Here is a 144,179-nt window from a genome sequence, read left to right on the forward strand (position 1 = left end):
CAATTTGCTGTATATCACCAATAAAATAGGTATTTCTCCTGATATACTTTAGCATTGCTTACTGAGTATTGTACAAATTATGAATGAATATATTTTATTTAGAAATGCATTATTGACAGAAATCTATCAATAGTAAAGTGGGTATTGTCAAGGGCCTGTCAATATTAATGTAATTATGATTAAGGGGATAACATGGATTTTAGCTTTAATACCAAATAACATCTCCTACATTGCTGCTATCAATATAAGCATTATTATTGACCTGTTCTGAGGCTCAGAACTAGATGTATTACCATTAGGCATATTTGTCAATGCATTCTGCCTACAAAAATTCTACATTTAAATTTACAGGCCTGTAAACTTTGGCAGCAGAAATGTATGAGTTCAAGTAATCTCTAGGGTGTCATTCCCCCCTTCGCCCACTATTCTACTGTAATAAACTAATTTATGCCAATCCAATGTCACTGCCATCTCACTCCCACTCTATCTCATTTTTTAAGCATAATTAGCAGAAAACAAACAGCATTTTCATAATGGAAGGTCACACACATTCTGTTGCTTAATATATGCTGGCTTGCATATCTTCAGGATCCAAAGCTTAGGCAGAAAAGGAAACTAATGGGCTAAAACTCCTATTGTAAGAAGTTTGACTACTGAAATCCCTTAATTGTGCTGGCTGTGAATGCAGCAGCTTATTAGTGAACCTCTCAGTAAGTAATATTCCAATTGATTCAAACGTCTTATTATCCAAGTGCCTTAGTTCCCAAGGCCATTTACATCAGTGAGGCATGCTGATAATCTGTTAGGCACTCATCACAGTGTAAAATGCATCTCCAGCTGCCAATCAATACCACATCTCTTGTGGGCTACATTGTCTTGCTCAAACATTTTGTGGGGTCTGGGTACAGTGCTTGGAGGGGTAAGGGAAAGGGCTGTAGTGATAAGAGCAGCTGATCTGCATGCAGAAGGCCACAGCTTCAATTCCCCAACATCTCCAGGTAGCGCTGGGAATGTTTCCTGTCTAAAACCCTGGACAGCTGCTGCCAGTCAGTGTAGGCAATGGTAAGTTAGATGGACCACGGATCTGACAATATAAGCTAGCTTCCTTTCTTCCTAATGAGCACAGTTACACAGGGACAGAGAACCTCTGGCCCTCCAAATGCTGGAAGAGTTCAGCCAAGCTGGCTACGACTCAGAAATCGGAGTCCACCAACTCAGGAGGTCCACAGGTTTCACATCCCTGGTTTCCATCATGACCTATTCCTGTGTCACCTCTGCTGGCATTAGCTGAAGACTTCATTTTGAAAGCTTTTTTTTTTAAAAAAACCACAGGTTATCATAAATTTAGTATATGGAGCGTAACTCTAAAACATTTCCAAGCAGGACCCACCTCTGTAATGAACATTGCTACTGTTTCTGATGACAGAAAGGCAAACAAGACTTAAAAAGAAAGAGGGAGAGGAAATCTGAAGTGTCGATTTTCCAGCAGAAGTGCATTTTGTGGAATAAGTTGTAAAATGTATGAATTGTTACAGGTGATGAAATTGTACTAAATCATGTCACCAAACTAGAACAAAAGCAGGCACAGAAAATCACTTGCACTGATGGTTTTCATCAGTGCTTTTTTTCATTTCTTTTTTTGGAGAAAAAACGATGCCGGTACTCACCATGAAGTTGTTAGAGTAAGTGCCACACTTTTGATACATCCTCCGATGTACCTTCATCTTCTCTAGATCGCTTCCTGCTTTTTGTATCAACTGCATTATGATGTCCTTGTAGCAGCCATGATTCAACATATTTGGTAGGATTGAACTGAGTAAGAGGTGGTCCTACCATCCTGATGAACATCAGAGAAGAAACTGTCCGAATAACCAGAGATGATCTTGATGAAGTTACTGTAAGATTCATCTGAGATAATCCTCTTTCACATTCAGTCGAAGATATTGCAATTGTGCTTAAAGCGTGCATTAGAGGAAGTAATTTGTCCGGGACTTCATTTTCTTCAAGATATTCATGAAAGCCAAGAATTGTTTCCTTTTCATTTAAGGAAAACTTTTGTGCTAGTTTTCTAATTTCAGTTTCACCAAAGGTTAATTGCTTTCCAGGATTTTCTGGCCAATATTTGGAATCTAAGACCTTGGCACATTCAGGCAAATCAGCATCATCTCCTTCAAGTATACACTTTCTAACAGTTTCTTTCAGACTTTCATAGAAAGCAGATGAACTTATTGTAGGGGTAAGTTTTTCATTTTTGTGGAGCTCACTCCCTTTGAACTTCATGGTCTTCTGACTTTGAAGAGCAACATTATAGTATGGACCAGGATTTTCAATTCGTTCTTCAAAAAGTTGAACTGTGTTCTTTATCTTCCTGTCTGCTGTAAACAAATCAATATTTTGCTCTTGTAAATCCAAGTTTAGTTCACTGAGAACTTGGAGAGCATCACACATAAGACCCAAATCGAGAACAAATTCACATGATGTTATTGTCCGTAAAAGACCCTCATAAAGACAGCGATCTGTTTTGCTTCTTCTCCTGTCTTCTTTTGCCTCCTGAAAGTGATAAACCAGTGCTTCATAATCTTGCCAAACTGCGAAAACTGTACAAAAGCTAGAAGCAACCCAGTGAGTGCTTAAAATCCTTCCAATTTTCAGAAGCTGAAGTTCTAGAGTTGCTGCACATTCCTCCAATTCCCTAGCATTCTCGGGTGAAGCATGGTAAGTCACATAGAGTTTGTCCATAAAATTCTTAAAGTGATTAACTCCAACCACTTTGTTCACTGTATCACTGACAGACAATTCCAGACGATGGTTAGCACAACGCCAGAAGATAACACTCGGAAATTTTTCTTTTATTAACCTTTTTACACCACCACGTGCACCAAACAACACTGCAGCACCATCACAAGTGACAGACAATAAATACTCCTTTAAATAATCTTCTGAGATTCCTAGGGACTCAAGATGACTGATTAATGAGCTTAAAATTCCTCTTGCTGTTGTATCTTGTAACTCAATCAAATCTAGGAAAAGACTTACTGGAGCCGAATGTTTGGGAAGAACTACGCGAATACTAACAATCAAAGTTATTCTGTTATTCACTGTTGTTGATTCATCAATAATTAAGGACATTTTGTTCTTAGAGTTCACTATGTTGCTTATTAATGTTTTTCTCATTTCATCTGCAATATGGTTTAAAATATTAATGCAGGCATTTGTAGAGTGAAAGGTATATCCCATGTCTAGGCCATTAAGTTCCTGTAAATTTATTTCATCCTCAAAGTTGTTAAATGCTTGATTTTTCTTTGCAACTTTGTAAGCGGTTCGAAACACTTTTGTTGTGTTTAAGATGACTTTATCTAACTTTTCATTTTTAGACTCAGATTTTATCCTTTCAGCTGCTTTGTGAGCGCCACTTTCCTTGTGTTCGAAAATCTTTTTTCTTAAAGACATTAACTGTTGTTTTCGAGACTCTCCAAAATGACTAATTTTGCAATTGGCCCACTCTACTGAAATTTTCACTCCCATCCGTTTTTCGACAGGAAGACTTCCGATATCTCGGCACACTTTGCAGCCCAACCTTTTATTGTTGACAAAGAGCCACTCATTTCTCTGACAGAAGTCATTTTTCTGCAATAGTGTCCAACATTTGGGCCAATCTTTGCCTGAACTTCCATCCTCTTGACCACATGTATCTTCGGTGTTAGTTTTGCAATGTTTGAAAGGATCAGAAGTTGATTCAACAATTTCTGCTGCTTCTTCAGCCTTCCTTTTTTGACTCAGTGGAACAAAGTAACTACTTAAGGTACTCATTATGAAAAATGATTGCACTGATTTAACTTGGATCACATGTACAACTGCCTCATCATGCCTTCTGCAAAGCGGCTATACTGAGCATAGGTCTGAAAAAGAAAGAGAGGCTGGCGTTAGAGGAATTCCAGAAGCAGAACTTGGAAAGACAATGGAGGGGTCCCACAAAGAGGGCTTGTTTTGGCGCTGGCCATGGCACCAACTTCCCCGGCCACACTGCAGGGAATTGGACTAGATGACCCTTAGGGTCCCTTAAAGCCAGATGGCCTCCCTCCCTCCCATTCTCATATTACCTGGGACTCTTGCCGCACTGGCTCCGGTGACTTTGGCGGCTCCGGCAGCTCCTGCGCCCACCCTGCCACGACCATCGTGAATGCTGCCAGTGAGGCGACCAAGCCGCACATGGCCAACAGCAGAGTGCAGTGCGTTGCTGGGGAAGCACATCACACTGTGCTGCCTGCTCTTGCGCTCCACAGGGAGCGGGACTCATGCGCTCTGGCAAGCCACGCTGCTGCTGACAGGAAGCAGCAGCTGTTATCGGGCCCAGGAACAGCTCCCGGAGGGCGGTGGCAGCCGGGCCCTGGAGTGGCACTGCCCATGCCATGTCTCCTCATGTGGCCAAGCATCTCCAGGAAAAAGAAAGTGCTGGTATTAAGGATCATTGGGTACCGCCAGAAAAATAAGCACTGGTTTACTGGTTTTCATCCAAGACCCAGTTTCTGGCTATAAGACCCTTTACCAACCTAGTGCTCCCCATATGTTGTTAGACTATAACTCTCACAATGTGCTGGCTGCAGCTGATGAGAGTTATAGTCCTACAACATCTGGAGCCTACCAGGTTGGCCTTGACCTTGAACATGGCCTGAAGGTATACAATGCAACACCCCTGCAGAAGCAGCAGGTTAAATTCTGGTCAGCGGCTGGACATCAGATTACCTGGGAACCCTGTGTGCTACAAGTTCCATCATGGAAGAGAGATGTCAATGTAATAAAGATAGACTATTTATCAACATGATACAGTGGTGCCCCGCAAGACGAATGCCTCGCAAGACGGAAAACCCACTAGACGAAAGGGTTTTCCGTTTTTGAGCTGCTTCGCAAGACGATTTTCCCTATCGGCTTGCTTTGCAAGACGAAAACGTCTTGCAAGTGTTCAGATTTTTTTTTGCTTCCCCCCTTTTTCTAAGCCGCTAAGCCACTAATAGCCTTTTAGCCGCTAAGCCTTTAATAGCCGCTAAGCCTTTAATAGCCGCTAAACTGCTAATAGCGCTAATCCGCTAATAGGGTTGCTTCGCAAGACGAAAAAACCGCTAGACGAAGAGACTGAAGGAACGGATTAATTTCGTCTTGCGAGGCACCACTGTAATTTCTTAGAGTAATTCCTACTGTGTGTGCTATTAAAAGACTTCTCAAAATCATTTGTATTGCGTCCATGCCAAGGAGCCTGAGGAGTATTGAGGAATACAGTTGCATGAGAATTCAGCTGCCAAGTAAGAAGACTTCTATCAAAGCTACAGTGTGCAAGACAAACTCATCGTTCTTTGTTTAAAAGGGACCACATTGGCTATCTGTAGGCTGCCTCCACTCTACGGGTTTCCAACCCAAACCACAATAGAGAATCTCCTTAGAGATGCATACTGTACAATGCATTTTTCTATCTTCAGTCTCATCAAAGATAGGTACGTTACCTCAACAAAAGCCTCACTAGAAGCCCAGAGTATATTATCTCTTAATCACTGTAAAATTAGTTTGCCATTACTATGCCATTAGCTTAAATAACCTTAGAAAAGATTAATTTCATATTACATTTTAAATTTCTATATTCTTCAATTAAGTGCCTACTATCGTTTGAAAGAATAATAGAGACTTAGGTTCTCTAACCATTCTGCATAGCTAATAATACATAACGTTTATATAACTTTCCATGTTTGAATCCCTGAAAATGTTAACTGATTATATTCATGGTATTCCTGTGAGGCATTGAAGAATTATCTCTATTTTACATGTGGAAAAGAGGACTTCAGAACATATTGCATCAAAATTTGGGGAAAAGACTAGAAGGAGAAATCACATGATTTCCATGACTATATTCACTTTCTTAAGTCACATAATCTTTTACTTAGAATTTTAGTCATTTAATTTATGGTTCTTTACTAGATATTGTAAAAAGGATAAATAACTATGGGAAATAGAAGGGAAATACCTAGGTTTGTGAATTTTAGCTACCTTGATAAAGAGGACTGGACTGATAATACCCCTTTTAATTTTTCATGAAAATGCATTATGTTGCCTGGAGATAATCAACTTTCTGTACCATGCAAGAAGTATCTTACTATGCTAGACATCATTGATGGCTATGTCCACAATAATGTTTAGGCCGGAAATGGTAGTTTGGCAAAAATACTGGATTTGTAACACATTTCATTTCAGAAGCTATTATCGCTGCTACTAGTACTGTTACTATGATTTTGCCCAATGGCAGTAGCATTGATACCTGTAAGACCAACAACTCAAGTAGTAAGATCCTGAGCAGGGGTCAGCAACCTTTTTCAGCCGTGGGCCGGTCCACCGTCCCTCAGACCATGTGGTAGGCTGGACTATGCCCCACAAATAACTCAGAGATGCATTTTAAATAAAAGCACATTCTACTCATGTAAAAACACACTGATTCCCGGGCCATCTGTGGGCCGGATTTAGGTTGCTTACCCCTGATCTTGAGTTTTACATAACTTTTCTTCAGGCTAAATGTCCTTTCCCGCCTTACCCCACACCATCCTGTTGCCCCAAGAGGAACTGGTAGTTTTGGTATATCAACTCAAATCCTCTCTACTGGGCACAAACTTACTTAAGGCAAATAATTTTTTTGAAATAGGTAACTGTAAGACAGTTGGGTGTCTGCTCTGCCTTTTACCAACAATCTTCATCTCTTCAACCCCGCTTCTGTTTAACATCTAGCCGGGTGCACCGCTCTGGGAAACATAAAAGGCGGTTCAGTCCTAATAAGGGTATTACATTACTAATAGATAGTTGATCTAAACCAGGGGTCGGCAAGGTTTACCGGCCATGGGCCGGATCACTCCCACGGAGATCACCCTGGCGCTGGACTGGCATAGCGCGACGCCGGATAGCGCATCTACGCATGTCCGCGGCGCCAGAAATTGCTTCTGCACAAGCCTAGACGCCGAAAATCCCGCCTGCGCAGAAGCGATTTTCGGCATCTGGACATGTGCAGACATGATTTCCAGTATCTGCACATGCGCAGATGCAATTTCTGGCACCACTTGGTGAGTCACCGTGCCGTGCTGCTTTAGCGCAGCATGCGGGGAACTCACCGAGTGGGTGGCTTGGTTCAGGGGTGGTTCGTGGGCTGCACGTTGCTGACCCCTGATCTAAACAGAAATGGAAAACTCTTTCCTGTACACACACACACAGTGGAATCTCGAATTTTGAACATAATCCATTTTAGAAGACTGTTCGACTTCTGAAACGTTCAAAAACTCAATATGGAAGCCTCAATACCATAGGGAAACTCAAAAAGGAAGCCGCATGGCACGTTCAGCTTCCGAAAATCGTTTGAAAACTGGAGGTTACTTCTGGGTTTTTGGCACTTGAAAGCCGAAATGTTCCGACTTCTGAGATTCTCAAAAACTGAGGTTCCACTGTATATATCATTGTAATTTATGGGTGTGTATGATACAAGTAACCATTTGACATTCTTGGTCACTGAAACCTCCCGTGTTGGTTTTTTTAAAAATCAATTATAAGTACATTCTCTTCCCAGAGTTTTAGTCGGTGGTCTTTGTACCGTGATACACAAACACACAGACTAAACCTCTGCTTTCCATGTACTTTTAAGACACATTCAGCCCTCCTGAAAGTGCAGCTCTCCATTTGCGGGACGGCTGCTAACAGGAAGGTGGAGTCAGTAGTGGCAGGACACAGAGCGGCAGACACAGAAGGCGGTAAGAACACACAGTGGCACCTGGGCTAAAGCTAAAGCTAAAGCTAAAGGAGGTTGCACTTCTTATCCCCAGCACTGATCTGCTGTAGTTCTCGTTTCAGAACAAAGGCAAGGCTGACCTGACCATTGTTTAAAGCATCCACCACTGAAACTAGGTTTTACGCGGGCATTTGAAATCACATAGTCCAGACTGAATGATTCTAAACAAAGCACTGCTTTTGGCTCAGCTGTATCAAATGGTCGTATTAGTTTTGTTTTAAGGAGGTTTAATAACGTATCTGTGAGACCAAATTTTCGTCTTGTGTTTTGGAATGAGTCTCTTAAGGGTAGTTGGAATTCACTTTTCAGATAACTGCTTTCTTCTTATTGCCAAATGTAATTAGTGTGATATGACAGTATAATACTGACTGTGGTTGGTTGTTTTGTTTTTTAAATTCCTAAACATGCCAATGAAGTACTGTTTAATTTATTTCACATTTTTCTCAGTATTCTCATAATTTCCATCTCACTGTCTCTTGGCAGTAAGATGGAGCAGTTTTCTGCTTCTTGCGTAGTTTGCTATCAATAAGAGATTATTGGGGTGGATAAAAAAATAGTTACATTACATAATATTTATTAAATTGTGTTGAATACAAACATTCATAACTTGATTCTTTTTCAAATCTCAGGTCAGACCTGTTTTCAAACATACTACACTAAATCATGTGGGTTTTTTTACATAAAAGAAAAAATAGGGAAAATGTTTTGACTTCAATAGTTGAGCATTAAGAACATGATACAATAAATCATGCACTGTGTTCATACTTTCTGACAATCATAAATATTTATGACTATCAACCAAACAACAAGGACATTTACTTTTTACCTCATAGAAAAACACTGTTTTGCCCACTAATTGGAAGCCTGGCCTCTGAAAGTTCTAGATGCTGAGCTACAAGCTCTGCTGAGCCAACTCTACAATGGATTGTGGCCTTGTCTCCAAGTATATGATTTTGCTCAGTGTGCAAGGCAGATATAATTATGTGATGCAAAGGCACGTGGGTCTGCATTACCAATTATTTTATATTATGTTGCAAGGTTAGTACACAAGCTTTATTTAGTTGCAATCCAATACGCTGTAACTTGCAGTAGCTCTTGCACAGAAAATATATGAATTTTTAAAACCGAATTATTTAAATTGATCCACACGGTAAACTATTTAAAACAAAATATGGAGGACAAAGTGTTTTTCTTAATTTACAACAGAAGATAAGTGATCATAACTTAGAACAGAGGGATATTTGAAAGGACTTCCACCATGTTATATACAGAAGTTCTTGAATGAATTATTATGGTATTCAATATGAAGACTTCTGAACATGCATTAACAGGATGCTGAAGTAGCTTTAGATATCTACAGCATTTCTATTTCAGGAAGTTCTGAATTATCACTGATAAATGTCTCAATAAACTTCCAAAGAGGTTCAGAACCTAGTGCACCAAAAGTTAAATCTGAGTCTTCTGCTGTGAAAATCCACACAGATCTCACCAAGCTCAAGAACAAAGGATTTTTTATATATTAAAAAATAGCATTCTGTGTTATATTCTAGTTAGCATCAATGGTAAAATCGCACTCTTGTAGAAGACAGTAACCTGATGTTCCTGGTTCCTTCTATTAGTACCGTATTTTTCGCCCTATAAGACGCACTTTTTCCCCTCCAAAAATGAAGGGGAAATCTGGGTGCGTCCTATGGGGCGAATGCAGGCTTTCGCTGAAGCCTGGAGAGCGAGAGGGGTCCGTGCGCACCGACCCCTCTCGCTCTCCAGGCTTCAGGAAGCTATCCCAAGTCTTGCAAGCCCGGCGGGATGTCCAGCGGGCTCGCAAGGCTTGCGGGCAGCAGCCTGCACCCAAAAGCTGGGGACAGCGGGGAGGCGCAGAGCCGCCACCCCGCTATTCCCCGACCTGATCTGGAGGCTGGCGGGGGGAGAAGCAAGCCTGCTTCTCCCCCCCCGCCAGCCCCACAACCTCCAGATCAGGTCGGGGAATAGCGGGATGGCGGCGCTCCGCCACCCCGCTATTCCCCGACCTGATCTGGAGGCTGGGGGTGGGAGAAGCAAGCCTGCTTCTCCCCCCCACCATCCCCACAACCTCCAGATCAGGTCGGGGAATAGCAGGATGGCGGCGCTCCGCCATCCCGCTATTCCCCGACCTGATCTGGAGGCTGGGGGTGGGAGAAGCAAGCCTGCTTCTCCCCCCCACCATCCCCACAACCTCCAGATCAGGTCGGGGAATAGCGGGATGGCAGCGCTCCGCCATCCCGCTATTCCCCGACCTGATCTGGACGCTGGGGGTGGGAGAAGCAAGCCTGCTTCTCCCCACCAGCCCCACAACCTCCAGATCAGGTCGGGGAATAGCGGGATGGCAGCGCTCCGCCATCCCGCTATTCCCCAACCTGATCTGGAGGCTGGGGGTGGGAGAAGCAAGCCTGCTTTCCCCCCCCACCATCCCCACAACCTCCAGATCAGGTCGGGGAATAGCGGGATGGCAGCGCTCCGCCATCCCGCTATTCCCCGACCTGATCTGGAGGCTGGGGGTGGGAGAAGCAAGCCTGCTTCTCCCCCCCACCATCCCCACAACCTCCAGATCAGGTCGGGGAATAGCGGGATGGCAGCGCTCCGCCATCCCGCTATTCCCCAACCTGATCTGGAGGCTGGGGGTGGGAGAAGCAAGCCTGCTTCTCCCCCCCACCAGCCCCACAAGCTCGGGGGATAGCGGGCCAAGCTGTCCCTGAAGGCAGAAGAGGGAGACGGAGCACTCCATCTCCCTCTTCTAGCTTGGGATGGTTGTGCAAAGCCTCTGCTGGGCAGCGCAGTGCGCTGCCCCACAGAGGCTTGGGAGGCTGTCCCTGAAGGCAGAAGAGGGAGACGAAGTGCTCCGTCTCCCTCTTCTAGTTTGGGGATGGCTGCGCAAACCTGGGGGGAAATCAAATTTTTTCCTTTGATTTCCCCCCTCAAAAAATAGGTGCGTCCTATGGGCCGGTGCGTCCTATAGGGCGAAAAATACGGTAATCTCACGAAATTCTGAAGTCTGATATCCCCCACATAGGAATTTGTCTGCACAAAGCTAAATGGTAGATGCAGAAGGAATGAGCATTCATTAAACATATTTGCCCCAATCTGGGGGCCTCAGTGTGCACATCGAGTTATGTGCACATTGAGACTTCAGTGATGGAGAACGCTATATAATCCCCTATCCCTTTCTTCACCATTTAAGTTAATGGGAGAGCTCCTGCTGACAGTGAATTCCACGTCCATATCAGCAGACCTGCAACTCCCATGAAATTTACTGCCTCTGAAAACCTAACGCTCTAAAATTCTGTTTCCCGTATAAACAAACAATCCTATATTCCTAAGCAATCCAAATGAAAATCATCTTGGAAAGTAACTGATCACAGCAACAAATAATATAAATTGCTTAACCACCATCTTAAAAAAAATAAAATTATGCATGCTTAGATTTGCACAAAATGAGTCAATTTCCATCAATGACAAAATGATAAGAATGATGTGCTTCTCCCCCCACCCCACCCCACTTTTTAATAAAGATAGCAAGGCTTAGAATGGGGCTTATACGGTGCACTTTTTAGCTCACTCAAATCTTTATCTTAAGGAAATAATTTAAGGGAGGTACCATGGGCTTTGAAAGGAAATTAAAATGTGCCTGCTAATGTAGCATTAATTTCCTTATAGCAATTTTGCTTGGATCAAGTCTGTGCACTGTGCATGCTTTGAATATGTGATTTCAAACTGATATTTCCTTTCTCGCATATGTTACCACATTTAAGAAGTCTGAGATATTCCTTCCAAGGAATACATGACATGTGTGTGTAACATACACACATACGATATGAAAATTGACTCTTTGGGTACCATCAAGATTTTTTTTTTAGAGCACATCTTCGTAATTGTTTCCACTCCTGTGCCAACGGTTTTAACACTGCCTTCAAAACCTTGAGTGGTAGTATTCACCACCTTGTTTTTCTTCGTGTTAGCTGAGCTGTGCAGCATGCATAGTAAATTCAGATTTTGAATAAGGTCATTGAAGGAAATAAGGTCAGCAAAGGCAATCTTGCTCCTGGTGGGACTGCTGCTCGCATGTTATTAAAAAGAAAGAAAAAAATGGAATCCCACCTGAAAATTTTAATTAATCGTTTCAAAATTCCTCTAACTCTCCTGAACAAGATCCTCCAGATTCACTTTGATTTTGCTTTAGGCAAATTTCAGTGACAAGTCTATTTGAGAGCTTTTCCACAGGACTAATGAATACATGCATAGATATACACACACTTATTCTCTTCCTCCCAACTCCGGATTCATTTGCTGGAAGGAAGTGGGTCGTGAAAGAAGTTCCTCAGATGACCACACCATTGTTCAACCTACTTGTAGAATATTTGCTAAGGCACTCCCAAACCTGAATTCACACACACAAGACTTTGCTATGAGGTAACTGTGATTCTGTGTCTATTTTAGTGCCACCTGTGAATGAAAGGAGTATGAGTGTGTTTGTATGTAGGGCATTGCAATTCTCTACAGTCTGGTACCTAAAACCTAGATACTGACTTGTATAGATGTGCAATTTTCCATTCTTAGTGTAATTACATAACTGTTAAAAGCACGGTTGTCTTAAGATATTCTTTAGGTAACTAAACACAACACGCCAGACTTGTTCAAATTAACACACCTCTTCACAAATGATTTGAGTATGAATCATTGAATGCAGAATAATTTGGGATTTGCAATATGCCAACTCTGGAATACTAGGGGTATGCAAGGAAGACACCTCAACAAGGTTACCTAAGGGTTTTTCCTCATTCTTTAATGTGTGAAGGAGGAAGCAAAGCATCTGAAAACAATGTTCACAGGAAAGGATCAATGGCATGGATTTCTCAATGGCACTCCACTGGACTCTTGCATCTTGAACAGCTGTTCAACTTCAAATACAGGCAACAAGTGGGAAGTGCAACTAAATGTTGGGGCAGGGAATGCTCTTTCTCATGACTGGTTGGCTGCTATCCTGCATTCTTCTGGTATGCCCCATTCCATTCCTACCCTCCGCCAATTCCTTGGGCATACTCAGTGTTCAGAGGGCTGATTTGCGGTCACTCCAGTCTGTGTGTGTGTGTGTGTTTTACTTTTGCAGACTTTGGGACCCTTGCAATGCTGCTGCTACTTTCCAGGGCATGGGCAGTGCAGTTCCATCTATGTAAAGACCAACACAACAGATATTTATGTTCACTATTAGTACAGCAGCCCTGGTGCCCTCCAGATGTTGTTGGACTCCCATCATTTCCAACCAGCATGAACAGGAATGATGTGCGTTTCAGCCCACGACATCTGGAGGTCACCAGGCTGGATAAAGCTGATACACTGTACAGTGGAACCTCGGGTTACAGACGCTTCAGGTTACAGACTCCACTAACCCAGAAATAGTATTTCAGGTTAATAACTTTGCTTCAGGATGAGAACAGGATGTGGCGGCGGCGCAAGGCTCCATTAGCTAAAATGGTATCTCAGGTTAAGAACGGACCTCCAGAACGAATTAAGTTCTTAACCCAAGGTACCACTGTATATGATGGCAGGTGCTGATTTCTGTGTCTTTCATTCTTCACTCTTCATTACTTTAGGGACATGAAAAATGTAGGAGCAGGGCTTTGAAACTAACTGTAAATTAGTTTCAATTAGAGGTTTGTGGTTATTCATCAGTTGTTGTTTTAAAGCCACATGTAGCACGGCTAAGTCCCTCCCTCACCCACCCCCTAGGAATCCGTCATAGGAATGTCAGTATGGTACAGTGGTGTTAAGACTACAATTGGCTGGATCCAGGTTCAAAACATCACTCAGCTGCGAAGAAGCTCACTGGGTGACTTTGGATTAGGCATTCTCTCATAGGAACTTTAAGGAAAAACCACTTGCTGAATCAGAACAAATCCAGCATTATGTTCCCACAAAGATGCCTCTGGTGAAGGCCACAAGCAGAACCCTAGGAACTAGCATTCAAGTCAAGCCTAACTTGCATCCATGTTGCAAGGATAAAAAGTTGTGTTAGGAAGAAGGATCATCCATACAACCCTGGAAGGGCCACAGCTCAGTGGCAGAGCATCTGCACTTGCAAGCAGAAGGCCCCAAATTCAATCCCCGGCATCTCCAGGTAGAGTTGGGGGAGACCCCCTGCCTTAAATCCTGCAGAGTCACTGCCAGTCAGCATGTAGGCAATACTGAGCAAGATGGGCCAATCGTCTGACTCTGTATATGACATCTTCCTATGTTCCTTGAGAAAAGGGGACAAAGAAATGTAAACAAGCAGATACATGGCAGGCAGAAATCCAACTGATAACTCTTTTTACAAAGCAGGCAGGACTATATATATTTATATATAACAAAGAAACCTGGTTTGCAGAGCGAGGTAACCCAACTTCCAAGGATTTTGCTCCCTTATTTATTTCATTAAGATTGTGAGGGGGGGGGGGAACCAACCTCAAAGCGGTTTACAAAAATCCACAAAATTCAGTTTCAAACATACAAAAGTCAGAGCACTAAAACAGATGAAAAGTACCTCAAGTTTCTAAGCATCTGGGTTAGGCTTGAGAGAACACGAAGGCTTTCAGCAGGAGCTGGAAAAAGCGTACGGTGAGGTGGAGCCTCCTTGACGTCAATAGGCAGGGAGTTCCAACGAACAGGCCTCTTCAGGCCTCTTGTGTCCCAGAATTAAGGATGCCGCTGAGCTCGCCTTAAGCCCCATTTTGGGACCCCCACCCCACCTTGACGCTACGCAGCCCCTCTCCCCTCTCTCCCCACCGACTGCCAGCCGCCAGCCTCCCCCCTCCCCCATCCATCCCCCTCCTCCCCCATCCATCCCCCTCCTCCGTCACGGACTGACCTCTCTTTTCCTGAGGGAGGGGCTACTCCGGGAGACCCCGCCGCCCCGTTTCCCGCGCCGACCGAGGGGAAGAGACCATGCAGTTCGGTGACCCGGATTTCACTTCGGGCGTCGAGTTCTCCTTCGGGGATTCCTAGAGCAGCCGAGCTTGCTTCCACCAAGCCGCGCGCCTTTCCGCTCTCCTCATCTCTATGGTGCTCCTCCGTCCTTTGCTTTCCTCAGCGTTGTAGGTAACGGCCGACGACAAAGCGCAGAGCGTCTCCCCAGCCGAAGCAGGAAATACTAATGAGATGCCCTTTACGTCTTTCCTAGAGCGGCTCCCCTCCCCCCCCCGGCAGCTTCGCGGTTCTTGTTCTCTGCTTTTGCCCATAGAGATAGTAAAAACAAAAATAAATACAAGAGTGGCACGTCGTCCAAATCTCTGGTTTGAAAATACCTTTTGATTTCTCCCTAAGAGCAAAGTGAGAGCTCTCCGTAGAAAAGAACACAGGAAAGAAACACAGGATTTTGTAATACGGGTGCGATTGGGCAGTAGGCACACCTCGCCCCCGCCCTCAAAGTAATATATAGGAAATGCTGAACTCCATGCTCCAAGTAACGTCTTTTTTTCGTATGCAGAATGTGGTCCTAGGTTTGTTTTTCTTCTAAGGATTTGTTGTCACGGATCTGCATGCAAGTCAGCAGAGCACAGGACTTCTGCATACAGCTGAGTACTAGGTTGGGACTAGAAAGGGTCGGGGTGGAAATCGGTTGGCTTTTGGTTAAACCAAACCAGTTTTAAAATGAAAACCTAACCAGCCAACCTCAGCCCCACCTGCAACATGAATAGCTGACTACGGTACTATTCTCTCAGCGTCTGCCCAACCTACATCCAGAGCTCAGTGTCACGGGACTACGTTGCAGGGCTGTTGTAAACTTAAGCCTCAGGATGATCTCCAAAATGCAGTGCAATTAACAATGTACTGTTGTAGTCACTCTCAACTGCCTACCCGCCCCCAAGCCAAGATATGGGGGATAGGAAGGCCTGGGTTAAACAAAAGAGAGAGAGCATGGATTCCTGCCTTTGCTACTCCCTTTTTGGGGTGGACATTCTGATGCCCAGTCACAGATTTGGTAAAAATGTAAATAAAATATAAAACACTTTGGTTTCCCCGTTGTTTCTCTCACTTCCGGAGAGGGAAAGGTTTAAAAATGGCTTCCAGAGTAAACCCAGAAGATCGCTATCCAGATGGTGAGCTACTCTACATTAACTCTGTGGGCTTGCCAAGCTTCTCCGCGTAGAGCTCAGCCGATTACGGCGAAGAGGCCAGGCGGGGTCAGCTGCCTGATGGGCGGCCCTTGCATCCAATCACATGGAAGGAAAAGCCGCGGACGACGTGCTGCCCAATGAGAGTTGATTGGAGAAATGGAATTCAGAATCATTGCGCTGTTTAAGGAGTCGAGGGATGGGCAACTCTTTAGAATTAAATAGCCCAGCGCCCTGCTTGCAGCAGAGAGTAGCTTAATGCTCCACAAGCAAAGATTCTGTTTTGTTTGTATTGTAGCTGGTATTCAGAAGTATACTGCTTCTGAAACGGGAAGCTCTGTTTTAACAATAATGACTAATAATCCTCTATAAACCTGTCCAATATTTAATTTTTATTTAAAAGGCATCTAAGCCAGTGTTGGTTACTACGTCTGGCAGTGAGACTCACACACCAGTTATTTCTATTGGCATTCCATTTGTCAGAGGGTAACCTCACATAGAATGAGAAAGTGGGGGAAGGGGGGGCAGTAGCCATTCATAAATTGATAAAGCTCCTGTCATATTCCCCCATCCTCTTCATAAGAGGGCAGGGGTGTGTAATTTCTCTGGAACCTTGAAATTTACCCTTAAAAAGGAAAACAGCAAATTGGAAAGGAAGTTTGGAGTTTCTTGTTACGCTCTCCTCTGCTTTTTTTCTTCCTTACAATGAGTGTGTGTTTTAAATCACATGGTCAGGAAAAGCCCTACACCATTTGGCACATTTCCCATTTGTTCAACTTTTTAATACCTTGTTTTTTATTTTCATTTAAAAATCTGTAGCCCATTTAAAAATGCACAATTTAGCTGAGTTGGTAGAGCATGAGACTCTTGATCTCAGGGTTGTGGGTTCCAGCCCCATGTTAGGCAAAAGATTCCTGCATTGCAGGGAGTTGGACTAGATGACCCTTATGGTTCCTTCCAACTCTACAATTCTATGATTCTTTGAATTTATGAATTTGCATGTATTATTTATCCCTGTCATTTAAAACAAATCTAAGGATACTCTCTGTCACACACACACACACACACACACACACACACACACACACACAGTTTGTTGAGTGGCCACTGTTGCAAGAGGGAAATGTTAATGTGTTAATCTAACAGCATTGCCAACTTTGCAAGTAAATATGAAATGTTTGTACTGTTTGTGTGAGCTATTTGGTGGGTAGCCTATGACAGGAGTGTTTCCCCAACAAGCTGTGCCCCAAACGCTGCACTGAGGTTTGATGTAGTTGTATGCCCTGCATGTTGTTATTTCATAAGCAGCCACTCCCCCTGGTTACTGTACAGTACTTTCCACTTGTTTCCCCATTAAATGACCCTAGTAGGGGTAAAAGCTGTATCTTGGAAATGTGGTGTTCTGTAAGGTAGCTGAAGGCACAAAAGCTCAGCCAGAAAACAACAGCCAGCCAAGCACCTCTGCTCCATTCTTTTGCCTCAGGAACTTGGTGAAATCATTGAATCTTTGATATCTGCATTGTGTGGTGGTTACCTCAAAGAGTATTTTTTAAATTAGATTTTTTTTAAAAAAAGAGTTCCACCCTAAAAAAGTCTAGCTGTTGAATTTGGTGCAACACATTCATTTGTAGAAGAAGAAAAGAAAAGAAGGTGTGTGTATGGGATATGTTATTTTGCATGACTTATAACAACTGAACTTGCTTCTTCCATCCTAACATCTGAATAAGATACAAAACCATGCTTACTACCTATCAGATTCAGATCTTGCTAATTCACAGCTATTTTCTTTTTCTTCATCCCCCCCCCCCGCAATATTTTTATTAAGAATTTTGGCATAGCAGTATCAAATACAAAGTAAAGAAACCATGACATTAAACAGGGGGAAAGGAAAATAAAAAGCCAAAGGGGAAACAAAGACAGAACATCTGGCAAGAATGAGAAGGTAAAGCAAACCACAATCAATTTCTAACTATAAGAGGCTCGCCTTGTTTCTCTTTGTTATGTCTTTCCAGGTATGTTGAAAGGATGGCGGAAACAACCAGGCAAACAATGAGGAAATGCTGAGAAAGAGGAAAATGAAAGTCACATAATCCACAATCTCATATAGACTGGTGGCGGAGACCTTTATGCTCTTTTTGACGGATGCAGTCGATAAAGTCAGACCACATGTTGCTACCTTCTAGACCTCTTGTGGAGGGGGCACATGAAGAAGGGCCTCAGATGATGATCACAAGCTCTGGGTTGGTTCATAAGAGGAGAGGTGGTCTGTGAGGTACTGGGGTCCTGAGCTGCATAAGACTTTATAGGACAAAACAAACCCTTTGAATTGGGTCTGGAAACTAACTGGTAGCCAGTGCAGTGGGGCCAAGATAGGCAATAGCCCTCTCCCACTGTTGTTCCCCACCACCTGGTATGCAAAGGCAGGCTGCCTCAGGTCCTGGATGAGTACCCACATTAATACAAACATAAATGCAGCGATTACAGTTCACTTGCACAGTTTTAACAATTGCCAGACCTATTTCTGGTGCCCAAATGGCAACTGTGCCTGAACAGTAACTCATTTTCATAAACAATTTTTGGACTACATGGCCTTGAGTATGACCCTGAAGATTAATATATGTGTTGTACTGCCTCTAATTGGCCTGTTTGCCTCTTGATACACACACACGATTCACATTAAAGCTAATGGGGATTACGTGTGTGCCTAAAGGTTAGAAAATACTTTGGAAGGCTCTGTTACATTGTGTGGCGTTAATGATCTCCGAATTTCAGAGGTGCTTGGGGAAAGTAAAAGAAAGTAAATTGGGGGTGGGCATCATGCTTGCGTGAATACAGCAGTATACCCACCACACAAAACGCAACAACCCAAATCTGTCAGTAGTGGAACAAGTTCAAATTGAGTCCAAAAGCTTCTTTGGTGACCCCGCTCTGAAACCTCTGATGCCTTTGAGGGTGTGTTCTTGTTGGGGATATCTTTACCCCTGAGGAAAGATGTTCGCAACGTATCAAGCAGTCATGTCTTATAACAAAGTACGGGATACATATGCATTTTAGTTAATGTCCTATGAACATGGATTGAAAACTCAGCACTGGAAATACAGAAAGCAGGAGTGTGAACATAACCTTCCAATTAAGCTGTGTTCACATTAGTGGCCTGAAATGTATTCCCCCTGCCACACACACATACTGCTTTTCAAGCCATGTTTGCATAGAGATGCTCACATCAGAGAAGTTTTCATCCAGTTTTCTAATCAGATTGAAGCTGGCTTGAGAAGAATTGCATCAAATAGCAGTATTTGGCAGGAAATGACAGGGTCGATAGACATTTTGGCTAACGTGTGAATGCAGCTTCAAAAATTAGCAGTGGGGGTGCTGTGCATGCAGAGCAAGGGGTAATGTGAACATACCCTCAGATGAAGCCAGCCAGGTTAGATGGTGGGACAAACTTTTGTTGCTGCAAGTTGTAATCCCGCAGACAGCCCAATGAGAACTGAGCATGCTCAGTGGCTATGGGATACTCAATGATTCCTCCTCCCAGGGTGGTGTAGAAATTGAAAACCATGTAGAGAGGGAATGGAATGGAGCAGGTGGAATCCTGATAAGCAACCCTCCATTGTGGAACACACAGTTATAAATCCTGCTTGTGTTTTCCTTCATTCTTATTTGGGATGAGAGGATTTCTCCTACTGAAACTTGCGGTACATGAGTTTAGGTTTAGGTTTGAAGAGGTGGAACTGAAGCAAATACTTGGGAGTTCACAGCTTCCGCATCATTTCCTCTCCCCGGCACCTGAAATCATATGGGCGATGGATTCAGAAAGTCAGGGAAGAAGACCCATTGAACTCAAGACATGCATAGAGATTACACTGTATGGGAAGTTCATGGTAATTTGCCACCTGCGGTTAACAAAAGTATCATATAAATGTATCATGCAGTTCAGCTTTCCCCTTACTTTCCTTTTATGAGCTAAACTTTACATTCATGATCAATCATTTTAGTTAATGGAAAAGCTCTGTAGCCTCTCTGCTTTATTATTATTTTAAAAAATTACTCTTGTCTTTGTGTAGTTCGAGTCCTTTTGTTAATTATACCAAACCAGATTTCCACTGAGACTCCAGCGGTAGTGCTATCAGCATGTGATCTGTCAAGGCCCCATGAAACCTTCTTCAATGGCTTTTGTAAGTTTAGTACTTTTTCTGTGGACTCGCTTGTTGTACAAAAGGTGTACTACTTGCACTGTTTTGATCAAAGTCAGGCTCATATGAGTCTTATCTTTTAATTTAGGCTAATTTCAATTCTGGGGTTTTTTAAATAGATAATTCTCTCCTCCCTTGCCCGCAAAGGAAAGCAGTAGTTCTCCCTTGTGCTATAGCTCTGTGATCAGCCATTCAAGTATTCATCTTTCTTTTCTTTTAAGAAATGATAAGTCAAAGTTGATAAGTTACTTTGTTCTTTGCTTAAAACATATTTTTTTTATTTATGAATTTATAAGCTGCACTTAAAAAAATGCAGAATACAACATATAGAAATGAAGGCTACATTCACATTACAGTTTATTCCATTTCCCTGATATTTTCTTGCTTTTGATTTCCACATAGTATTTGAGCTTCCCCACAAGGTAAAAGACACTTCCAGAAAACTAATGGAATATAGAACATGTTTAGCACTCATTTCCATTTTATTGGAAAAATCTGTTTGCAGCCATCTTAACCTGGAAAACAGCAAAAGTAAAGTGACAAAATTTGGGGTGGGGCACCAGCATTTAGTTATTTCCTGTTATTTTCATGGGGGAACATTCATGCATGGAAAGAAGTGGGGACTAACAACACTGTCCAATAGCAGTTGTGTCATGCCACACCCACTGATGTGAATGAAATTTAGTGCAACAGGCTGGTATATTGGTCAAAAAGCCACAGTTCCCTAACACAGCAGGTACTGCAGTATGAAAGGAACATTAGCAAACAGGACAAAAGTCATCTGTGATTATCAGCAAAACTAACACAATATTCCCCATGTCTGAATGCACCCAAAATGAACATAGTAAAATAACACCCCCATGCAATCTATACTGAAGCCCTTTTTGTCTGGGAAGAATTGCTGTATTTGGTATTGCCACTTTGGGGGGGGGGCGGTTTCAAAACACAGCATGGCATACAATGGTGGACCTCCTTTGTTAAGGTTACCTCCACACTATGTGGGAGGGATTCAAACGCATAGAAGAAATGTGCTCTGTTGCCTTAGTTAGCACAACAAATCCACTTAAAACCAAACAAAAAACCAGACCTTTTGTAGTTAGGAAATTGACAGGGAAATGTACTGGAAATGGTGGGATGAATGAATGATTAACGAGAAGACACCTAAACACCCCCAAGTAAATCGGAACGAATGCTCATTGCCATATAACATCCCTGCAAACAAATCAGAACGAATGTTCAGTAAAGACCAGATTTAATATAGTCTCTGTGTAAGCTTTCTTCCAGCAAAGCAGGATGAATGTTCAATAAACAGGTCAGTAGGAGGAGCCTTATAAGTGATGGGTTTTATTAGGTAGGTGAGGGAATATAATTAACTATATTTTATCCCTTTATAGACCCACGTGTGTGGGTTAGCAGACAAAAGGATCAGCATCTCTAGACATAGCTGAGACAGGACAATCTCACCCCCCCCCACAGCAAGGAGTCCATTGCTCCAAGGGTCCTTGATGGTGGTGGGGAATATGAGGCTCTTTCCCCCCCCCTATGCAAGCTGATGAAGGGATCACACTCTCAATTTGCCCAAAATCACATTCCTTCTTGATCACCAATGTTCTGCCTCCTCAGTCCTCACCCTGTGAAAATATGCGAGGGAAAGCTTTTAAAGTTAAGCTCAGCTGCGCAGATGTACATTGAGAAACATGTCCCTCCCCACCTCAAAAACATCCAGAGAGAGTACAATGGAGGATAAAACTCCTCCCTGCCCATTCAACTTCTCTTAATAAATTGTAACCAACCAGGGGGAAAGGCCTAGCCTAAAAGGGTCTGTGTGTGAGTCTCGGAGGACTCGGCTGCCTAGGGTTGTGTGCATCTTGGCAAGTGTGGACTGGTCCCTCCCAGCTAGAGGTGATTCAAAAGGATTACAGGTCACGTGGTCTCCTCAGTACATGGTTGCTGCAGCAAGAATGTGTGACACTGGTACTGGAATTAACCAAGAGCAATTCAGTGATTACCATTTCCATTTGTAGTCACTGAAATGTAGAGTCCCCCAACTGGGGAATGTTACTTGGTGGTAGCCATGTTGCACTGATAATGTATGCATTGGGGTTTCTGTGTCTTTGTGATATAGAAGAAGAAGAAGAAGAAGAAGAAGAAGAAGAAGAAGAAGAAGAAGAAGAAGAAGGGGAGGAGTTTGGATTTGATATCCCGCTTTATCACTACCCGAAGGAGTCTCAAAGCGGCTAACAATCTCCTTTCCCTTCCTCCCCCACAACAAACACTCTGTGAGGTGAGTGGGGCTGAGAGACTTCAAAGAAGTGTGACTGGCCCAAGGTCACCCAGCAGCTGCATGTGGAGGAGCAGAGACGCGAACCCGGTTCACCAGATTACGAGTCCACCGCTCTTAACCACTACACTACCCTGGCTCTTTCTAGGTGGACAGAATGAGCTTTGGTCTCTGTCTGTCTGTCTGTCTGACACATGGAACCGTGTACTTATGGTGTTGCAGACAGTCCTTTCCTCTTCCCTCCTAACTCGTATCATCCCTGTCTATGGCACTCTGCCCCAGAACTGACCATTTCTGTCACTCGAAAGTAGATGGGCCAGGGTGTGCTGGCAACATAAGGATTCTCTTCTCCCTCCATTACATGCCATATGTCTGTAACCCTACAGGTGTTCTACTAGTCTATTTATAACCTTTGCTAATGCAAAAATATGTTTCTAATTGCAAGTAATTGATGCATGATTAAGACAAATGGTTGGAGCTATAGTGAGGGGTGGGGGGAGCTCTCTTGTTATTATGGATTTGGCAGCAACTTGGATCAGATTGATACCACATCAGAACAATGTTTTATAGCCTCTGCCAATTTAATAATCGAATCAGATGCTGGATCTGTACAGAACTGCATCTCTGATTGACAGAAAAGGCTGTTTTAATATGGATGTGATGTGCTATTCATATATAATAGGGTCTTTGAATGACAGTTTAACAATGGTATAATTTCTACCTTATATACTGTAAATGATTCTCATTGTGGCGCTGGTAGCTCTGCACAAGCTGTATTATGTATAGAACACCCTTTCCCCACCAAACAGTAATGCTTTTTTAAAAAAACCTATGGGTTGTGACAATTAATCCAATATTGCTAGGCAGTGTCAAGTACCACTATTGTTGCAAATCGTAGGATAAGAGTTCTTGGGTACTTAACATCCAGTGAAGGACAGCACATCTCTTTTGAGATATGTTGCACATAAAGGCAATGGGTAGAAATGGTTCCAAGCTTGCATTTGTCTACATCGCTTCTAATGTACACCCCCTGCAAATCCTCTTCTTCCCCCACCCACAGTTTTTGCTCCAGAATCCTCTTAGGGAAAAACTGTCTAATGTAATAGAGTTACTTTGTTCCATTAAATCACATAAGGGGAAATTTAAGAAGCCTCAAAGACCAAATAAAAAATAGAGAATCCCCTTGCAGACTCTGCAGTCTCTCGCTATCAAATATACAGTGGTACCTCGGGTTACATACGCTTCAGGTTACATATGCTTCAGGTTATAGACTGCGCTAACCCAGAAATAGTATCTCAGGTTAAGAACTTTGCTTCAGGATGAGAACAGAAATCGTGCGGCGGCACGGCAGCAGCAGCAGGAGGCCCCATTAGCTAAAGTGGTGCTTCAGGTTAAGAACAGTTTCAGGTTAAGAACAGACCTCTGGAACGAATTAAGTACGTAACAAGATGTACCACTGTAATTTGTAATTCTCCTTTATTGAATGTAATAGAGTCATGTGATGGTTGCCGATCAGCAAGGCTGTGTGTAGGTGTGTGAGGGTCTGGTACAGTGCCTTCTCAGTGGCCGCACCCCAACTGAGGGACTCACAGGGAGGTAAGGTTCTTCTCCCCAGTTATTATTTAGATGCCAATTTAAAACATACGTCTGCTTGAGCATTTTGGCCACAAATTGGCTCTGGGATTCCAAAGTTCTGTTTCACTGCTTTGTTGTTCTGTTTTTGTTTTTTGTTAAATAAAACATCTAAACATTACAAGATTTATCATTTGCATTTTTTTTATGTGGTGCACCTCCCCAGACTTCAGGAGGAAAGGCAATATATAAATGAAATGAAATACAATAAACAAAAGCAATAATATTTTGCACTTGGCTCCTGCAAGTGAATCTGGGAGTTCCGGCAAAAATTCAAAGCAAGCCTGCCTTGCCCCTGTCCTGGAGCCAAGGGCTCTGAGAAATGTCTTCTTAAGTGCTGATTGGCTCCTGCATCCAATCCTAAATGCTTATTTACCAGGGCAGTGACTCACAGGAATGGAACAGTAGAAGGGAAAAATATTATTTAGAGTTATTCTGCCCCCCTGAGTTCTCAGTTCAGGCAAGACACTATTCTTTATGTTACTTTTTTCTGTGTTACTAATAAGAGCACTGTTAAACATAAAGCGCCTCCATACAAATATATATCTATAAGGAGTAGCCAGTGACCCACATTACAGTGGGGCTGAGAAAGATCAATGACACTGTACTCATAAGAGGCTTTTTAAGGTTGAGTGTGAATGTCGCCGCAGTCATTCATTTTGTCAGTGGACTTTCTCCTCTTGGTCAGGACCATACATCACGGCGCCGATTTCACACAATGCCTTGGCTCCTTCTTTGAATAGATTGTAGTCCTTTGGAAAGGACCTACATTCTTTTCCATAGCTTTGATACCAGTGTATTAGGACTGTTAGCGTTTTGAAGAGTTATTTTTAAAATTCCGCTCTCCTCTTTGTGCATTTCTTAGGATATTGTGACTCAAATGTAAAAGCTCATTCACCCACAACTGTGGCGACAAGGATAACTGGTCTCAGGTCAGTTTGACTCCTCTTGAGATTTCTATGGCGGCATGTTACAAAGTGCTATTTTACCACATGAAAACCTTACATTAATTTGGATACAAAGAGAGTAAATAATATTTTTACTCCCACTCACATCTTTAAAACTATTCATTATTCTCCGCTTTGAAAGCTAGATATATGCTGTTTCCAATATTTTATTGGATAACAAAGGCTGCTATCCTAAACAAGCTTTTCTGGGAGTAGCTCTGTCGAACACGTAATTTTACTTCCGAGTCATGGATTATGCTGAAAGTCAGAAACAATGCAGCAGCTCTTAGAAGTGTTTTTTATGTGCTCAGCCCTTTCCTATCCAATGTCAATTTATTTCATATTCTTCAACATATCACCACTGAAAACAGAGACATTTCTAGGCATGAATGGATAAGTCCAGGTACAGAGTCCAGCAGCGTGGCCCAGCGAACAATGTCAGGCCAAGGAAATTCAGACTCAAACTGTACCACAAACTGAAAGCAGGAATCAACACAGGTGCAAGCAGATGACAAGTGCAACAAGTTAAGCCGCAGGCTCCACAGCAAGTCAGTTCCGTGTAACATGCACACACATGCATTATGTTGTTAAGGAAATATGCATGTGCATAATCTGGAGGGCGCTGGATCCATTTTATAGCTGGGGAATACTGAAGCATAGCAATAAATAAGATCAGCCTGTGCCTCTATGGTGGAAACTGCTGAAAAACAGTTAAGTTTATACTGAGTCGGACCACTGGTTCATCTAGAGCAGTACTGTATACAGAGACGGGTCGTCGCTCTGCAGGATCTGAGACAGAATTTGTTCCCAGCCATACTTGGTGGCTGAACCTGGGACATTCTACAATGTGAATGTTGTTGCTCCACCCCTGGTTACTGACTAGTTATGTTGCTATGGCATGGAGAAGATCTTATTTCTGTCTATCCCTTCATGCATTGCTGTAGTATTTCATTATTATTTCCTGGTTCTTTGTTTAGGGATATAGATTATTAATCTTTTCTAATTTCTCTCTCTCTCTCTCTCTCTTTAAAAGATTACGTTGCTTTTAAGCCTGTGACTAATCCTTTTGATTTTAGGGTGTAAAATGAGTATTAGAACTGTAATGCCAGAAATATGACGATCGTTCTTTGTTTAGGGAAATAGATGGTTTATCTGTTCTAATTTCTGTGTTTTTGTTTTGAAAAGAAGATTATATTGCTTTTAAGGTATAAGATTAATATTAGAAGTGTGATGTGAGATGTGATGTCAGAGATAGGTTTCCGCTAAATAAACAGTAAAGAAAAAGCTAAACAAATATCTCCCGATTGCCATTGTTTATTTTAACGTGAAGCTACACTTATTCTTTGCAGTGACAACCCCCCCCAAAGCAAAACCTTAAAAAGAAACAGATACGGGGAATGGCAAAACTGAAGGTGAATACTGTTTCCTTTACATCTTCACAGCCTGTGGCCCCCAAACCGTCTCTACAGTTCTCATCAGCCCTTGAAGTAACTTCTTCCCAGTCCTTCAGCAGAACTTACCCCTAGCTGGTTCTCTCACAATCAGTAGACAGCTTATACATCAGACAACATGCATCCAACTCACCTTCCAGCTCTTTGTATCGGCTCCTTATCTTTCCTCCTGTAACCCTTTTGCCAACTTCTCTCAGAGGACAGGACTCTGTGACAGGACAACAGTGTCACACTACAATTCATAGGCGCCGACTCCATGGGGCTTGAGGGGGCTCGAGCCCCCTCAAAAATTTTTTTGGGGGGGCTCAGCCCCCCCAATAATCTCGGGCGGGCGCCCTTCCAGCAGAGCGCCGCCGCCGTCCCCCGCCTCCTCCCCACCTGCTCCTTCGCCAGCCAGCCAGCCGCGCGCCCTAATCGGAGAGCCCCGGCCGTCCCCCGCGAGATTAGGGAATCCCCGGGGGCGGGGGCTCCTGCCTCGCTGCTTCGCAGCACCACTGCCAAGGCACTGCCGGAAATCCCGCGAGAACAGGGGAATCCCGACTGGCCACACCTCCCAGCCAGCCAATCGGCTGGCTGGGGGGGCGTGGCTTGCCCTATTTAGGGCCGGAGCCACTTTATTTGCATATTCATGAGCTTATTTATTATTCATGAGTTTTCCCGGGCCCCCCCAATATTTTTTCTAAGTCCGCGTCCCTGCTACAATTTCCAGGATTCTTTGGGGCTTCACCTCCTTCTCAGAGTTTAATTGGTAGCAAAGACCACAAGAAAGTCCTTCGGCGCTTTATTGCCGCCAATTTATCTTAGAGAAGAATCATAATTTATGACTAGATTTTTGGATAGTTTAGTTCAACACAGAGACTCTTCAGACAACAGCTGAAAGAGAGGGCTCATCCACACTTCCGCTTAACCCGTATTTAGATTGTATTGTGTACCAATTAATTCGGCCGTGTCCAAGAGCTTTTCCACAGCTGTGCCTTGCAAAATTCTGATCTTGTCCCGCTGAATTGAAAACTGGCTAAGCAAAATTTCTTGCCAGATTTTCCGCACTTCTGATAAGATCCAATTCAATGGGTAATGTCAGGGGACTGCCATTGGAACAGGGGAGGGAGGCGGTGGGAGGCACTGGGATACAGGGAGCCTCCGAAAATCCTGAGGAGCAGTTCCTCTTCCAGTGGTGGGGAAAGCCACACCTCCAGTGGAGAAGAGAGGGAAGGGGCCAGCCAAGCGAGGAAAGGGCTTGAGGATGCTGCGGAGAGCCCCAGCGCCTCACCTCGCCAGGCTGGCCAGGAGGGACGCACGTCACCCAGCTTGCACAGAGGGGTGGAACGCAAGGAGGGGAGGAGGAGGCTTGGGGTGCCGAAGTTCTTATGTTGGGGGAGAAGCCAGAAGGAGCCACTCCCAGATTCTGCAAGTGACTAAGATGGACTTTACCTTTTTAGTTCTGCACTGTAAATAAAGTAAAGGTAAAGGGAACCCTGATCATTAGGTCCAGTCGTGGCCGACTCTGGAGTTGCGGCGCTCATCTTGCTTTATTGGCCGAGGGAGCCGGCGTACAGCTTCTGGGTCATGTGGCCAGCATGACTAAGCCGCTTCTGGCGAACCAGAGCAGCACATGGAAACGCCATTTACCTTCCCGCCGGAGCGGTACCTATTGATCTACTTGCACTTTGACGTGCTTCTGAACTGCTAGGTTGGCAGGAGCAGGGACCAAACAACGGGAGCTCACCCCGTCACAGGGATTCGAACCGCCAATCTTCTGATCAGCAAGTCCTGGGCTCTGTGGTTTAACCCACAGCGCCACCCGCGTCCCTTGCACTGTAAATAGTTTGCACAAAAAACCTGTAAAAGACAGGTCAGAGTCCTGCCTGGTTACTCACAAGAAACCACCACCAGCATCTGACAGGTAAGATCAGATTTTTGTGATGCACAGCCACAGAATAACAAGGAAAGCACTTGGACCCATGGGAATTAGTTTGTACACGGCACAATCAAAATATGGGTCAAGCCAAGCAAAAGTGTGGAGGAGCCCAGATACCCACATTGAGACAAGGTTTAAATGAGGCCCAACAGACTGCTCAGATTGTTGTTACTGTTTAGGTGGTTTCTTACTCTTCACCATAACATCCCAAGGAGGGTTGCAACAATGTAAAAACACACCATGAAAATCAGTTTAAACAATTTACAATTAAAGGAACAAGGTGGGTTCTAAAACGTCTCTCTCATTTGTCAATGGCCAGCTGAGGCAGCTCAGGAGGCAGACTGAAGAGTGACAAGACCTTATTCCAAACAGTGGTTGTGTTGTGTACCAGACATTTAGGTTTGCACAGTTAAAGTGGATTGAAGCACTTTGTCACTCTGGTGCAACAAATCCACTTAAAAATCAGCAGACTTTCTGTGGCTAGCAAAAAAAGGTAAAGGTAAAGGTAAAGGACCCATGTACGGTTAAGTCCAGTCAAAGGCGACTATGGGGTTGTGGCACCCATCTCGCTTTCAGGCCAAACGAGCTGGCATTTGTCCACAGACAGCTTTCTAGATCATAAGCATGACTAAACTGCTTCTGGCGCAACGGAACACCGTGACGGAAACCAGAGTGCACGGAAACACTCTATTTATCTACTTGCACTGGCATGCTTTTGAACTGCTAGGTTGGCAGGAGCTGGAACAGAGCAACGGGAGCTCACCCCGTCGTGGGGATTCGAAACGCCGACTTTCTGATTTTCAAGCCTAAGAGGCTCAGTGGTTTAGACCACAGCGCCACCCGCATCCCAGACTGTGGCTAGCAAAGTGATGGAGAAGTGCACTCAAAAGTTTGGGATAAATTATTGAGCAACAGGAAGATGTATAACCTCTGGGAAAGCAAGTTGGGATGAATGTTCATTGTTGTATAATCTCCCTGCAAACAAGTCATAATGGGTGGTCAAGAAAGACTGGTCAAGTAAGATTTGTGGAAGCAAATCAGGATGAATGCTCACTGAAGAGGTTGTCTGGAGAAGTCCCCAGTTCTGCATAGAAGGTCCAGCCATGGTTATCTGTCTGCTGGGTGAGTACTGTACAAGCAGCATCCAATTGATGTGCAACTGTCGACGTGTGGGTCCTTTTGGACCCGGAAGAGAGCAGAATGGGGGGGACGACAGAACAAGGTGGAGCAGTCTTATGCAATCACCCAGAACTCAACCCCCCATGCAAATTGGGGGGGGGGGGTTACCTGTAGTTACAGATGAGACTGTCTCTCAAATATAATTGAAATGCATGCTTTAAAAGGAAGATAAAAAACTGAAACAGTAATTAATAATATTTAATAATTGCAGGGGTTTGGTAAATCTCTGAAGCATCGCATTAAGCATATGGCCCCATAAAATGGAATATGTCTTACAGCCAAATACCCAATCCAGTTAAACCATAGTACTTTAGATAATTCTATGTGAAAATGGAACTACATTATATTTAAATATTTATTCTTTTTCTTGCTCATCCTTTCTAAGCTATCATTGCTCCCTTGCTGGGTGCTGATTTCTCCAAATAATTCCTGGAGCACAAAATAGCAGTGTGCTGTAATTGGGAATAAGTAATTTTAGAAAAGCAATATAGGAGCCCTGTTCTTTTGCTTTCCTGTGCTCTCCATAAGTGCTAATAAGAGCAAAGGTATATTAAGTCAAATCTTTGGGGATTTACATTGTATTCACTAGTAGTTTATGTGATGTTTGAATAAATGTTTACTTCTGCTATGCATCTTAGTGGATTATGGCTCTTTTGCATATTATGAAAGCTTTATAGAATTGCCTGATTTGCATTTTGTTTTAAGAGAAGCACAGGATTTGTGGTTAACAAATCTTTATCTCAGTCCTGCTGCCATTTGAAAGCAAGGTATACATAGAAGAAATAGTAGATACTCCCCTGGGAGATGTCTGTTATGCATAGTGTTTGAGTCTCCAAAGTTTTAAAATATTTAGATGCTAAAATGGTGTCTGCCTTTGTCATATTTTTGAGCAGGAAAAGTATCTTTATGGCATTGCTGTACTCAACTGCCTGTGTTATATGTTTTTTTCATTATTCCATCATGGAACCAGACATGAACAGTTAGCTAATATTTGTACAAGTTTGATTAGTGCTGTGCCAAAAGTTTCGCCTGCATTTTTTTTAGCCATTATCAATTAATGAGAAGAAGTTGCATTCAAAAATTATTAAAGGGAGAAGAACATTTCTGTGAAATTTTGAGTACAGGGCTTTTGTTGCGCTTAGCTGACTTTGTGGCTGAGGGGTGTCTGTGCGTGTCCTTTCTGTCATTCTATAAATAATATCTCCAGCTTTCCTGAAGGTGTAGAAGGTAGGTGTCAGGAGTGAGCCAGCAGTAAAGGCACTAGAAGCCTGTTTCCCCCCTGAAATATACTTGGAGTCCTGCCGATATTTCATGCTCATTATTGCAGCTTGTAAAACAGTGATTGAATTGCCCCCCAAACCTCAGGCATTTATATACATTATTTACACAACGAGTCCTGTCTGATTGGCTGATTCTGCTTCCCTCCTGGAGCTTGATTGGTGTTTTCCTGCAGGCAAATCAGTTGTTGCGTTCTACGATCCTACCAGCCTAATAGGCCGATTCACTTCCTCCTGGAGCCTGATTGGTCTTCTCCTGCAAGCCAATCAGTTGTTGCATTCTAGGATCCTACCTGCCTATTGTTCTAGGATCCAATACATAACACCCCCAATTCCAACTAAACCAAAACCTACACTCCCATCCTGTACCCACTTACCTGGGTAAGCCTGTTACAGTACAACTGTATACATATGTACTTGGAAGTAAGTAAGTTAACCATACAGTTATTTTTTAATGGGTGTCTGATCTTCAGTTCCTGAATAGTAGGAGGCACACCTAAGCCTCTGCAAATTTTTCACATTCTCCATTTGGAGGAAGGGGACATACTTTAATATCAACCCACACTTAAGTATTTGCAGAAAATAACTTCCAGGGACTTCCTGCTCTCAGAAAAACCAACCACAGGAAAGATAGAACCTGGTTGCTAGGGAACAAGGAAAGGCAGTGATTCTGAAGACTATCAGGAAAAGTGCACTAAAGGAGAGAAGGAAACAGCAGCTCTTTAGGACCCCAGGGTTCCTGTTGTTGGGTGTCCAAACAATTCACCCATCAATGGCAACTATGACTTGACCCACTGGTTAAAAGCATTGCCAGGTCAGTGCAGCCAGGCTGTCTCATTTTGCCTAGAATAGTACTTGCACATTTTGTTTCGTAACATTCTTTCCAGGAGAGCTAGAGACTTTAAAAAATAAATAAACTCAGAGTGGGAGGCTGGATCCTGCCTGAGGTTGTGTGATAGGAATTTTGAGGTCTTAGATATATGGTAATGTTCATAAGTGTACCAACCAAGCACATACATAGATCAGCACAGGAAGACCGACCTGGAACCATTTTGATTCCTAAACTGAGCAAATGTTTTCTCTGCAAGGTCAAAGTGGGAAAGCTCCCATTGTCTCTTTCCTCACAAATCCTGTCTTAAGGGTACATTTAAGATATGAATAGGGTGTGAGCCTGTGACTTGGGCCCAGGAACTAAGTATTTATTATTACAAAAGACTAGCCAGGCTCCCCAGGAAATCCAATCAAGTAACCTGCCAGACAGGAGATAAATAACGATAGGAGAAAAACAACATTCAAATTTCTGTTTTAGACCACCTTTTCTGTGATGTAGGTATGATGTATCTGGGGGTGGTCTTAGGTTATACCCCTTCTGTGATGTATGTATGATGTTTCTGGGGGTGGTCTTGATCTATAGGGTGGCAATTTCAAGTGTCTTTATAAAGCCTTGTGCGCCATTTTTCTGGGTTCCTCCTCTCTCCTGCGGGTGAGGGGAGCACCCTGTTGCAACAGATCAATAAAGATCAAGCTTACTAGCTGCTTTGCTTCTCAATATTCTCTGGTTGGCCTCTGTTATCTTCTCCTACCAATAGGGAACCTATGTAAGGACTCTATATGGGCTCTTGGATACTCCATAAGGGAAAAGGGCAATTTTTGTTTACAACAGTTGTCAATGACAGCTTTCATGGGTGCTGTAGCAGCCGCAGGCACTGCACTGGCTTCCCCTGTACAGTCTGTAGAGCACGAGACTCTCAGGCTCATGTGTTTGAGCCACACATTGGGCAAAAGAATTCTTGCATTGCTGAGGGATGGACTAGATGAGCCAGTGTGGTGTAGTGGTTAAGAGCGGTAGTCTCGTAATCTGGTGAACCGGGTTCGTGTCTCCGCTCCTCCACATGCAGCTGCTGGGTGACCTTGGGCTAGTCACACTTCTTTGAAGTCTCTCAGTTCCACTCACCTCACAGGGTGTTTGTTGTGGGGGAGGAAGGGAAAGGAGAATGTTAGCCACTTTGAGACTCCTTAAAGGGAGTGAAAGGCGGGATATCAAATCCAAAGTCGTCGTCGTCTTCTTCTTCTTCTTCTTCTTCTTCTTCTTCTTCTTCTTCTTCTTCTTCTTCATGGTTCCTTCCAACTCTATGGTTCTATGATTCTATTTGGGTTGGGCTGGTAGGCTATAGTAAGATTACATGCTTTATATGGGGGAAATCCCTGGAATCTAGTGTCCAGACTGGGTCTCCTCTGTATGTTTATGAGAAGTATTGTTTTCAGGGGCTGTTCCATATCTACCATAACATCTGCTTGTGAGACATTTTCCTGGCCATTTAGTTGCAGTCATAAAAATTTGTTTTCTAGAGAATCTTTTAGAAGTCTTGGTTCAGGTTTTCTTTGGATTGGCCTTCCATGCTTGTGGCTAAGATCTGATGTTTGTGCTTTATTCTGATTTCAGTGGTTATTTTGTTGCTGCATTATTACCCACTTCTAAGTTCTTAGAAAGGGGAAGTTTAAAGAAATATTTGTCTCACTGCAATAAAGTCAAACTTGGATGGTGGGTACATCCTCCATAATCAATTTTAAAGGCATATTAAATTTTATTAAATAATTGAATACAGTGGTGCCCCGCAAGACGAATGCCTCGCAAGACGGAAAACCCGCTAGACGAAAGGGTTTTCCGTTTTTGAGCTGCTTCGCAAGACGATTTTCCCTATGGGCTTGCTTTGCAAGACAAAAATGTCTTGCAAGTGTTCCGATTTTTTTTTTGCTCCCCCCCCCTTTTCTAATCCGCTAAGCCGCTAATAGCCTTTTAGCCGCTATTCCGCTAAGCCTTTAATAGCCACTAAGCCTTTAATAGCCACTAAACCGCTAATAGCGCTAATCCGCTAATAGGGTTGCTTGGCAAGACGAAAAAACCGCTAGACGAAGAGACTCGCGGAATGGATTATTTTCGTCTTGCGAGGCACCACTGTATTACAATACGTCAGTCCTAATAGGAATATAATAATACAAATTATATGTTATGTTTGGGACAGTCATGTTTGGGATTTCCACTGACTGCCAATCTGCTCGCTGCCCAAGTTTTGATATTAATATATAATGTCCTATACCGCTCAGGTCCCTGTTACCCGAGAGACTGTCTTATCCGTAGATCACAGTAGATCACTGAATTCTGCATAAGAGTTTCTCACTGAAACCTCTAAAACGTCAGAAGCCCACTCCACAGCAATTCAATGTGGCTGCCCCATTCTGTGGAACAATCTACAAAAATGCAAACGCAACACACTGGCTAATAACTGTTAGTGAATATATACAGTGGTACCTCAGGTTACATACGCTTCAGGTTACAGACTCCGCTAACCCAGAAATAGTGCTTCAGGTTAAGAACTTTGCTTCAGGGTGAGAACAGAAATTGGGCTCTGGCGGCGCAGTAGCAGCGGGAGGCCCCATTAGCTAAAGTGGTGCTTCAGGTTAAGAACAGTTTCAGGTTAAGTACGGACCTCCGGAACGAATTAAGTACTTAACCCAAGGTACCACTGTAATCGGTTATGATGTCATTCAAAATATGAGCAGCTACACTATCCAGTGAGCACTTATCCACTAGCATGATCCCCACTAGATTGAATATTTCATTGATAATTATTTGCTGAAGAAGACTTTATTCCGAAACAGTTGAACTATTCCGGATATACCGTCCTTTTGAAACTTCGGAGAGGCTTCTTCCTTTGAGACTTTTGTGAGATGTCTTCCTCTGAGAGATGGCTTGGCGTTCCTTGCTATTCATTGATTTGTTTGATTCTTTGTTTGATACATATAACAACTTGTAGTTACTTGCATATTTTTTGAGATGTGTTATATGATATATGCATCATTTTGAAGTGGTTTATTCGTATATTTTGAATGACATCATATTATATATTCACTAACAGTTATTAGCCAGTGTGTTGTGTTTGCATTTTTTGTAGATTGTTACATTTTACAACACAGGGGTTTGTCTTTGTTCAGACCATTCTGTAGAACAACATTTCTGATGAGATGCAGGAGGTGTCCACTATTTGTTCTTTCTGGAAATAATTGAGGATATTTTCTGACAAACTTTCACAGCAAAATGGATTGGTCTTTGCCATAGGTGTCCATCTTGTTTAGGCTTTAAACTCGTCTCCTATTATTTTTGGTACTGTTTGTAGCTTTTAAAATTTTTATTATGTTTTTACATTGCCTTGAGATAAATATTTGTCTGTGTGGTGGTGCCGGGGACATTAATAAACAACAAGAACAGCAGCAGCAGTCTCCTGCACTTAGCATTTAGGAAAGCATGTTCTCCTTCATGGAGAGCACGTGTTGCAGTGGGGGCCGCCAGGACACTCCAAAGATGGGGGCGGGCTAATTGACTGTTGGCCATTGATACGATTGGGCTTCCCTTGTTGTTGGGAAGAAGTTAATGTTGCCATTTGATTGATTGATAGCCAGAAATGCTAAAACTCCTTGCATGAGGCTAGGGCTTCCTCTTTTCGCCCATGAATTGGATTGCCTGTCCCCCCCTCCCTAGAATTAGGGTTGTTTGCTTTGACCTCACTATGCCTGTCATGGGGTTGTCTGCTGTTGGGGCAGAGGCGCGGTAGGAATTTTGTCCATCTGGCTGATTGGCTGGGGCCATTTGGTTTTTGCCTACTGCGTAGCAAATTGTCACAACTTGTAAGGTTGCGGTTAGGCATTGGTTTATGGTTTGGTTGAGGGGCATGGATTGGCTGTGCCTGCCCCTCTAATGCTGCTGCTGCAAGGGATTCCGTTAAAGGAATCGGGGGCTAACTATTGCTTGTCCACTCTGTCAAGGGGGCTCGGGCCATAGCAATGAGCTCCTGGTTGCATTTGGGGAGGGCTGAGGGCAGGTTCCCTGCTCCGTCGCTACCCCCAAGTGTATTCCCCTTTTCTGATTTTTGCATCGTGCGGAATGTGAGTCTGTCGCCCACGGTGGGGGCAGATAGTCGCAACCAATGCCTAAGCAACCACTCACATTTTTGTATTTTAATAAAGTTGTGGCCAAAATTATGCCAAAAACCTTAAACAATTTTTTTGGTGTGATGTGTGAGTTATTGGGGTGGCCCTGGGGACCTTGACACGCAAAAGGCTGTGCCTGGACAAGTGTTTAGGCAAGAATTTCAGCATAAGGACTGAACTCACTATATTTGCTGCCCCCTAAGAAACAACAGCACCCTCCTGCTTTCCTCTTCCCTGCTTCCCTTAGTTTAGCCAATTCTCAAATCTAGTTTGTTTTATTATTCCTAAGCAACTTACAAGCACAGTAGAAGAAAAAGTCCATATTGGTATTTTATCAGTAAAACAAAGGAGTGGGGTGCAAAAGCCAGGAAGCATTTCCCTCCCCCAAATTTGTCTGGCCCTCAAACTTGTACTGCAGCTTCACCATACACTTTGGGCTTCGGAGAAGCAGCCTATGGTAAAAGCATCTAATTTTCATTTAGCACTGAAGGCTTTTAGGAGGAAAGTTCAAAAGGAAAGAAACTGGCAAATGTTTTCGAAGAATAGATTTATGCCCATTTCTTTGCTTGCCACTTCTAATTACGGCTCTAATTTTAGAGCCACCATAACTCTTGTGGTGTTTAAAAATATAGGGCTAAATATACAACTTTAGTAGGCAGCACATTTATGATACCTACTCTGGGCTTCTGTTTTAGATGCTATTGTATGCTAGAGTGTAAAACAAAGGGAGTGAAGAGACAGACAGACAGAAATGTAATTGTTTTTCCTGAAAACTGGAACATTTTGAGGGTAGATTTTTCTCCAGGACTCTGAAATACATGGAGGGGGGGGGGAAACTGGGAAAGGGTAAGTAGAGGGCATCTGTAAAGCTTCTTTTCAGCATCAATAGGTAAACACAGTTAGCCTTAGAGTGAGAAGGCCATTGTAGAAGTGGGTTTACAATATGCACAACTGGTTAGCTTGTAAAAAGTACCAAGCACCACAGAACAGAGTCTGCAAAATCTTCCATTTCTGCAAAATGCCAGCAATGGAATTCTGACCAAATACTGCAAAATCCCTTCATTGCAATGAAGCTTGATTAATGAGCAATTTGCCTAAATTAAATGAAATATGTATCAGAAATATGTATCTCATTTGCATTCAGATGTGAGAAACAAGCATATGGAAGCTATTGCACCATAACACTCACCCTTTTCAGGAGCTTCCACAGAAGCATTTTAATGGCATCAATTTTTATTTTGCTCAGCAACTTGAGTGCCTCTTCCTTTGGGTCATGCAAGACTCTCTGGTATGGTGGCCATTTTATTGGCCAATGTACTGGGCTTGCAACTTTGTTCTGTACCTCTTGATGCCCCTTCTGATGTTAAATTTTTGGAATGAGACTACGCACAGCAGAGTTGGGGATCTCACCATCCCCATCTGGAAGAAAGTGCTAGGGGTCCACATGCTCCAAAGTGGGTGAGAGCAAGCCAACCAAGTTCATATACCCACACAAACATATTAAAAAACACACACGCTATGCACCCTACTCACACACCTTATCATGCAAACACAGTTACACACAGCCCCCTGTTCTCTATGGTAGCTGAAGACAGATTGAGCACTGCATGCACTGGAGGAGATAGAGCATTCCCAGGCTCCTCTGCTGTAGCTTCTGCTTGAAGCAGTGGTTCCATTTTGTTTTTGTTTTTTTTTAATAAAATTTTTATTGGGTTTTCCACTTTTATAAAGACAATACAAACACAAAAATAACACAAACATGTATAGATTCAGCAGATCCTGGTTTCATAACCTTGTTCCCTGACTTCCCCCCACCCCCCCTCGTGCATCCCAATTCCCAAGATTGTATCAGCAAGTTGGTATTTCTCCTCTTAACCATCCTATTCATTTTATTACCTTTTCTCTAATAAAAAAATTGATTTTCCTAAGTTGGACCCAAGTTCTCTTCCATCGATTTTTGATTTTATCCTAATTAAAAGTCATATTAACCAAACCTAAAAGTCTTGAGAGTTTTTAAGAATCTCTTCTTCCCTCCCTCCCATCCCCGGTTTTTGTCCCTTCCCAATAAAAATCCAAAGTCAAGATTCTCAGCCTGGGTTCCTCACGTCCGAGGCTTTCAAATCCCTTTCAGTCCCTCTTCGCCGGTCTTGTTGGTAGTCCTTTATGTCAGTCGTCGAATCTGGAAAAAGGTCTTTCACCATCAAAGCATATTCTCTTCCCACAAGGAGATTTGAAAGCAACTGCTGAAGAATTTCCACAAAGCCTGTATCTTCAAACTCAGAGTCCAAACAGAGGCCCCAAACATATTTCTTTATTCTAAGTTCCTGTATTCCATATTGTCCCAGGGCCTCCTCCTTCTTCCTCTGCGTCTTTCGCAGACTTGTGGTAGATATGTTCCCAAAGTCTCCTTGCTTATGTTGCACAGATGTCAGCTTTTGGTTGTTACTTCCCAAGGTTACTTTCTCTTTTTCTTGTTTAATCTCTTCCACCTCTGTAGACATTGTTTCCCATTCAGCTGTGGATTCTTTCTCATTCAGATCCTCAATACAAACAGCAGAGTTGCCTGTTCCCAAGGTCATAGTGATAAGTTGTTTATTCATGGCTAAGCTCTGCTCTTGTAAGATTCCCACCAATTGAAACATCCTTTCGATTTCCACTAGTAACTTTCCACTAGTAACTCGTTTTAATCCAGAGGGATCTTAGGTAATGATTTTTCCGCTTTAAACTGCCCGTTTGGCAGCTTTGACAGCTGTCAAACTCCGCAGCTCTTACACAGGCACAAAGGCAGGACGTTCCCGAGCCCGGGAGGGGGGGTTGTTCAAAACATAAAAAGGGTCTCCAAAACTCCACTCTCCAGCACAAGATTTGCTTTAACTAAATCTTGAAAGTTAATGTCCTTTTTAACTCACCCCACCAAGGGTAGGCTCTCCAGCTTAGCTCTTATGTCGTTGCTTAGATCGTCTGCAAGGGGGGGGGGTGCGGACTTCCTTTTAGCACACCCCCGGTCGTCTCCAATTCAAGGTAAAATTTTTAAAGTCCGAATCCGTCTTACTCACGGGTAATTCTTTCAGTCCAAATTTTCAAGGAAGAAAGTCAGCGCTCACTGGTCATGGCTCGCGGCTTCGCCCCACCGAGGTAGCGGTCGACTCTCAGTGCCACGCCACCCCCGTATCCCCTCCGCAGCCTTTAAAAAGGCTCTTCGCGAATCAGGGGGGGCGCTTAAGGCACCCGCCGAGTCTTCAGTCCGCAGGCTTCCGCGCCTGCGGCTTTTAAGGGTCCCCGCGTCGCCGGCGCGGCAAAGACCCGTCCTCAGTGGAGCCGATTCCCTCCGGAGCTCGGAGGGAATCCGCCATTTCCAGATCGCGTCAACCCGGAAGTCCGAAGCAGTGGTTCCATTTTGTGGCACTTTTGTGGTCGAATTTAGACCACCACTGAGGAGGAATGAGCATAATAGGCTGGTAGTTGTGTCCAAACAGCCGTGCAGAGTGTATCTAGCCTGTGGGCTACTAGAGCCAGTGTGGTGTAGTAGTAAAGAGTGGTAGACTCATAATCTGGTGAAACGGGTTCGCGTCTCCGCTCCACCACATGCAGCTGCTGGGTGACCTTGGGCTACTCACACTTCTCTGAAGTCTCTCAGCCTCACTCACCTCACAGAGTGTTTGTTGTGGGGGAGGAAGGGAAAGGAGAATGTTAGCTGCTTTGAGACTCCTTCGGGTAATGATAAAGCGGGATATCAAATCCAAACTCTTCTTCTTCTCCTGCACTGCAGCACGGTGGCTTCATACATTGCAAAGGTAATGTCAGAAGCCCAAGGCACATAGCATCAGTGTGGCTCCCTCACACGCCAGCATGGCACCAATTTCCTGACCTGTGGCTTCTGGTGTTACCTTCTTAATGTGGAAAGAAATCGAACTATGGCAGTTCTTCCACTATGAAGGTAACTTTGGAAGAGACCTGTGGGACGTGGCTTGGTGGTCTGATTGAGAACAGTATAGCACAGAAGGATTGAAATCATAGCCTAGTGAAATATATAATTAATTTCTCTCATTTTTGGGGACCGACCTGGCAGTAATATCCTGATCTCCAGTATATCACAGAAGGAGTTCCCCAAGGGACCCAAAATAGTTTTGCTTATACTGTATAAGGAATGTACAGCTTAGAGATGTACTTTAAGCAGCTACCTGGGCTTCATTCCACACATTTGTAAAACATTAGTCTGTGGAATTAAAGCCCAAGTCCAAAACCATTATTGAGAGAACAATTTTACAGTCACTGTTTTTAACACTCAGTATGAAGAGTACTGTTTCAACAATCTTTTAGATGATTCTAAATTGGGCGAAATGTTCTTTGAAAAGTTGTACCAACCAATCTTTTCCCCCGTAGTTCAAAACTGTAATAATTAGAGGGTTATCTCCAGCGATGGACTTCTACTTGCACAAAGGATGTTTTCTTCTCTCTTCTCTCCTGCTATACTTCCCCACTAAAAAAAATAAATGCTCCCAGAAGAGATTTGGGGTAGCACTTATAGGGAGGAGACAGAGAGGCAGTTCTGTTGTGCAAGCAGAAGTCCTTGTGTTAACTGGATGATTTTGTTGGCTACAGCTGAGAAGCTTAAGACTTTAGAATAAAGTTGTATAAGTACACATCAGATATCTTTCTATTTAGCAGAACTGAGCATGAGAATAAGATGAGAAATCAGGGGACTGGACCCTCCAGGTTTGCTAAATTTTTGCTTCTCATTGGGGCCCACTTCTGAGAGCGTCCTGGGCAAAGTACACTCCTCAGTGGGCTTTCCTGGCAGGGGGGAGCAGCAGCATTTAAATTTTCCGCAATATCATATGCACTGTGGTCAATTAAAATGGCCACATCCCATATTCCATTGGCCAGTGTAGTGCCAGGCCAGAAAAGGGGGAACCAATGCAAGCATTCGTAGCTTTTGGGGTGCTAGGACACAGAAGTTGCCCAGAGTTGCTGAGTGCTGATGCTCACCCTTATTTGCCTTTTTGGTTGACCAAATTTTTAAGCTTTTTACTGTGATTTTTATATTAAAAAACCACAATGTTCCAGAAATCCCATACATGTCAACTATAACTCATTCAAGCATGTGAGAAATCACTTCCACAACCCTCATGGGGCAACCTATCAAATTTAAGAAGATGTGTGTGTTTGTGTGTGCCTTGCATCTTTGGATAGGAAGATTTTCAAAATAATTCTAAAGCAGAATCTGTTTAGCTTCAATAAGAGCTTTAGCTCAGGGCCCTCATTAATAGCTCCTAATAAAGGAACTCTTCAATAGCTATTGAGGTGGAAAGAACTAAGAGTGGTGGAAATCTTGGAAGATATTTTTTGGTAATGCAAACCAAATGGCTTTCAAATTATTCGCACTATAGAAACAATTAATTAAAACATTTTAAATTAGCTTTCTCACACTTCTAGCCCAAAATGCCAAATACAAGTAGAGTCAGAAGAATAAAGCAAAGAATAGAAAATTATTGCTTTTTAAAAATGGCTGTAGCTAGAAATATTCTAGCAGGATGGACAGATTTTTTTTTGGGGGGGGGGGAAAGAGACCTTTAAAATTTAGATTAGTAGGACATCTTCGTAGGAAAGTTGCCCTAGAATGTTACAGGAGAAGATAGAACTAAACATGCAATGGCCTCTGAAAAGCAGCAACCAAGTGTTGAATATAACAAATAGTTCCAATCCTAGGAAGAATGAAATAAAATAAATATCCATAAAATAAATTCCCATAATATGTCTGTGGGTTGGTTTGCATGCCACGTTAAACCACAGTTTAAACTATGCTTTAAAGGTGCAGCATGGTGGTGCAGAGAACTAAAATTGTGAGTGCTTCTCTTCTGCCTCAGTCCTGTTGCTACTGCACTGCTGGAAGCTCCGGTAAGTTGTGGGTTGGCTTAACATTACACCTGAACCTAGGCCTGGCCCTATGATCCCTTTGTCGCTTCTTCTACCTTCTGGGAAATGAAATTTGTTAGCAAGGCAATGGATAAATTTTTTTGGACCTCATATCCTTGGGAAAATTTGAGTCCCAAATATTGGAGAAGTTGAAGTCTCCCGTGACTATTATATTTCTCCTTTTTGAATGTTCGGTGATCTGGTCTGGATTACCAAATGCTTCTTTATAAATAGAATGCTTCTTTCCTTGGCAGAAATGGCCATTACTTGAGAAATTACAGTTTGTTATTTTATGTAATGTGAATTTTATGCCCGTAGTATCTGTATTCTGATTTGCTGCCTTATGTTTTTTATCAATTAAAAAAATTTTTTTTGAGGTGGTATTATTTGTGCGGAAAAGTTCAACTTCTCAAAACACGAATGACAAAAAGTACAACACTGCAGTAACGTTGATAGTGATGATTAACAATTTAAATTTCTAAAGGGGTATTGTCTCCTCAGTCATATATGATGCTACAAGCATGCTCTCATTTGATGACTAGCAAAATGGAAGTGTGCTCTGCTCTGGGCAAAGTGCCACATTAATGCTTGTTAGTCCCTCATTATCTCCCTGCTGCTGTGAGACATTCGGTAGTTACTCATAACTCCTAATGAAGTGGTAAAATATTTGCTGCAGAGAAATTGTGAAATTGCTGTGCTTCCGAGCATTGACACAATCTGTAGCTCCGCAGAAGCACAGGCATGATGGAGCGTTAAATGGACTCTCCTGCAACAGCGCATGTCTGCTATTATAAAAAAATGGTTTTCCCCCCCATTTCCCCCCAAAGCCCCTTTTCCCCAGAAAAATTGGGTGGGGGGGGGAAGTGTGTGGAATATGTTCTTTTCCAATGATAATATATCTATGACATGGTATTCAAACTATATAACATGAAGACCTTAATGAAAGATTTCTGAGACTTTTTGTAAAGTCTTATATTATTGCAAATTCTCTCAGCTGAAGACAAGCAAATCCTGGAATAGAATTCAAGTAACAGTATACTTCTCAATGCTGTTCTCAAACAGGAGAAATATGCATTTGTGCCACTAGGGGCACCACAGGGGAAAGCCTCCTGTTTAATTTTTTGTGTTCCTCAGACCTCCTACAGTTGAGTAATTGTTGGTAAATAGGTGATGATAGTTTCTGTCCTCCTCTCAGGCCTTAACTAACAGGTAAGAGGGTAAATTTGTTTGACAAATTAGTTTCTCTTTTGTAACCCTTAAATGATTCCTATTAACCACCACAGCATAATGTTTACCTTTAGTCTGGTCAGTAAATTGGTTTTTCTTTCCCCCCTCTCAGTAAAATGGTGATACCAACATCTAGAGTTTGGAAACATTTCCACAGTACAATTTCTGCTGAGAGAGAGAGCAAAGCTGCAATTTGCAAATATTGTGAGAAGAAATATTCTTTTCCAGACGCTACAAGAATGACAAAACACATTCTTGCATGCCAGAAGTGCCCTAAATACATTAAAAAAATACTTTGTGGAATGAAATGATGAGGACCAGAATGAAAGTGCAAGTAGCTTTTCCTTCCAAAGTTCTAATTCCAGAAACTCTATTTCTGCTGCTTCTGGATCATTACAAAGTATTTCTTCACCACAACCAGCATCTTCAAGTAAAGAAGTGTTGCAAACCACTGCATCACAAAAATGCACCATACTTTAATTTATAGATAAAATGACACCTGAAAATCAGGAGAAAATTGGTCATGCCCTTGCAAGAGCAATATATGCTTCTGGATCAGCATCGTCAATAACTGGAAAATGCATATTGGCAGGAAGCTTTTAAATTATTACGACCATCATATCATTTGCCAAGCAGACATTCCTTGAGCAAGCCTCTTTTGGAGTCAGAATATGAGCGTGTGATGGAATCTGTACAAGGAAAAATCAGTGAAGCACTATGTCTTGCAGTACTTACAGATGGATGAACAAATGTTTGGGGAGAAGGAATTATCAACTTTGTGATAACAACACCTCAGCCAGTCTTTTTAGAAGCATTGAAACTTGAGAGAACAGACATACTGCAGAGTATATCAGCAGTGAAATATGTGCAGTTTTAGAGAAAATTGAGAGTGGTGAAGTATTTGCTTTGCTGACTGACAATGCAAGTAATATGAAAGCTGCATGGGAAATCATAATGGATAAGTATCCACATATTACTACAATAGGATGGACTAAACTTACTTAGTCTCATGGACTAAACTTACTTCTTAGTGACTTCATGAAACTGGACACCTTTCAAAGGATTTATAGAAGAGCTAAAGAAGTTATCAAATATGTAAAAGCTACTCATGTTGTCACCGCAGTCTTCAAGAAGAAGCAAGCGGGGGTGGGGAATGTACAGAATAAAATAGTGACACTGAAGCTCTGTGGTAAAACACGTTGGGGTGGAGTGGTGATCTCCTTTGAAAGTTTACTAAAAAACAAAGAAGCTCTTCAAGCAACAGTAATAACTGAGGATCTTAAAATTCCCAGAAATTTGTGCTACCAAAGATGTTATTCCTATTTCATTTTTTTTTAATAATCTTTATTAAATTTTCAAAAGGTTACAAATAACAGAGCAGAAAAAAGAAATAGAGAGATAAGAAAAAAGTAGGAAATCCAAAAAAGAAAAAGGAAAGATAGAAAAAGAAGAACAACAACAAAAGATAGCGAAGAAAATTTCCACCTTTTAACACTCATTTTCAGTAGCTTCTTTTCAGAACTTCCCCACGTCTCCCCTTATTGTTTTCCAACTCCAATTATTTATCCAAGCAAGTTTTCCCCTTAATATCCTGAAACATAGTTTATTAAAATCGCTTAACCCTAATTTAATTAAAATAATTTTTATAGTAAAATTAAATTTTAGTTCATTATTATACCTTAGCATTCTATTAAAATATATACCTTAACCCTATATATATAGAAAAACAAAACAAAAATGTAAGCGTAAAACTAAAAAAGATACTTTTCCTAAAGCTGCCACTATTTCCCCTCCACGAATTCCCCATTCTTATAACAATAAAAAGCCTATAATATTTATACTGCAGAAGCACAAAAGAAAAAAAAGAAAAAATACAGGCCCCCTTCGGACTGTTAAATCCCACCCTTCTCTCCCCGGTTTCAATCCTTAACCAAAATACATTTAGTCCATCTTTTTAGCCTGGTGATCTTACGTCCGAGGCACGCAAATCTCTCACAGTCCCTTTCAGCCGATTTCTTCGAAAGTCTCTCGTACTTAACTCCCAGGATCGAAGAAGTATTTTCTCAATGCTGACCATGATTCTTCCAACGAGACCTACTTGTTTAAAGATGGTGCTCCAACGCTGTTTCATAAATCTATATGTCCCAAATAGTCCAACTTTAACCTTGGTCAATTTGAGTTTCTTCTTAGCAGATCTCCGTCTCTCTTTTCTCTTCTGTGATGTCTCAGCCATCCCTTCTTTCAGCTCCTCTTGCTTGGCAGATGTCTTTTCCTCCTCAATCTTTGGTTCTTTTTCTTGTCCAGCTGCCTGTGTTTTGAACAACGAGTCCCTTTCCAATTCAGTTAGTATATTTTCAGATAACTTCGGGTTTGAAGGGCTCGTAGACAAAACAAGGCCTTTCTCATTCATCTCTAACCACTTTCCCACGAGAGAAGTCAGCTTCTCCAAGCCAGCACGTATTTCCTGTATTCCCTTTTTTAGTTCCATTCTTGTAATGTCCAAGAATCCCCTCTAGAGGGATTCTGGTTACTTAGTGTTCCTTTCCCTTCCGATCCAAAAGTCAAATTTGTTTGTAACAATCTTTCTTTGTTTCCAATATTTAGTAGCAATTTAATCGGTTAGAGTTTCAGTTTTCAATTTTTCCAGCTTTGACAGCTAGTTTGACAGCTGTCAAAGGTTCCTGTATATCCTCAGCAGGCTCTTAACACGGGTTGCTCCCGGGCTTGAGAAAAATGGTAGTTAATTTCAAACAAAGTAAACTCTAGTCCTCCAGCACATTAGCTTAGTTGTTTTAAATCTGTGGAATTAGTATCCGTATCCAAATTCTTCCCGCAACTTTAGTTAACAGTCCTTGCTTTGCACTGTTTACAATAGGGGGGAGACGGACTTCCTTATTTTTCGGCTCCCCCGCTCGGGCCAAATTCAAGACCAAAAATATTGTAATCCAATTTTCCAATTACTCACGGGTTGTTGTTGCTTTTAAGTCCAAATTTAGTAGGAAGAAGTCAGCGCTGACCGAAGAATGGCATGCGGCTTCGCTCGGCAGGGGAAGCAGAGGACTCACAGCATCACGCCGCTCCCTGGCACCCGATCCGTAGCCTTTAAAAAGGCTCTTTCATGAGTCGGGAGGGCGCTTACGGTGCCCGCCGAGTCACCATGTCCACGGACTCCGTGCCCGTGGTTTTTAAGGGTCCCCGTGTCGCCGGCACGGCAAGACCCAGCCCCCTGCTAAGCCGATTCCCTCCGGAGCTCGGAGGGAATCCGCCATTAGCCAGTCGCACCAACCCGGAAGTCCAGATGTTATTCCTATTTCAAACCTTACCAATAATAAGTGGTGTCAAATGCTTCAAAGATTGGCAAAAAGACCTGGCCAAATTTATCTGGCAAGGTAAAAAAACAGAGAATAAAATTTAAACTATTAACAGAGATTAGAGATAGAGGAGGATTTGCAGTCTCAGATCTCAAATTACACTACGATGCAACAAGCTTTGTACGGTTCAAAGAATGGATAATGCTAAAAAAACCCAAAATACTTGACATAGAGGGGTGGGATAATGTTTTTGGATGGAATGGTTACTTAGGGCATAACAAAGTGAAGAATCACAGAGGGTTCCTCAACCATATAGTAAGGAAAGCCTTATACACAGTATGGGAACAATACAAAACACTATTGGAACCTAAAACTCCATGGTGGCTTTCACCAGTCAAGGCAATCTCCGTTCACGAGAAAAATATGGGAAACAATTGGCCAGTGTATAAAGATCTATTAGAAGAACAAAACAATCAATTAAAATTGAAGAAATATGATGAACTTAAAAAGATAGGCATAACCTGGCTAGAATATCATCAGTTTGTACCAGGATAACTACATAAAAACATGGAATGAGATAAAAAAAAAATGGAAATTTGGAACAAACTTCACCTCTCCCTCTGGGGCAGGATTTCAGTAGTTAAAATGAACGTTCTACCAAAAATGATTTTCCTGTTTCAAACCATTCCAATACTGGGAGGAATGAAATGTTTTAAAAGCTGGAGGAAAGACATTGCTAGAGTTATATGGAATGGAAGAAAACCAAGAATCAAGTATCAAATACTTATAGACCAAAGGGAGAGGGGAGGCTTTGCCCTACCAGAGTTAGAACTTTATCATGCTGCTGCCGGACTGGTATGTATAAAGGATGGGATCACTTTAAGTGATACAGATGTGCTAGACCTGGAGGGTTTTGACAATCAATACACTTGGCACGCGTATCTAATTTATGAAAATGTGAGGGTACACCCGGGATTTTTAAATCATATTATAAGAAAATAATTATACAATATATATTTCCAGCTGGCCCAGGGGGCGGGGCCCAGGCCTTCACACTCCCAGCTACAAAAGGACTCCTGTGGCAGTGAGGCCTTGGACAATCGGCTGTGGTGAGGACTGTAGGGCCTGCTCCCTTCCAAGGCCTTTTCCAGCTGGCCCAGGGAGTGGGGCCCAGGCCCTCACACTCCCAGCTACAAAACGACTCCTGTGGCAATGCCTAGAGAGTGGGGCTGGACTCATTTGGAACAAACTCTTGGGGAAGTGCGGGGTTGTTCTGCTATTGCTTCCCTGTTCCAAGTGTCTAACGTGTTTTAAAATGTCCTTAAGCCGTTGTGGCATTTTAAGTTTTTTTTTCTCTTTCCCCTTTTTGCTTTGTTGGTGGTGGGTGGGTGGGAAGGATGGATATCTGGTTGGGGATTAATTTTAGTATAACTGTTCTGTTTTTGTTTTTTGTTGTTTTATTGGTTGTTGTATAGTTTGCGTTTTGTTATTAAGGGGCGGGATCAGGGCTGCCTGGGAGTGGGCCCCAGCCAACACAATGGCTGGGGCAAGTTCCACAGGGAGGGATGCACTGGGACATTCGATCTCAGTGATCATGGGCAGGAGGAGGAGTTACACTAAGACCAGACCATGTCATTACCGAGGAGGCAGGCTTAGTCGTTGTTTGAAGACTATCTCTGCCTCCGGGTCTGGTCTTGACCGGATGCATACTGGAATCAACAAGGGAAACCCACATGACCTGAAGGTGTTGCTGTGTAATGCTAGGTCAATGATTTATAAGACCACTGCCATCCATGACTTGATCATGGATGGAGGGCTTGACCTGGCATGTGTAACAGAGACTTGGTTGGATGAAGCAGATGGGCCTGTCTTATCTTAGCTGCTGCTTGTCCACCAGGTTTCTCTTACGCACAGCAACCCAGGTCATGTGGGTGGGGAGGGGGGGTTGCAGTGATTTTTAGGAAGTCACTAGCTTGCATCAGGCGTCCTACTGGGAAGACCCAGTCCTCTGAGTGCATGTTCTGGAAGCTGGGCAATAGGGGCAGTACATGATTCCTTTTTGTGTACCGACCTCCCCGCTGCACCAAGGATTCTCCCCCTGAGCTACTGCAGGTCATGGCAGATGTTTTCCTGGAGACACCTAGTTTGAGAGTGTTAGGCTGTTGATGAAAATTACTGCTGAGGAAGGTATGACCATTTCCCATCATGATGTCAATACTGCATTTTTGTATGGAGTTCTTACTGAAAATATCTATATGTCACCGCCAGAAGGTGTGCAGATAAAACAGGGAATGGTTTGTAAGCTGAAAAAATCCCTGTATGGTTTAAAACAGAGTGCACGATGCTGGCACACCAAGCTGACTGAAGTTCTGTTCTCCTTAGGTTTTGAGCAAGGGAAGGCTGATTCTTGTGTTTTTGTAAAAGAGTCCAATCAGCACAAGCTCTACTGCATTTGCTTTGTAGACGACATATTATTTTTGTGGAAGAATGAAAATATCTACAAAAGCACTCTAGCAAAGCTGCAGAAGCATTTTGATATGAAAGATCTAGGAGAAGTCAGCAATTATCTCTCGCTAGAGGTAGAGATGAATACACAGGGTGATGTTTTGCTGCATCAGTCGCGTAAAATCACTGATGTCATTGAGAAGTTGAACCTGAGTGATGCCAATGCTGTAGGCACCCCCATGGTCTCAGGTTATCAACATGATGCTGATGCTGATGTTTTTCCTGATACAACACTTTTCAGAAGTGTATTGGGCAAACTCAGCTTTATAGCAAGATGTTCAAGGCCAGATATTGCAGTGAGTGTAAATTTGATTAGCAGGCATGCAAATCAACCCACATTTCAAGATTGGAAAGTACTGAAACAAATAGTGAGATATTTAAAAGGAACTGTGGATTACAGATTGAGTCTTACTAGTAAAAAATCTGGAGGTCTTGAGATCTATGCCAACGCCAGTTTTGGCAGTGACACAATTGATGGCAAAAGCACATCAGGTGTGTGCTATCTGTACAATCAATGTCTTTTTGATTGGTCTTGCAGAAAGCAGGCAACAGTAAGCTTGAGTAAGCTTGCGAGGCAGAACTTAATGCTTTAACTCTTTCCCTGATGGACATAGAGTGGTTACAGCAACTGTTTGATGATATAAAAGTGAAGGTCACTTTTGCTGTTCAAGTTTATCAGGACAATAGAGTGTGTATATCGTTGCTCCACTCAGAAGGATGTAAGCAGAGGACGAAGTATCTGCAAATCAAGCTTCATCGAGCTAAGGAATGTATCCAAAACGGTATTGTAAAGTGTCATATGCCGGGGAAAGAGATACCTGCAGATGTTTTAACCAAGGTTGTTAACAAGAAACAACTTTTGACATATGTACATAGATTGCAGTTATGTTAGATTCTGCAATGGTTGGCATGAAAAGGGGGAGGATGAGGATCTTTCACCCCTCCCATTGCAAGAATCTGCTGATGTTTCAGAAAGGAGGGGGTGGATTTTGCTCATTACTTATTCCGCTCCAGCCTGACTTCAAAGAAGGAGTCTGAGTGTTATCTGTGTATAGATAAGGTCGCTGCTCATGCAGCTGTAACACTCAGTGCAGTCCAGCGTCTCCATTTAGTCTGTAGTTAGTTTGTATAGTAGCTGTAGAGAATAAAAGAAGTTATTCTACAGAAGCTGTCGTTCGTGTGGTTCATGCTGTGCTCCGCTGACTACTGGAAGTGAGTTTGGTGCTCACAGCTTTGAGTTGTGAGTCCACAGCATTTAGACCTGCTTCCTGCGTGGAAGGTCTCTGGAAGTGCTTTCCAGCTTGCCTGGCCCAGTCAGGGCTGAAGAGGTTGAGCCCAGTCAGTGGCACTGGCTCAAAGGCGAAGCTGACAGTGAATGCTTCCCTCTGTGAGGGAGCATTCCCAGACCTGCTGAAAGAGGTGGTCATTAAACCGCTTCTTAAAAAAACATCTTTAGAACTGGCCAGTATGGCTAGCTATCGCCCAGTCTCAAATCTTCCATTCTTGGGCAAGGTGATTGAGCGGGTCATTGCTGAACAACTCCAGGCACGCCTGGAGAATGCGGACCATTTGGATCCCTTCCAATTGGGATTCAGGCCTCTTCATGGGACTGAAACTGCCTTGGGGAAGGATAGCAGCTGTCAAGATGAGTGTCTTACCTAAGATGCTTTTTTTATTCCAAAGTATCCCAATTGTTACCGGATCAGTTCAATTTAATGAGTGGCAAAATAATAATAATAATAATAATAATAATAATAATAATAATAATAATAATAATAATAATAAAGATTTCTAGGTTTCTATGGCAGGGGAAGAAACCTAGAATAAAGTTTAAACTTCTGACGGATAAAAAGGAAAGAGGAGGCTTCTCGTTACCGGATCTTAAAATATATTATGAAGCCGCTTGTATAACACGGTTAAAATAATGGCTTAGTTTGAAGAACACTGACGTATTAGATCTAGAGGAGTTTGGAAATACCTATGGGTGGCATGCATACCTTTGGTATGACAAGGTTGGAGTACAACAAGACTTTCTAAATCATATCATATCATAAAAAGATCATTGTATGAAGTTTGGAAGAGATATAAAGAATGGTTTGAAAGGAAAACACCATGGTGGCTGTCGCTCCAATAAGCCTTCTCAGTAAAAAAATTAAACATGAAAGGAGAATGGCTAACGTACAGAGACATATTAATAGAAGAAAATAATGTAATAAAGATCGGGCCCTATGAGGAATTAAAAGATAAATTATCAAGTTGGATGGAGTATCACCAAATGAATGACATCTTTTCAAAAGATAAAAAAGCAAGAGGTTTTGAATGTTCGCCATCACTGGTATAGGAGCTATATATTCAGAACAGTAAGCTAGATTAATAGTGAATAATGTATTAATGGTTAACTTTGAAATTACAAAAGGAACAAGATAGGGGTGTCCGTTGTCACCATTATTGTTTATAATAGTCCTCGAAGTCCTGACAAGAAACATAAAAGTGACTGAAAATGTAAAAGGAATTAGAGTTGGATCTAAAGAATATAAATTGAAAGCCTTTGCTGGCAATTTAGTAATAACAGTAGTAGAACCCCTATCCAGTGTACCCAAAGCACTGGATAGGATTGAAGAATTTGGACAAGTAGCCAGACTTAGACTTAACAAAAACGAAAATGTTAGTTAAAAATTTGAATGTGCATTTGAGTGAGGAATTGCAACACAATACAGGAATAATGGTAGTCAAAAAGATAAAGTACCTAGGTATATGGTTAACTGCAAAAAATATAAATTTGTTTAAAGACAATTACACACCTGTTTGGAAAGAGGTTAAGAGAGACTTAGAAGTGTGGGGAAGGATGAAATTATCTCTTTGGAGAAGAATATATTTTGTTAAAAAACCAGAAGCTTTTTTATTGGGTATAGTGGGTGAAGAGATACCAAGGGAAGATAAAAGACTGTTTATGTATGCAACAACTGCGGCAAGAATTCTTTTAGCCCCAAAATGGAAGCAACAAGAAGTACCAACAAAAGAAGAGTGGCAGATAAAGATGCTGGACTTTGCAGAACTGGTGAAACTGACAGGAAAAATCCAAAACCAGCATGATCAAGTATTCCAAAAAGACTGGAATAAATTTATACGATATCTGAAAGATTATTGTAAGCAATTAACATCGCTAGCAGGGTTGTTTGAAGACTTGTAATGAGAAATTTTCTACCTTCTATATTTATTTAAATTTTGAGTTATTGTATAATGTGTGTAATTAGATTTGGAAAATGTGCAAAATGAAATGATATAATTTCGAAAGCCATGAGGCGGGAGGGAAGGAAGTTGACAGGCTCTAAAGAGCCAGAGACATAAAGAAGAGTGTTATGATGTGAACGTGTATTATAAAATGGAAAATAAAAAATATTTTTTTAAAAATCTAGGAGAAGGTTGACAAGGTGATCAAAGAAAAAGAATGAAGCGGCAACATCAGGAATTTAATGGACATATGCTTGCAATGGGAGTGGGAAACCTAATTACTTTTGAAAAAATGAATTAAATTTAATTTGGATGGATTTGTTAAAATTTGAAAACTATTTTTTTTAAAAAAAAAACCAAGTGCGGTTGCCGTAAGCAAAATACATCCTGCAGGGAGCATTGCCGCTGTGAGCCCTCTGACTTGGTGAGCAACTCTTGGTTGCTGTACGCACGGGAAGCTTGAGGAGTTGGTCAGGTGTAAGTGAATGGAAGGGGACACCCAACACATTGTGAAAATCCTTAGGGATACCGCCCCCCATCCAAGCGGTGTTCTTGTGGCCACATGGGTCACATTAAGAAGGGAAATAAACAAGCTCAGGATAGAGGGAGGTGGAGAGATTTTGTCACGGCTAAAAATTGGCCGCTGTTTCTTTAATGCTAAAAGAACTAAGTCAGCATGAGTCAGCAGCCTACAATGACTCACGCAACTTTTCACCAAATTGTACCTGTATATAGAGTGGTCAATGTTAGTGTTGGGTGTGGGTTGGTTGGTTAGAAGAAAGCTGGTTGCGTTTGGTGTGTGTAAAAATTGTCGGTCGTGGTTGGAGATAAAGACTTTTAAGAATAAAAGCAGCAATACTCTGCAATAGTACTCTTTCTCAAAGACTCTTTTGTGCCAAGTAAGGTCTGAGGACTAAGCAAAAGTGTAAAAAGGAGGTCAGAACCTTTTCTTTTTCAAACACTGACAGATTTCACTCCTCGAGGATGAGAGTGTCTTGCTACCTCGGCTCTGGCTCCCAAATCCCTAAGTACACCCACCGGCAGCCCCGATTCAAATAGGGCAATGGCAATCACACCCCTTCGGATGATAGTGGGGGGCTGACACTGGTCTTAATGGTTAAATGGAACAATGCCAACCCTGTACCAAAAGCATGTCACAATCTATATATTAACCTAATGGAGGAAGTAGCACCCACCTTTAATTTGACCAATTCTTGGGCATGTGGGGGCCCCCAGTCTACTTCCCTCAGGAGGAGTGCCCTCCCCCTAAGCCCCAAATGGATTATAAGTGCCTGTTATATAATACATAATGGCCATACCCCAAAAGTAGCCCATGTACCAGCAGAAGTCTGGAAAAGTAAACCAATTGGCAATTGGTGGTTTAATCAGTTTGGAACTGGATGGATAGCAAGTTTAGGAAAAGGAGCAGCCATGTTCCTCCTGGCTGTCCTTGCTTTTATTTTGTTTTATTTGTGGCTTGCCTTGTTGACTTAATCTGACACTTGGTTCCTAATATGAGTTCCACCATAGCCCACATGCAGTTACTTTTACAGCACCACCTATTACCTCAGGAGGGTCAAGTTAATGGTGATGAGTTCCTCACACCGTAAGCTTGAAGGGGAGGAATCAGGCACTGGGGGGGGGTCTGTTAGAGCCCCCTTTACATTGGGGTTCTGTTTGAAACCCCTTTGCTCACAAAATACACAAAAAGCTCAGTTGATGGAGACACCAAAGATAAGATACAGCAGCAGTTGGGAGTGAATTAGGGAGTAAATTAGCTATGCTGGCTGAACCAAGGACAAAATGCTTTAGGAGGCCCCTCTCCCTTTAATGTTCCAAGTAGGCATGCAGGCAAGATGCAGAACTTTATATATTAGGCGTTGCCAGTGTTTTCTAAGAAGCAAGCAAGTAGATAAGGCCCCCAAGAGGCCCTTGTAAGGTTAGCACATTGAGGTGTAAACGTAATGTGTGTAAACCCTGTAAAAAGTCCCTGTGGACAACACCCAGTGTTCAGCTTTTGGGAATTATCCTGCTGAATCAAGTGCTCTGTGCAGACCAATAAAAAGTTGGACTCTATCATCTCCTCTGTCTGATTGGTGAGGTCCAACCAGGGCAGGGTTTTGCCTGCATCACTAGCATTTGTTAAGGATTGGAAGTTTCCTATGGACTTTTTGTGTGAAAGAGAAAATGAACTTTCAGTATCTGAAATTGAAGATTGAAAAAAAAAATACTAGTTTATAGAAGATAGAATGTTAAAAAATGAGTATCATAAGCAGCTGCAGAGACCCAGAAATCCTTTTATTCTACACTCTTTCTTTAGTTTTTTTCTTTCTTTCCCTTTTCTCTTTCTCCTACTTTTGTTTTCTCTTTTTCTTGTATTTTCTTCCTTCTGACTTTGCTGTTTCTTAGATTAAGTAGCAGTTTTATCTCAGTATATTATAAAAATATATTTGTAATGGGTATTATTTCTGTCTCTCTTAGAATAAGTATCAATCAAACAATAAAAACATAAGAATGATCTTTACACCACAAACTCTTCCCCCAATGAATAAACCCTAGCATTTCCTTGCAGTACCTCTAGCCCCACACCTCAGCCTGCCAGCCCCACAAATACCACTCCCAGCCAAGTTCTCTATGCCCCACCTCTTCCTTCTCCTCTATAAGTACTCCAAAGCCTAATTTTCAACAGCTGTGTATTTCCTCAGCTGCTCATTACCTTGCAGATGTGCTCCACCTGCTGACTAGGGACCCAGTGTGGCATCTATGCAAGAGGGAAATGCAAGAGGCCAGACGTCAGCACTCGCCATTGTATGATCTATGGGGGCAGAGGGCTGAGGGCCCCCAAAATTTTAAAGGAGGGGGTGGGCCCCTTACCCTGGGACCATGAGACATCAACACTTCTTATGGTGCGCTTGTGCTATCTAGGGAGTCACGAGCCGAGGGACTCCCAAATTTTTCAAGGGGAGTGGGCCCCCTCAAAATTCCCTGGGGCCGTGTGATGTCAACACACCCCATGTGCTCATGCCATCTAGGCGGGCATGAGCTGAGGGCTCCTCAAAATTTTAAGGGCCCCCTCAAAATTCCCTGGGGGAACGCAACGTCTGCACACCCCATGATGTGCTTATGCCATATAAAGGGCAGGGGGGCTGAGAGCCCCAAATTTTTCAAGGGGGTGGACCCCAATTTTTCCCCCAAAAGGGCCCTCTCAGATTTCCCTGGGATCGGGCAACATGAGCACTCCCTGTGGTGTGCTTGCACTATCTAGGGGGTCATGGGCTGAGGGCCCCCAGAATTTAAGCCGCCCTCAAAATTCCCTGGGGCCGTATGAAATAAACATGACCCATGGTGTGCCCCCCTTAAATGCCATTTAAGGAGCAGGAGCCAAGTGCCCCCCACATTTTCAATGAGGGGGCCTTCCCCTTCAAAATTCCGTGGGGCTGTGTGGCATCAGGATTCCCTGTTGTGTGCTTGTACTATCTAGGGCAGGCACCCCCAAACTCGGCCCTCCAGCTGTTTTGGCACTACAACTCCCATCATCCCTAGCTAACAGGACCAGTGGTCAGGGATGATGGGAACTGTAGTCCCAAAACAGCTGGAGAGCCGAGTTTGGGGATGCCTGATCTACGGGGATGGAGACCAAGCACCCAAAAAAATGTTCAAGGAGTGGACAGGCCCCCTCAAAATCCCCCAGGGCTTTGCAACATTTAATAATAATAATAATAATAATAATAATAATAATAATAATAATAATAATATATTATTTTTACCCCACCCATCTGGTTGGGTTTCCCCAGCTACGCTGGGCAGCTTCCAACAGAATATTAAAAACACGATAAAAGATCAAACATTAAAAACTTCCCTGAACAGGACTGCTTTCAGATATCTTCTAAAAGTCAGATAGTTTATTTTCTTGACATTTGATGTGAGGGCGTTCTACAGGGGGGGCACCACTACTGAGAAGGCCCTCTGCCTGGTTCCCTGTAACCTCACTTCTCATAGTGAGGGAACTGCCAGAAGGCCCTTGGAGCTGGGCCTCAGTGTCTGGGCTGAACGATGGGGGTGGAGACGCTCCTTCAGGTATACAGAACCGAGGCCGTTTAGGGCCTTAAGGGTCAGCACCAACACTTTGAATTGTGCTCGGAAACGTACTGGGAGCCAATGTAGGTCTTTCAGGACCAGTGTTATATGGTCTTGGTGGCCACTCCCAGTCACCAATCCACAGTCTGGATTAATTGTAGTTTCTGGGTCACCTTCAAAGGTAGCCCCATGTAGAGTGCATTGCAGTAGTCCAAGCGGGAGATAACCAGAGCATGCACCACTTTGGCAAGATAGTCTGCAGGCAGGTAGGGTCTCAGCCTGTGTACCTGATGGAGCTGGTAGACAGCTGCCCTGGACACAGAATTGACCTTCGCCTCCATGGACAGCTATGAGTCCAAAATGACTCCCAGGCTGTGCACCTGGTCCTTCAGGGGCACAATTATCACATTCAGGACCAGGGAGTCCTCCCCACACCCTGTCCCCCCAAAAATGGTACTTCTGTCTTGTCAGGATTCAAAATCAATCTGTTAGCCGCCATCCATCCTTCAACCGCTTCCAGACACACTCACACATCGTTTTTTCTTTACCAGTCCAGAAATGATGCACAAGTATTGCTGGCATTCTGTTCATGTATGTGAGGTATTCTTTTTAAAAATATAAATAAATAAGAGCATCAAATAAGTATGTGGAAATCTGGGGGGAGGTGGCACCTTATTTAGCACCTATTCTGCTTTTTATTTCCTGTAAGAGTTCTTCTAATGTCTAGTCTAGAAGCCTGTGACTTAATCATTAGATTTATATTTCCTGTCTGTAGAGTGTTAAGAGGTCAGTGAAATCAGAAAACATTGCCTTTGGCCATCCATTATGAGTCACGGACCTGGCCTACTTTGTTGAAAGCAAGTATCTGGCTATCTAAGAGGTATTTCTTTAAAAGCCGGGGTGCTTACTTTGCTTCCCTTATAGTCAGTGGAAGAAAATCTCCCAAGAATTTGAAGCTTCTTAGCAATTTGCTGAAACAGCAAGTGATCTGACTGACCTTGGCCTTCTATTTTGCCAACTCTTTTGAAGACAAGCCGTTTTTTGTTCCAGCCGTGAATTTCAGGATAAAATACTGTATTTTTTAAAAAATAAAATAAAATCTTCAAACCATTTTACTACTTTATCACTTTAAAGGAAGAAACGGCACCCTTAACTAAGCAGAAGAAAAGCATTCCTTAGTGATGACATCAGTTAAAAGCTCATTTTGTAACGATGGATATTAATATATTGATCGCTTTTGCCCTTAAAAATTAAGTAATCAGCCATAAAGGAATATGGTTGGGGCCTACGCCTGGTTTGACATTTCCTTACTGGCATTCTGAGAAGACATGAATGGAAGTCTACACTGAATGGCTTTAATGGCAGAACAGCTGGACACAAAGTACAAGATGTGTCATATCTCTTAAGCTTGATCCTGCCTGCTTTACCTATTGAAATTTATATATTTTGTGCACATTTCTTCTAACCTACTTTCTTGACCTGTGAGGCAAAGTGCACTTGGTTTGCAAGCTTCATAATCTGCACTGGTTTCCTGTCTATTTCCAAACCCAGCTCAAAGTTCTGGTTTTAACCTTCAAACCCCTTAAATGGTGTGGGGCCATGATACCTGAGCTATTACCTTCTCCAGTATGTACCTTCCTACTCCTTGAGATCTTCATTGTGTGTCCTTTTCCAGGTTCCCTTTCTAAGTCAGACAGGCGACCACCAGAGAAAGAGCCTTTTCAGTGGTGGTGCCCCATATATGAAATGCCTTCCCCAGAGGGGCTCACCTGGTGCTCATGCTTAAGAGCTTTCTTCACTGAGTATAGTATTATAGGTTGGTGCTTTATAATTTATTATACTAATTGAATTCAGCAATTAAGTGGAATGCTGGAAGATTCGGGACAGACAAAAGGAAATACTTCTTCACACAGTGCATAGTTAAGCGACAGAATTTGCTAGCAGAAGGTGTAGTAATTTGGATAGCTTTAAATGCGGTTTAGACAAATTCATGGGAGGTAAGGCCATCAGTGGTGTCCTGCCTTCAGTATTGGAGTGGAGGTGGTATGGCTCTGGATACCAGTTGCCCAAGCAGAGTACTGTTGTGCTCATGTCCTGCTTTGAGCACCCCTTGGGCATCTAGCTGGCCTCAGAACAATATGCTGGACTAAATGGACCTTTGGTCTGAAGCAGTTGAGCTTTCTTACATGGACCTGGTGTGCTCAGCTCATCTCTGTCTCTCCCTCATGTGATTCTAATCAAGTGGGAGATTTGAAAACAGCCCAAATGTCTGAACGGTTGCACCTGGCCCCTAGATTCCCTTGATTTTAAATGGCCTAAATATGTCAAGCTGTGCCCAATATCTTGCAAATGGTTAAAAATCTACATACTATCACCTCCTTGGGCCTTTTGTGTTCCTGCCCTTGCTTTTTGAAAATGACAAATTAATCTTTTTTAAAATAAAAAAAGCTTTGAAATAAAGAATATGTATGTTTAAACCTCGGGATACCAGACAGTGCCATAGAATTTAACTCTAGGGCTTAACAGCTTCCTTTTAAAATGGATATGTCTAATGAGAATTAAAGAGAGGGTAGATCTTGAAATAAAATTATCTGGATATAAAATTAGTATGCTTATGCAAATGGCCAATCCATGACTTCATAATTTGTAATGGCATTAGGCTTGGCAGTGTTTACACTTGTTAATGACTTCCTTTATGAGTGATAATTGATCTGACTCATTATCATATGAAATCCTTGATCATATGCCATTAGTTTGGAATGTAATGAATGGTCTGTTTGATTTTTGGCGTAATGAACTAATTAGACTAATTAAAATCAATATGTGTGCCAATATTAGGCTTTACATCCAAATGCTGCTGCTGTCTGTGCAAGTTAAAAATCAGCAACTCCGTAAAACAGGGGTCTAATGTTGATTTATGAGCACTTGATGAACGTGAGGCAGAATAAATTGTTTGCAGTGAAAGAGTCAGTATTAGTGAAGAACAAGATAGTAAGTGCATTGTAAGGTCAGCAACAAGGCCTTCCTTACACATGTAGTTGTGTGGTGCCTTGAACCTTCCGTAATAGATCAGGCCATTCTAAAAGAATGATTTAGCTTAAGTCTAAAGTAAAATATATTCCAATGGTTGCATGCAAATATTCTGTAAATATTTATATTCTTTAGTATGCTATTATGTGCAACTCTTAAATCATTTGGTCAGTTTATACATTTTCCAGCATGCCTTTGTTTCAGCTACAACTTGTATAGATGCGTGCTTTGTCACATATGTCCATGCAAGTGGGGCTTACAATGAAACTGTGCGGTGGAGTGCTTTTTCAGGACTTCAGACTAGACATTCTATTATTCCTCCTCCTCGGTTTTCCATCTTCCTTATCCAAAGGTCAGTCAGTATTCCACGACCACTGAACACGCTCAGTCCTCAGTGGGCTTCTTGTGTTTGTTTGTTTGTTTGTGTGCATGCTCTAGGTCCTCTCCCCAAATCAGTTTTGTACTTCCCCTCCAAAGCAGCTAACACATCCCTGTGTTGCTGTATTGGTTATATAATGCAATGGCACTCACAACCTGAGCACTGGAAATAGAAGGAATAACAGGAAACTAGCAGATTGGTCATTTTAGCAAACTTACATTAATGTTCATCCTGTTCAATTAATTGGAGGCCAAGGAGCAAGTACTTTTTCATATCCTCAGGATTTCATCCAGAGGTGGACTTTGTGGTACCAAGTCAAGCCTACATTCTAAGGTAAGGTAAAGGTAAAGGCACCCCTGCCCGTATGGGCCAGTCTTGACAGACTCTAGGGTTGTGCGCTCATCTCACTCTAGAGGCCGGGAGCCGGCGCTGTCCACAGACACTTCCGGGTCACATGGCCAGCGTGACGAAGCTGCAGCTGGCGAACCAGCACCAGCGCAGCACACGGAACGCTGTTTACCTTCCCGCTATAAAGTGGTACCTATTTATCTACTTGCACTTTTAAGGGTGCTTTCGAACTGCTAGGTGGGCAGGAGCTGGGACCGAAAGACGGGAGCTCACCCCGCCGCGGGGATTCGAACTGCCGACCATACGATCGGCAAGTCCTAGGCACTGTGGTTTTACCCACAGCGCCACCCGCGTCCCACACACCTTACAGGAACTATTTAGTACCTCCTTTCGTCTCCTTCCTTGATGTGGTTTTGTTTCTGATGTGTTGGTGTTCAGCTGCTGGACGCATCACTGATCATGCTTCAAATTAAGGTGTGCCCCACCAGTATAGCTCCCTCTCTCTCTCAGGCTCATCCAGACTTCTGCTTGTCCCACCGCTTGCCCCCAGGAAAACCTGATCTTTACTGCTGAATTGGAGCGAACATACACCAGCCGTTGACAAATCAGCACTAAAGCAGGTATTCCTGGGAAAAGCGGTGGGGCAAACAGAAAACTGCTCAGACCCATGCCTAGCAAAAATAGGACAAGTGGAAAACTGCTTGGACCCATGCTTTCTAGGCATGGGGCAAGTGGGAGTGTGAACAAGCCCTAAGGGAGAAAGACACTGACAGAAAGAAAGCAGAATAATGACCAAAGATAAAGGGTAAGGATCTGCAGAGAAAGACATGGCCTCTCTTCTACACATTATATATATTAGATTTCTATAATTTTGAAGTCACGAGAGCACTGCTGGGTCCTCCTTTGAATCTGGAGTGGGGAAGGGAAGGACATATTTGCAGGGAGTTGAACCAGATGACCCTTAGGGTCCCTTCCAACTCTGATTCAATATTCTTTAAAAAATATAGGTCCTTTACTCTGGATTAAACTCAATCTGGAGTTTGAAGCTACTCCATTCTGTTGACCAAGGAATGCAGGGGTTTCTACAGTACAGGAGACACAGATATAACACTAAGGCTATATCCATTTTAAAAGGAAGCTGTTAAGCCCTAGAGTTATCATGGATCTTTTTGCTTCTCTGGCTGTGCCATTGGCGGCACATGCATTACAGATGGCCACCCATTATTTAATCCATCTAAACTAGGGTCATTGGGATGCATAGCCTAATAAAGAAGAAAGTATCCTGGCTTTAGTCACAGTCAGCTTTACATTTTTGGGATTTGAAGAAATGGCTTTTCATGCTTGATGCTTGGGATGAGGCAACTCTCCGGGCTCAAGCAACATCAACCTGTGCATTTTTCTTTGGGGGGGGATTCAAAGATAATCTATTTGTTTCCTGCCCCACCCTGAGTTTAAAGCAGCTCACAAGAAACACACAACTGTACACACAACTGTCTTGAATTCAGTATCTGCCACCTATTAGCTTTCCTTGGCAATCTAGAAGTTTCATGCAACAAAGGAAATGGAAGACCAGAAAAGAACCACCCCAAAAGGTGATATATACTTGACAAATGCCTCCCCCCTTTTGTCAGTGGATCAACTTCCTGCCGGAGTGGTACCTATTTGTCTACTTGCACTTTGACATGCGTTCGAACTGCTAGGTTGGCAGGAGCAGGGACCAAGCAATGGGAGCTCACCCCGTTGCGGGGATTCGAAACGCCGACCTTCTGATCAGCAAGTCCTAGGCTCTGTGGTTTAACCCACAGCGCCACCCGCGTCCCTTTAACTCAGAGTAGACTCACTGAAATTAATGGATATGTCTTAAGTAGGTCCATTAATTTATATAGGTCTACTCAGAGTAAAACATCAAATCCAGAGTTTATGTGATTCCATCCCTTCTCACCATTTTGTATATTTTCTGGAATTACAAGTTAAACACCATCATTTTAAGCAGAAAAATTTATATAGAATGTTTTTTAAGTGCTCAAAGTGCTTCACATACCTAATTTCAGAAATCAATGCAACAATCTATAAATTAGGCCAGCCCATGTTATTCATATATTGCAGGAGAGGATTTTATTCTAAAAATCCTCAGGTGTGCAGTTGACTGTTCTAGTAAATCCCTTTGATATCTTATGTTTTTCCACACATTCTGCACCAGCATCACTGTGATCCTTTTTGCTTTGGTGGCCTGGCATGGACTGGCTGGCATTGTGTTCAGATAAAACATTGGCTTTGAACATTTGCACAATTAACCACTCGATCATGATAATTAAGTGTCGCACATTGTTTTTTTAATTCAAAAAAACAGTAATTAACAGGGATTGCATGACTAATCTTCTATGACTGCTGCCACCAGGAGAATTGCACCATGTTTGAATCTGTTTCTGTACAGTAACTTCCCTATTCATATGTAGTAATCTGTCTTCATACTGCAAAGTGCACACTTTGATCAGCAGCTTCCTTTTGGTGAAAGTCATGAATGCCAGCTTAGATGTAGTGAACACACATCGCAAAAACAGACCGTACTTCAGGGAGTTTATGTAGATTGACTGCTGTCCCAGAGAAAATACCTTGCTTTTGTGCCTGAAGCAGTATGCCCTGACAACATAAATGAGATTCTTTTTGTCTAAGATATATTCAGTATGCATATAATCAGCCCTATAATCCAAGACACATAACCAGTGTCCTTGATTCATATAGATGTATTGAATGCCCCAAGGATTAATATGGTCTTGAAACATCCTGCAGTTGTTTGTGAGGTGGCACCAGTTCAAGTATCTTAATTCAGGGAAAGAAAAATTTATTTCCTGTTAAAAATCAATTTATTCGTCCTTCAAAACAGAGACAGGAATGTGCTGTAAAGCAAGGGGGTTGTCTAATATTTATTATGTTTTAATACTTTCCTCAAGTATTAATTCTGATTTAGAGGTGCGTGTGTTTAGTTTACACAAAGTTGTCTTTAGGGTGGGATGAAATCTGATGGATTGGCAATTGGATTATTTGTGGAGGGGCTATTTTTATTTTTGTAAACAATGTTGAAGGAAGAATCCAATCCCATTAAACAAGTGGGCTTTAGACTGAATATGTTCTTGTGATGCCCCAAATATCAAATATGATTTAGCATTGACTACATAAAATAAGAACATATCCAGGTTTCTACTGGTTTGAGGAATGTTCCATTGTCTTTGCCCACAACCCTCAAAGCTCACCATGCTAGCAGAATTCGGTTCTGTTAGAAAAATGGGAAGGGGCTTATAAACAAAAACCACTAGCTGGCGAGCAGCTCTGTGAAGTTGTTATTAATAAGACGTAGCAATTATCACTGCTATATTGCAAAAGGCTTTGAAGACTAAGCACCCAGATTCTGACAGCCTCATTCTTAGCAGGATAAATTATGGAGAACCATGAACAGATGCGCTAAGGTGAAAGTCCAGGCTGCCCAAGTCCTAAGGTCAAAAATGAGAAGGAATTGGATGTGAACACTTTCAGAAGGAGTCTTAAGTGAGCACAAGACTCTTAATTTCACAGTTGTGGGTTCAAGCCCCGCATTGGGCAAAATATTGTTGCATTGCAGAAGATTGGACTAGATGACCCTCACCAGTGTGGTGTAGTGGTTAAGAGCGGTAGTCTCGTAATCTGGGGAACCGGGTTCGCGTCTCCGCTCCTCCACGTGCAGCTGCTGGGTGACCTTGGGCCAGTCACACTTCTTTGAAGTCTCTCAGCCCCACTCACCTCACAGAGTGTTTGTTGTGGGAGAAGAAGGGAAAGGAGAATGTTAGCCGCTTTGAGACTCCTTAAAGGAGTGAAAGGCGGGATATCAAATCCAAACTCTTCTTCTTCATCTTCTTCATGGTCCCTTCCAACTCTACAATTCTATGATTCTGTGCCCTCTCAGAAGTGACTCCCACTGAGTTCAGTGGGGCTTCCTCCCCTTTTATGACCTGCTGCTAGTATATTGTGACCTCCCTAAAAGAGGGCACATGTTGCGGTGAGCCCTGGAGACTAACCTCCTGGTTGTGGGTGGGTATATTGGACAGCCACAACACCCGATTGGTAGGTCCCTCGTTGCTGGGTTTAATCTGGCCAATGGGGTGCAGTCTAAACGGACCGAGGGACCTATATATACACCTATGCATGTGACCCAGAGCTTCCTCTTTCGGCTCGTGCATTGGAACACCCACCCACCTTTCCCTACTTTTAGGGCATTTTGCGATTGAACTTGCTGTGCTGTCGTGTGTCGTCTGTCGTTGGGACAGGGGCACGGCAGGAATTTTTCCCACTTGGCTGATTGGCTGTTGCCATTTGGGTTTCGCTTGCCGTGTAGCAAATTGTTATATCTTGCAAGGTTGTGGATAGGTACTGGTTCAGATGATAGGGATGGGGGAGCGCTCTCACCATCCCTATGTTAAGGGTATTCCGTTAAAGGAATCCAGGGACTCAACTTGGTTCGGTCAACCCCCTAGAGGGGGTTGTGCCCATGCCTGAGTCCAGGGGAGTATCTGGGGAGTGAACAGAGTCTGGTATCTCAGGTGTTCACCCTTGGCTGACCTATGATTGAGTTCTGGGGTGCAGGGAGCTAGTCGAATCAGAGCCTGTGCAACCACTTACTTTTCTGTAATCAATAAAGTTGTGACCTAAATTCTGCCAAAACTAACATTTGAGTCAATTGTGTTTATTTATGGGAGAGGTTTCTGGGTCTGAACACACAACACTCATCTCTGAAGAAATCCCCTTTCTGAGTATTGAGTACTTATTGACCCAACTCAATACTCAGCCAGAATGAGCTGGCTTTTATGATTCAGTTCTCCCTGTTCTGTAGTCTAACTGCTGCAGTCTGTCCTCAGTTGTACCCTCAGAAGTACCACCTATGTCCAGTTCTTGAGATTACTTCTCACTTGTTAGTTCCGTCATCTCATATGCTTCTGCAGAGATTCTGGCATTGGTGGTTACTCTCTTTTGCCTACCAGGTGGCTGTAAAATGAGTACAGTGGTACCTCAGGTTACGTACTTAATTCGTTCCGGAGGTCCGTTCTTAACCTGAAACTGTTCTTAACCTGAAGCACCACTTTAGCGAATGGGGCCTCCTGCTGCCGCTGCACCACCAGAGCATGATTTCTGTTCTCATCCTGACGCAAAGTTCTTAACCTGAGGTACTATTTCTGGGTTAGCGGAGTCTGTAACCTGAAGCGTATGTAACCCAAGGTACCATTGTATTATCGTCCTTTTAGGATTGTTACTCCAAATGTTCCAAAGTGTTGGCAATTTGGTGTTCTAGAATTGGTGGGAATGGGTAGTTTGCCTTTAAGTATATTACCAAGACTTTAGTCTAAGGTCTATAACCCTTGGCCCCTTAAGCAGAATGGGACTGATATGTGCAGATCTGCAGATTCAGGAAACACTGTTTGCAAATGTTACTCTGCTTTAATGCTTAGAACAGAACTGTTATGGTTCTTGAAATGGTTTTGCCTGATAACGTATTGCTTTTGAAAAGGACAGTTTCCTTGATATTAAGTACTTTCCTTGATGAAGGAAATGAGCAGATGGCTTTGAATGAACGCATAGCAAATTTCACAGTTGTTTTAATTCCTTTCCAACTGGTAGCAATATTTCCCTTTATCTCTTAAAAGCAATTCAATTCAGTTTAATAAAAGATCACTGATCTGCTCTTGAACTTTCCTTTTTAGAAGTCTGCATTCAAGTGAATTATCAAGTGATAATTATGATTCTATGCGTTCCAGAAACTGTGACAGCACTTTTTCTGTATTTCTGATGTATCTTGCTAATCTGCTTAATGTAGAATGTAATTACCAAAATGATAGGTGCCATATAAGACCACCAAACAGTTTACATCACAAATTTAAAAAATGAGCATTTTATATCTTGGTCGGGGAACCTTGTTTTCAGACCAAAGGTGGAATTCCTTCATAGGGAACATTCTGAGGGGCACATGGTGAGGCAAAAATATGACTCCTGCTTTTCTGCAATAGGCTAGAGTCACACAAAAGTCTAAAGCTTTTACCCTCCCACACACCATTGTCCATCCTCCATTCAGGTAAGCAAGAGGCGTTATTCAAGGGCACCTTGGTAACGACAAACTCAGTGGACAAATTGTTTTGCTTTCAGATGTACCTGAAACATGTGATTTAGTCTAATAGTGCAATCCTATGCATGCAATTATCATTGTGTTCAGTGGGACTTGCTTCCTGGAAAGTGGGCAGAGGATTGCAGATTAAAGATGTCACAGGTTCTTTGTTTTTGCTGAGACAGAGTAATGTGGAGGGTGGACACCTATGTGTCATCTAGAAAGAGGAAACATTTGCATGTGTTAATTCATATGTGTAGATGCATATCCTGAAATAATTACTAAAATATACGTAAAAATACATCTCATTATAGTGGTGGAGATAGCGACCAGTTGACCTGTGTGCCTTCTCAGTCTACTGACCTGCTGCTGCTAACTTCAATGGTTCATTTACCATTAAACTGGACTTGGACAGCTTCTCAAAACAGACAACTCATTCAAACAGAAGGGGGCACACAACTTCCCTGCATAGACCCTGCTAAAGGTAAAGGTAAAGGTAAAGGACCCCTGACAGTTAAGTCCAGTCGCAGACGACTCTGGGGTTGCTGTGCTCATCTCGCTTTACAGGCTGAGGGAGCGGGCGTTTGTCCGCAGACATTTTTTCCAGGTCATGTGGCCAGCATGACTATGTCGCTTCTGGTGAAACCAGAGCAGCGCACGGAAACACCGTTTACCTTCCTGCCGGAGTGGTACCTATTTATCTACTTGCACTTTTTTGCGTGCTTTCGAACTGCTAGGTTGGCAGGAGCTGGGACCGAGCAACGGGAGCTCACTCCGTCGCGGGGATTTGAACTGCTGACCTTCTGATTGGCAAGTGGTTTAGACCACAGTGCCACCTGCGTCCCATAGACCCTGCTAGCTAAGGTTAAAATTAACAGGACATGTGTGTATTTATTTTGTTTAAAACATTTATATGCCACCTTTTGATTTCAAGGCGCTGTACATATGGTGTGCTGTATGTACTTGTAGCGTTCTCCATCATTCGTGAAAAATGTGTGTGTATTTACTGCGTGTGTTACAGAAGCGCAAGACTAATTGCAGCTCCTTACAGCATACGCATAGATTATGGGGTGCATGTGGCAGGCAGATGTTCAATGCATCAAGCTGCAATGAATTTGTGTTTGTTTTCTGCATAGTGGTCTGTCTAATGAATAATCAAAATAAGTATGATTCTTTTGTTAAAGATGTGCTGTTTCCCACTCACAGAGATCCTGTGGAATTATATGAGAGATACACCATCATGGCTGGTAGAAGTGCATTTGGGACACACATATGCAGCTTAGAATTTGAAGTTGTAAGGGAAGAAATTACATCTGCCTATGAGCTGGAAGAAAGAATGCTTCCCTTCCCCAAAAAACAAAGGCAGAAGGAATGCAGAAAAGAGAAGAGCAATTTTTGTCAGCTGAAATCCAAAGTGGTGTTTTTAAGCAACCTTAATTACATATATTGCATATGAGGTTTAGAGGATTCAGCTGTCTCATAACATTTATAGTGTGCTTTGAGGACTGTATAATAAATCCAAATGAAAACTTCCTACCGTGTAGCATGCACAAATACCAAGATGGGTTTTTGTGTGTGGCAGATACGATTTTTCTCTTAAAATGGGATTGCAAATTAGCCTAAAACAGCTAACAACATCTAGGATTAGAAGTGTTGGTTACTTTTGCTGGTGTTTTGCTTCATTTGTTACACTCCAGCAGAACTGCTGGCACGGTGTGTTTGTTTCAGCTCTGATGATTAGTGTCATTCTTTTTAATTTGCATCACGCTGCTTGTTAGACCTCTGTTTGACTGATACAGTATGACAACAGGTAATAGATAACAATGGTGATAAAACAGTAATCATCACTGCTGGGACATAAGGAAGCCCTTTTCCTTTTCCTTGTCCGCCTCTGCCTCTCTCTGTTCTTTCTCCCTCTTCACCCCCTCCCCAGCTTTCCTCAGCTGGAAAGTTCTGACATCTGCTGGTTTGGGACATGGCTGAACAGCTGTCAGCAGCAGTTGGTGGGATGGCAGGGTGCCAGCTTGTACCATCTGTGCGCCTGACATTTCATTCTAATTAACAGTAGGGTTAATTGTTCTGGCAGGCTCAAACGTAGTGTCTAACATTACCCAAGGGAAGCGCGTACAACTGCAGGAGTGGCAGGGAGCTGGGGGAGCATTGCTAACAAACCTATTGAGGGAGAATGGTTAACAACAACTAATGATTTTACTAGCTGGCCACATGCAAGAAAGGCTGAGGTATTTCCCTCCCTCCTTCCCTCCCTCTGATGAATTATGCGAAGCCTGTAATGATGTAGAAGGAATCAGGCACAGAAAGGCTGAGACGGCTGCCTTGGGGCAATTGTGAGGGAACAATCTGCATGTTATTACTGCATATTCATACCTAATTGTGTTAGGCTTTGTTAATAGAGCAGAATGACAGTATGAAAAATCGAGCAACTGCTTTATAGCCAACAAAGCTAGTGTGTTCCTCCCCCCTCCCCACTATGAGTGCTGACTGATCATTTAGACATTTAGTTGCTCAATATGACAAGTCTACCATTTGTTAACTTGACATATTGTAGTTCATAAAGATGTATTCTAATTTTACTTTTAGTTTATTCTCAATTTTATACAATATTCATGATAGCAATTTGAATGGGGATATTCATGGCCATTGTTAGAAGCTATGATTCAAATGAAAGTATTTTCAGCATGAAGCATTGCCATTGTTTTATGATGTATTAATTTTAATGTTTAAATAGCTCTCTCATATGTTAATCCAACATAAACCAGGCATTGATGAGAAATCCTTATTAAAGTGAGGCCTGTGTGCACTGCTTTGGTTAATGCTTCTGCATTTTCATAATAAAACTCCTTTTCTTTTTTTTAAAAAGAAGTATGGAATTTTGATTAAGCGAAGCAGGGTCATATTTGAGCTGTGCTGAATTTGTGCCAAAATACCAGTTCATGCTACTGAAGATCTGTTGCATTTATACATGAAAAGAAATACATTTCAAGTGTCTGTAGTTAGATCAGGGTACACTTACTTTATAAAGTTCTTCTGCACCAAAACCCTTTACAATATTTTCTTTCTTTTTAATTTGGGTTCACCCTCTCAGCCTCTCAATACTCAGCTTTGTTCATTTAATGATTCGTAGGAACTTTAAGTTCAACAGTGGTAGAACAACTACTTTACATGCAGAATTCCCCAGGTTCAGTCCCAGGCAAGTTCCTAGCAATATCTGAAACCCTGAGACCAGGTGTAGAGCTTCCTTTGCTTCCCAGATGTTTTGGACCGGGACTGATGGTAGTTGCAATCCAAAATGTCTGGAGAGCACCATGATGGTGTAGTCCATATTGAGCTAAATGGATTGATGGTCTGACTCAATATAAGACAGATATGCTGCCATCACCACAGCCAGTGTGGTAGTCTACCATTACTTTTGAAGCCAATCCGTACTTAACAAATCCTTACTCTGTACTATCACTTGGCTTTCTGCATTTCTAGGTAGGGCAGCAATATATGCAGCCATCTCACACATATCTTTTTCAGGTTGGTGCTACCAGAATCACATGCTCTGACTCAAATTAACTTTGGCTCTCCTAGTTGATGATGTATTTCTAAGGTACCTCCACCCAGCACTAAACACTGTGGTCAGTCTTGATTTACAGCACATGACATATACTTTCCTTTTATACTGGATCAGCAAAAAAAAAGTGTTTGTTCATTTATTTTGTTTATATGCAATTATAGCTAAAAACAAACGTGGTTGGTTAAGTAGTATACATTCTAAGCAGTTATTTTCAAACCAGTATTTAGATGTCCTATCCATGATATTATTTAAATGGTATCATTTGTGCAACTTAATTATGTAGTAAAATACTGGAGGATTATGGTCAGAGAGCATATGATATGGCTGCAGCACTCAGTTAATTTATGAGTCCTCTAAAATTGTGGATATTTGCGGGTAATTTTATGACTTCAGGCATAGAAATATGGTGCCAAACATAAGTTTTGTTCTTTTGTGGTTTGCAAAAAAAATCAAAGTATATTTTAAAGACTTACGTTGAGCATCTGAAGTCTCAGCTTTCATCCAAGGATAACATGATCCACTTCTTTCCCCAATAACTTTAGGTCGCTCTGATTGCGGACATTTCAGTTTGCACAGGGATGTGTGCTTTCAGAGACAAATGCCCTTTTCAGGAGTTTATTGTATGGAGAAGGCAAGTTGGTGAAAGCCACTAGGATGCACATTGGTCCTCAGTTGGCCCTCTTGAGATACTAACCATTTCGGGTCACCAGGGAACAGTTATCTGAGCTTGAAAGCCAACATTCCAATTCTAAAATTTGTCAGCTGCAGGTTTGACATTCACCACCCTGAAGTTGTGCACTTTTTGTCAATGCTGCTTTCTGGCGGTATAACTTCTGAAGTAGAGAGGCTGCTCTACGCATAAAGGCACTCTGAGCAAATTACCGTAGATACCATTGGCAGTCAGCTCTTCAAATTTCACAGGGAGCTTCCATGCAGAAGTTAACTCTCAATCTTGTAATTTGGGGTGGGGGGAGCAGTGGCAGGAAGACCACGGGGCATTGCGGGTGGGACTAAATGTGAACCCTTCTGCCCCTTTAAACACACTTGCCCTCATAATGAGAATAATACCTGAACAATCCTATGCCAATTTAATGGAAGTCTCACTAAAATCTATGGTATTTATTCCCAGGAATGTGTGCACAGAATTTCAGCCTTAGCCAAATTCAACCTGGACTATTTTCCAACACTCTTTCATATGCTATAGGGGAAGAAACACACATGAATTATTTTCAAAACAATATAAACAGGCCTGGAGCTAATGCAATTTCTTACGCATGGAAGATGCTAAACATATTGGCCTGAAGCAAAAACTAATAACAAATCTTGATTAGGTTTAATGTAATTATTCTAAAAGTATTCCCACTTCTCATGATTTCTATTCTTTGGTATGCTTAATTGTAGAAACTTATGTTGCTCACTTACCAGCCAGTGAGGAAACATGCTAGTAGGTAAAGGTAGTGAAATTGTTCCTTGTTGCTTGGATGTTCTTTTGCACTGTGCTTTGTGCTCTAGTTAACTGGTGTTCCTTCCTGCCCCCGACTCTTCATGTTTTCTAGGTTAAAGAAAAAGTGAAAGCTTACCCAGATAAACCAACGACTATTTGTGCATTTGCTGTAGCAGTAAATGATAACAATACATATCAATTTCAATAGCATTGTTAAAGCGCTGGGTAGCCAGTGTGGTGTAGTGATTAAGAGTGGTAGTCTCGTAATCTGGTGGACTGGGTTCGCTTTCCCGCTCCTCCACACGCAGCTGCTGGGTGACATTGGGCTAGTCACACTTCTCTGAAGTTAGCCTCACTCACCTCACAGAGTGTTTGTTGTGGGGGAAGAAGCGAAAGGAGAATGTTAGCCGCTTTGAGACTCCTTTGGGTAGTGATAAAGCAGGATATCAAGTCCAAACTCTTCTTCTTCTTCTTCTTCTTCTTCTTCTTCTTCTTCTTCTGATGGCAACAGCACTGTGACTTTGCGCCCCAAGGCCCCCAAGCCCTTCCCCAAGTAAATAACTTCACACTGACATGTAATTTTGGTTTAAGTTAATGGGCAAAATTTAGGCCACAACTTTATTGATTACAGCAAAGTGAGTGGTATTGGCTGAGGCATTGGCAACAGACTATAACTGACTCTTGCCTCTCAGGCTGGTAGTCTGAAAGGGTAAACACCAAACGAGGGAGCAACATCGAAGAAGGTCAACCGAAGCTCACCCCCGGGTTCATGTGGTCCTGGCATGGCCCTAGCCCCTCAAGCTATTCATGGAGGGGCAGGTTGATAGTGGAGCGTAATTATTTCAAAGTGTGAACATACCAATTCAAGCTGGTTAGGAAATAGTTTACAGAAGGGGTGGGAAACTGCAGGCCTGGGTGTCAAAGTTTCTCTGGGGACTCTTCCCCAGGCCACACTCTTCACTGGTCCTGCTTTGTACCCTCCCTGAGAGCTTTTGCCTGGCTGGAATGTGCCTTCGAGCTCTGATAATGCCTCTTGCTTTACCTGGACGGTGGCTAGAGAATGAAATGTGAGTGTGTAGATGCCAGCCTGCTGTACAATAAATGCACATTTCTTGCGCAACCCACTATTCCCATTGGCTCCACCTATGAATGATATGTGGCCCCCAGAAGGTTGCCTGCAAAGGAATACGGCCCTTGGGTTGGGAAAGTTTCCCCATTTCAATCAACACTGAATATGGGCTATTTCTAAGCTACCTGAATAAATGAGATCAGTTGGACTAACAGCATGAACTATGTTCATGTGGGTTCCTTACCATTTCTCCTACACACACACACACACACACACACACACACACACACACACACTGCAATGCTGGGCTCAAGGTCTGGTGACATCACACATGCAAACAGATATCTCTAGTTGCCCTCATTGTGTCAATGTGCGTAGAAAGTAGCAAAGGTAGCATGACCCCCTGGAAGTTTGCCCAGTTGAGAATGTGGCCTTCAGGCTGCCAAAGATTCCTACCCAAGGTTTACACCCTTAGAAAGTTAGTAAACAGACCAGAGGCTAAACTGAGTCTGCCCTGATTTGAAAGGTAACCATCCCACTTCTTCCCCCCACCCCTTGAAGGCACCTCATGGGCCTCTGATGGAAAGGCATATAAATGTTTAAATAAATGAAAGAATAAGTGCCTTAATTGAACATTGTGAGCCTTTTAAAAGCATAGCTAGAGCTCATCTATTTCTCTATTCTAAGCTCTCCCCAGTTTGCCAGTCTCACCTAGAAGAGGATACAGTTACTGTCAGTTCAATGTTCCACGAAATAAGTCAGCTCCAACCTTTGGTGAATGGCACTTTGCTCTTTTTTTGAAAAGGCTTTTGGGCACGGTACTGAGGTATTGCCTGACTTTCTTTCTTTTTAAATCCCTCATCATTGAAAGAAGCAGTGCCAGAACTCACCATGAACCCTTGTTCTCTTAGAATGGCAATGGCACCCACCTGAGAGGTGTCGGAACTGTGTTCTGGTGAGTTGCGGCTGAAAAGAAGCCCTGGAAAGAAGCCAACGAGAGCAAAGAAAAAACAGGCCGGGAGTGGTTTAAGATACGGTCTTTTCTTCTGAAAGAACACCCAATGGCCTCCTTCACCCAGTGCACTGAATGGTATAGCGCTGCATGAGGTGCTGTGCTACATATACACAATATGCACAGTTCCTTTGCTACCTTGTGATTTCTGCTGACTCCCTTCCAGTTACAGCCCTCCATGTCACACCCCATTCTGTCTTGAGGGTCATTAAATGTAGCTGAGTCAGGAGATAGGGTAAGAGAAGCAGGAACCTGCAGTTACGAACCAACTCATCATACAGGGTTCTTTTTTGGGGTGGGTGGGTGTGCGGTGGGGTATGTGAAGCACTCAAGCCCAGATAGAAGTTTGCTACCTCAATGACCCTAAATCTATGTCCTGCACCAGTAACATAACACCAAATAGTGGTAGTGAAAAAGGACTAAAACAATACATTGTGAATATGTTTATCTTCAGTATCTAATGCACATATCAGACAAATCTTTTTATGATGCCACATCAACAAGTAGAACATAAGTAAAATGAGGGGATGGGGGAAAAAGAGTTGACTCCTTTTATAAGCTAAGATTTATAGATTTTTACAGATGTGAATGTTTGGCAAACTCTTTTAAACACCTCCTTATAACCTAGAAATTGTGAAAAAATGGTTTGGATAAGTTTTCTGAAATTGGAAAATGAAGTTGATGTTGGCTCTCTTTCCCCCCCTCCCCAATACACTTGGTCATTTGAACATAACAATTGGATGAACATTTGATATCAATAATTCTATATTTTATTGCTGTTGGATGTACATTGCAAAAATTAATATATCTTATCCAAGAACATTTATGCATTTCACTAGAAATCCTAAGAATCTTTAACTACCTTCCAACATTATTGCCAACAAGCAGTTTTTCCAGGGCTCATTGTTAAGCATGAGCCCTTAATGATGACAGACTATAGTATTTACTGTCAAAGCTGTTGCCTTCTAATTCCACAGTGTGTCCTGGCCTGGTGCCTCTTGTGCCTGTTGAGATGAAGAGCTATTGTGGTGGTCGAACAGAAACTGTAGGAAAGCGTTCTGTTTTGGTTTGGGGGTTAGGAAAGAAGGCATTTGCCCGCACTTGGTACAAGAGTTCAACCAGACCTGCAGTGAAACAGACAGCAACTGAGAACAAGAAACAGAGATGACCCAGATATCATACAAAGTTAAAAGGTGATCTCTTTCTATTCACTGTTCTCATTTTGTTTTTAAGTGAGGCAGAGAGTACTGTTCACCGGTACATGCCCTTACTATTTAGGAGACTCTGAAAGCAAGATGACCCAGCATTTGTTCAGTTTTAATTGAATGTTCATATAGGGCACTTCCGTCTGTTTGGACTGATTGTAAATGGGTTTGCTTTGTTTTGCTATTTGTCATGACCCTGGAACATTTGACTTGGTGTGATTACTCGAGCTATTTGTTCCACAGTTGCCATCGCTCTGCTTTGTAGCATAGTAAGTGTTTAGGTAGGATTGGGATGAAGGTGGTGATGGCTTGGGTGGCGGCCTTTCTCTGGGAGTTAGGGATGAGTTAAACGTTATAGTTCTATCCCCACAAGAAGGTTGATGCAAGAAGCTTTTGTCTAGCAGAGCTCCATGAAAACATTTTAGCTTTGCACTTGTGGGCTCCATGATCCTGCATTGGTTTACAGATGGCCATTTCCTTCCTTCATCTCTATACTCTGAGATCACTTTCTTAAGCATAGAGTCATGAAGAAGCCCCATAACATTTAATTCTGTATTGTTTTTAACACTCGATTGGGAGCCGCCCAGAGTGGCTGGGGAAACTCAGCCAGATGGGCAGGGTATAAATAATTTATTATTATTATTATTATTATTATTATTATTATTATTATTATTATTATTATTATTATTATTATTACCTAAAAGCCCACCACCCATTCTTCTAGTTATCTCGGTCCACTGTATGTCCTCACGTTACCCCGTTAATATATTCTTACAGAACTAACTCACAAATGCTATCCAATTACTGACAGCATTTTGACCCAGATCTTGCTTTTCTTTCCCCATCTTTTCTTGTATTTCCATAGCAACCAAGGGTTGATTTTGTGTGTGTTTTTATGGGAAAGCAAACTTACCTAAGTAGGAACATTATTCGTAACAAACATTAATTATTGGAATAATTAAATATCATCACCATTAAAAAGTAGATAAGCCCCCATGTAATTTTTCGTATGCGTTAAAACAAATCACCTGAGTCTCCAGGTAGGACTGCGAAAGATTCCCTGAAATACTGGAGACCCCTGCCAGTCAGTGTGGGCAATACTGAGATAGATGGACTACTGGTCTGACTCAGTAGAAGGCACCTTCCTGTGTTCCTGTGAACCACACCAAGTTCATTCATTATGTATTTTTGGCATTTATAGAACTTAATACACAAAGTGCTTCACATAGATTACGTAGGGTTGCTATACATCCAGTTATATCTCTAATACTGCAGCTGCAAGCAGTGTCCAGGCGGAAATCACCAAAACGTCTGGGAAAATTCGGACATATGGCAGCCCATATGCAGTGTCTTTTTTTTGCCAGTTTTCCTCAGAAAGCTCAACAACTCTGGCCAACAGCTTTTTCTTTTTTTAAGCATAAAAGCTCAACAAATTTTCTGTCTGGCAACCCTAAGATTACCTCAGTATTACTTCCAATACCTGTGTTAGGTAAAGCATTTTTACTCTATGTTTCATATTGTTGTGTTTTTTAACAGGACATTCTCTGGGATAAGCTAAGTATAGAAAGCTTTCTGATTTCTTTCAAATGTATTTTAGTGACAAGAATTAGCATTTATGTGATAGTTCCTGAGTGTTCATTAAGCTCTTTGACTTCCACAGGAAATTCTTTTGAAGCAGTTTTTAAAGAGCATTAGACTTTTGTCAAGATTTTAAAGCAAGAAGCTTTAAAATCTTTGACTTCATCATAAAAATAGTCTAGATTCAGCCTTAGCGGAGGGAACAAATACTTAAACTGACTGCTACTACTAGTAATAATAAAACGCTGTCTATACACCAACCTTGGCCAACCTGGTGCCCTCCAGACTCACCCCCCTTTACTACAATGCTCATCAACCCCAGCCAGCCAGTATGGCTAATGGCTAGGAATTATGGGAATTGTAGCCCAACCATGTTTGAAGGGCACCAGGTTGGGGACTGCTGCTGTAAGCAGTCCTTCTTACATATGTGTAACAGTTCGATTTACAACATATTTATCAGAGAAATGTTTTGGATGTATTCCGTGGCACGTTGCTGCCCCCTGAACATCCAGGAACGGTGTTTGTACATCCAAGAAAGACTTCAGAAAATGTACCTTCTGCTCTGCTGCAGTGTAACTGGAAGACAGACAATGTCCCAGATATCTGCTATCCTTGCATTTCTCCTGTTCTTGTGAGCACTGCAGGAATCCATCTTTTGGAGCAAAGGAAATGGATTGAGAAGGCAAATACCTTGATGTTACTTATGCTCTTGTTCAGCAGGGGAGCTCTGTTATAATGGTGTACCTGTATGCTCAGTAAGTTCTGAGTCTATTACTAGCAAGCTGTCCAACTTCTTTTCCAAGCAAGCATCAGGTATACAATGGCGAGAGTATAAGGCACGAGTCGTTCTTTGCAATTTGCCTTTCATAGTTCTGGTATGAAGGCCAGGCACCAATTCTCAGTAAATCCTGACAGAAGAGTGTTCTGATAGACCCCAGCAGTAGCCCTATGCTGGGAACTCTAGGGGTGCTAGCTCATTGTCATAGCGTCCAATCAATTCTAAGAAATGCTCTCAAATCTTGACACTTTTGAAATACCAATAATCCTCCACTTCAAATGCATTCTGTAGATTGAATAATTGTACCAGAACACCAACTGCAAATGCCACAGCCTGAGGTCCAAATGTGGCATTCTTTAACCCTTCCATTTACGAGAAGAAGAGCCTAGCTCATTGGCAGTTACTTGTAGCAGATAATAGATCTTTCTCAACCTGAGGGTTTTCAATTGACTCAAACCTCAGCTGTTGCGATTTTCTGGGCCTAATGAGGCTCTGCTGACTGTAACTCCACTTATGTTTTCTGATGTGGGCAGGAGTCAAAGTCAAGCTATCGCTTCATTTTTTCCTCCCAAGAAACTCAAAGCCTACCATGAAGTCTATATCTAAAAGCAACTTGACAGTCTGGTAAGTCTAGCGAATTTTAGAAAAAGAATGGAAAGACCAACAGATAATAAAAAATGAATATGATACGTTTTTATTGCTTGTCGATCTCTATACCTTTTACTAAGACCTGAAACTTAATAAATACCAAGATCCAGCTGTTCCTAATACAAGTGATTTAGACAACAATGAAATAAGAACAGGAGGAGCTTTTAAATGTCTATAAATGGGGGAATAAACAGAACTGAGTTAAAGTAGAAATTTATGGGCAGGATATCTCTCCTCTTGAATCTCAGGTAACTTAAATAATAACCAGTACTTTATCTTTCCTCATATTTTGCCTTATGGAACTTACATCAGATATATACGTAATTCTCTTCTAAATCCTTTTAACATTCTCTCTGAAGTATGGAATCCCAAGCTGATCAGAGTATTGCAAATTTGAAGTTGTTGTAAAAGCTAAAATAGTGTTGGCCTGTGGGAATACTCCAATTTGACAGCCATGATAATACCTAACTGCCTGATCCCATTGGGTTTCGGGGAGGCGGATCTGAACTGCACCTGAAGAAATCTCCCTTCACCCCCCAAAATGTAATCAACTATCAGTGGTGGACTTGGGGCCCTCAAATTTCAGTGGCGCTCTGAAATATATAGCTTATAATATATTCTCAGACATATAAAAATTCACTGTTACATTTAATTATTATGGGTTTGGGCATAAAATGAAAGAAATTAGACATTTAGGCATTTGTATGTGCCGTTCAAGAAGTGCCTTCTCTTATGCTTTTTCACTAAATCCAGCTAGAAAATGCTGCTTTGGTATGGTGCATAAGATACCAAGACAACTGGCGACTGCATGAAAATTTAATCTAATTTAAGAAATTGAGATTCTTGGACATTTTGACCTACTTTGAAAAGGGCAAATTAGTGCTGGCACCTTTAGCTGCAGTTCTTAATGAGATCCATCTGCTATAAATGAGGAAAGTTGCCATAAACAGTACTGGACCGGAGAGAATGTATTGCAGCATAGCAATATATAGTAAACACTAGACCTTTCGAAAATGCAAAGATGGGAGATAATTTTCACAGACTTGTTGAAGAATAGCCTGGCGACCTGGAGCTGCGTGAGCCCCTAATGTGCACGGCATATGGAGCTGATCACAATTTTATTCCACGTCGGGCTAAAATTTGTGAATGCAACCTTCATCACATGTCATCGATCCTTCACTGGAGCCACTTGATCAGGGTGCAAGTATATACAGTGTCAGATGTAGGTTTTGAGGGCCGTTGGGCAGGATATTCTCCAAGGATCCCCTTCCTCAGTGAATCTTCCTCACTTCAGCAAGCCCAGGGGCTCCTTGTCAGTGCCCCCCATTGGGGTGTTGCTCCTTGATAGAGAGCCAACCACACGCTTGACACCAGCCCTAAATATATCTGTTCTATAGGTACTCTAGTGCTTTTTTGGTGTAGCTTATGAGATTGATGGGAAACAATTTATGAAAGTAAGGTTGCATTTGAATGGTCATGAATGAAACTTATCTAGGAGCTAGTCTGTTTACTGGGCTGTCATAATTAAGAATTAACAACCTGAGCCTGATCGGTGTTGTTATGAAGCATAGGCCAGTGTTACCATAGCAGCATCCTGCATGTGGTAGACAAACTGGTCCTTCCTGCTGTGCTACTGTTGTGGAGGGTGGGTTGATTAAAAAAATAAATAAAAAATCAATCCTCCTGTCAGACTGGGAGTATCCCCTCACTCACCCCATTTAGGATATTCCACCATTCTTCAGCAGAGTTTCTTTTCTTTTAGCAAAGTAAGCGGCCCATGTGTGTGTCAAACAGAGCTTTAATAACAAAGAAAATTGTAACACAGTGACATACTATCTGAGAGAAACCAAAGCAACATCTTGAGGCAAAAAGCAAGAATGACAGTTGGTCTCTCTAACTGAACACCTGAAGGGAGGGGCCGATTCCATAGCACAACACAAAAGCCCTGCCCACCAGATGCCAGACATTCTACTATTCAAATTAGGCCCCAGTGTTATTCTGACAGCTACTTGGTTTGCATCCAATGCAATATGAGTGCAAGGGCCAAAGGCTTATCTAGCCAGCATCTTGTTTCCCCACAGTGGCCAACTAGATGCCTATGGGAAGCCCACAGGGAGGATGCGAGAACAGTAGTTCTCTCCTTGTGTTGGTCCTCCAGTGACTGGTATTCAGAGACATCCTGCCTCTGTTCCAAGCACAGAAGGCAGCTCCCGGGGGGGTGTGGTTGTCATTTGTAAATCCAAACCCCTCTACACACAGCTAGTGGGAAATGATGATCAAGTGACCTGCGTTAGCTGTAACCACACTAAGAAAGTCCTTGTCTGGTTAGAATGGACCTAAGCCACATTTTACTGTTTCATAAAAGCAGCTAGCTGATTCCAGCACATTTTCCCATGAAGACTGATCACCTATCTAGAATGAGTCTTATCTCTATGTACTTTCAGGGAGGCAGATGTATTGCTGAATTTTTACCTTTCTGTTGATATGCAAATTCAATGCCAAAGCAAGCAATGAAAAGCAATTAAAAACTGCAACAGACGCAGAGGGTAGTTGGGCCCAAATAAACCATATCATGAGTTTATATTTTAGTACATTTTTGGTATAAATACTAAGGATACTTGAAATCCACATTGATTACTGCTTGGCCTCACAAGATTAATTCTTAGTAGCAACATTCAATGGATTTGTTCTGTTCCATGACAATTTTATTACTGGTTATAAAATGAGATGGTAGCACAATCAACTCTTTGCCGATTGCTTTCTACCAAATTGTGACTCTTGCTTCTAATATAATGTCAGTTCCTGCTGTGGGCCTCCTCTGGCATTTTTTGCACTTGCATGTCTAACAGGATTTTGAAAAAGCGGCCGGGGGGGGGGGTTAAATCAGCTGCCTGCTTATTTGTTTCCGAGAGACAGGCCTCTGTCAGTGAAATCCCTGTAAAAGTATGTGCCCGGATGTGTTTTGAAAGTGCCTGTCTTAAGCTAGTATGTGGTCCCACATAATCATGTGTTAGAGCATCTGAAAAATATAAGTGTTTCTTCCCCCTAATGAAGTTCATGCTTAAGACTGTTACATACAGTTCCATCCATGCTCCTACATTATAGAGGTGGTTTAATCATCCGTAAGAAATTACTAGCTTCTCTGTTCGTGAAGCATGACATTTCAATTGCACAGCCAATAAAAGAATTACACAAGGAGAGCTGAAATGATTTACTGTATAGAAAGCCACAAGACCAAGGTTACCATGGTGAGCTTACCTTTCTGTGCAAACAAGGTCAAGTGAGAGTGACCCATCAGTGGACAACCTTCAGTTCTAACATAGTAATATATTGCTCCAACAATGGTTTGTTGGCTTCCTTTTTAAATAACTCGCAACATTTAACCATTTTGGGGGAAGTAGGGGAAATCACAAGTCTGCATTTTCAAGGTCTGGGCAGCTGTAAATAGAGTATATGCACTCCATTTATATTATCAGTATTTGTAACAAGCAACTTCAGAGAGAAACCCTCCATTTCATAGATTTCTTTATGAACCATATTGCTTATGACGTGGTTTCTTGGGATCTGTTTTATGCTAATCGTAAGGAACAATTTATAGACACTTAAAGGTGTGTGTGTGCAATTGAAAATGAAGAGCCTTCTGAGATTTACTTCTTGTCCTTCATGGTACATTATAAAACTTCTTTCCATTGTATCTGGGATGAAGGGATCGTTGGTAATCATTTCTGTGCAGATATTGCCAAAGGGCAGGGGGTGGGGGGTAGGGTGGGGTAGGGAAACACCAGATAAATTAAAATGTTTGAATAAAATAGTTCAGAAGAAACTGGAGAGTTTATCTAATGTGTCTCTGAAAAACATTTTGTTGATGCAGAAAATGAAGACTATACTAATAAATGTCTCTTGAATTTCATATGCTGTAAGAAAATGAAGCCCTTTGGGTTATGAATCTTGGATTTAAAGAGGAAGTCATCAAATATTTAAGGTGAAAATGCAGTAACACATGCTAGCTGTCATGTGTAAATTTGGTGAATGTTATGACAAGGTTTTTAAAACATTCATAGTTGGGAGTATTTTTATGAAAACATTCATTAATTCAAACCGACATTCATATTGGGCAACCTGCATTTCACACACACACACACAAATTCTAGATGAGAGATCATTGTTAAGCCACAAAAATATGGTTGAAATATATAGCGGTCGTGTTTAAATTATACATTATAAGGCATACATATCGGTATGTTGTCACATTATGCATTAAATTTAGTGCATAAATCAGGCTGTTATAATTCTGATGTTGCCAAAAGGCAGAAAATATGACAAACACAACTAGGCATGTAGATATTATCATACTCTATAATTCAATGAGCATTTGTTTTATGTAAATTAACTCCTGTTAATAAAAATTACATTCATTTATTACTCCAATTCTATGTGATAATTATAAAAGGTCTTTTCTTTCTGGAAAATATTGCAGAATGTGAATAATCCATTTGTTTAATATCTTTATAAACAACATCCTACCATAAGATTAGCTGTGGAAATGAAAGCGTTATTGATTTCTGTAATAATTTTATAATATTCCTACATTGCAATGCTGAAGCAGCTAATCTAATTTTGTGGCAAACTGTGCATTTAAAGCTGTGCATGAACTTGCAGAAATGTGGAATATAAACAATATGTATTAGATGCTAGATGGCTACAGCTCATGTTTTGTCTGGGTTGAGACAAACCATGAGCCTAGGTTCAGATGTAAGCTTAAGCCATACTATGGCTCTGAGTAGTGTGACAGAAGCAAGACAGGAGGAGGAGTGAGGAGCACATGCGCTCTTGTCCATGCTTAACCATGGTTTGTCTTAAGTGTTACATGCAGACCAGGGCATACTGATACTTTAAAACAGTAACCAGTATAAACACCAAGCAGTTGTGAAAGCAAGTATGGTATATATGTAATGCATCAAAAGAAGACTTGGTCAAAGATTTCTATCCAGTGAGCATCATGCACAGGAGTGGAATATGTGCACAAAAGTGCTGTTTCAGGTTGGGGTAAAGAGGAAGGCAAAGTTCAGAGCAAGCTTCAGATTTCTTCTCCTGAAAATGTCAAATATTTAAATTGCAAAATACAGTGCATTTAGAGAACAGCTTTTGTGACTGCTGCTCGACATCATAAGCACACCAGGGAGCTTTTCAGGACCAGGCCAAAGGCCTATCTGGTCTATCTTCCGGCCAATGGGAATCCCACTTGGAGGACCTGAGTGTGACATCACTCTTCACATTTGTGATGCATGCTGCCCCTAGCCATCCAGCCTGGTTCATCATTCACAGTTGCCCAGAGTTACCAAGGAGAAGAGCAAACTCATTAAGGCTGGAGAGGGCACTTAGGAGAGGTTGTGTCAATAGTCTACTGTAATTTGTCATTCAACAGAGAGACTAGGCCTAGATAGACTCACTTGGTCTGTTCACTTGAATATACCCTAGAGCATTCATGAATTCAACAAGAAACCATAAGTCTCTATGGGTGGAGTACCTTAATAGTTCCTCCACCCCCCATGGGGATAGGAGCTGCCACTGTGAGACCAAACCTCACCAGGAAATGGTCTGACCCTGACAATAGTATTACCTGAGCCACCACCCCTCCTCTTTTTTAGACTGTCTCCTTCATAACCTGGAGCACAAACTACATCAAGGGTATTCCTTGTTTGATTATAAACTGAAACAACTCCATGGTTATCACGGGAGTCATGACCTGGCCCACCCAAGACCACGTGAATGTTGATTCCCCAAAACCATAATTTTAGAGTTCACCTAAACTTGGTATAAGGGATGCTTCTGGGCAGCAGAGGGTTAGGTACACATCATCCTGTCTCTTTGGCCTAGTAGGGGCAAATCCTCAAAGCTTGCCCCCAAGTGGGGAGGTCTCCTAGTGAGGGAGATAACATCACTATGGGCAATTGCAACCTTCTCTCCAAACCCTCCAGATTGTGTTGATGCTGCACCAAGTACTCAGATGAGCACAACTGGGCCAGTTAACCCAGTTCTACATGTCAGGTCAGCTCCCTCATGCTACCTTCTCTCTGCATACTTGTTGTGCATGACAGTAATACAAATTGCAGCTTAACCTGAGTTGGTTTCTTATTTATCTACAAACTTTATGTAGCAGTGCCTGGCACAACAAGCTGATAAATAAGCCCACAAAAAGATGCTAACCTGCTAAAATATTTGTTAGCTTGCTTGGAACTGGCAGAGGAGTGACAAGAGTTCCATCCTTCTTGTAGCAACTCTCTCTGCTGGTCGCAGAAGTGGGGACTTCCGTCCCCCTAGCAGCCCACTTGGTTTCTTCACTATCCTGGTTCCACTCATGGACCCTTGGTTTGACTGTTCAGAAAATGGCTACACTGCTTAAATGTACCGATTATATCAGGCAAGTCCAAAATCCAGCTGGTTTCAAATGGCCCCCCAGGCAATTTTGAAAAAGCAATCTCTTGCGGCCCCCGAGCACCTGCCCACCAAAACCATTTCCTTTTTGCAGGCTCGTCATGAGCTCTCCCCTCTGCGTGGGGGGCGTGGCTAGCCCCCACACCATTAGGGAATCCTTGGCTGCATTACTCCTTAGGTCGACCAATCTGGTTAGCTGGGGGTGTGTGGCTAAATAAATAATTACTACAGTACAAGTTTGGGAGGTTGATGCTTCAGCGATGACAGTGTCAGAGGGGTGGCTGCCGCCTTGACCCAGTGCCGGATTTATGTACAGGCTAAGTAGGCTGAAGCCTAGGGCCTCTAAATCTAGGGGGCCTCACCAGCCTGCCCACTCCCCAGCAGGCAGTCTCCCCTTTCCCAAAATTGCAAACCCAAGACTTCATGCGGCGGCAGGGCAACTCAGGCCTCTAAATCTAGGGGGCCTTGCCAGCCTGCCTGCTCCCCAGTGCCGCAGTCTCCCATCTCCCAAAATTGTAAACCCAAGACTTCATGCAAGGGCAGGGCAACTCAGGCCCAGCAACTATGAGACTCAGGGCTAGCCAGTGGGCCCTGATTTCAAGCAGTGGGATGCAACTTGAATTTTTTTGTAGGGCCCCAGTTCACAGCCGAAGTCTGCAAAATCTTATAGATATAAATAAAATCCATCTAGATTGCCCTGGTGTGGGGGCCCCCTTAGGAGCGGCACGCGGCCCCCAATTTGGCCAAATTGCTCCAATTGCCTTAAGGTCAGCCCTCATGAAACTGTGCAGGGGTTGGACTGACAAGCCCTGCATCTTCTAGGTCTCTGGTGTTACTATTTGGAGTACAGACTCAAGGACTTGTTATGGAAATAAGGGGGGGCACTTATTGGAAATCAGTTTTGTTACCTCTTCCCCCCAAACCCTGAGACAATGAGCCCAGCCACCTTTTATTCACAGTCACATAAGCGGTACACTACAGCATGGCCATAAACCTGTACATTCAACCACTGAAACATACACCCAAAATGTAGCAATGGAGATTTATGTTACTGCTTTATGAATGAACACTGTGTTTTATGAATGGACTCTGTGTTTTGTGAATTACCTAAGAGCCACCAATAGGGAGCTCTAGAATCTGACAGCTAACCAATTGGGTACTACCAAACAGCTACCCCTATTCCTGAAAGCAGGTAACCAGCAGGGAATGCTTCAGCTCAGCCTTTGCACAGTTGACTGAACATCCCCTGCAGTGCAGATAATGGAGAAAGCTCATAAATTGTATCCCTTCTGACATCCTGGCCAACTCTATTATGCTCCTGCCCTGTCATTTGATAGGGTGCCCACTTGCCCTCCTTCTGGACATGGAATGCTCTCTATTGGAGTCTCCAGGTCCAGTACAAAGACCATAAGAAGGGAAAGCAGGGACCTTGAAGTTCCCAATAGCTGTTAAGCAAGCAAGCAAGCAAGCAAGCAAGCAAGCAAGCACACAGGTCACCTTTGACACAGTCAGGGCACCTATGTCCTGGCCAGGCCTGCACCCATTCTTGTTTTTGTACAATCTTGTTTGTCCTCAGTAACCAAAATTATATTATAAACATATACAAGCAGAAAAGTTGTTCTTTTTTATTTGCAAGGAATCATACAACACAAAGTGGCACTAATAAAGAAAAGTTACAGGGTGGCAACAGAAAGCAAACTAAAAATGCTTTTGCAGTTCATCAGAACTATCCAGCAATATCAAGTTATAGGAAAACTGGTGCTATTAACAGTAATCCTTCTAGTTGGTTAATTGGTTCGGCAACCTCCATGCACATGACATGTGATGCTAATTATTTCCCCCAAGAGTTAAATGATAACTAATCAGAGGCAGCTACAGTTGCAAATGGCAACAAAATATCTGTGAAAGGAAGAGGAGCAGATTTGCTCAAGTGTGTTGCAGGTAGAAATACTGTTTGTAATGAGTGAGAGCAGTAGTTTAATTGCTCAAATTAACAAAGAAGAAAGTTATGAGAATTTAAATTATAGATTAAAATTGATTACTTAATTGAAAAGGCAATTGTAACAAAAACACTGGGGCCTAATTTGAATAGTAGAGTGCCTGGTATCTGGTGGGCAGACCAAAGCACTCGTCAGGAGAGCTATGAGATTCAGGTGAGGGTAGGTATATAACAGGAAGACCCAGCATACCTAGGTCGGCAGGATGAGAGGTTGACTCAGCTGGCTTTCCTCTTCTGGGTTGTCTGGCATTGGTGGAGAAGAGATGTCTCCTGATGGACTACTTGATCCCTCTCCAGCATTAAGCTAAATACTCTCATTCCATTCCCCCTCCCCCTTCAACCAGTCCTGCCAAGAATCCTTCATAGGACTGATGATAGAAGCAGAGTGCTCTGTCACTCCACCAGCCTGCTAATTTGCTTGCATGGAATTCCTTTTTGCCTATGGTAGCCAAAGTATCACTTGAATACAAGGCCATGGGACAAAGTGTTCTTTAGTGGAGTTAGCAAACCATTGTGGGAGATGCTTGCATCCTAGAAACAGATGGAAAAGCATTTCCTGCTTGAACTGGTTTGCAGTGTAGCCACCTGCAATGAAGCAACCTTTTGGACCACCAATCTGCTATGCCACCATTGCCTCAAGAACCTTAACACCACCAACCTCAACTGTTGACATTACCACAAAAGACCATAGAATCATAGAAATGTAGACTTGAAAAGGACCCTCAGGGTAATCCAGTCCCCTGCAATGCAGAATTCTCAGCTAAAGCATCCATGTCAGATGGCCATCCAAACTCTGCTTAAAAACCTCCTAGGAAGGAGAGTACACACTTTCCAAAGGAGTCTGTTCCACTGTCAAACAGCTCTTCCTGATGTCCCCAGTTGCAGTTAAAGAAAGTGGCCCTCTAGATGCTAGACCCTCAGCTCCCATCAGCCCCAGCCAGAATAGCCAGTGATCAGGTAGGTGAGATTTGTAGTCTAACAACATCTGGAAGGCCACGTTTCCCACCGCTGTTCTAGTGTGAGCCTTATTTCCTGAGCCTTGTCACCTCAAAGCTAACACTGATTTATAGCAAATATGTTTCTAGTCAGCCAAAGACTTGGTGTGGCTGCATAACTATTTTGGCTCCAGATATCCTTCTCTTTCTGTTAGCTTTGTTTTTTACTGAAAATATCTAGTATTGAGTTTAAAGATACTGTAGTGACTTTGGGATCATATTATTCAATTCTGCAATTCACAATCACCATATTTTTGGTGGCAGCTGTGCTTTTTAAAAATCTTGACACAATCCTCTGTGGATTGTTTATCAAATTAATATTTTGAAATTGTAAATAGCACCTGGCTGCTGCAGCAGTACGCATCATACAAATTACTAAATAATTGTGTCGGGATTTTGTTCAGTACAATTCCTTTTGGCAGTGTAATTACTTCTGCTACTTAAGTGGTTGCATGCTTGCGTAGGATGATTGAGCTAAAACAAACCACATAAACTGCCAATATTGCCTTTTCAGGTGAGAATTGACACAAATTCAGACAACTTAACGCAGACCAAAAGTTTTCTAAGTCATAGTAAAGTTCCTTAAGTCAGGAAAAAAATAATACTGAACCTTAATAAAGTTTAGAAGGCAAGGTATCCTTGACTGTTGATGTCTTCTTTCATCTGCCTAAAACTAAAATGAACAACAAAAAGGCAATAAAGGCACATTGGGCAGGGGGAGAGCCTTACAAAAAGGATTCTGGTCCATCAATCTCTGATAATTGTCAATCAACCCAACAACCATTGGTAACTTTTGAATTAATTCGGAGAAGATGGGGTGTGTGGGTTGGTGATGCACTTCATGGCCCAAATAAGACAAATGTGGCTGGGGGTGCTCTTATCTGCTTTGTGCCATGGTCCCCTCCTTCCCCCTCCATGCCTCCTTCTCCTCATCACCACCCAGTGGCTTCTCATCCCCTCATATGACTGGAGGAGGCAGAGTCACCAGCACAAAAGGTATAGGGTGCTGAGCAGCAAAGAAAGGGGTTCTGGCAGAGGGCCCCCCAGGGAAGCTAGGACCCTCTCCTCACCGAGGATTGCCAGCTCCAAGGGCACCTCATGCTTTCACACACACACACACAACCTTCAGGCCTACATCCATCCACTCCATCTGATCAGACATTGAAGGTGAACTTTCCCCACTTTAAGAAGGGAAAGACAATTCCTCCAGGCTCTTTTTGAGGAGGTTATCGGACACAGAGAGCTGTGGGTTGTCCAGGGGCTTGAGGCACCCCCCACCAATGTTCAGGGGCCTCTGCTTTCTTCTCTCCATGTTCTTCTCTTACTCTTCAGTTCATACCAGGGTTTTCTTCTCTTCTATACATGGGCTATCATTCAAGGGTCATTAGGGCCTCTTGGGACTAGCTTGTTTCTCCTAACAAGCTATGTTCCTCTTTCTTCCTGTTCTGTTAAGTTGATTCTTTTTTTGGCGTAAGTACAAATTGAACTGGAGAGGAGTGTACCCTCTCCAACATTTGGCTTCCTGCCAGTGGAGAGGTGGGCAGTGACAACTAACACAGGATCCCCTTCCTTTCGCTTCTGTTGATATGATTGGAATAGCTGCATTAGGCTACTATCCTAAAGGCGTTCACATCAATGGGACTAATTGCTATGTTTAGGATGGTTTGGCAGGACTGAAGCTTGGGAAATTGTGGGTTAAGGCCTTGTCAAGTAACAATCTTTCATTCTGCATATGCTTTCTTTGTGTGATGATGTCCTGAATTTTGCTTTTTTGTAATGTTTGAACTTTATATTTACATTTAAAAGAACACATAATCTCCCTCCCCTACAGAAAATATAGGATAAATTAAATGGAGTTCAGACCTGCACTCTCTACTCTTTTTCAATGATCTGTTGAGTTGTAGTGTAAAGCTTTCTTACACTATTTACCAGGATTCACTATGGTATATAATATTTATAGGAATTAAAAACTGTTAATAGCCAAACATTGCAATTGATTAACCTCTGTATGTTTACAGCTCACTTTAATTGCTTAAAAACGCCATTTGTCAGCTTCATGTTCTATTGACAATGCTATCGATTTATCCGATTTGGGCTTTGTCTCATCTCTCGTACATAAAACTCACATATGCAGTTCAAATGGGAAATGACTGTATTGATTTCCTTAACTTGAGCCCAAATGCTAAAGATTTTTGGATAAGCTTTCTCATTACTTAAGCCAAAATCAATAAGAGAGAGCATCTTTTAATGAAAGAGCAGTTTGAGCAACGTACTTCAGAAATGGGGTCCTGTTCATCCTTTGCTTTGCGAATCGATCTCCTCGGTTCCTTAAGTGAGGTCCAATTGGTTGACATTGTGGTTTGTCTTTGTGTGTAAACTTGCAGCTTCAGAGAAGCGAAGACAAGCTATGGAGACAGCAAGAAGGAAGAGTTTTCTGCTGCAACGGGAAAAGGATGTTCTTCTTATCCAGGTCGCTCATTTTAAACGGCTGGGATTAAACTACACTAACAAGAATATTCTACATCATTCTGACCTGTGTTTTTGCAGCCACCTTTCAGGATGTGATTGCTGTAAACTGTTGGACTTCCCAATCTCATTTCAACATTTGTCCTAGACTTCTTCGGCATACCATGCTAAATGTCTGCAGTGCTGTTAGTTAAACGTTGTGCCGTAGCAGGATATTATTTTGTTTTAAGGAATATGCATAAAAAGAATGAAATGTGAGGTCAGTATTGTAGATTTTTAATTTAATTAAGCTTCCTTTTACCTTCAGCTTTGGCAGCATTTGATTTACTGGTTTCAGAATGAACAGCCCGACAAGAAGCTGTGTGTGAAAAATTAGGAGCTAAAGTCGGAGAGCAGCAGAATGGACTGGGAACATCCTGCAAGTTATATGGGCAGGCCAAACGTCAGGTACTGTACTAAGATATCATTAACTGCCCTGGACTACATAAATTAAGCTGATTACGCCTTCACTTAATTAACTGAGAATGACCTATTGATGTATAGGCAGAGTAAGATAGAGACTACATGCTGCTCTGTACTAAATTTATAGGTTTTCAATTAGTTCTACTATTGACTGCGACTCTGGTGAAAGAAAAACTTTGCTTATATGCTCAGTGACTCCTTGAAAAAAAATAGCAATACATTTTGAGCTGCCATGTTCATATGTGTTGTGGGTTTGTTTGTTTTTTAGTCACATAAGTTTAACACAATGAACCCACAGTTCATTCTTATTTTGCTTTGTTTTTAATTTTGATTAATTTGCACTTGGTTGTTGCAATCTAAGGCTGCTATCTCGTATGCTGTCTTGCCACTTCAGTCTCATTTACTTTGATGAGATTTAAGCAGTCTAACTGTGTTCAGGGATCACCACCTACAACATAATTGGTTGTTGTATGAACTTGGACTAATAATTTCATCAGTAGGAATGTTTGATCATGTGGTTGAAATAATGCTGGGGATTAAAATTTAATTAACTGTTTTTGTGAGCAGGCAGCATTAAAGGTAAAATCCAGGAAATGTTTTGTAATATACTTTGCATAAACATTTTATTTACATCTTCCAGGAAATTCATGAATTAGGTTAGTGTCCTAATCTAATCATATAATACTATATCAGCTATTGATTTGATATAGAAAACCTTGAGCTTTTGAATGCCCTATATAAGAAGAACTTTAAACTCTACCAATAGCCTCTTGTAGAGAAGGAATAAGGGTAATCTTTGGTGCAATGGGAAATCACCTTTTCAGGAACACCTTATGCTTCTGCAACTTTTGTTTTTAAGACAATAATTAGAATCTCCAGTGAGATTCCTGGAAAGACCCTACAAAGTCACACCAGTGGTGTGATTTCAGAAGCAGCCTTATTGACAGACATTCTGACTGATTAGCTTTTGGAACTCCCAGGTCTTGGACCTCTGAACTCCATGTGATTCCAGCGGATAAGGATGAACTCAACCTGACTGCTCTGAGAGTTCTGGCTTTGAGTGCTCTTTTTCTCCACTTCCACTTGGAATAGATTCCTCCTAGTAAAGCCTTATTGTGAGGGGAAACCTCTTCTCTTTTTCCTGGATACTAAAGATTCCCTTGCTGTGTTTTGCAAGTAGCATAAGCTTTCAATTCCTACTACAATCTGCCTACTCTGCTTCTCATCCAGAAGCCGAAACAATCCACCATGCTGCCTCCATGTCTAGCAATCTTCTCAATTTTCATACCTTTTTTCTCTATTGTATCTGGGACAGCCTTCAATGGTTAACCATTCCATTGCCATAAGACCCCATTTGTGGAAAAGCTGTTTCATTTTCACTGTTTCTGTTTGGGGTTCCCTTACAAGGGCATTCCACCACCTTCTGGAGTTAAACCGCTTTTTGTATAATTTGGAAAACATTCTAGTGTCTGGGACGGGTCTACCAGCCTGTCCTCTGACAGGATAGAACCATAGGTGCATTGAGAAATAATTTCCCTTAGTGCATTTGAGTTGAATTTCCTTTCAGTAATTCATGTTTCAGAACAGCTTTTTCCACTGAACATGATAAGTGGTTGTAGATGTGTATAGATTCATGTGTCCGAGCAAGTGTGGGAACAATATCACCTTTGAACTCTTTGCAGTAGATTGGGCATGGGTCCCAACCCTACCAGTACTTGCATTATGCATTGTTAAATATATGTACGTTAAAAAAAAATATATTCACCAAAATTTGCTGTGAACCAAGCCACTGTCCTCCACCAAATGGACAAAGCTTGATTTCCAGGTAAACATATTAATCTATGTGCTTTCTTCACACTTCTTGGCCTGGATGTCTTCTGTTTAAGGCCTTGCAATTTAATGATGCCTGGTTGCTTTCTGCAATAACAGAACGGAACATTAAAGCTTTAAATGTTTCTATTACACTCACTGGTGGAGGAAGAGGGGGGGAGCGCAATGCCCCAGCACCATGATCCAGGTGGGGTTCCATTGCTGCTGCCCCCCCCGGGCTGGGCGCCATGCCCCCAGGACGCACGTCATGCCCCTGCAGGTGGCGTTCCATGCCCCTGGGACGTGTGCCATGCCCCCTGGCACTTGCACCAGCCACGCCCCTGCCTTCTCTCCACATGAAGCTCCACCACTGATAACCCTGGCATCTTAGTTTTCACTGCATCAAATAATAACCTGCATGCCTTCTTATCATGACTGTTGCACAGATGTTGATGTACCAGGACTTAAGATTCTTATGTTCAGTATCCTACCAGTACTCTTGAAAACATGTTTAGAACCAAGTGGATTTCAATGCTGAAGATTTCTTAGCCTACGAATGACTCTAGACAAGTGCATTTAGCAATAATTATCATGGAAGGTGCTTCTCATACAGAAATATGAATCCACATACTTCAAGAATAAGGAGATAGCAATATAGCAAGCCTATAACTTGGCTCATGCCAAATAAGTATTAGTTGTGAATGTTGGCATTCACAGAGGAAAAGGTACCCCTGCCCGTACGGGCCAGTCGTGTCCAACTCTAGGGTTGCGCGCTCATCTCGCTCAAGAGGCCGGGAGCCAGCGCCGTCCGAAGACACTTCCAGGTCACGTGGCCAGCGTGCCGAAGCTGCAGCTGGCGAGCCAGCCACCAGCGCAGCACACGGAAATGCCGTTTACCCAGTGGCGTAGCGTGGGTTGTCAGCACCCGGGGCAAGGCAAGTAATTTGCGCCCCCTAACCCGTGGATTTTAGCACTCAAGTGCGAGCGCGCCCTCGGATTTTTCCGGCAACACTTGACTTTATAGAATCATAGAATCATAGAGTCGGAAGGGACCCGATGGTCATCTAGTCCAACCCCCTGTGGTGATGATGATGATGATACATTTTATTTATACCCCACCCTCCCCAGCCAGAGCCGGGCTCAGGGCGGCTAACACCGGTAAAATTACAATAGAAACATAATGGGGGGAGGGACCAATTTAAAATACAGGTTAAAATGCAATTTGAAAAGCAGCCTCATTTTAAAAGTAGCCCACAAATCAAAACTGTAAGGGGAGGGAAGACATAAGGGTCCCACTGAGTCCAAACCAAAGGCCAGGTGGAACAGCTCTGTCTTGCAGGCCCTGAGGAAAGATGCAGGACCACGCAGCTGTCCCGTGCGGGGATCGAACCTGCAACCTTGACATCCCTATTTCCATAGGGTTCGGGTTTCCGAGTGGCTAGGGAAACCAAGCTGGATGGGGAGGGGAAGACACAAACATGAGTCTGACCAAACTGCGGGAAGCAGTGGAAGACAGGAGTGCCTGGCGTGCTCTGGTCCAGGGGGTCACGAAGAGTCAGACACGACTAAATGACTAAACAACAACAACAACAACAACAATAATGTATGAAGTTACATTGAAAGACCTACATTGGCTCCCTGTACGTTTCTGAGCACAATTCAAAGTGTTGGTGTTGACCTTTAAAGCCCTAAACGGCCTCGGCCCAGTAGATCTGAAGGAGCGTCTCCACCCCCATCATTCTGCCCGGACACTGAGGTCCAGCGCCGAGGGCCTTCTGACGGTTCCCTCCCTGCAAGAAGTGAGGTTACAGGGAAGCAGGCAGAGGGCCTTCCTGGTAGTGGCACCTGCCCTGTGGAACGCCCTCCTCAAAGAGAAGAACAACTACCAGACTTTTAGAAGACATCCGAAGGCAGCCCTGTTTAGGGAAGCTTTTAATGTTTGACGTATTAATATTTTTTTGGAAGCCGCCCAGAGTGGCTGGGGAAGCCCAGCCAGATGGGCAGGGTATAAATAATTTATTTTTATTTTTATTTGACACCCCCCAAGCCAAGGAGATAAGTAACTCTACAACTTCACAAGTCATCTGAAGGGAAGTTTTTTTAAATGTTTCATGTTTTATTATATTTTTATCCAAGGTGACTGGGGCAGCCCAGTCAGATGGGAAGGGTATAAATAATAAAATTATTACTATTATTATTATTATGGAATAGGGCGTCTCAATTTTCTTTGATGAAATGTTGCAAGGTATTCCGATTAATGCTTTTTATAGGATATTGGACACGGTGCGAGTTTATGGCTGCCAAGTATTGGCCTGAAAGGAAGCGCAGCCGGTGTCAGGGAACTGCTGGAGGATGGAGCTTGCAAGTGTTAGAATGCAAAACGCGGACAGGTTCAGGCACGCAAGAAGGTGGGGGAAAGGGGAGCCCGGATGGCTCAGTTTAAGAGCACGGCGCTGATAAGGCCAAGGTTGCAGGTTCGATCCCTTGTAGGGGGCAGCGGCGTATTACTGCATTGCAGCGGGTGGGACTAGATGACCCTCGGCTCCCTTCCAGCTCGACAGATTCTATGAAAGCACATGGAGCGCGGAAGTTGCATTGCAAGTAGTACGCGGGGGGGCGCGCAAGGGTTGCAGAGAGAGAGAGAGAGAGAGAGAGGGAGGGAGGGAGGGAGGGAGGGGGGAACTGGCCCTCCGCTGGACAACTGACCCGGCCGGGCTCTGTTTCCCAGGGAAGCAGCAAGAAGTTGCAATCCAAAGTTGCAGAAGCGCCCTGCTCCTTCTTCCGCGGAGGGAAACGCTCCTGCGGAGGCGAGAGGCAGCGAGGAGGCGAGGAGGTGAGGCTTTTGTGAGGTAGGGAGAGGAAAGACGGGGGAGGGAACCCAAGGAGGATTTGCACAAGAGGGAATGAAGGGGAAACGCGCCTCCCACGCGGAGCACTTTTCCCCGGGAAATGCACGGGGTGGGGTCGTGGCTGATCCGTGCTGCGTGCTCGCGTCGTGCAGCCCAAAGTGCTGCAGGATCGCCAATGCAAGACGCCCTTTTAAAACCTCCCCCTCCCCCAGCTCTGGAAAAAAAGGGGGAAGGGAAGGGAAGGAGGAAGGGTATGGCGTCAGGGTGCGGAGGCTGCCCGTGCCCGGCCAGGCGTCGGTGGTGGCCTCAGCGCTGCTGCAGCAGCTGCTCCTCCTGCGAGCAGTGAGTGGAGCGCAGCTGCAGCGGCGGCGGGGGGCGCGCGCGCGCTAGGGGCGCAAGGCTGGCGGTGGCGGCGGGGAGCCCGGCGGAGGAAGGAACTTGTCCCTTCCCTCTGGACTCGCGCCCCCCGCAGATGTTGCGCCCGGTGCGGCTGGCACCCCTGGCACCCCCCACGCTACGCCACTGCGTTTACCTTCCCGCTATAAAGCTGTCCCTATTTATCTACTTGCACGTAAGGGTGCTTTCAAACTGCTAGGTGGGCAGGAGCTGGGACCGAACGAAGGGGGCTCACCCTGCCGCGGGGATTCGAACCGCCGACCATACGATCAGCAAGTCCTAGGCGCTGAGGATTTACCCACAGCGCCACCCGCGTCCCTGGCATTCACAGAGAGTACCTGCAAAAAGGGTTGGCGTGGTTATGGATCCTGGTTGCTTATTCTTTTAAAGGTTGGTGGCTTGCTCATAGCCCAGAATGCTCAGCTGAAATTTCATCAAAGGGTGCAAATGACAGGAGATGATTTCCTAAGCAAGTTCAACAGAAGGTACTTATTGTTGTTGTTGTTTTGTAATGGCAGGGAAAACACTGCTATGACATATTTGTGAGTAATAAGGAGATAAAATATGCTGGAAATCAGATCTTTATTTTACAAATAAAGACTGGGGTTTTTTTGGCTGATCAAGAAAATAAAAAAACATGGGTATAAAGTGCAAAAATCCCTAGGTTGGTGTTGCTTCCATAAACATTGTTTCAGCACGTTCCAAGGTGCAGTAGATGTTTCGTTCTAGTCGGATTCTTAGTCTATTCAAATTCCACTTGTCCTAGACCTACTTCTGATATGTCCATTTCCCTGATAAATGATGTAGTAAAATCTGGGATATTCTAAACTGGGGCACTACATAACCTTAACTATAATACATTAAAGGCATATCACACTCTAGGGATATGATTACAGTATTTCTTGTGGTCATCTTTATGAAGCCTGGAAGAGAAGCCAGAGTCTACAGCAAAATTTGGCATACACAGACTAACTTTGTCTGTCTTTCTATCTATCTATCCTTGTTGTAGGGAGCAAACATCTCAAGCTGGTTCATCTGCAATCGTTTACCTTGTCATTCTGTCATTCTGTTCTCAGGTGTGTTTTCACAATACTGTAGTGGCTGGATATCCAGATGGTTTTATATTATGTAACAATACAGGAGAATACAACCATTCCTTCTCAGGAGCAGAACTAATGGCACATCACACCCCCTGGGAATAATAATAATAATAATAATAATAATAATAATAATAATAATAATTGTACCCCGCCCAGCTGGCTGGGCTTCCCCATCCACTCTGGGCAGCTTCCAACAAAATATCATGGCAACCATTTTGTGACTGGTGCCCACAGCACTTTTTCAGCCTTCCAGATATGCCCAGTGACCCCCAAAGGCTGATGGCCTTTGTACGACAGCCATCAGTAAAAAATATTAAAATTAAAGTTAAAGTCTTGAACTCTATCAAGGAATAGATACTTGAACTGTAGTTGTTGGCTGTCATCCATGGTTGTGTGCGTGTTCTGATGAACTAAATCTTAGGTGGTAGAGGCAATGCTGCCCGCACAGGGCTGCCTATACGTACAAAATGAAAAAGGCCCAATCATGTGTAAGGGTATAGTTGAGCATGTGCATTGCATCCTATGCGCCTTTGGCACGTTGCCACGGCAGTCAGTTAAAACTACATTTGAGGTCAAGGAAACCCAATTGGTGGAAAAATCTAACATTGAAAAGGGAGAAAATCAAAACAATTCCCTTAATGTTACAGTGTTAGGCTGAGGAATAGGATATGCCCAAACATGTGCCAGGATCTGCCTTTTCCCAGCTGAAATATTATTCTAAAATATAATTTAGAAGACTGCCAGCAAATGTCAATTGGAGGAAATTGAGGAGCGCAGTACCCAACACAGAAATGCAAACAGCAAAAGTAATTTAACACTCTATTTAACACTATTACAATGGATTAAATATTAATAGATGAGAATAACAAGTGGGAAACCATTTTAAAACTTTGTTCTGGATCTAAGCAGGCCATGGGGGCAGCAGCCTTTGCCTGCTGTTCTTCACAATCAATTGGTATTCAGAGTCTTGTCACAAAAGTAGCAGTGGCTAACCTGTGGCACTCAAAAATATAAATATAAACAAACAAACAAATATGTTTCGTGCTGACAGTTTGCTGTTTTGATTAGCTAGTCACTTTGAGGTTATCTGTAATTTTAAATTATTATTTGTCAGGGGTACAGGGACAGAGGCACAGGGAAGGCAGGAAATGGAGAGCGATGGAGAGGAATCCCAGAACAGCGAGGAAGAGGATGGCAATGACGCAAGGGATTCTATGAGTCTCTCCAGCGAATCAGAGGATTCCCAGAAGGGGGTCCCGTGGTCAGGGCAAGGGGAGCCCCAGGGGGAGAGTGTCAGGAGCGGGGGGCCAGCAGGGGACCCCAAAGCGGCAGCTGGGAATCAGGGCCAGCTTCCCCACCAGAGCGCAGCGAAGGGGGGGGGGAGGTTCCAGTGTGTCAGGGGAAACAGCTCCGGCAGCAGAGAATGAGGAGGCGTCAGAGCAAGCCATCATCCCGGAAGGGGAGGAGGGCAGTGAAGGGAGTAGTATAACTGTCAAAAGGAAAGTTAGAGGTTGGGCGCGCGCGCCAAGTTCAAATGTGGAGGCGCGCGGAAGTACAGGGAGCCCGGAGGAGGAGCCAGGTCCCAAAGCCCGCAGGAGGGGGGAAGAGCAGTCTGGGGATTCCGCGTCAGGGGAATCTAGGAGGAGCGGAACCCCAGCGGGCAGAAAGACCCTGCGGAATAGGAAGGAGAGAAAGAGGTGGAGCAGCGTAATCCTCTTAAACTGGTGCAGGGGAGGGACTGATTCAGAGGGGACTTCAACGGTCTAAGGCTAACAGACGTGGGGGCTGCACGCCTCGGTTGTGGAACCAATTATGAACTGCAATAAACATCCTTGTATATAAGAAGAACTTGGCGTTGGTCTTTTGTGAGCTGAGACCTGAGGCAGCCCTGACATTATTAATTTTTAAATGATATTTTATATCTTTGGCACTGCCCTGCTAATTTATGAAATGGCAGTAAAGAAATACTGTAAACAAACAAATAAATAAAAATTTAAATGTTGTGGAGTTCAACAGTGGAACAGATTCCTAAGAGCGGTTGGAAGGCTATCTGCCATGCATGCTCTAGTTGTGATTCCTAAATTTTGCAGTGGGTTGGACTACATGACCCTTGGGGTCCCTTTCAACTCTATAGTTCTATGATTCTACAACTATCACCACATCTAACCATTGGCCATCAGATGTAGGTATAAAGTAGGGGTTGCCAATGTGGTTCTCTCCAGATGTTGTTGGACTACAGCTTTTGTAATCCTTGACCATTGACCATGCTGGCTGCGATAGATGGCAGTGGCAGTAACATCTGCCGAGTACATTGTTGACTATCTACCCCCAGCCTGTATTTTGCCATTCTTGCCATTGTTCATCACTTTTGTAGAGGTGCTAGGTCATCTGCATTTGTCCCAGGTTGCTTTCCTCATATGTCATAGTGACCCATCATCTTTCGAGTAGTTTTCTGAGTAAAGTAAAATGGAGACTGTGTTCCTCTCATGGACAATCATAATTGGTTCTTTTCCTTTTCTGGGTAAAAGGCCAGCTGTGAGACTGCATGAGGGTTTCTATGCATGGCTTTTCAAGCCACGGTAAGGATATATGAATGTTCTTTTTTGCCCCAGAGATCAATACAACGTTGGCTGAAAGTGGTCTTGAAGCAACTTGAGAGAAAAGTGATCATGAAAGATTACGGGCAAAAAAATAAAAAATGGAAATGAGAGCAGTGCAAAATCAGCAGAACTCCAAAGAACACCAAAGAACTCAGCAAACTTTTTCAGCAGGGGACCAGTCCACTGTCTCCCAGACCTTGTAGGCGCCAGACTATATTTGCGGGGGGGGGGGGAATTAACGAATTCCTATGCCCCACAAATAACTCAGAGATGCATTTCAAATAAAAACACACGTTCTACTTATGTAAAAACACCAGGCAGGCCCCACAAATAACCCAGAGATGCATTTTAAATAAAAGGACACATTCTACTCATGTAAAAACACGCTGATTCCCGGACCGTCCGCGGGCCAGATTTAGAAGGCGATTGGGCCGGATCTGGCCCCCAAGCCTTAGTTAGCCTACCCATGCCAAATAGCAAATGCACCTATAGAATTAGTTTGAAACAGCTGTATGCAAGCATTTTATTGAATTTCCATTACTTCTGAATGTGTGTGTATGTATGATTATTATTGCATTTGCATTTCAAGGCAGGAAATATAAGATTAACAGGTGAGATATCACTGACTTTCCTGCTTTGTATCTTAGTTCTAAAGTCCTTAGACAAACAAGGCAGGGATTCGACCAATTACAACAATGAATTGCTGCTGTTGCTTTTATTCTTTTATTTGAAGTGATTGCATCGCAATAACATTTTAAAGTTGTTTGCTTTCCTACCAATAATATGGAGGAGGGGACTGTTCTTCAGTTTTTTCTTTCTTTCGCCCTGACTCTTTCTTTTCTCCCTCAAAGTTTATTGCTCTCCATTTAAACAAAAATGTGTTTATGTGTGTTTCTGAATAATCTTGGGTGGAAAGCCCACCAACAGAAGTATCTTCAGAAAAGGACCCAGTCTGAATCAACATAAAGGCAGTTCTATGAATTAGGGGGGCAGGGGTGATGAAGGGGGCTTTATCTAGGGTAATGTCAGTAATTTAAGACAGCAGTGCTATTCACTGGAGTAAACCCAGTGGAACCCAGTGGGCCCTACTTCTGAATAAGCATGCTTCCTGTTTCCTTCCATGGTGTTTAGGTGTTGTGCCCAGGGCTTTTTTTTCCCCAGCCGAAACTCATCAGAACTCAGTTCTGGAACCTCTCAGGTGGGCACCATTGCCATTATAAGAGAACAAGGGAGGCATTCATGGTGAGTTCTGGCACCTCTTTTCTAGAAAAATAGCGCTTCTTTTACCATACCATGTGATCCTCTCATTTCAGGCATAGGCAAACAGACCTCCAGATGTTTGGGACTACAATTCCCACCATCCCTGACCACTGTTCCTGTTAGCTAGGGATCATGAGAGTTGTAGTCCCAAAACACCTGGATGGCCGAGTTTGCCTATGCCTGTCTTATTCAGATGTTAGAAGGGTATCATGGGGTCAAGACAAGGGATCTGCCAGTTGTGCTTCTCTATAATTCTATGTTCATTTGAAAAAAGACCACCAGGAAATACTTTAAACAAACAAAACAATGACAAACAAACCACCTAAGATAGTTAGGTGGAGCCTACAGTGGTTTGAACACTAATTAGGCTTCCACTGTTAGAAAAGTCTCGCAAGTGGAGTTCAGTGGAAGAGGGGAAGTGACTTCCACCAATTTCCTTTCCATTCTGCAGCCTTTTGTGTCATCTGAAAATCTGCTCCAGAGGGTTGGGGACTCCTTGAAGGAACATGATTGGTAGTATATGGGGATCCTCTCCTAAATTTCAGTCCTATCCAAGCAGAAGTGAATTTAGGGCAGCAAGACTGGTTCCGCCTCACAATAACGATGCAGTGAATTGAGCAAAATGGAAGGCGAGAGGCAGTGGGTGGGTGGTGCCAAATTTTGGCCTCACACAGTGCACCACTGAAATCTGAAAGACCAAAGACAGAAGGTGTCCTTCCATTCACGGGTACATAATGAAATCCAAGCCAACCAACTGAGGGAAACTTTGGGTAGCAAATGTGAACCTGAGAGTTGTGACCATCATGCAGTTTCTTTATGTACCCATAAATTATGCTCCAAAATAAATGGTCATATACGCTAGAGAATGATGAAGGAATTGTGACGTCTCTCAGCAGAGGCAGTTGTCCTCTAGGCTAGTCATTACTAAAAAGAGACAGTCAGCAAAATCAAAATGTTAAGTTTCTTTTCTTTTGTTTTTAAGTAAGCCGTGGAAAAACAATGAATTATTTTCTTGGAAGCAATGCACAGATACAATTTGTGTTTGTAAAGTTTATACAGCAGTAGAGGTCTAGGAAAGTATGTTTCTGAAGTTCTTGACTTCAAATGGTTTGTATTGGATTATTTGGTCAGTATCTAAAATAGCATGTGAATGCTTTACACTGTGTATTCTTTTTCTTGCTCTTATTTCATAGAATTGTAGAGTTCTATAACCCTGAGGGTCATCTAGTCCAACCGCTGGCAACGCAGGAATCCTGTCACTTTCAGTCTCACTAGCGCTCTTGGAATACTTGGTTGCATATTATTTTGTTCAAAATATGACATAGTAAAAAAGGCAATTTAAAGCAGTCATTCCATAGGATTAATAGTAGAGTGTACGGTGCTAATTGAAGCACAATTTTACTTGTTAAAACCTTTGAAATAAAAGCAGTAAGGTTTAAGCAAGAGTTAGTTCTTTCTAACTTCTACCAAAAAATAACAGAAAATGGTGCTTGTGTTTCCTCATCTAAGCCATCAATAGCATAAATTTTCTGGATTTAGAATACATTACAACATATTTTCAGATTCTGCTGTATATAATGCGATTTGGATAAATATAAAGATGTGGCTTTATTAGACAATATCTCAGCATTGATGTTACAGGCAAATTTAAAAATATAGGGCTATGAAGGACTATCTTATTAAATATTTGTCAAGTATTTCCTGGACAATAGCAAAACAAACTTATATATGTTGCAAGAAATGTGAAATGATAGTCTCTAATGTTATTATATCCCCTTTAAGCTCTCAGTCTCTGAAAATAATATATGTACTATTGAATCAAATGGCCTTAAACTGAAAACTGTGGTATGAATCAACAGTGGAATTTTAGGTAAATTATGCAAGATTTAACCATTTGTAAAAATAATGACTTACTACGTATTACTACTGCTGTTTCATTAAAGTATTTTAAAGGACCATTGTCCTAAGTGATGCTTCTCAGAGTATTTTGCCAGTATACAAGCATTTTCAAAATGCATTGATATATTTTCCTCGCCCCCCCCCCGTTCATATTTTCCTTGCACAAAATCCGTCATTGTATCCTTTTCACTCTAGATACTATGCTTCCGATCATAGGTGAGTCTTGTTTCTTATCTGGCTTGTAAAAGAGTGTCTGGATTGCATACTTTTCTCATGACAGATCCCAAACCATTATGGGAACACCTGAAGCAATTTATGTTTCACCCTAGGTGGTGGTTCTTACTGGACTAGGACATCTGATTTTTGTTACAGTGCCTCCTTATCAGAGGCAGCACCTTCCTTGCAACATTGTCTCAAAATTTATCACTTGGTATTACTGGTTGGAGGTGTCTGCTGATGAGCAGGTTAGTCAGTCTGTCCATCAGTTAACCTATGCACTAAGCATTGGGAGGGTTATTAATTATATAATTGCAGAGCTTTAATCAACTGCTTTTTGATCAGTCATTTATTTACTGAGGTCCAGCTCCGAGGGCCTTCTGGCGGTTCCCTCACTGTGAGAAGTGAGGTTACAGGAAACCAGGCAGAAGGCCTTCCCAATAGTGGTGCCCGCCCTGTGGAACGCCCTCCCATCAGATGTCAAGGAAATAAACAACTATCTGACTTTTAGAAGACATCTGAAGGTGGCCCTGTTTAATGTGTGAGGTTTTATTGTGCTTTTACTATTCTGTTGGGCGCCACCCAGAGTGGCTGGGGAAACCCAGCCAGATGGGCGGGGTATAAATAATAAATTGTTGTTGTTATATTTTAAAATGCATGTCACCAACGTATATTCACCTGAACCTTCTTAACGCACCTTCAGAGTGATGGATTATAAAAATGAACAAATGTGCCTTCAAACTGCTGCTTAAACAATTAAAATTGGTTCCCATTTTCTAATTGGGGTGGAGCTATGCAAGGGAGGGCTGACGGGATTGTTTCCAAAGGCTGCATATTCTTGTCTCTCTCAGGTTAAAGAAGCTCAGGGCTTTTCCTAAGACAGGTGGATGGAGCTGACCAAGGGAGATCTAAGTCAAATTATCTGGAACTATTTCTGAAGGCTGTTGTCCTTTGGTAATATGTGCACCTGAGATGTGAGTGTTTGGTGAAAGCTGAAGACTAAGAGCCATAGGGTTCTTTTCCCATGAATCTTTGGCTGTGGGCTAGATCCTGTGGCCTCCAAGATCTGCATGGCCAACAAAAGGAGAACTACATAACTGGATCCCTTTGGTAATGCTGTTCATCATGTGATATAGAAAATGCTTTTGGAGAGACACAACCACTGATTAAGCAGCTAAAGTTTGAGTCAATTACTCTAATTACCCTCAATGTACTATGCCAAGTAGGTGTTTGGATCATCTGTCTGTCTTGCTAAACACCTACATATCCCATCATTTGAGACAAGTAGTGGGCAGAGTCATCTGTCTGCTAGTAGATTTACTCAGGAATATGAATACTTGCCTAAGGCTACCCAGTGAGTTAATGACACCAGTGAGATTTGGACTGAGCACTTCCAGATTGATAGAATAGGTTGTAGTCCTGTACATGCTTACCTGGATAATCCATTGCAATCAATGGGACTTACTTTTGAGTAGTCGTGTATAGACTTACACTATTAGACTATGCAATGACAGCTTTTAGATTAGGCCAACCAGCCAGAATAAAAATGTGACAGGAACGGGCAAGGGATAACTAGTAACTTAGGGACTATACTTAAGAATCTGCAATAAAAATCATTTGAAAGCAGATTGCACAAAGTAAGAACATTTATTTTCATCAAAAATGTGTGCTATTTTTTATTATTATTGAGAGAGACATTAAACATTGATACAGCCAACCTCTGATTGAACCTTCAGCATTGTCACATATCAGGGCAGCTGAAGATTTATTATGCAATATAAAATTAGTGTATACAATAAACCTGATAGTAAATGACCTTTGCAGACATTGAATAGTATCTTTGTGGCTGAATAGAAAGGGATTTGAAAAATATATTGTATAAAATATTCAAACTCATTCAACCATTCCCAAATTTAAAGAAAGGAAATTCTGAAGTTTTGTGTATCTTTTAAAAAAGATTCTTTCAAGTGCAGAAGACACATGAAACAAGAGTAAATTTTCTTGAAAAATAATTTATTTAACTTAAAATGAAATATTGCCAGAATGCAAGATTGTAATTTTTCCTAGTGTGGGTAAATCAATTAAGAAGTTAAATTACTGAATTGAAAATATTTCAAGCAATTTAAAAAGTACCCATGACTGATAAGGCAACATATTTTTCATTGATTAGTTACAGCATAAGTTTTTGTGGACCAGAAAGCAGTCCATCAGATCCATTATTCTTGATTGGCTATTATAAATTTATGCTAAAAAGGTTCATTAATTTTTGTAGGTCTGCTATGAGCAAAGCTTAGTTGCATACCACCCTCAGTCCTGTTAAGTTCAGAGTGCTTAGTCCTAGATTAGTGGGTGTAGAATACAATCATATACATACTTGGGTGTAAGCCCCATAGTTTGTTTCTGAGTGGATATGCATAGAACTGCACTGGAAAATTTCATAAAACCACACTGTAAAAAGCTGCATAAGTTTTTTTTTTAAATGGCTACTATCACCCGATTATTTTCAATTAAGAAAGCTTCTTTTAGTCCCAGTTGGAATGAAGAAATGTTTTAACGTACAAATGATGGGAAGTCTAGTACAGCAGCAGAAGTAAATATCTATTGAAATGTGATGAGGTCTGCAGACTGATAGAAAGGTTAACGTCTTTCTACTGTATTAGATCACTGCTTTTTCTCACATATGACTTTTGTGTTGATTTAAATACTCAGCTGGAAGACCTTCTGTTGATTGTTCAGCAGGCTGGGCAGTCTTCGGTGGACAATCAAAAAGTGCCTACTGCAGGAGAATCCCACTGGCACGATGCCTTTGTGACTCTTAAATCTGATTTCACAGAACTTGAAAAGAAGTGCCCTGAAGCTTTAATGCAGCTCAGTCACAAAGTGGAAGTGACAAAAGACTGTAGCATAGAAAAATCAAAAGCAACATCCACGATATTTCAGAAATGATACTGTACATTTAGCCTTAAAAAAAAACCTCTTGCTTTTATTTATGTTTAAATGTGAGAAAATCATGCTATGTGCCCCCCCTCCCTATTTGTCTTAAATATAGTACAATCCTTACTTCTCTGAATAGCTTGAGGGAGCACAGAATTTGTATGCAGTAGAGAAAGACATAAAACAAACTGCTACATAGTAGAGGAGGCTAGAGAAAGGGAAATAAAGCTTCTTGGTAATGATCCAGATGTGAAAGGTAAAGAGGAGGAGAAGAAAGTGTGTTATCAAAATAAATATTCAAAAAATTGGATAAGTTTATATGCATCCAATAATAGGAATGGGCAGATTTGTCAAATTTGGTTTCTCTCTCTATTTTTTTTAACCAAACTTAAACTCAGTTTACTCCATTTCCCGGTCAGTGTGCATTAAAAAAGAAATTAAAAATCCATGTGCAGTACTCCTAATATACATGAATTTTTGTACACTTTTTACATAATATATTTACTGCATTTTTGCATAGTATAATGCACCCCAATACACACTCATTTGTACACACTTTTGCATTGCAAAATTCAGGGAAGTTTGAATTTTGTAGGACAGCTGTAGTTTGGTTTGTGTATTTGTGAAGTGCAGTTAGGTAGGATCACATTAAAATGCAAGCTAAACTAATTTCTCCCCCATTACTACCCAAAAAACGGCCACAATGAGTCAATGTCAGTACAACAATTTGGGAATAAGGGATTTTGAAGATTTTAGCTTTCGTCATATTGACCCTCTCTTGATATTCTACAGATTTATTCTTCAGAGAAAGATTCAGCTGCATAGGATCTTTTTCTGATTGGTACATTGAGGCTCCTGCAGCTGGTGAAAGAGTTCCCTCCACTCATTCAAGGAGTCAGTGTCTACATATGATTTCCTGTGCAGGATGACTCCCTTCTGGAAACATCTGGCCTCAACAGGAAGGATTAGGATTGAATGGCACCATGACTGGCCTTGGTTGTGTCCAAAGCCCATAAAACGCCAAATGGAATGTGGAGCGCAAACATTTTCTACATGATATATTATAGTCAAACTTTGTATTATGCCAAAGAAGCAGTGCTTCACCTCCCTGAATATTTAATGAAAATAAAAACAAATATTTGAGTGGCATAAGCCTCTCAGAGTTTAATGCGGGAATGTGAGAGAGTTTTAAGCCTGACTATAAACATGAATAATGTATACCAGTGAAAATGTGATGCTCAAAGTTGTTACAGGTACATAACAATCTGATCCTGATGTATTCCTTACAGGCTGACTGCAGAATCTGGACAGATCTGGAAGTGCCGAAGCAAACCCGAACATCTATGCTGTATTTGGGCATGTGCTAGTGCAATGGATGGTATGAGAGACAGGCCTTCTTACTGCTGGTGCTGAGCTTGTGACAATTTCTCATAGTGTAGATATTGCCTCTTTTTTGACCTTCAAAATATGGCAACCCTCAATATAACTACCTGACTCTCACAGCCAGGGCTTGGGTTATAGCAGAAATCTTTCTAAATTTTGTGCTGTGGCACTGGAAACTGCTGAGAGTAAAATGAGAAAAAGTAGCAATCTTATACTACACTTACAATATTGTGCTGTGCTAGATAATCTAGTAAAAGATTCAGGGAGAAATCTCAGCCCTGGCTAGGCGGTAATGGGACCTATGGAACTACTGCCACATCTACAACCCCAGTGTGGCAAAACATTGGTGGAGCCCAGCACTGTTGGACAGAGGGCTATCTCCACCTCGTCCAAACTCCCCCCTCCTGCCTAGTAGAACAGGGCTTTGGATCACTATGTTAGCAGAGCTGAAGACAGTACAAAGGGGGGTGAAATACGATGAGACGTTTGAAATGTATGGGTCCCTCAAGAGACTTTTGCAAATGCAGTGCATTTTACAAATTCCATCATCTACTACCCTTTCATTCCCCAGCCCAAGCTTCCAAGCTGCTCCTTAAGGTTATTTTCTTTTTTTGGGGGGGGGAGACTCTCTAGAATAGCTTTTGGCCAAAGTGAAATTTGGGGAAGTCCCGATATAAGGATGGAAGTTCTTATGTGCATTAGTTGCTTTAGCTCAGGCATCCCCAAAATGCGGCCCTCCAGATGTTTTGGCCTACAACTCCCATGATCCCTAGCTAGCAGGACCAGTGGTCAGGAATGATAGGAATTGTAGTCCAAAACATCTGGAGGGCCAAAGGTTGGGGATGCCTGCTTTAGCCCCTCAATTTGGACATGCTGATATAAGAATTTGTCACTTGGGCTGCAATGTTAAACACAATTACAAGGGTGATTAGGCCCAATGGGAAATACTTCTGACACTGTGTTAATCTCCTGTATTATTTGTGTTGCAATAATAGCAGTAGCTTTCAAATGATTATTCAAAGAAACATAAATACATATGCAATTGTTCATATTGGGTGATATTAACTAAGTTTACTCAAGTAGACTCATTTTAACTAATGGACCCAACTTTGGGTCCACCGACTCTTCCATTTTCCTCTGTGATTTCAAGTCATAAGCCTAAGAGGTTTTTTATTTTGTCCTGCCACTTTCCCTGGGAAAACCCACTGTTTACTGCTGAATCAAACCAAATGTCAACCTGCAGAAAACCCAGCTGGCATTTGTTCTGATTCAGCAGGGAAAAAAGTGGACGGACCCAAAAATGCCCCCTCTCAAACTCATGACTTGAAATCACGGGACAAAAGGAAATGTGTATGTGCCCTTTTGTTGTTTAGTCGTTTAGTCGTGTCCGACTCTTCGTTACCCCATGGACCAGAGCACGCCAGGCACGCCAGGCACGCCAGGCACTCCTGTCTTCCACTGCCTCCCGCAGCTTGGTCAAACGCATGTTCGTAGCTTCGAGAACATGGTCCAACCATCTCGTCCTCTGTTGTCCCCTTCTCCTTGTGCCCTCAATCTTTCCCAACATCAGGGTCTTTTCCAGGGAGACTTCTCTTCTCATGAGGTGGCCAAAGTATTGGAGCCTCAGCTTCAGGATCTGTCCTTCCAGTGAGCACTCAGGGCTGATTTCCTTAAGAATGGAGAGGTTTGATCTTCTTGCAGCCCAAGGGACTCTCAAGAGTCTCCTCCAACACAATAATTCAAAAGCATCAATTCTTCGGCGATCAGCCTACTTTATGGTCCAGCTCTCACTTCCATACATCACTACTGGGAAAACCATAGCTTTAACTAATTAATTTCAATGGATCTGCTTTCAATACAATTTATTTGAATCCCAACCATTGTTCTTAAGTTCATATGTACTTGGGAGAGACATAATTCAAAATGTTAAAAAAAAGAGAGGGCTAAAGATAGCAGATATTGTTTCGTAGGCTATTCATACCTCTGTCATATTGGGAGCACATCTACTACATGTCCAGAGCCTTGGCAATGTTCATATTAGACACGTATTGTCAAGTGTGGATGTGTTTACACTTATTCGTTTCCCACAGCATTCAGAAGAGGCACAAATAGAAGCTAATTAATTTTGTAAGTTACTGATGACAGGTATAACAGTTGAACAAAACAGAGCAACAAGTCAATTACATGTTGTCACCTGTAACGGTGTAAAAATACCTTTTTAATTCTCCCTTATCTTTCCAGCGTCATCTTTTTATTTCCAGTACAAAAGATTCTAATTTTATATATTGTACAAGTTGTGAAAATTGTATTGGATTCACTGCTTATTTTTGCTGAAAGCCTGCACCACTCTGTTGTGACTATTTGAGAGTTGGGAGACTGTTTATTCTCAAGATGGAAACAGGTAGCAAGTTTGCATTCCTTGAGAATAGCTCCCATATTAAGCATTTTTCCTAACTTTATATGGGCAATAGTTTTATTTCTATTACTTAGCTAAATATAATGTACAAACACACACAATTCTGACTTGTATAACAGCCAGAAATGCATTTGTGCATATGTGGATATGGTATATATTTCTTTGCTCTATCAAGCTCTAGGGAGTTAGTGACATTCAAAGGCTAAGTAAGGTATAATTAAGTTTGTGATTAAGCTGAGTATAATTACGTTAGTTACAGAGTGGGGACAGGAAGGTTAACTTAAGTAATGGTGCACTAGCCTTTTAACCTTTACCAACACAGTCCTATAAATGTCTACTCAGAAGTGAGCCTCATTGAGTTTAAGGGACTTGCTCTGAGGTAAGAGTGTATAAGATTGCAGCCTAGGTCTCCAGTATAACTATCCCATAAACTGTTTGTAAGACTGATTCCCACCCCGTACTTTGACTATGTTTCCTTAGTATCTGGTACATAAATGAACATCTTTCCTGACCATATTTGAAACAGTAGTGGGATGAGGCTGGTGAAAAATCCACTATGTTGACAGTATGAGTAGTATTTCTATTCTGTAAATCAGTGATGACTAACCTGCAGCCCTCCAACAGTGGCGGACCTTGGGGGGACTCAAATTTCAGCAGCTGGGTGTGGGTGTGATCTAACAAAGACAACCTGAGTATGTGTTTATAAATCACTGCATAAAAGGGTAGGATATAATAATTGGTGTTTTGCAGCAAGTTGAGGTAAGAAGTGATGAGAAACATTAGCTGATGGTTAATTTTTTGGTCATTATTTTTAAGCTATCACACATAGAGCCTATTTTTTTGCATTCCTTTAAAGTAACCCTCTCCAAATTGGTGCCCTCCAAAAGGACTCCAGCACCTATCCACTTCAGACTGCATAGTCAGGTGCCAGGTATGATGGGAACTGTAGACCATCTGAAGGGCACCATGTATAGCTTCTAGGTGCCTTCCGCCCCAGTCAGACTAGAATATAAATTGAAATGATGTGAATAACAAAGTGAGTGTCGCAAATTCTCCACAGCGCTTTAGCAGAAATGCTCAGAGTTCCAGGTTCTTCAGTGCAGTGCAGTATATTTATTGTGAGCTATATATACTATGGCCCATTTTCAAACCACTCCTACGGCCTATCTGTCAGGCAGATATGCAAAAATCCCAGTAGAGCAGCGTATATGTCCTTGTTATATGAGAACCAAAGAGGATCTCATACACTACATGTTGTATTGTCCCATCTATTCAGCTTTCAGGGATGCGATGTTACAAACTATTCCCAAATCAATAGTCAACTCTGACTATTAAGTTTTTACTGGTGGACGCTGATCCACGGATTTCTCACGTGGTAGCGGTCTTTGTGGTGAAGGCTATGAAAACTAGGGTATGGTTCCTGGATGAAACGGTGAGGTCCATTGCTCTCCTAACCTGTTGCTATATCTTCTTCCCTGAATGGTGGGGTTTATTGGGTAGTTTCCTTGCTGGGACAGCATGGCATGAATTTTAGCTTACTTTTATAATTTTATTGTTTATCTTTTAATAATGTTTTATGGTATTTTGTGTAAAGGCATGGACCTCACAAATTTAATAAACTTGTATCTTGTATATACAAATATCTACAGGCTATAATACACGAGCAGTTCATACAGTCAAACAGAGTACCTGGCTGCACCTTAAGGCAAATACTAAGACCTCTAACTCTTTCTCTCTGACCACACTCCTCTACACCACCCCCTTACTGCTGGACAGGTTTCCCTTTTAAACCGATGACAACCAATCAACTGACAGCACATTACTGCTGAGTCATTCTGACCCAGCACTTCCATAGAAAGTATTGCAGGCTGATTGCATCAGCCAGTTGCATCAGCTAGCAAACTCAAGCCTGCAGACTTACTATCTCACACAGCATTCTGTGAATCCCAACAGTGAGGCCACCATGTTGATGCAGGTATGTCCTTTACATATGGATGGCATACCCACCAACATTTCTCTGATCATTCTATAATGAGGATTTTACTATTTATACCCCACACATCTTACTGGGTTACCACAGCCACTCTGGGCAGCTTCAAGCATATATAAAAACATAATAAAACACTAAACATTAAAAAAACTGCCCTATACAGGATTGCCTTCAGGTGGTTCAGGGGTAAATTAATACCCTCCAGCATTTCTCCAATGAAAATAGAGACATCCTAAGGAAAAGTGGGACATTCAGGAATCAAATCAGAAACTGGGATGGCTTCTCTAAATCAGAGATGTCCCTGGGAAATAGGGACACTTGGAGGCTCTGGGATGGAGTGTTTGTGGATTTCCATATAGTCATCTTCTCCTCCTGTTCTTCTTCACAAGACTTTAAACGTCTTCCATAAGGGTTGATCTGTTCAGCCCTACTGCTAATTCTGCTAGTTGCATGCAAACATAGAAAGAGGTGAGCCATTTAAAAACATTCTATAGAAACGTTTTTATTGTAAAGGAACAGTACAGCTTTACAACAGTACAACAATACAGCTAGTTCAAAACCAGCTAATTTTCCCACATTGAAAGTTGAACCTATTGAGTTTTTATTCAAACACACAATATTAAAATTTATCAAGGGAGAAACCAGCAAAAGAATATTGCAGTGTAATCTCACTTCTTAATATGAATCTTCCTGTTCTGGGTTTAAAGCAGCCAACCCTTCCCTCCTCCGGAAGACCGTTCCATCCTGGCCTCCTTTCTTCTGCTTTTTATTTCTAACTGACAGCCAGCATTCCAAGGCTACTCAGCATACTGAGTCCTCATTGGGCTGAATGTGTGTGAGAATTGGGTAAGGGATGTACAGCACCAAAGGAGAATTATATGAAAATGATGTACAGATGGTTTTTAACACCGGTTAAACTATCAAAAATGTACAAAACAAAAGAAAGTAAGTGTTGGAAGTGTAAAGAGGCAAAAGGTACATTTTATCATATGTGGTGGCAATGTAAGGTCATAAAAAGTTTTTTGGGAAATGATCTATAATGAATTGAAAAAAATGTTAAAAATAACCTTTGTTTAAAAAACCGGAAGTATAATTGGAATGGATATACTGAAAGAAAATAAAAGTTTGTTTATGTATGCAACAACAGCCGCACGGACATTGATAGCCCAACACTGGAAAGAAGAACGAGTCTGAACTCAAGAAGATTGGCAACTTAAATTAATGGAATATGCTGAAATGGCTAAATTAACTGGAAGACTAAGAAATCAAGACAACAAATATATATAAAAAATGGAAAATGTTTATTGCATATTTACAAAAGCATTGTAATAAAGTTAATACAACATCAGGGTTATAAAAAACACTTGTAATATTAAGGACAATGTTTAAAATTGGGAATATTTAAAGATAAGAAAATTATAGACATGTACAATATAAGAAAATACAAAAGAATCAGGGGGAGGGAATGGAAGGAAGTCAAGGGATCTGAGGAATCCCAAAATATAGATTTAATATGGTATGAAAATGTTTTATTTTCTATTTTTATTTTAATTGCATCTGTTTATTATGTCATGTGAAGATAATGTTTGTGAAAAATAATAAAAATAATAATAAAGAAGAGAACTGGGTAAGGGATTGTGTGTTTAGTTTATTATTTTTGTACTTTGTCACAACTCTGTGTTCCCCAGAGCATAGAAATACCTCCCTTCCTCTTGCTTCTCAGTGAACCATTTGGGCTCCATTTCTGTCAGCTGTCACTCACCTGCGTTTGCTACTAGAGGGGTTAATGTTTATGCCAGCACATTAATGCATGTACACAATTAATTTGTTTCTGGTATAAAATGCACATGAAATATATTATGATACAGTTGTGACAATGGCTTCAACTTTATATTATTTGTTATTTTGCTTAAATGATCCTTTTGATGAACTCTTAGGCTGCATCTCATATAAAGCATTTAAAATAAATTGATAGCTATTGTGTGTGTGTGTGTGTGTGTGTCAAGTATTGCCCCTCACCCGGAACATGGCTTACTATTCCCAAATAAATGATTGTATAGTATTTTAAGGCTTTAACAACTGTAGGATCAGTGGAAGTATGTTTGTGAGTTTTAACCATTCTATGTAAACCATTCCTTATCATCAGAGGGTTATCTTTTGACATTGCAGTGAGATAGAACTATACAGTAAATAATGGATTGTGAGATGCAGCCAGGCTTGCAGAAAATAACTATTTGAGGGATGGTGCATGAACAGAAAGCTGTAATTTTGACAGGTGGCAAGGTGTCGTGTCACCAAGCCCTCCTAAAGCCTCATATCTCATACCTATTGATTAATGGCTCTAATTAAGGAATGAAATCAAGCATGTGAAGACAGCGGATCGCTTTAGGTCCTTGTTTGGTAGTTTTCTCTTCCTGGCATACAACTCATCCATCTAAATATCACTGCTCTTTCATTTATTACAGCCGGATGATACCAAAAAGGAAGTTGAGGGGTCCATGCTGAGCTTGTCATTCCAGAACTTGATTTGGTAAGAACTGAGGTAAGGAGATGTGTTAGAACATCATTGGAATGATTGTGGTATTATCGGTTTGCAAAACATCCTGCAAAAAAACAAATGAGAGAGAAGAAGAATGGTAACTTGTTCTGCAATTCTATTGCTTAAGGCCCAAATCCTGGCGCCAGGTACAGTTTGTTATGTGCATGACTTGGTCTTGAACGAAATGAATTCAGATTTATTCCAGTGTAATTGGGAGTGAAAAGCAACTGTTAAAGGTATACTCACACACCAAGTTTGAGATTTATTCAAATTTGATTATCTTAAATCTAGGGATTTTCCAGGAGGAGGGGGGGGGGATATGCTCAAAATGTTGTATGTATATCTTTTGGGAAGAAAAATGAGAAAATGAGGTGAAATAGGAGGGCTTTGTTAGTAAGCCCAGCAAATCAGGTTATATTAATGAATCTTGAATACTATCTGCCTTGCTGCAAGTATGCTCTCTGCTTACTAACAAGACCAAAAGTCTGACATTATGCTACACCGCTAAACAAGTCCCTAGGGGAGAAAGAAATGCTACTTCCCCCTGAATTATAATGCTAAAGCTTTGAATCCTTTGCAGGCTAGCTGGAGAGAGCCATCACCTGGAAACTCCAGAATACAAGGAAGGGGGGGGGGACACCCTCATATATTTTTTTAAAAAACCCAAAACAAAACTGTGACTAAAAGTGGGGAGAATCTGATACACATGTAAAAATAAAGTTTGTTATTCAACAGTAGCTCAGAAAGGTGGAAGCTTCTATTTAACTTCAAGGAAGCATCCATTAGCACGGAATAGTTGTGTAAATATACTTCATACCATCTTTTTAAAGCAAGCAAGCAAGCAAGGAAAATTAACGATGCACAGATTTAGTTGATACAAACTAATTAATTACATAATATAGAAGGTATATTGTTTCAGTCTATCAAGCACACTTAAGGTGAGGTAGGGCAAGGCTTGATTCTCCTGTGAGTGACAGCTGAAATCTACTCTGAGCACAATGATTGTAAGATACTAGACCCTTAATGTGACAATCCTATACTGGTTTTCTCAGAAATAAGTCCCAGGGAATAAGCATGTATAGGACTGTAGTGTTAGTTTGCAAAAAAAGGCTGTGCAAAACAAAAGCCTAGTGAATATTTTATTGGCTATGCTTTTAATTTCTGCTTTGAGATTTTTTATGAGATCAAGAGGGTGGGGTCCTTGTTGTGAATCAAAACTTGAGGTAAAAACTTAATGGATTTTAAATAATTTAATAAAAAGGTTTAGCGTGTTGGAAAGTAGAAGCATTTTGTTTGTGCCATAGACAAGGTTTTGTTTTAGCAAGTTGCATTTTGAAATTTTAGCAGAAAAAAATAATTCGGTGTATTTCCCCCCTTTGTGTCCTCTTATTTATATGTGTCGGTATACAGTGGAGTGGTAAACCTGGGCTTTATCCCAAAAGTGTGGAATGGATTTTAGACAAGTCATACATATCAAAGCTACTGGTAAAAGATTAGGAGGATATGATAATAACACTGTGATTAATAGTAATGAATATCTAATACTAATGAATTGCAAACAGACCCTTTCCCAATGTTTAGATGTATAACAGTTTGTGTAAAATACTGACTATGAGGAAACCATTGGTAAATGTGGTATATATGTCTCCTTTTAGATATTGATTGCAAAGGTAATACATGACAAGAAAAGCTTCACACAGGATCAATTAAAACAGGACTGATCGTGTAGTGTTTTATTAATTGAATAAAGCATCATGCATAAAGAAGCTCCAAGAAGCAAAGTTCCTTTCCATTTATTTGATCAGTTAAGCTTCCTCTATTGCTCTTTATAAATTAATTTTGCAGATTACCTCATCTTTTTATTTATTTTTAAGAGCCTCCGTTGAAAGATTAGAGATAACGATAAAATCATTGCTTACTGAAGCAAGCAGACTTTGAATCCAGCTATGCACATTAGAAAGATGTTACACACTGCATACTTTTAATAATGATCATTTAGAAGATAATTTTAGCATCCACACAAGAGAAAAATGGATTTTTGATGAGTTCTTATATGACCATATGTGGTATTAGTCAGTGTGAGGTATTGCTAGCAAGCTCATTGCTTTCAAAAATCAAAGTTAAATGGTTCATCTATCATCAGAATTTGTGTCTGAGCGACTTGTCTGAACATCAGTATGATTTATGGTTTGAATTGGAGAAGTCAACCATGCATGTTTCTTAGTTTATCGTTTTATGCTGTCTTCAATTAAATGTCTATAAACACAGTGATGGCTTTATGACACTGTCCATCAATAAAGACTATCAGATTTTGCATAGAATATGTAATTTTCTGCAAAATAATGACCTTTTGACTTCGAGGTGTCCTGTTGTACACATGATATATTTGGAAGCGATAGACTTTAATTTTTATCCTACCTGCTTTTATTCCTGCCCTGTAGACTAATTAAGGAAGTGACTATATTTTGTTCCATTTTACACAGAATTAATATACAGACTTTTTAATGAAATTATAAACATGGGATGCACTATGATGGTTACAGATCTCAAAGGTATTTATGAAATCTTGATTTTTATTGAGATGTAAACAAATATACAATGAATTCTATGCATTTTATTGCATATTGATTTGGTGTTTGATTGTTTTATCATATAGAAGCCTTTACTAAGGGAAATGGCACATGCATTAAAATTAAATTAAACCATGCTGCAAAATGGATGAATGCAAGGAAAACACAGGCTTTCATTTTCTTCAGGGACAATGAATAATGGTATGTTCGCTCTTCATATTTATGAACTACTCTATTGCATTTGCAGGGGCAACATATGGAGGCTGAGCCATCTTTTTGAGCAGCTGTGCCCTTATAGAATTGCCATCAGCTATGCATTAAATATAGTATTCCAGATCTTAAGGCAGAACAGAAGATTTTAATGACTATATATATTGCACATTTTTTTCATATAACATGAGGATGGGTAAAAATATCAAGCAGTTGCGGTGTGGTTCAGAAGGACTGTGAAGCACTAATTTGTAACTAAGCATTTTTATACACAGCTGGTATTATTAGAAATATTTGTGCTCCCAACCTCCCTCTGGTATATTTAGACAGGTGAAAAACTGGAGATGAGAGAATTTATATGAAAGCTGGATCTGTATTCCGGCTTCCTGGTATTCTATGTCTGTATGCGAGTATAAATGTTTCCATTCCGTTAAGCTGCATTTTCTTTTGCCCTTGGTGCTCTCTCCCTCGTGAATTACAAAGCGGCAATCACTGGACGGTCCTAAAGATTCTCTTTTCGCTTTCTTGGATGTACAGGCAGAGTCTGAATTGAATTATCCAACCACACAATCTTCCTCACCCCTTTAGATATCCAGAGGTATATTCCCCCTAACTCCGCATTTCTGGATTGCGGGCAGAAACTCTCTAAAGAAAAAAATTCCTTCCTGTAGCACCTTAAAGACCAACTAAGTTAGTTCTTGGTATAAGCTTTCGTGTGCATGCACACTTCTTCAGATACACAGTGAAGAAGTGTGCATGCACACGAAAGCTTATACCAAGAACTAACTTAGTTGGTCTTTAAGGTGCTACAGGAAGGAATTTTTTTATTTGGACTATGGCAGACCAACACGGCTACCCATCTGTCTCTAAAGAAAGCAAGGGATATGATCAAGGAATGTGATTGGAGTACCTCCATCTCCTGGGGATAGAGAAAGCAAGTAGATAGCTGTCCCTTACGCCTCACTTTTATGCATTTCCACCCTTTAGACCTCGTCGGATATAATTGACCAGCCCAATGATGGGAGTTTTCTTCAGGTGTGCAATTCCATTTATATATTTTCATCTGTTAAAAAGTGTGGTTTATCCGTTAATAAAAGTGGGGAAATCCTTCCCTTCATAGGTGATGCTAACAGGAGGTGCTAAGAAAAGCAATGTCATGGCTGATCTGCAGAGGAGACAGAAACAGTCTCCATCCATAGTATTGTTCTCCATACTAGTTTTAATTGACATACTAGTTTTAATTTAATTATGGGTGTGTTGCTTAAGGTAAAAATAATAATAAGCACGAGTATTTTAACTCCTTCCATTGTTGTTGGTCTGGAGGTAGTGCTGGATTACCAAATAGGCAGACTAGGCACTGATCTATGGGCCCCACACCTTTTAGGGACCCCGTGACAATGGATCAAAATAATATTGATTGGATCTTGAAAGAAAATTACAATCAATCTTTCTTGATTGTTATATCCCACTAGAGTGCCCCCACCTGAGATTTTGACTGCCTAGGGGCCTCCACAGGGTTTAATTCGGCACTGGCTGCAGGTGTAATTTTCCCCAAACTGTACAGTCTCAATGATAATCTGTGTGGTGGCTTGATGAATCATTTATTATTTTGCTATATTTGAGATTTGTGAAACAAGGGAGTAGCTTTATTTACGTTCCTTTCAGTCATTTTCTTACATCTATATCATGCAATTCTATTGTCATGGGACCACCATTTGTCTGGTTGGCCACTGTGAGAGCAGGATGTTAGACTAGATGAGCCATTTGCCTGGTCTCTCAGGCTCTTATTATCTTTTTACATTCTTTTTTACATTTGTGAAAGTGGCATACATGTAGTTCCCAGGCACTGACAGGACCCAGAGCTGCTTAGCTTCAGCAAAGTGGTGCTATCGTGTGGCTTCAGACCATACACTGGGGCAGTTTGCCCTATATTTTCTCCTGGGATGAAACTCCATCAACATGGATAGTAGAGCCACCTGTCATCTTGGCTTTGCCAAGTGAGCTCCCTGGGATTGCCTGGGTGTTATCTTAAAGCAGGACTAGGGAACCTGTGGACCTCCAGATGTTATTGAACTACAACTCCCATTATCTCTGTATATAGTCCATGCTGGCTGGATCTGATGGGAGTAGTAGCCCAACAAAATGCTTGGAATGAACTAGTCCTGTTTAGTGAAGTTCATTGAATTATTTCAAATTTCTGAACTGCACATGAAAATAGGTCACGTAATTGATGGGCGAACTAAACATGTACAGTCATACCTCGGGTTAAATATGCTTCAGGTTGAGCGTTTTCAGGTTACACTCCACGGTGACCCAGAAGTAACGGAGCACGTTACTTCTGGGTTTCACCACTCACGCATGTGCAGACACTTAAATTGATGTCACGCTCATGCGTGGAAGCAGCAGATCGCAACCCGCGCATGCACAGACGTGGGTTGTGTTCGCTTCAGGATGCGAATGGGGCTCTGGAATAGATCCTGTTCACATCCAGAGGTACAACTGTATTATGTTCACTTTGGGGCAGAACTTTGAATAATTTCTAGTTCATCTTCAAGTTTATTCTCTTACTTATGTTTTTAATTGTTATTAATTAATTTATATACTGCTTATTTGCCTCTTATACATCATTTACTCTTCAGACTCTTTTGACCTCTGCACTTAAAGATTGTAATTGTTGGGAAAAAAATTAAACATTTCACATTCCACTGAATGTGTATTTTGACAATTTCTTAGTCTTCTTAAGTATATTTTACACTGAACATAAAGTGAGCTAGTTTCTTTTGTAAAGCAATGAATGTGGATGGGAATTTGTTCCCTTTTGGATATGTTGAACTTTAACGAGTTCATTTCAAAAATGAACATTCCGAGCTCTGACACAGCAACACATAGAGAGTGATGAAACCTACCTTGGTTTGAAGCTTCTGGGTTGATAAGACTTTGGATAAATACTGGGAGACTGCGTCTCCATCCCTTGCCTGCTTGACAAAATAGTTTTTTCTGCCAGGTTCCAACTTCTCCAGAACTTGTAGCTGAAGCTTGCAGCTCCAGAAATTCATCCCAGGAATTGTGGACTGGACAATAATCTCCCAATTTATACCAGGTATGGCCATTCTCATGTCAAGTGTAATTTTTCTTTTTCATTTGTCAACCAAATATGGACATATCTCTTCAAAGGATACTTGTCAGCAGGAGTTAGAGAGAATTTTCCAAGAAGCAACCATTATTACATTTGGTGACTTAGAAAGAGAATAGCTGTCTTTGTATATTATTCAGAGGTGCTTTAAGACACAATGCTATATGAAAACAATCCTCTGGATTAGGTTAAAGGTAGTTAACTAGAGAACAATTTAGACTGAGGATCCAGATTATCCATCTTCTCTTACACAGTTCTAGGAATGAATAAAAACCACAGCAAAGAAACAGTGACTGCTTCCAACAAAAGAGCGTTGGGGTTGGCAGGGTGAAAGAGCAATTAAAGTGTAATCTGGAAAGTGAGTTAAGTCTCATAATTGAAGAATATCCATAGTGTGAGAAGAGCCAGCCAGAGTGTGTCAGTTGGCTAAGGAGATATGTAGGCACAGAGGAAAGCGTCTCAGTCATGATTGTGGAGATGAGTTGCTCAAGAGCCCCAGGGCAAGAGTTTGGGGAATTACATGACAAGATCAAGCCCCATTGGCCTTTTGACAAACTGATGATGAGTCAACTGGGTGAGCCAGAGAGCAGGCGGCAGTATCTCCTCTGGCCAGCTGCATCAGTAGCATGCAAGAACAGATGTTTTGCTAACTCACACTGTGTACATTTAGAGCACATGACTTCACACAGAGAATCATGGGAACACTAGTTTGTTAAGGGTGCTGGGAATTGTTGCTCTTTGAGGGGTAAACCTAAGTTCCCAGGAGTCTTTGGGGTAAGCAGGGTGCTTTAAATGCACTTTAAATACATTGCATAGCTTTCTACATTTAATATAGATGCAAAGTTTTTGAATGGCTCATAAACCAACAGTTTGAAAATGCAGCATACAAAACCCCCTAAAACAACGTTAACAAATTCTGAAGCAAAATTAAAAGTAAATTTGAAACTGAGAGATTCAAGATGTGAAATGAAAGCTGTTTAAAAGGCCTGCATGAATAGAAAGACGTTCACCAAGCACCTAAATGTTTCCTTAATTTTATTATTTATTTCAGAATATATAAGTTCTAAATTCATAGTACCAGTTCTTTTTTCTGGGGGTACGCAGGGGTACACATACCCCTAAACATTTTGGGAATCTCATTGGCCTCATTGAGGGGCAGTATTTCAATATGAGTAGGAAAATGAGAGTACCCCTAAACATTCTTTTAGAAAAAAAAACCACTGCACAGTACAGTCATACCTTAGTTGACGAACGCTTTGTGACTCGAATGTTTTGGCTCCCGACCGCCACAAAGCTGGAAGTGAGTGTTCCGGTTTGCGAATGTTCTCTGGAACCCGAATGTTCCAATGCTGCTTCCGTGGCTTCTGATTGTCTGCAGGAGCTTCCTGCAGCCAATCGGAAGCCGCGCCTTGGCTTCCGAACATTTTGGAAGTTGAACAGACTTCCAGAATGGATTCCGTTTGACTTCCGAGGTACCACTGTATACACATGCAGTGTCCAGAAACTGAATATAAACATAACACCAAGAAGAATTAAGTCTGTATCTCTGTCTTTAAAAAAAAAGGGGGGGGATTATACAGGTAACATTGATAAGATTACCAGAATGCCATCACCAGTCATCTGATTTTCCTTCTGAAACCTCCATCTGTTAAATTGGTTTAACTTAAAATCAAAATAGTCAACTCTACTAACTGGGACCTTAAAACCGAATCTAATTAAATCACCAGTACCCACTAGGCATGAAAAGCTTCAATCTCTGTCTCTTAATGCTTGGTTGACCACCTTAAATTACTGTTTTCACTTGAACATGCAGAGATTTAGATTTAACATAAACTAAGGCTACAATCCTAAACTAAGGGAGGGGAAAACTAAAAGGCAGCCAAATCACCTCCTCCTAAATCCCGTATGTAGGGGCAGAAGTTAAGGAAGAAGGGGGGCCACTAGGGGGCGCATCGGAAGATGGCTGACAATAACATCTCTCCGACCCACATGAGGTAATTGGGAGGCTATGATGGGGGTAATTAGCCTCCTTAACCCCCCCCCAGGATTGTGGGGGGGGGGACTGCCCTTGCTTGCTGTGCCCTATACCACCCCCGAATTTGTTTGGATGGGGGCACTAGGCACAAAGCCCTCCTGTGGGATTCCGGCACTCCTGGACGCCATCCCTGATCTGCGCCACTGGCTGCAAGAACTTCAAAAGAAACAATTTGGATGAAGGAATGCACATATTTCAAGGAAGGAGGGGGAGTAAAGACTGCTAACAGAAGAGATCTCTGATAAAACAAAACGAGTTGGAGGAACAAGCATAGATTATGAGAAGATACGCCAAGACTTGGTATGGCAAATGACTGATGGGTGAGGGGGGAAAAACTTTCCTTTCTTTCCTTATGTGATTAAACAAGAATCCCCTCTCCCCATAAGTCAGAAATGTCGTTTTAAGGACTTAAGCTGTGGATTTAAGGCTGTGTGGAGATAAACTTTCGAACCAAAGCATGTTTTAAGAAGAGCGTGGAATGTATAAAGGCTCTGGAATGATGCAGTTAAAAATGCCGTCGCCATATTGGGAAGTTCTGTCGGAGGTCTTGAGTCTGGGAGGAGAATTAGAGAAATAGAGCTGTTTTTATATTGTGGGTGAAACTCCTCAGAAGGACTTAAGAGTGACAGTTCTGTAATTAATGATGGAAAGAGCGATGTTATCTATGAAGGCGATGATATATGGAAACCATCTCGATTTGAGGATTGGAAGAACGGAAAAATTCACACAGGATTATTATTATTGGTGTTTATCGGCTTAAGGAGACTATCAGAAGAGATCATAAAGAAAAAAGAGAAAATATATGAACAAGATGTGATGTGGAAACAGCAAGATAAGACTGGATAGAATTATGAACTCTGTTTGGACTGATTTGGACATTAACGCAGTAGCAAGAAGATGATCAGAATCCCCCTTTGGATCTTGGAATATGGGTCCCCCCAACAAAATTTAAAATTCAGCTTTGTAATTCGGAATTTATGTGATGTGATTTAATTTGATTTGATTGGCCGGTTAATAAAAAATATTTTTTTTTAAAAAAAAAAGAAGTTAAGGAAGAAAAGCCTTCGTGTGCTCCTCCATTCATTTCGTGCTCCCCTACCGATGCTATTTCATTCCCACTGAGGACAAATATCAAAATCTCTCCGCAATGTGGGGGACATGTCATGGGACCAGTATGCCTTTGAGTCCAAGCTATTTCCCAATCATCTCCTGGCACATTGCTGAAGTGCCCTTACAGCTCCTGGTTTTTTTAACTCTATGGACACAAGATCGCCAGTGTTGATAAAGTCACACACACATTGTGGTGTTGAGGATACCACCACCATTTGGTAATTGGCAGGCCTATAGGATCATAAATTTGTCAAGTTGGAAGAGTCCTTGAGGATCATCTAGTCCAGCCCCATGCATATGGGGATCAAACCTGCAATCTTGGCCTTATAAGAACCGTGCTCTAACCCACTGATCTATCCAGGATGACGTAATGCAAAATGATGATTTCTGTGGAGAAATCAATTTTTAAAATGTATATACCGAGACGGGGTTTGCTTTATATATTCAACATGTAAGAGCTTACTGTGCTTGTGGGGTTGTGTTAGAGGGCAGGGGGCAGTTAAGTCTTAAATACTAAGCCATTGGTGGCTGGCAGTTGGCTGTTACTTAGTTTTGTAAATAAGAGCTGCAAATAGGATGTAGCTTCCCACCGTAGAGATGTGGTGGAGCACTTGGGCATCCTAACCAGTCTGATTGGGTCTTAAGGGTCTAGTGAAAGAATTGAGCTTGAACCTCTTAGGAAATGCAAACAAAGTGCTTACTTTAATTAGGGTGAAATATATTTGCTGGAGGGAAGCCATAACTTACAAAGGATATTAATGGCTGAATTAGAGACGTTTCCTGCCTTAGATGGGGCACTGGGTTTGGAGGATTAATTAGGTATATGCAAACTTGCTCCTGCCGGTGGCTCTCATGCCTACCGCTTACCATAGGATCAGATTTGACTTACGCTGCATCTTTTGATTGACCAAAATGACTTGCTCTCATCACACATATAAAGTTCCAACCGAACAGAGCTTGAGCTGCTGGTGGTTTATTTACTTTAGTGTCTTCGTTATTTTTAACAGAATAAAAGGCTCTTACGGTAAGTAGTTTACAAAGTACAAACAATAATTTTCAATTAAATTCCTCAATGCAAATTTTAAAGGATAAACCGAACTATATGTCACAGACAAAACTGAGCAGTGTACAGAGAATTAAAAATGTAAAGTCAGAATACAGGAAAGCTTGGGTAGATATGTTTCTGAAAGAGAAGTTTAAATGTCTTTACTTTCTCCACCTAGCATAAGAAGAGCCCTGCTGAATCAGGCCAATGGCTCGTCTATTCCAGCATCCTGTTCACACGGGGGCCTAGCAGATGCCTATGGGAGGCTCACCAGCAGGAGCTGAACACAACAGTACTTCTTCCCATTTGTGATTTCCAGCAAGGTATTCAGAGGCATACTGGGTGTAGCAGTGGACAGAGCCTCGCCATCATGGCTAGTAGCCATTACTAGCCTTATCCTCCATGAATTTGTCTGATACTCCTTTAAAGCCATCTGAGGTTGTGGCTATCTCTACTTCTTGTTGGAGCAAATCGCATAGTTAGCTAATTCAATAGTTTATGTGCTGTGCAAATAAACACTTTCTTTTGACTGCTCTGAACCTTTCAGCTTCAACAAATGGCTTTGGGTTCCATTATTGGGAGAGATGGAGAAAAGTGTTTCTATACCTACTTTGTCCACACTATCTTATACACCTCTAGTGTGGCTCCCTTTTTTTCTGAATTAAAAAGCCCTGCCTTTCCTCTTAAGGGGATTGCTCCAGACCCTTGATCGCTTTGCTTGCTCTTTTCTGAACCTTTTCCAGATCTACAATATACTTAATGAGGTCAGGTGACTAGATCTGTACACAATATTCCAAGTGCGGTCCCAGCACAGATTTGAATGATGGCATTTTGATATTGGCAATCCCTTCCTTAATGGCATTTGCCTTTTTCACAGGTGCTGTGCACGGGGTTGGCATTTGCATCCAGCTATCCACTATGACCCCAAGGTCTTCTTCCTGGTCTGTCACTGCCAATTCAGAACCCATGAGCATATGTGTGAAATGGGGGCAGGGAGATGCCCCCAGTGTGCATCAATTTACACATGCTTACGTTGAATTGCATTTCCCTTTTACTGTCCATTACGTTTTAGAGAGGTCTTTTTGTAACTCCTTGCAATCCCTTTTTGTTTTTAAGTATCATCACCAAACTTGGCTCCCTCGTTGCTAACCCCTAACTCTCTCTCTATATATTTTTGAACAAGTTAAAGAGTACAGTTCCCACTGATAATTTTGGGGGAACTCAACTTTCTACATCCTTCCATTGGGAGAACTGTCCTAGACCCAGGAACTTCGCACCCACAGGGTCCCTATTTCTCATGACTCAGTTGCAGCTTATTAGCCTTAGCTGGACCATGAGTGCATCAAGGCAGTGATGGAGCCATCAGTCTGACACAGAGCAAGCCATGGAACAACCCATGGGCTGTTTGTGTTCTGTTTCCCTTCACTCACTTCAATGAGGTTTAGGAGAGTAGGACAAACATGGGCAGCTGTTTCTGAAGTATGCCTGCAAAGTGCATGCTTCATTTACTAGTACTTTTAATTTATCTATAAAAGGTATTCCATTTCTTTTGGTAGTGTTCTGATCCAAATATCCAGTAAATGACATTCTCAGAACTCAAGGGCAAAGGACTATTTGGATGGCAAGAAATACATTTACCTATAAACATAATATTTTCCATTGAGTTATCCTCTATGATTCCACAGCAACTCCAGATGCCACTATGTAGAGCTGAGCTTTTCAGAGACTGTTTAAATGGATCAATACCTGTTGGTAATAAAAGGCTACCAAACTTTGTATACCTAACTCTTCCACAATGCATTCATCGGGGCTGGTCTCATGAGAAATGGTTCAAAAGTTTGAATTCCCTGGAATACTCCTGTGTCTTGTATACTAGTCTGTATCTCATAAATGTGGGCCTATGCAGCTGGAATAATGAGCATATTTATCTTCTGACTTCACACAATTGGTTCACTGAGCTTCTTTTGGTGGGGGGGGGGAGAGTTGAAAGCCCATGTAGCTCTTCAGATTCTCAGAGCAGGTTTGTGTACATTACACAGAAGTTGAGAAAGAAATGTGATGATGTGATTCTTTCTCAAGACCTGTCGTAATATGGGAAGTAGAACCAGAGTCTGCCACCTACCGTGAGGACTATGAGCTGCAGAAGCCATATGGGAGTTTCAAATCTCACAGCCGGTGAGGTCCACGTCCCACTTTCCACCTTACACCTTACAGCAGAAATGAGGAATGAAGAGTGAGTCACTCACACATCTACTTTTCTCGCTTCTGTGTAATGCCCTTGTCAGCAACTCATATCCTGAGAGAGGGAGGGTCACTTTGAAGAGGGAATGTGGACTGGGTGGGCTGTCCTTTTCCTAGTGTAAACTGCCAACAAGACTGCTCCCCTGTACACATCTCTGATCTCTGGCTGTTGCTGCTGTTTCAGCTTGACGGAGGGTTCTTTAAAAGCACCATTTTCTCCATAAATAGAATTGAAGTGGCATACAAATTAAAAACAAAGTCCTCTGAAGTAACAGGCAATAAAAACACAACCAGCAAAACATAAAAACAGCAATAAAACAGCCACCTAACAGATGGCGAAATCCTACACTTGGATATGGTTGAGGGATAGCCCTTCCTGGCAGCCACAAACACACATAAGATTCCCAGTGAATGTAGCTGATTGCAACACATCACCAGATGTAAGAACATAGGAAGCTGCCTTTATTCAGAATCAGACTATTGAGCCATCTAACACAGTATTGGCAGCCCTGACTAGGAGTGGTTCTCCAGGGTTCAGGCACAAGGGACTTTTGCACCCTTAGCTGGAGAGTGAACCTGGGACCATATGCATATAAAGTACCACTGAGCCATAGGTCTTCACAAATGTATTTGAGACCCACACTGGAAACTGAGATCTTATATACCAAGATGCATGGAATGGATCTACACCTCTCTTGTTTTTAGAACTAGGAGTATATATGGGACATTTTGCAGACACACTTGGCACCCAAAAAAATCTCAGTACTGTCATTACATAGTCAAGTCTGATTGACTATTTAGTTTTGTAGTGTTGTCTTCTCCTTCTCTGCATTATTCCTTATTTGTTAGGGTCACCTACATGGGCTGATGGCTGAGAGCTGTAAGATACTGTGGACGTCCTTTTCTGCCTTTCTGATGCAGGAGTTCTCATTAACAGATGGGGATAAAAAAATAAAGGGATAAGACTGGAAATTGTGTTATATCTCATAAATATGCTCATAGGTTATTTGGAAGCAGTAGCATAGCATGGGTTGCCAGATCCCAGGGTAAGGCAAGTATCCTTGGCACAACTCGCCAATAGGCTGGAATGAAGTCGCAATAACTCAGTGACCTTCCCAAGTGTCAGCTTGGGTACTCGAGCATGGTGCAGAGTGGGACGGGGGATTGGTCGGGAGTGGATATGCAGAGGTCACCTTAGCAACCGGCCATCACCCAAATCCGTTCCTCTGTCCACCCACACAAACATTGGGAGATTGTCTGTGTGAGTGGGAAGGCGTGCTATTTTTAAATTTATCATTACTACTTTCTCTTTTTTCTTTTGAAATTTTGCACCACTATGAATTTTGCACCCAGGGCAACTTCCCCTGTGACCCCTCCCACACGCTGCCACTATTTGGAAGAGTTATAACAGAACATAGAATAAATTTATTGACAGCTGCACAGATTTTAACAGAACAGTATTGCAAGGGGGAAGCACAGCCTCTATAATTTTGTATAGGGTGCAATCCTATGCACATTTATCTATTTCAATAGGGTAAGTCCCATTGAACTCTATGGGCTTGCTTCTTTTAAAATTTCACTGTGTATATAGGATTGCATATGCACGATCACTTTGGAGATTGGATAAAATGTAAAATGGGTTATGTTGCATATGTTTTCTTATAGCTCTGAATGGGCAAAATCTGGGGGATGTGGGTGTGATGGTCATTTCTTTCCTAGTGTGGGATTGTGCCCTGGATTTGAACCAGAGACCACCAGCATGCAAGACATAAGCTGGTTCATAGTATATCCAAACTGCAAATTGATCTTGTGTATGTTTTCCTATGGTGCTGAATGAAAAAATAATAATTCACATAAATAAGTAGGGCAGAAGAGAAGGAATCTTGATGAAAACAAAAACTTTTTCCGGAGTTACACACGTGTGTATACACAATATTTATCTTTATAATTGCTTTCATCATAATGATGAGTATTCCACCATATCTTTATAAGGCTAATAAATTGTTAAACATAATGGGAAGAAGTACTTAGGGGGGAAAATATTCCGTTAATAGACTGGCTATTAGCATGAGGAACCTATTAGGCTGAAGGTTTCAGTAGTTCTGAGTTCTGAGATTTGATTTTTAAATGATGAAACATCCAATAACCCAAATGACCCTGTGCAAACACATACATGGAATAAATAATTCCAAATGAAAGCACGAAAGTTATTTGTTCAGCTGCTTTTGTGGCTGGAAGGTTAGGAACAAAAGCTATTATTGTTCAGTGTATTTTTTCACAGGAAATAGACAGTGGCAAACATACAGTAGTTCAACACATGAGATCAGAGACATCGTTTTTATAGTAAACTAAAAACAGATGTTCGAAGGGCTCAAGACCTTTACCGAAATTATTAGTTATGTTTGCCTTTGAAAGCAGAGAAAGTTTACAGAGACTCATGTACCTGATTAAGAAAAAGACAGGTTATAAAAGCTATGAGAGCATTAACTCATTCAAGTAAAAATATTTGTCATACAGATCCTGACTATTTTATTTAATACAGCATCATCTAAAAAAAGTAGATCAAGTGAACATTTGCCTAAGCATTCCTAAGACAGCCATTTCTCTCTCCGCCAAACCGTCTATCGTCCCAGGCCATCCATACACAGTCTATTTAATGGCAATTGAACTGAGCCCTGCTTAATGATTTTTAATATTATTAATGAACCATACTCCTATTTGGAAGCCAATGCGCGAGTCAGAGCTGTCCTTCAGTAAATAAGAGCTGCAAATAGGATGATTGCAATAAGTGAAATAATTACTTCAAGCTATCATTTTCATTTTGACAAATGAATGCCTCTGATTTGCATATGCTAAGTGAACCATCTGGATGTTTAAAAATATTATACACACAAATGCTAAACCTGATTAGGTGGCAATATTGTAGCTGTATGTGTCAGATGCTACATAATATTTCACTACTAGTGGGATGCCTATCAGATAATGTGATTTGGTATGTAAATGGGGCCATAAATAGAGGCAATTTAATTACTTATTTCTTATACTTCTAAACCGCCCTTCATCCCATGGGAACCCAGGGCGGTGTACAGATAAAAAATGTGATTGGGTATGCAAAAAGGACTGCAAATTTAGGCCATTTCATTTATGTGTTTGTTTATACTAGTACTAAGCCATCCTTCATTCCATGGGATGTTAGGGCTGGGCACAAATAAAATGCACCACAACATAAAATTAACTTAACAAGTACAACTTGGAAAGGACCTAAAAGAGACTAACAATCATTAATGGACATAAAGACACTGTGTCTTGACTACACTGATGATGAGCAATTCTTTTATGCCAGGCCTTTGACTTTTAATTATCGTTGGCCTCCTTCGGTGTTTAGTCCTGTCTTGTAAAACCATGAATGAGTTTTACATTTAACTATGTTTTAGTTTTATGCAGCTTTAATGTATGATCTATTTATTTTTGTTGTTGTATGTTGCTTTGAGTATTTTTTGTAAAGAAAAAACCAAAAACAGACAAATAGGTTTAATAGATAATAATGTAATTCATTAATTTTATTTATTTCACAAAATTTACTTGGCAGGAAGCTGTTCAGTGGTTTACAAAGAACATTCTCAAATGCTCAATAAAAGTTACTGATAAAAGCAAACTTAAAAAAAAAATCTCAGTTTTCTAAATCTGCAATTTTAAAACAATTATACATCGTAAAATGGCATGTAAGATATGTATCAATATCAATATATACACAGAGAGAGAGATAGATATATATGACATTAGAAGCAATATGCTAAGGTTTCATGTCTCTACCATTCAAGTATAAAAGTTACATTGGATTCAATTCACATGCAGTGTATTTTAAATAAAATGCTATCAATTCTAGCATTATAAAAATCAGTTATAAACACATTTATTTTGGTGGAGCCATATAAATTCTGCTGAGGCCCATTGTAATGCACCTGCATAGTAGTCAGGGTTCTGATCAAACCTGAAGAGCCAGGGGAGCTGGATGTCTCAGCAGTTCTCCACATTGCCCATGGTTCTGAGAAGATCTGAACATTCCTATCCCAGGATGAGAGGCCTCCACACCAGCTCCCTGGGTTCCTGGCCAGCTCTCAGACCCCCCCTCTCCCTGGGGCACCAGAGCAGAGGAGGTAGGAAGGACCTTGCTAGCTGCCCATGAAGACACTTGAGAGAAGGAGGAAGCACACGGAAACACACTCAAAGCACATTGCAGCTTGAATCTCCAGCCATCGTGCCCCAGGGAAAGAGATACCCAAGTGTGCTGCTCCAATATACTTTGGAGTTTGTGTGCACAGTGCACACCACTACAGCATATTTCTGCATTACACTTTTTGTGTAATCACATGTAATGTTGCTAGAGTCACCTTTCATAACATTTAGAAGCCTACGCAAAGTAACAGATAATCCTCACCACCGGGAATTTGGCAGAACTATGCAGAAGAATGTACATTGTAACCCACCCTGAGACGTGTTGGTGAAGGGCAGGTAATAACAATAGTATTCAAATCATTGTGGGTTGCATCAACTAGAGCCAGGGCTTTTTCAGCTGTGGCTCCAATCTGGTGGAACGCTCTGTCACAAGAGACTAGGGCCCTGCGGGACTTGACATCTTTCTGCAGGGACTGCAAGACAGAGCTGTTCCACCAGGCCTTTGGTCAGGGCACAGCCTGACTCCCTCCTTTGGCAATCTTCACAGAACTTTAGCCTAATGGTTGCCATCAATCTGATTTGAATTAATTTTATAATGAAATGATTTTAGAATGTTGTACTATTTTGTTAGCCGCCCTGAGCCCAGCTTTGGCTGGGGAGGGCGGGATATAAATAAAATTTATTATTATTATTATTATTATTATTATTATTATTATTATTATGCAATAGCAGTTCCCCTACCTTTCTCTCCTTGCAGCCTCCCATCTCAAAATCTGCTCCAGAAGACTTGAGGACTAAGAACTCTAAAGGAAAAACAAACAAACAGATGCACAGAACCAGTATGGAGGTCCTTGTTAAGAATGTCATATTGAGATTTCACTCAGATAGAAGCTTGAAGTTAAACAGAGCGTTTTCAGGTTTCTCTTCTTCCCTCTAGGTACGTGTGTGAATCCTTTGGTGCTGATCAGATTTAAAGTGTGATCTGTGTCCCTCCATCTTGAAGAGATATTAGCTGCTGATAAAAATGTAAAGGTTTAATTCTCGTGAATGGCAACAACCAAGAGGTACTATTTTCCCCTAATTTTTTTTTAAAGCAGGAAGTCTTTTTTCACTGGCAGGATGCTTTGTTCTCACAAGGCATCAGATAATCGGTGAGAAGTGAATGGGGATATAAGAAGGCATCATTTTCTGTTCTGCCCTTGTATTCACTGCATGCAGCACTGTTTCCGTTGTGGTGCATTTTGTCTTCCACCCAAAACTATGCTATCCATCTTGCTGTCCACTGTGCTGATAAGTAGTCTTGATTTGTAGTGGTTGTTCTGTTGAGTGTGAAGGTCAAAGTCAATTTTCTGCAAGAAGCAAAACTGGGAAAAAGGTGGAAACTCAGCAACAGGACTCTTGCTTTGCTTGTGAAAAGACCTAAAGTTCAATTCCTAGCAGCTCCAGGTAGGACCAGAAAAGATACCTGTCTTAAATCCAGGGCTCCCCCCCCCCAACTGGAACTCACCAGAACTCAGTTTCAACACCTGTCAGGTGGGCACCATTGCCATTCTAAGAGAACAAGGGAGGTGTTCATGGAGAGTTCCAGCACCTCTTTTTCTAGATAAATAGCACTGTAAATCTTTATTGGTGGATATGCAAATCCATTTTGGTGTTAACAATATCAGCCTCGATGGACCACTGATGTGATTCCGTTTAAGGCAGTTTCATGTGTTGGGATATCGGCAAGATCCGCTTTCTGAAGAAACTGGGTTTTCAGAGCCAGGATGAAAGTATGCAGCTTAATCTAACAGCAGCCTTTCATGGTAAAACACACCTACCCTCCTTACCTCTGATGCTGAGATGTTGGCTGAGACAATCCTGATCAGTGTGGAAGGAGTAGAAGGCTCCTTTTCATTCAACCTATACAAAGATAAATTTGCAACTCCTTGGGGTGGGCATTTCTTGCCACATAACTCAAGAAATTGGAAAAGAATACCACTGCACACAGATGCCTACACATACAAGAGGAGAATGGTGCAACAATAGGTGGACTGCACCATTTCAGACTACAGGGGGAAGATCTCAGTTTTGAACACTCATCCACATTAAAAACACCCTCCAAATAGAAAACTAGTACAGTGGTACCTCGGGTTACATATACTTCAGGTTACATACGCTTCAGGTTACAGACTCTGCTAACCCGGAAGTAGTACCTCGGGTTAAGAACTTTGCTTCAGGATGAGAACAGAAATCGTGCTCCGACGGCGTGGCAGCTGCAGGAGGCCCCATTAGCTAAAGTGCTGCTTCAGGTTAAGAACAGTTTCAGGTTAAGAACGGACTTCTGGAATGAATTAAGTACTTAACCCAAGGTACCACTGTATAGTACGGAGAGTTAAAAATTTATTCCAGGCATTTGACACCTGAGCTGGTTTTCAGCTCGCTAGGAGTTTTGAAATATAGGGGAACATTCAGAAACGTGATCACCCACCTGCAGTTTCAGGTAATGCAGTTCATTCTGCCACTGTGGCACACTGCCACTATATTATTCTGCATCTGTAGACCAGGACACAAGGAGTCAGATTCGTACGATGGATGTCGTAGACTGGGGGTTTGCAGTAAAGTCCAAGGACCTGGGCTTAGGGTTAGTTTTTTTTATCAGATTCTGGAAGAAAGTACCATCCATGATGTGTTTTTGTAAGCAAATAAAGAATTTTACTCTTTAGAGATACAAACGCTGAAAGTCTTTTCACCATGATATAGCACAACAAGAAAACTCCAGGTTCTTTTGCACCTAAAGGGAGACGTTTAGATAAAGTTGAGGGCCTCTTTTGCTATGACTTGCTCCATGTCTTCTGTGTAAACTGGACAGGAGCCGGTAATTATGGAATCTTCCTATTAATAATATCTGAAGATAAGTTTGAGAACAGAATAGTTGTTAACACCTATTATATAGCAAAGTTCCATTTTGTTTCTGTAAATGCATATGAAAAGAAATTCTTTGTTATGAAACAGTGGATTTTCTCCAGGTTCTGCTTGATAATGGCACCTATTTAAACAGTCCTCAAAATGATTACAGTGTAGGGTTGACATGCTTGTTGACTGACATATTTGAAGAAGCATTTCTTACATAATGTTTTTTTCATAAATCAAAAGAAATAGAAATAAAGTGCACTTTGATAAACTATATATAAATATATAACATTATCAGGCCTTAAAATCATAAATTTGACAGTGTACAGATCTCTCAGGAGTTTATTGCAGTCTGTGAAAGTTATTAACTGTGATTTCATTGCCAATGGCAAAACATTTCAAGTATTCTTTAAATCAAAGCACTTGGCCACAGTTACAAAAAAACCAAGTAAAAAAGCCCATACATTAAAAACTTTCAATCCGCCCTGCTTCCCCATTAACACATGCCGCATCAGGGTGTTCAATACAGAATTCAATTTTTTTGTTCTTTCCCCCTAAAGTCTAAGATTTATGGCAACCGCATAGGGATAATGATATATTTCCACAAATATGCTGCAAGACATTCAACAGGACAAAAGAAAAATTGAAATTTCTATTGCTATAATTGTGCAGGTTTTTTTTTAAAGGCGGGTATTAATATTTTAAGAATTCAATGTTATTTTATTCAGTCAGCCTACGCTTGGAAAAAAGGGTAGGATTCAAAATGGCTAAATAAATAAATAAATAAATGTGATACATAGGAAGCTCCCAAAATGGAGCATGATAGGTTGTTTTGGAGTCCTCTTATCCAAACCTGTGCCCTCTGGATATACTCAACCCATCCCAGTGAACAGTAATATTCAACTTGAAATGTATTGGTTTGTTGTAAATTCTGGATCAATCAACATTTTAGCTGACTGTTCTTAAAGAAGGAAACAAAAAGGGGTAGACTAGGATTAAGGATAGGTTCTTGTCTGCTGAGTTTTGGTGAAGAGGGAAGTGAATTTATTCTACTACACTAGGTTTCCCCAACCTGATGCCCTTTGCATCCTTATTAGACTTTCCGGGAAGATATTTTAGCTCTTGTTTGCCAACATAATCATAGCAGCACAGGGCTACCCTGATTGCATGAATTGAGGGATGTGGGATGGGATGTGATTGGGACTCTCGAATATCCCTTTTCTAATGATGGCTCTTTGATCCATCAGTGGAACAGGGATTGAAGCAGCGCTAGCCCCTCTCTGCCTTTCAGCCCCCAAGTGACCTCCTACACAGAGTCTCCACAGGGTTCAGAGCAGATTTGGTAACACACTCAGGCTGTTTGGGATGTGGGGAATGCTGAAGATTGCCTTGATTCTCATCAGAAACAGCCATCCCATTTGGGTGGTAGGTAAAGGTAAAGGTACCCCTGCCCGTACGGGCCAGTCTTGCCAGACTCTAGGGTTGTGCGCCCATCTCACTCAAGAGGCCGGGGGCCAGCGCTGTCCGAAGACACTTCCGGGTCACGTGGCCAGCGTGACATCGCTGCTCTGGCGAACCAGAGCCGCACACGGAAACACCGTTTACCTTCCCGCTTGTAAGCGGTCCCTATTTATCTACTTGCACCCGGGGGTGCTTTCGAACTGCTAGGTTGGCAGGCGCTGGGACCGAACGACGGGAGCGCACCCCGCCGCAGGGATTCGAACCGCCGACCTTTCGATCGGCAAGCCCTAGGCGCTGAGGCTTTTACCCACAGCACCACCTGCGGGTGGTACCATGGACCAATGACGCTGGTGTGATTGTTGCTTATTTTAACAGTGGCAAGGTTGGGTTTGTATGAGTACATCCCTATGGGCAGGACTGCTGGATTGGCTCTGAGTGTGCCTGTCCTGTCTTTGTTCTCACCTGACCCAGCCAGGAAAGAAGCAGCAGCTCTGGTATCGGGAGGGTGGCTCCATGACATAGGCCCACCATGCTGGTCGCTTCTGATCCCTGTTCTGCTGCTGAATGATTCTCCTGCACCAAAGAGCCTTCCATCAGTTCTGGTACACTGGTTGGATAGGTGTCCGTGTGACACTGTCAAGACATATTATTATTTATTAATTTTATAACCTACCCTTCTCCCAAAGGAGCTCAGGGCAGCAAAAACACAAACTAGGAAAGATCTAAAAACAATTCTAATACAGATGCAGACTGGAAAAGATCTCTACTTAAAAGTCTTATAGGAAGTATGTTCCCACACAATCGTATGTGTGATGGGATTGCATGAAGGGGGGAAAAAACACTTGTTAAAAAATCAAATCTACCGAAAAAAATGCAGGACGAACATATATAAGACCAACAGTATAATAAAATATATATCCTATTATTTCTGCAGGCCAATGGCTCCAACTATTAATTTTTTTGAACAATAATGCTCTCAGAAACTTTTAATTTTTTCACAGTTCTTCCATGTGTGAAATGAAATCTACTTTCCTTAAAGCTTTCCACACTTCCAGCAACTACAGCTGACATTTGGGTCTACACTTGCTAATGCCTGTGGAGCCAAGTACCAACAGTATATACTTTTGAAATAACTTTATTTTAAATGGACACATGAATTTGAAACCAGCTATTTTTTTTGAATAGTCTGAATGGGCTCACAGTTCTATAAGCAGTGGAGCAGAGTGATGTATTCCATTGTCAAGCTCATTGTGTTTTCCTGCTTCAGCTTGTATACTTGGTGCTATGATTCCACTAGGGACACGGGTGGCGCTGTGGTCTAAACCACTGATCCTCTTGGGCTTGCCGATCAGGATGTCGGCGGTTCGAATCTCCATGATGAGGTAAGCTCCCATTGCTCGGTGCCCCAGCTCCTGCCACCCTAGCAGTTTGAAAGCACCCAAAAAAGTGCAAGTAGATAAATAGGTACCACTCCGACAGGAAGGTAAACGGCTTTCCCGTACACTGCTCTGGTTTCATCAGAAGTGGCTTAGTCATGATGGCCACCTGACCTGGAAAAACTGTCTGCGGACAAACGCCGACTCCCTCGGCCAGTAAAGCGAGATGAGCACCGCAACCCCAGAGTCGTTTGCGACTGGACTTAAACTGTCTGGGGTCCTTTACCTTTACATTTACCTTTTTTATGATTCCACTGGCTACTTACGTAGCTACTTGCAGCTCTGTCAACTTGTTTCATTATTGCATGCATGGGGGCATGTGAGGAATTGTGTTAACAAAAAATCATCCCCTCCCTGACTCTTCCCACCTTGCCTGTTTCCTTTGGGTCTTTGCACACCATAAATACCTTGCAGTAGGACTTGTTTTAGCTTTCCAGTCTTTCTTGGAGACTAGATGGTTTGTCCAGGAGAAAAGAACTCTTGCGTACAATAGATGTAGAATTTAATATTTATTGACCACCATCAAAATGAGCATAAATTGATAATGGAGCAAAGTACATTGTTGTGTGACATTGTCTCATAAAATACCATGTACTGCATCTAACTGCTGTACTATGTAAGTTCAGTTTTCTGGTTAGCATCCTTACTCTAACAGCAAAGTCCTAACTATGTCTACTCAAAGTAAGCTCTGTTTAATTTAGTGAGGCTTATTCTGAAGTAACTGGAGTTCGGATTGTAGTCTTACTTTGTTGGACCTTACCTTACTCATTAACTTTTTATGACAAGGACTGCAATCTTATACACACTTACTTGGGGAAAAGTCCCATTAAACTTCAGTGGGACTTACTTACAAGTAGGCATGTCTAGGACTGAACCGTTAGAAAGTAGATGATAGATATGATCAATCCATGGAAAGATGGTAAGTGGTTATTAGACAATGAATGAGTAGCGTAATAATAAGATTGACTCATCTTCTTGATCGGATATGACATTTATATATGTATTCCTATCCTTTTCTGTCCTGTAAGGGGATCTTTTATTATTATTTTAAATGAGAAATGGAACCCTGAAGCTCTGTTTTTATTTTTGCTTCTACCAAGAGAAAGAAGAGGTGGGATCATGACGGGAGGAATTTTCAGTGAGTAATTTTCCCTTACTTTCAACTTATATGGCTGGCAGTATGTATTGCATTTCTTTCCAGTGAAGTGTTACATAATTGAAAAATGGTACAACGATCAATATACAATACACTGCTTGTTTCCCACAAGCCTTGTGAAAGTTTAACAATTGTTTTTAACATCTCAACTTAAGTTCTCTCCAGTTGTACTGTATGACAATTACACCAGTGGGCTGCTGCTGCTGTTGCTTCTTTCCCCTCAAGCACCTCACTGATTTTTATCATATGCATCCTTAACAGACAGTAATTAATTGGAAAAGAATTTGTGTGTTTGTAAGATTTGACCTTGACGTTGTTTGTGTAGGCCTCCAAAGCAATTATTCCAGAAAACTAAGATGGAAAACAATGGCAGGGGAGAAGATGAAAAAATGCTTGACAATTGTAGCTTAGTGGTATTAGATGGCAGGCTACTTTTAATGAGGGAAGACATACAGTAATTATATCCTGACATACAATTATGAAAAATATCAGGTAACCAGTCCACTATGCAATATAAAATAAGAAAAGACATTTTCTGAAAATTTGCCTGATGCTCTGTCATCTGAGACTGTTCTTTATGAGTGCAGGGTGAAGGTCAAGGAGGTATCTCAACTCCATCAATCCTTTGGACAGTTACAAATGACCTTTCACTTTCCATAAGACATTCAATATTCTGAATTGGAGGGCTGCATTTTTCTGTGTTTAGAAAATGGCAAAATTGAAACCTTTCGTACTGCATAAGGTATCTTTATGTCTAAATCTTCTCAGTGCCTCACTCATTCCTGATGGGCATTAGAATGTAATATATCATTTACATGAAGGTAGTGATACCAAATTTCTTCGCCCAGAGGTGTTTTTTTGCCCATCCTCTCTATTTGCTTCTGTGAATCCACACATGTCAAATGCCAGATGCTGTGCAACACACACACACATTCATATTCATTAAAGTAGTTGTTATGCAGAAGGCCGCTTCCTTTTTTTCCTCCACAACCAAACACTAAAATTTGTAAAATCTCAGGTTTGTTAGCAGTGAAGTAGACCTAGCATAAGCTCCTCTCTGATGCCCAGCAACTGACTTAAGCTTGCATAGTGAACTGCCATGAAAAACAGGTATATTAGAACACTTCAAGTCACAAGACCTCGTATACTAATAAATAACTGAACAGAATGTGGCAGTGTTTATTGCTGCATCATTACCATCAATATTAATATTATCACCAAATATTATCAATATTCAAATATGACAATGCAGAACTAGTTTGCAAAACTATTGTGGATATATTCACCATTGCCCAAGCATGGAGAAATACATCCCCCTTCTGATTTGGTTTAAGAAGGCCTTACATATTGCAATTTCTGAAAAGTTGACTCATTAGATGTGTGTTCCGTGACGCACCACCAAGGCAATGGATTATGCTGCAATGTGGTGGTTTCCCCCCTTCCTTTTTTGGCAATGACATTTTTTATTTTCCAAAATAATAAAACTTTTAAGAACAATAACTGGGTACGTCTACTTATATAATACAATCTCCACAAAAGCATCACACCAAGTTTGTAGTGCCATTTCAAGAACCAAGCAGATTCTTAAGACATTAATGCTTAACATAGCCTCTTCACAGACAACTTTGTATAGTTGGTGGTAGAGAATTAGTGGTGGGTAGTTTTGACATATATTAAGGAACAAAGTCATGGCTGGAAAGTTCCCACCAAATTTGTTTTTATTTGGTACTGATTACATACCAATATCTACTGTTACTAGCCCTCTTTGTTCCTGTGAGAACAATAATCCTATTTTCTTGTCTGACGATTGTTTGAACCACTTCATGTTCCAATGTCATATTGAACCATGTACTATGGATCTATAACAACAAATCACCACCTAATTCTTTGTTTTGCTTCACTGTAAAATAAGTCTGATGATGTAATAAAGTTCCAAAAAATGGCATACACTTTGTACATGCTAATTTATAGGTATAGTTGCAAATTTAGAAATAGTTACTATAATTTAAATAGAAATACATCTTCCCAAGTTGGGAAAACTGTGATCAGATGATCTGGGTGCTTGCTCAAATTGCTGTCTAGGTACTAACTATAGACTAACTAAAAAGGCAGCCCTCTTTAGGGAAGTTTTTAATGTTTGATGCTGTACTGTTTTTAATATTCAGTTGGAAGCCGCCCAAAGTGGCTGGGGAAACCCAGCCAGATGGGCGGGGTATAAATAAATTATTATTATTATTATTATTATTATTATTATTATTATTATTAGACCCTTCCTCTTCTTTCTTAGAGTTCTTTATCTTTAAACTGGACTTGGAGCTGAGACCCATTTGGACAGAGAACTGCAGCTCTGATTCTTCATCCACTGACGAACCTCTTTCTGGGTCTTCTGCTCATCTTCCTGATCACCTTCACTGATGACACTCTGAGCCGACTGTGCTACTGGCATTGGCTGCAGCCTCCTTTTTAAAGGAGCGGACCAGAGTGAAGCTTGCACTTACAAGGTCTACTCCTTTCGCTCTGCCTCCCAGCCTGCCACAGATTGGAGGATGGCGGGGCCGCGTGCCAGGCTACAAACATTGCCCGCCGCCAGGACTCAGTGAGCAGCCAGTCTCCCTAAAGTAGGACATGTTTTCACCCTACTGGACCAGCATTTGTAGACAACAACTCTTGCCACTTCTAAACATATATAACAATAGTTATATGTTTATATACCTGCAGCGTATGTGTACTTATCTGCAACAGGGGAGAGAGTGCATTTGCTAGCATGTAGTGAATAATGGGACATTGAAAAGCTGGATGGAAACAAATATGGGATTTATTTTCAGTGAACAAAATTTTCTAAAGAGATAAGCTGCAGAAACCCTATACAATGCCAACCCAGGCTGCAGTCCTAACCAGGTCTACTCAGAAGTAAATTTTAATGACCTCAGTAGGGCTTGCTTCCAGGTAAATGGGGTTAGATTTGCAGCCTAAATTTATTAACTGCACGAAGCTGTAATATGTCTGGTAGAACTGCACAGAAGTTAGACATGCCAGCTTAAGAAGCACTAATTAATTTTTCATTCTCTCAATGCCACTTTTACTATCTCACTTACTAAGCAAGGCCTTCAAATCAAAACTGGCATTTTAATGAAGTTACATGTGTTTCTGTGGGACCCATGCCAATAAGTAGAGTCAACAGGAGCATGGCCAAGATGGCTTACATACTGATCCCAGAACATTTATGTTGGCTATCCCTCCTTTCTCCCCACAGGGCAGTTGTTATTGCAATATGCTTATCATGTTGCAACTTGCTTCAGATGATAGATATTGCATTCATATAGAAATAATATATGCAACACACACACACACAAATATCCATCCTTACAATTAGATATTTGTTCGTTTATTATTATATTTATATCATTTATATTTATATATTTATAAGTCAGCATCTAGTGAATTTTAGTGACAGACACAGGACTGCCCCATTTTATCCTTACAACAATTCTGTGAAATTGTTAGGTTGAGCGTAGGGTTGCCAAAGCTGTTGAGCTTTCTTGAGAACATCACACACACAAAAATGAAGTTTTTGAGCTATTTTTAAGGGAAATCGCCCAAAGTAACACTGCCGACATGGGTTGTAATATGTCTGGAAGCTACAGTTCCCAGAGTGTGTGTTTTTTTAAAAAAAATCAGTCCCACTTCACAGTGAACTCTGGGAACTGTAGGTCTGGGAGGGGATACACATTGAAATCAACTGACTTACTCGGTAAACAACTTAGTTGGATATCACCCATAATCCTTACTTCTTTTTATTTGCAAGGCTTTGATAATGGAGAGAAATCAAGGATATCTGTACGTTATGTGTAGGATGTCAATCATGGCGAAAATCACAAAAAGTCATAAAACAATGTTCTATTATCGGCAATGGGCCTTGTTTCCTAGTAAATCTCTATAGCAATGGCATGTTCCCATCCTAACTAATGTAACTAACTGTTGTACTTCTATCAAATTGTTTCCTTTAATCAAAATATGTGAAGTTGACTCTGTTTCAGATTTCTGCATATCATGACCCACCTAGGAATTGATATGGAGATTGGGAATGGCAGATTCAAGAGCTTTAGCCTGTTTTTGGTAGGTATTATATGAACCTTATTCTCATGATGGTGAAATGGCATAGGTTTATTGCTCTGTTTACTTATGATTTGGATGCTGCTGTACATAGGAATTCTGAACCACCCCTCAAGTAGATAGAGGTATAAACCCTTCAGCTTGTTGTATGGTTCCCACTTCATCAAGTGATGATAAGCAATGCTGACCACTGTTTGGCTTCCTTTTGGAGAAGATGTTACTGGAGACTTATGGTGTCCTTGTTAGATTTTGGTATATTTACATATATACAAGTTGGGCAAAAATGAAAATAAATAGCTTAAGCACTACTAAGCATAGATGAATCTGCCAATTTTGATTTCTCTCAGTTCCTCATTTCTTCTAGTCTTCAGTTTCCCACATTTTTGCACACTTTTGTGATTTAAAAACAACAACAAATATTTGCACAAAATTTTATATGAATTCTTGTGTACATTTCTCCTAATATATGCCCCATTTGCCTGGAATATGCATGTTTATAACAAATTTTCATAAAATTGAGTGTGTGTGTGTGTTTTAGCATCACTAAGCATTTCTTCGCATGCTTTACATTCAATTTTTTGGTTGCATCTTGGCTTGGAGAATGGCATCACAAAATTCAGAAAAGTATGAATTTTTGAAGCATTTCTGTTGACGTATTGGTAAAGTATAGCTACAGCTCCACATAGAATAGCTATAGCTCCACATCAGATACTACCCAAAAGGTGCCTCTCCCTCTCCCCCCCCCTCTCCCCATTCCCATTCTGCCCTTTTCTGATTTTCTCTGTCTCCATCTCAAACTACAGTTTTCTTTTGTTCCCCTTCATAGCTTCACATACCTTAAGAGCCACACTTAACCGGCGGGGGGGGGGGAGGGAGAAGATGAGTCACATTCCTCCAGTGGGTCTCAGATTCCAAGGATTCCAGAGTCGTCTCTATATCAAGAAACCATCTTTTATTAATCAACACCCATGAAAAGGTATTCACCGACCATTAAGGGACATCAGCCATCCACTAACATTCTTTTGTCTGACAGAGAATATGGCCAGAGTGGCTGGCACAGCTTGGCCAGCTTTCACAACACTATGCTACATTTTCTTTTTAGTCACACAGCAGGACTCCTGTGAATGAAAGTCATGATGTGGAAAGTGGTTTCCAGAAGGACTCTTCTGCCATCCCCAAACTGCTCTGTGAGCATCATCTTGTGCTCTCTGCCTACGTGTCTGTACTCTGTACACATCCTGAGACTTCAGTGGCCGAACATATAAGACCATTTGTTGCAAATTGCAACCAACTCCTTTACTTATTGTGTACATGGGGACACTATGTGGCATCCACTCAGGTAAGAAAGAAGCATTTTAATCACTTCTTGCTTCTCTGGATTTCTGCTGAGGTGGGGTTGTGCACTAAAAATTCTCACCATGGGGGCAAAGGCTGCTCAACCATGTGCTTACTCAAGTTCTGAAGAAAGGCTATCCATTCCTTTTTAAAGAAAATGCCATTTCCCTAAAAAGAAACATCCCCCTTTAAACTCCATATACTTTGTAAGAAGGACTTTCCTCAATTTCATTGCTAACTAAGCAATTGGAAGAGGAGAAGACGACAGAGGGTGAAGAAAGAACTGTGAGTGGGGAGCAGCCCTTTCCCATCCTTTGGACACCCTGGGAAACTCAACAAACCTGCTGTACCTGGAACTGGGTGTGGAGAGTGCAGCTGAATAGGACACAGCTGTGGGCAACCTGAGGAAGTACCACCCACCTTGGGCCTGCTCATAAAAAGCAAGTCTAGAGTTAGAGACTAGAGTGATATCTTCTCTTACCAGGATCTCTTATCGTTGTGAAACTTTTGTGGGTGAGCTGAAAGTTTGATTCGACCCAGGGTGAGAACCCAGAGGCTGAGAGGGTGTGTCAAAAGGAAATGAACAAGTATTGATTTATATATTGGTAACTTTATATTAATGTAACATTTGAATATGTAAATCTGTAAGCATTTGTTTAAGTTGCCTGTTATCGCTTCAGTTTTTTGTACACCGTTTAGAGATACTGTAAATATTTTAAGTGGTATAGAAATTAAATTATCAGTCAGCCGACTAATCCTGTTTGAGTTTATGTTACTCACTTAGGGCCTAATGTTTTAAATCCACAATATAACTTAACATTTTTAGTTACTATGTAACCTGGAACCCTTTTAATTTAACACACTCTGTTGAAAATATATAACTTTAAAACTGATCACAGGACGGCCTGGTCCTTATCAGTCAAAACAACCTACTGTATACTGCCTTTTTATATGTATAGTTCTGATTGTTACGGAATCATGTCAACTATGCAACAATTTAAATTATTTTTTTGAAAAAATCCTAGATGGACAGTTGCACTTTATCCGTCCACCACACTCAAATCTGATTTCATTCTGCAAAATCTCCAATAAAAACTAAGACCAGGGTCTACCAAGCGTTTCTCTACCTGTGGTGCCCAGTCACCTAATCTGACATCATGCTGAGTAGTAGTAGTAGTAGTAGTAGTAGTAGTAGTAGTAGTAATATATTACTTATACCCCGCCCATCTGGCCGGGCCTCCCCAGCCACTCTGGGTGGCTTCCAACAGGATATTAAAAACACAATAAAATATCAAACATTAAAAACTTCCTTAAACAGGGCTGCCTTCAGATGTCTTCTAACAGTCAGATAGTTGTTTATTTCCTTGACATCTGGTGGGTGAGCGCTCCTACCAAGAAGGCCCTCTGCCTTGTTCCCTGAAACCATCAGAGATGGATCTCAGTGTCCGGGCTGAACAATGAGGGTGGAGACGCTCCTTGAGGTATACTGGGCCTAGGCCATTTAGGGCTTTAAAGGTCAGCACCAACACTTTGAATTGTGGCCAGAAATGTACTGGGAGCCAATGTAGGTCTTTCAGGACCAGTGTTATATGGTCTCAGTGGCCACTCCCAGTCACCAGTCTAGCTGCCGCATTCTGGATTAATTGTAGTTTCCGGGTCACCTTCAAAGGTAGCCCCATGCAGAGCGCATTGCAGTAGTCCAAGCAGCAGATAACTAGACCATGCACCACTCTGGCGAGACAGTCCGAATGAAACTGTATACCTTTGAGTCCTCTTTACAACATGAGATAAGCATATCTGTGCCAAAGGACATCTCCCTAACAGTTATCAAATTGCTGCCAGCCCTGCTCTGTTTCCATTTCTTCATTTGAATGGGAAGATTTGACTCATGATATCTTAATGCTACTTTGAAAAATGATCCCAGCTCCCTACAACTGGACTGAATTGTATTCCAGTTCTAAAATATGAATGACCAGGACTTCTTTAGGCTTCATTGCTTGCACTCATCCGTTCTATGTGCAGCACTAAATTGGAGACCCACATGTTCTGGGCGTTGTGACCTCTTTCAATATCTAACCCAGTACGCCTATCCTTCTCATCAATGCCGCTTTGAGCTCTCAAGATCATCGGTCTTGCTCTTCAGGTACACACACTTCTTTTCAGATGTTTTCATCCTAGGAGCAGTGCATCGCATTCTGTCCAGAGATCATAAGATTTCTCTGTGGTTTAGACCCCTAATCCCTCATGGTCTTTTTCAACATG

At 41.7% G+C, this 144,179-nt stretch overlaps 1 protein-coding gene and 1 long non-coding RNA gene across 8 annotated transcripts in view; one reads left to right on the forward strand and one right to left on the reverse strand.

The window, feature by feature from the left end:
- The window catches only part of PEX2 (peroxisomal biogenesis factor 2), a 21,742-nt gene extending 6,744 nt beyond the window's left edge, over positions 1 to 14,998 (reverse strand). Inside the window, exons 1-2 of one of the 6 annotated variants that reach the window (XM_081204599.1) lie at positions 14,685 to 14,953; positions 1,668 to 3,899 (exon numbers count right to left, since the gene is read on the reverse strand). In XM_081204599.1, coding sequence (XP_081060725.1) covers positions 1,678 to 3,810 — 2,133 coding nt within the window. In that variant the 5' untranslated portion in view covers positions 3,811 to 3,899; positions 14,685 to 14,953 and the 3' untranslated portion in view covers positions 1,668 to 1,677. Of the gene's footprint in view, positions 1 to 1,390; positions 1,429 to 1,667; positions 3,900 to 4,100; positions 4,819 to 10,818; positions 14,076 to 14,684 lie in introns of those variants that run through there. The other 5 variants (XM_081204600.1, XR_014010630.1, XM_081204601.1 and 2 more) reach the window with 5 other exon arrangements.
- Positions 14,999 to 31,595: 16,597 nt separating this feature from the next.
- On the forward strand, positions 31,596 to 106,013 carry LOC308593214. Of its 2 annotated transcripts, none has more exons than XR_014010855.1 (3): positions 31,596 to 31,625; positions 102,594 to 102,716; positions 105,966 to 106,013. It is a non-coding gene; the product is annotated as an uncharacterized lncRNA (long non-coding RNA). The 2 variants fall into 2 exon arrangements; XR_014010856.1 differs by lacking the exon at positions 31,596 to 31,625 and adding an exon at positions 101,404 to 101,497.
- The last annotated feature ends 38,166 nt before the right edge of the window (positions 106,014 to 144,179 follow it).

This window comes from Podarcis bocagei (assembly GCF_964188305.1).
Source record: "Podarcis bocagei genome assembly, chromosome: 8".
Classification (NCBI taxonomy): domain Eukaryota; kingdom Metazoa; phylum Chordata; class Lepidosauria; order Squamata; family Lacertidae; genus Podarcis; species Podarcis bocagei.